A 144,179-nucleotide genomic window follows, 5' to 3' on the forward strand; every position below is an offset into this window, starting at 1 on the left:
CCATGGAACATTCCTCAATACAATAAAGGCTGTATATGACAAACCTACAGCCAGCATTATACTCAATGGTGAAAAACTAAAGCCATTTCCTCTTAGCTCAGGAACAAGACAAGGATGCCCACTGTCTCCACTTCTCTTCAATCTAGTATTAGAATGCCTAGCTACAGCAATAAGACAAGATGAAGACATAAAGGGGATCCAAACAGGGAAAGAAGAAATAAAACTCTCCCTCTTTGCAGATGACATGATCTTGTATTTAAAGAATCCCATAGACTCCACTCCCAAATTACTCAAGCTGAATCAAAACTTTGGCAAAGTAGCAGGTTATAAAATTAACCCCCAAAAATCAATGGCTTTTCTGTATGCCAACAATGAGAAAAGTGTGGCTGAAATTAGGAAAGCAACTCCATTTGTAATAGCCCCACAAAAAATAAAATACCTAGGAATTAACTTAACTAAAGAAGTGAAGGACCTCTATGATGAAAACTTTAAAATCTTAAAAAAGGAAATCAACACAGAACTTAAAAAATGGCAAAACCTCCCATGCTCCTGGATTGGAAAGATTAACATCGTGAAAATGGCAATACTTCCCAAGGCTATCTACAAATTCAACGCAATACCATCAAAATTCCAACCTCATTCTTCAAGGAAATAGAAGAGGCAATCCAAAAATTCATATGGAACAATAAAAGACCCCGAATAGCAAAAACGCTCCTCAATGGAAAGAACACTGGTGGAGGAATATCAATACCAAACTTCAAACTCTATTATAAAGCCATAGTAATCAAAACAGCTTGGTATTGGCATAAGAACAGACCTCAGGACCAATGGAATAGAATTGAAAACCCAGAAATGAACCTACAGACCTATAGCCATCTAATCTTCGATAAGGGAGCTAAAACATTAGAATGGAAGAAAGACAACCTCTTCAGTAAATGGTGCTGGCAAAATTGGCTAACTACATGTAGAAAACTTAAGCTAGATCCTTATATATCACCCTGCACCAGAATCAACTCCAAATGGATCAAAGACCTTGAACTCAAAGCAGACATTCTGAAAACATTACAGGATGGAATAGGAGAAACCCTAGGTCTCCTTGGCTCAGGCCGAAATTTTCTGAATAGAAACCCGGAAACACAACAAATCAAAGAAAGGTTGGACAAATGGGATTGCATAAAGTTGCAGAGCTTCTGCAGGGCAAAGGACATAGCTAGCAAGATCAATAGAAAGCCCTCGGATTGGGAGAAGATCTTTACTAGCCATACAACGGACAAGGGTCTCATATCTAAAATATACTTGGAACTCAGAAAATTAAACCCCCCCAACAACAAATCCTCAAAGAAACAACTACCCAATAAATAAGTGGGCGAAAGACTTAAAGAGAAACTTCTCTGAAGAAGAAAGAAGGATGGCCAATAGACACATGAAGAAATGTTCAACATCCCTAGCCATAAAAGAAATGCAAATCAAAACAACATTGAGATATCACCTCACTCCAGTTAGAACGGCAAAAATCAAGAACTCTAACAACAACAGATGCTGGAGGGGATGTGGACAGAAAGGAACCTTACTTCACTGTTGGTGGGAATGTAAACTTGTTCAACCACTTTGGAAAGCAGTATGGAGGTTCCTCAAAAGACTTCACATAGAACTCCCCTATGACCCAGCAATCCCACTTTTGGGCATTTACCCAAATGTTTACAAACACGACCACACTAAAGCTATCAGCACAACTATGTTTATTGCAACATTATTTACCATAGCTAAGTTATGGAACCAACCCAGATGCCCCTTAGTAGATGAATGGATCAAGAAAATGTGGTATATACACACAATGGAATTCTATGCCTCCATCAGAAAGAATGACATTGCCCCATTTGTTAGGAAATGGAAAAACTTGGAAAAAATTATATTAAGTGAAGTAAGCCAGGCCCAAAGAAACATAGGTCCCATGGTTTCCCTTATTTGTAATATCTAGTAGATGTGTGAGTCAAGTGGAAAAGGTCAGATAATGTGATGTCAGGAAAATGAACCCTTAGATATGTATTTTAATGTTTTTTTCTTTCATGCATGTGTTTCTAACGCATTTATAAGATTATCTTTTTGTTACTTTGTATGTCCCTCCCCCACAGTATAACCCCTGCTTTCACTATATTTGATGTCAGTATAACTTGTGGAGGAGATGGGGAAAAACCAGTTGTTTAAGGATACAGGTGGACCTGTTGCAACAATGAGAAGTACAAGTTGTCATGTCCAAAATGAGCTTTACAACGTGGGTGGGGGGAGGGGAAGGTGGGGAAGGAGAAGGATTGGGATTGGGATTGGGGGGGAGGGGGGAGGCTGGGAAGGGATGTGAAGGGTAAACAAAGGAGGAGGCTGCAATGCTTGGTAAGAAATGTACGCATTATCCTGCCCATGTAATTGTAACTCCTCTGTACAGTATGTTCACAAATAAAATAAAATTAAATTAAAAAAAAAGTTGCAGAGCTTCTGCAGGGCAAATGACATAGCTAGCAAGATCAGTAGAAAGCCCTCGGATTGGGAGAAGATCTTTACTAGCCATACAACGGACAAGGGTCTCATATCTAAAATATACTTGGAACTCAAAAAATTAAACCCCCCCAACAACAAATCCTCAAAGAAACAACTACCCAATAAATAAGTGGGCGAAAGACTTAAAGAGAAACTTCTCTGAAGAAGAAAGAAGGATGGCCAATAGACACATGAAGAAATGTTCAACATCCCTAGCCATAAAAGAAATGCAAATCAAAACAACATTGAGATATCACCTCACTCCAGTTAGAACGGCAAAAATCAAGAACTCTAACAACAACAGATGCTGGAGGGGATGTGGACAGAAAGGAACCTTACTTCATTGTTGGTGGGAATGTAAATTTGTTCAACCACTTTGGAAAGCAATATGGAGGTTCCTCAAAAGACTTCACATAGAACTCCCCTATGACCCAGCAATCCCACTTTTGGGCATTTACCCAAATGTTTACAAACAAGACCACACTAAAACTACCAGCACAACTATGTTTATTGCAGCATTATTTTCCATAGCTAAGATATGGAACCAACCCAGATGCCCCTTAGTAGATGAATGGATCAAGAAAATGTGGTATATATACACAATGGAATTCTATGCCTCCATCAGAAAGAATGACATTGCCCCATTTGTTAGGAAATTGAAAAACTTGGAAAAAATTATATTAAGTGAAGCAAGCCAGGCCCAAAGAAACATAGGTCCCATTGTTTCCCTTATTTGTAATACATGGCACTCTTATCTCAGGTTAACCACCAGAAAACTGGGAGTGGAGCTATATGGCTCAAGTGGTAGAGCACTAGCCTGAGCAAAAAAGCTTCAGGACAGTGCTCAGCCATTTATTCAAGCCTCACAACTGATGAAAGAAAGAAAGGGAGGGAGGGAGAAAAGGAGGGAGGATAGGAAAGAAAGAAAGAAAGAAAGAAAAAAAGAAAGAAAGAAAGAAAGAAAGAAAGAAAGAAAGAAAGAAAGAAAGAAAGAAAGAAAGAAAGAAAGGAATGAAGGAAGGAAGGAAGAAAGAAAGAAAGGAAGGAAGAAAGAAAGAAAGGAAGAAAGGAAGAAAGAAAGAAGAAAGAGAAAAGAGGGAGGGAGGGAAGAAGGAAGGAAGGAGAGAGAGAAAGAGGAAGGAAGGGAGGAAGAGAAAGAAGGAAGAGATGCCCAAAGCTAGTTAGTTATCATGTATTACAAAATGAGGCATGGGCGTTGCTGAATAGTTTCAGAGACAGAAGAAGTTTTAGAGATCTGAGGGAGCTAAGAGTGTGGACATGAAAATACTGTCAACCAGAAAGAAATATTTCAGAAATGTACTATACCCTGACATATGTAATCTAAATCCCTTTTTCATTTGCCATTAAAGCATCAGTGGAAAGTCCATAGTTCCCTGGGGTCAGGCCTATAGTTATAACATAATATCTTTTTTTTTTTTTGCCGGTCCTTGGGCTTGAACTCAGGGCTTCTATACTGTCCCTTAGCCTTTTTGTGCTCAAGGCTAGCGCTCTACCACTTGAGCCACAGCACCACTTGCAGCTTTTTCTCAGTAGTTTATTGGGGGTAAGAGTCTCAGGAACTTTCCTGTCAGGGCTGGCTTCACACTGATCTCCAGATCTCAGCCTCCTGAATAGCTAGAATTATAGGCATGAGCTGCTGGCTCCCTGCAATGAAACATCTTTTTTTTTTTCTTTTTTCTTGTTTTTTTTTCTGGTCATGGGGCCTGGGTGCTGTACCTCAGCTCTTCAGCTCAAGGTTAGTTCTACCACTTGAGCCACAGCACCACTTCTGGCTTTTTGTGCTTATGTGGTGCTGAGAAGTCGAACCCAGGGGCTCATGCATGCAAGGCAAGCACTCTACCACTGAGCCACCTTCCCACCCCCAACATAACATCTTTCTAAGAACAATTAAGTGAGTGTGAGCACGAGCTGCCCCAGAGTCTTTTTTTTGTTTAGTATATATTTTTATTGTAAAGATACTGTACAGAGGGTTTACAGTTACATGAATAAGGTAACGAGTACATTTCTTTTGAGCATTGTTACCCCTCCTTTGTTTTTCCCCTACCATCCCTTCCCTCACCAGCTCCCCAACTCCTCCTTCCCCAAAGTTGTAAAGTTCAATTTAACATAGTTTCTTGTACATCTTATTGTTACAATGGGTCAACTTGTATCCTTATTGTAGCATTTTGTTATTTCCCTTCCCCTCTCCAAATTAGAAAAATGTATAAACAAGATGCAGGGCACCAGAATCAAATACAGGGAAAACAGAGGTTATACCATTGGGGAAGAACATACAAAACAAACAAAAAAATCACATGGATTTTGTTTTGTTTTTGTGGGTCGTGGGGCTTGAACTCTGGGCTTTGGCGCTATCCCTCAGCTCTTCAGCTCAAGGCAAACGCTCTACCACTTGAGCCACAGCACCATTTCCCAAAAAAATCACATGGTACATTATAAATATATTAAAAACAGCAGCAACAAAGAAAAAACACTTGTGTCCCTGTCTTGGGGTTCATTTCACTTAACATGATCTTATCTAGTCATATGCACATAGCTTTTGACCTTTTCTGCTTGTTCTAGATATATACTAATTATTACAGATAAGGGAAACTATGGGACCTATGTTTCTTTGGGCCTGGCTTACTATACTTAAAATAATTTTTTCCAAATCTTCCCATTTCCTAACAAATGTGGTGATGTCATTCTTTCTGAAGGAAGCATAGAATTCATATATATATATATATGTATATATATATACATATATATATATCACATTTTCTTGATCCATTCATCTACTGAGAGGCATCTGGGTTGGTTCCATATCTTAGCTATGGTGAATAATGCTGTGATAAACATACTTGTGCTTGTAGCTTTAGTATGGCCTTGTTTGTGATCATTTGGGTAAATGACCAGAAGTGGGAATGCTGGGAGCTCTATATTTAGTCTTTCATAGAGCCTCCATACTGCTTTCCAAAGTGGTTGAACAAGTTTATACTCCCACTAATAGTGTAGTGCCATTCCCTTTTGGCTACATCCCCTCCAGCATCTGTTGTTATCGGAGTTCTTGTTTATAGCCATCCTAACTGGGATGAGGTGGAATCTCAATGTTGTTTTGATTTGCATTTATTTTACGGCCAGAGAAGTTGAACATTTCTTCATGTGTCTATTGGCCATCCTCATTTCTTTTTCAGAGAAATCTCTCTTTAGCCCACTTATTAATCGGACAGTTGTTTCTTTGAGGATTTGTTGAGGGATTTAATTTTTTGATTTCCAAGTATATTTTAGATATGAGACCCTTCATTGTATAGCTAATGAAGATCCGCTCCCAATCCGTGGGCTTTCTATTGATCTTGCTAGCTATGTCCTTTGCCATGCAGAAACTCTGCAGTTTCATGCAATCCCATTTGTCCAAACTTTCTTTGATTTGTTGTTTCTGGGTCTTTATTAAGACTCTATGCCAAGGAGCACTAAAGTTTCTCCTATTCCTTGCTGTAATGTTTTCACGGTGGCTGCTTTGACTTCAAGGTCTTTGATCCATTTCGTTGATTCTGTTGTAGGGTGATATATAAGGCTCTCACTTTAGCTTTCTAAAGGTGTTTAACCAACTTTTCCAGCACCATTTACTGAAGAGTCTGTCTTTCTTCCAAAGCAATACAGGCTAATGTTTTATTTGCCAGTCATGGGTCTTGAACTCTGGGCCTGGGTCCTATCCCTGTGCTCTTCAGCTCAAACAGGGCCACTTCCTATCCCAGAGTCCTTTTTTTAAAAAAATTAGGTTTTTGATTGTGAAAATACTGTTACATGAGCAAGGTAATGAGTACATTTCTTTTTTTTCGGGGGGGGGGGTCCGGTCATGGGGCCTGAACCCTGGGCCTGGGCACTGTCCCTCAGCTCTTCAGCTCAAGGCTAGCACTCTACCACTTGAGCCACAGCACCACTTCCAGCTTTTTTTTCTGCCTATGTGGTGCTGAGGAATCGAAGCCAGGGCCTCAAGCATTCAAAGCAAGCACTCTACCACTGAGCCACCTTCCCAGCCCTAATGAGAACATTTCTTATCCAGCATTGTTGCCAAGGATGTCTATCAGTCACTGATAAGTTCCCTCTTAGAAAGGACTCACAGAAAGAGTGACATACATACATTTTTCAACTGCTGGCAGTGTACATTGCTATGGACCTGACATCTCTTTGGGGATTTGATCAAGTCTTTTGTTATATCCATTTTGCCTACTTAAAGAGAGTTACTCGCAATTGATGCACTCACTATCCAATAACTCTGAACTCTATTCAATAATTACAGTGCTTCTCCTCTCACAAAGTGCTCTACAAATATTTGCCTCCATATCAGTCTCATAAATTACACTTCTCTTTTTTGTTTGTTTTTGCCAGTCTAGCACTTCAGCTTGGATACTTGTACTTCCTAAACAAGCACTCTTAGTGCTAATCCATGCCACTGGCTCTGGTTATTTATTTTTGAGATAGGGTATTGGTTTCTACCAAGGTATGTACCTGGGCATGATCCACCTGCTTGACTCCACAGTAGCTAGGATAACAGGCATTCACCACTATACCCAGCTGTTTTTGAGAAGGGGTCTCATGAACATTTTGAGACCTGGGCTGATCTCAAATAGTGATTTCAACCATCTCAGCTTTTCAAGTAGTTAATATTACAGGCATGAGCTTCTGGTTTAAAAAATCTCCAAAGAGGAGGGGAAGGGAGGGGAAAAAACAAATCGTTTAAATAGGGATACAGGTGGATCCATTGCAACAAGGAGATGTACAAGTTGTTATGTGGAAAAACGAACTTTACAACTTTGGTGGGGGGGGAGGAGGATTGGGTGGGGGCTGGGGGGAGGATGGGAAGGGATGGGAAGGGGAAACAAAGGAGGAGGCTACAATGCTTGATAAGAAATGTGCTCATTATCTTGCCCATGTAATTGTAACCCCTCTGTACAGTATTTTCACAATTAAAAAAAAAGAAATTTAGGTGCCACTGTTTCCCTTATTTGCAATAATTAATATACATATAGGATAATTTTATCCGATGAGCTGAAAAGCTCAAAAGCCATGTACATATGACCATATAAGATGATGCTATGTGAAATAAACCCTAAGATATGGACAAAATAGGTCTATCTTTATTATTATTATTTTACATGTACCATGTGATTTCATTTTTGGTTGTTGTTGTTGTTGTTTCCTTTGTATGTTCTTTCCCCTATGGCATATCCCTTGTTGTCACTGTGCTTGGTTTTGGTACCCTGCATCTTGTATATACATATGTCTAATCTGGGGAGGGGAAGGGGAATAACAAAACACTGAAATAAGGACACAGGATGACCCATCGCAACAAGGATAGCTACACGACAGTATATTGGAAATGAACTTTACAACTTCAGGTGGCGGGGGGGGGGGGGGGCGAATGGGGTAGGGTGGGGAAGAGTGGGGAAAGTGGGGGAGGGAAGGGATAGCAGGACAACAACAAGGGAAGGGTTAACAATGATCAGCAGGTAATGTACTCATTGCCTTACTCATGTAACTGTAACCCCTCTGTACAGGATCTTTACACTAAAATAAAATTTAAAAAGAAATTTTAAAAAAATCTCCAAAGATTCAAGGGTTAAGCCTTGTTAGTAGGCTCTATTGGAATTATGTTGACATAACTGGAATTATGGATGAGTCAGGGATGCTGCCTTGCATCAAGCCCTTATCTAGTTTAAAATCCCAGAAACATCATCTCACTTCTGTCTTCTTCCATTTGAAATCGGTGCATCAGACTAATGTCTGGCTTCTAAAATGTTCTGAGGAGCCCCCAGGTTTGTAAGCCTCCCTCGGAAGGCTGTTCCCTACCTTTTGATATAACAGAGACCTTCTTTAGTATCTGTTTTAGTTAGTGCACAAGATAGAGATGAGATTCACTCACCAATATTCCCATAACAAAGAAATGTTTTGGTGGACCTGCTTGAAGTGAGTATGAGAGTTTAAGTTATATGCTTATGGGCTTATTCTTCATATGAGGAGAACTAAGAAAAGGGTCAGTTCCTTAGACAAAAATCACAGGAAGGAGACAAAAGCTAGATGGTGTGAATGTTACCGGAGAACCAGAGATAAAGGAAGAGTAGACATTAAGTAAGTGAACTTCTAAGAGTCTGGATTGAAAATCTACCTCACTATCTCATTACCATGTACCTTATCTGGGCCTCAGATTCTTTATCACCAAATAAAATGAATTCGATAGTTAAAATATAGAAAGTCTAAATATCCCTTTTAAAATTGTTATTATAAAGGTGATATACAGAGGGGTAAACCTCTCTTTTAAATGGTTGCCTTAAACAAGGTCAAAGAGAAAATTTTGAAGGTTGAGAGGGCACCAAGTGCATCTATTTACCTTTCTCCCCAGGGAACCACCATGGAGCACATGATTCTCTGATACCTCATTACACGTTTGTTTTGAAAAAAATATTTGTAATATGATACTTTATGTATAAACCCTATTGATCTCAGCCAAACGTCCCCATTTGTGAAAGATACTTTTTAACTGCACCTAAATATATAGTTAAATATAAGAAAAGACTACTGGAGGCTAAGACTGTCAGTGTGTTATTCCATTCAGTAAAAGTTAAAACCTAATAAGCTGAACACCAGTGGTTCATACCTATAATCTTAGTTTTAGGAAACTGAGGCCTGAAGGATCAAGGTTCAAAGCCAGCCTGGGCTGAAAAGTATTGAGATATCTCCAACTAACCAGCAAAAACCTGGGATGGAGGCATGACTCAAATGATAGAGTACTGGATGTGGAAAAGCAAGTCAACCAAGAATGAGGTAGCAAGTTAAAGTTTGGTCTTGGCAGAAGAAAGGACTAAGGGAATGAACAGGGAGTGAAAAAGGGTGGTGGGGGCAGGGGGAGGGGCAGGAAGTGGTGGTGATGATGTGTGTATGTATATGATCAAATTATATATTGCAAGCAAAAAATGTCATAATGAAATCCATTTTGGTAGAATTACTTCATACTTCAAAAGGTACATATATGAAAATGGAACCAGGTAACTTGAGGGGATGTGTGAGCTTGGGAGAGGTGGGGAAATTTGTGAAAATTACTTGTATAACACAACAGAAAATATTTTTTGAACAATACAATTGGCTGATATGATTGCCATCAAGTAACTGAAAACTTCTTTTTTCTTTGGCCATATTAGGCATTGAACTGCTCTGTCACTTGAACCACAGCTCTAATCCTTTGCTTTTAGTCTGTTTTTCAGATTTGTCTCAATGTTGCCCTAGATTTCCCTAAGACTTCCATCCACCTACCTCTGCTTCTTTAGTAACTGGCCCTAGCTTGCTTTTTTTCCACCCATTTTCCTCTGATTCTGTGCCCTCCTCCTAGCTTCCTTCAGATGTGAACATGTATATACCATATGTGGGGTCAGGAACATAGAGTCATCTAAAAGTGATGTGACAAATTAAGAAGTGGTCCTTTGTTTCTTTTTTTTTTATTTTTTTGGAGGGGTCCAGTTGTGGGGCCTGAACTCTAGGCCTGGGTGCTGTCCCTCAACTCTTCAGCTCAAGGCTAGAGCTCTACCACTTGAGCCATAGTGCCACTTCCGGCTTTTTTTCTTTTTGCTTATGTGGTGCTGAGAAATCGAACCCAGGGCCTCAGGCATGCAAGGCAAGCGCTCTACCACTGAGCCACCTACCCAGCCCAGAACTGGTCCTTTGTTTCTTAAGTTCTGTTTATTTTGTCATATCTCTTTGCACCTTGAATTTAATATCTGCATATCAGGGAGACCATGTGCCATTTGCCTCTCTGATCTTGATTTATTTCACTCAAAATGATTTGTTCTAGTTCTATCCATTTCCCTGTAAATGCCATTTTTTTCTTTCTAGTGGCTTCACAATATTCCATTGTATATAGGTACCACAATTTTTGGATCCATTCATCTATCGTGGGGCATCTGGGTTGTTTCCATATCTTGGCTATTGTGAACAGTGCAGCAATGAACATGGAGGTGCGAGTGTACTTGTATCCTGGGTCCTGTTGCTCAGGATAGATGCCTAGGAGTGATATGGCTGGATCACAGGGAAGGTCTATGTTTAGTTTTCTGAGGCACCTCCAGACTGCTTTCCAAAGTGGTTGTATTTGTGTACCTTCCCACCAGCAATGCAGTAGTGTTCCTCTTTCTCTGCACCCTGCCAGCATTTGTCATTGGCTGAAGTTAGGATGAGGGCCATTCTGACTGGGGTAAGGTGGTATCTCTGGGTTTTTATTTGCATTTCCTTTGTGGCCAAGGATGATGAACATTTCCTTATGTGTTTCTTTACCATTTTTATCTCTTCTGAGAAACCTCTCTTTAGCTCCCTTGCCCATTTCATGATTGGTTTGTTAGGTTTGGGAGGAATTAGTTTCTTGAATTCCCTGTATATAATGGATATTAGGCCTTTGTTATTGTTGGCAAATATCTTCTCCCAATTGGCTGGCTGTCTTTCTAGTTCGGTAGCTTTGTCTTTAACAGTGCAGAAACTTTTTATTTTATGGTAGTCCCATTTGTCAAGTCTCTCTCCAATTTGATGTGACCCTAAGACTGTTCAGGAAGTTCCTGCCTGTGCCTATAAGTTCAAGTGTCTCTCCTACTCTGTCCTGCAGTAGTTTAAGAGATCCAGGTTTGATGTTGAGGTCTTTAATCCATTTTGAGTTGATGTTAGTGCATGGTGACAGGCTGGGATCCACTTTCAGTTTTCTGCATGTTGCTGCCCAGTTTTCCCAGCACCAATAGTTGAAGAGGCTATGTTTCTTCCTCTGTATGTTTTCGACTCCTTTGTCCAATATCAACTGACTATATGTATGTGGCTTTTTTTCTGGGTTTTCTAATCTATTCCATTTATCTTCTGGTCTTTTTGTGCCAACACAAAGCTGTTTTTGTTATTATGGCTCTATAGTAGAGCTTGGAATCTGGTATTGTGATACCAGATTTTTTAATAATATATGTATATATTATTGTAAAGATACTGTACAGAGGGGGTTACAGTTACATGAGTAAGGTAATGAGTACATTTCCTATCGAGCATTGTTATACCCTCCTTTATTTTTCCCCTACCATCCCTTTCCTCCCCACCTCATCTCTCCCACTCCCCACCCTGCCTGCAAACTTGTAAAGTTTATTTTTAATATACAGTCTTGTACATCTCATTGTTATAATGGGTCAGCCTGTATCCTTATTTCAGCATTTTGTTATTTCCCTTCCCTCCCCAAATTAGAAAAAAGCATATACAAGATGCAGGACACCAGAATCAAATACAGTGCAACAGGTTTGTACCATGGGGGAAGAACATACAAAAGAACATACTAAAACAAAAAAAAATCACATAGTATAAGACGAACAGCAACAAAGATAAAACCTCTTGTGTCCCTATCTTGGGGTTCATTTTGTTTAGCATCAACTTAGATGGTCATATGTAACATAGCTATTGACCTCTTCTGCTTGTCCTACACATATACTAGTTATTGCAGATAAGGGAAACCATGGGACCTATGTTTCTTTGAGTCTGGCTTACTTCACTTAATACAATTTTTTCCAAGTCTTTTCATTTCCTAACAAATGGGGTAATGTCATTCTTTCTGATAGAAGCATAGAATTCCACTGTGTGTGTGTGTGTGTGTGTGTGTGTGTGTGTGTGTGTGTGTGTGTGTGTGTATGCATATATATAACACATCTTGATCCATTTACTGAAGGGCATCTGGGTTGGGTCCATATCTTAGCTATGGTGAATAATGTTGTGATAAACCTAATTGTGCTGGTAGCTTTAGTATGGCCTTGTTTGTGATCATTTGGGTAAATGACCAGAAGTGGGAACGCTGAGTAATAAGGGGAGCTCTATGTGGAGTCTTTTGAGGAACCTCCATACTGCTTTCCAAAGTGGTTGTACAAGTTTATACTCCCACCAACAATGCATTAGTGTTCCCTACTGGCCACATCCCCTCCAGCATCTGTTGTTATTAGAGTTCTTGATTGTAGCCATTCTAACTGGGGTGAGGTGGAATCTCAATGTTGTTTTGATTTGCATTTCTTTTATGGCCAGAGAAGTTAAGCATTTCTTCATGTGTCTATTGACCATTCTTATTTCCTCTTCAGAGAAGTCTCTCTTTATGTCTTTAGCCCACTTAATAATTGGACGATTGTTTCTTTGAGGATTTGTTGTTGGGGGATTTAATTTTTTGTGTTCTAAGTATATTTTAGATATGAGACCCTTGTCCATCGTATGCCTAGTGAAGATCTTCTCCCAATCCCTGGGCTTGCTATTGATTTTTCTAGCTATGTTCTTTGCCATGCAAAAACTCTGCAGTTTCATGCAATGCCATTTGTCCAAACTTCCTTTGATTTGTTGTGTTTCTGGATTTCTATTAAGAAAATTTGGGGGGGAGGACCGGGTGGGGAGGTGGGGGGTATGAGAAGGGTTGGGAAGGGGAAACAAAGGAGGAGGCAACAATGCTTGATAAGAAATGTACTCATTATCTTGCCCATGTAATTGTAACCCCTCTGTACGGTATTTTCACAATAAAAAATATGAAAAAATGAAAATTTTATTTAAATACAGTGAAAGCAGAGGTTATACTGTGGGGTAAGGATATACAAAGCAACAAAGAAATAATCCTATAAATGCGTTAGAAACAATCGCATGAATAAAAAAACACTTGAATACATATCTTAGGGTTCAGGTGGACCCATTGCAACAATGAGAAGTACAAGTTGTTATGTCGAAAACGAACTTTACAACTTTGGCGGGGGGGGGGGGGGGGGGGGGGGGGGGGGGGACAGGGAGGATTGGGTGGGCGGGAGGGGAGAGGATGGGAAGGGATGGGAAGGGTAAACAAAGGAGGAGGCTACACTGCTTGATAAGAAATGTACTCATTATCTTGCCCATGTAATTGTAACCCCTCTGTACAGTATTTTCACAATAAAAAAATAAATAAAAATTAAAAAAAAAAGAAAATTTTGGCCCGTGCCAAAGAGCCCTAGAGTTTCTCCTATTCCTTCCTGTAATGTTTTCAGGATGTCTGCTTTGACTTCAAGATCTTTGATCCATTTGGAGTTGATTCTGGTGGGGGTAATATATGGAGATCGAGCTTTAGTTTTCTACAGGTTTTCAGCCAGTTTTGCCAGCACCACTTATTGAAGAGGCTGTCTTTCTTCCATTCTATTTTTAGCTCCCTTATCGAAGATTAGGTGGCTATAGGTCTGTGGGTTCACTTCTGAGCCTTCAGTTCTAGTCCATTGGTCCTGAGGTCTGTTCCTATGCCAGTACCAAGCTGTTTTGATTACTATAGCTTTGTAGTAGAGTTTGAAGTTTGGTATTGATATTCCTCCAGCACTATTCTTTCTGCTAAGGATTGTTTTTGCTATTTGGGGTCTTTTATTGTTCCATATGAATTTTTGGATTGCTGTGTCTATTTCCATGAAGAATAAGGTTGGGATACCAGATTCTTAAACCTATTTACCAAGTAGGTAACCATGTAATCAACAGGTATAGGTACATATTAGCACCTTAGACACCAAATATCAGGTATCCTCCTTCATCCTCTCCTGGCCACTATGTATCTATGTGCTTGTTAGTTTTTCTAATCAACCACATATCTATTTATTTTTTTTTAGTGAATGAATAATGAAGGATTTTGCTAAGTGAAATAGTAACTATCAATAAAGACAATTTGCTCCAGGAAAGTTAGAATGAACTTGTGACTTTAAATGAGCATCATTATTCCACAATACTGTGAATTTCCGGAAATTAAGTAATCACGATCAAAAAAAAAAAAGAACCTTGGGGAAGGGAGGGAGGGAGGGGATGGTAGGCGGAAAACAATGGAGGGGGTAACAATGTTCAAGAGAAAGTGGAAGTGTAAAAAAAAAAAATAAAAAAAAAAATAAAGATGGCTTTGATCTTTCCTTTAAAGACCTGAGAATCTATCAAATGATGCAACAATTTACAGAACTATGTATAATAAATACAAAAAGAAAAAACAATTTAAGAATTACAAAAAAGGATCAATGTACATTGCTTGTAGATATATATATATGTATATGTATATGTATATATATATATATGAAAATGCCACAATGAAACCCCTTTATTTTGTAAAAATTCATTATCTTAATATATGCTGGCACCTGCTCAAATAGAACTGAATAAAGATTCTCAGAAAGGGGTAAGTAACTCAAATAAGCACTGAGGACATAGATGTTACCTCTAAGAGAGCTTCCTATAAATGTTCCCATTCTGGAAATTGCAACACTACAGTACAAACCATAATCTTGAAAGATTATCATACTTACTTCAGCTACATTTACCTGCCATATCAATCACATCAGTTAACTCATTAAGTTCAATGAACTGCATCAATTATTGAGATAGATTAAGTGAATGCATGGGCCATTATTCTTATGAGCAGCCTAAACTAGTCATTAACACTAAACAACAAAGAGTAAAAGAGCCTAATGCAAAATTGAGCAACAATTTTAAAAGAAGTTTAATATACAGTAAGACACTGATTATTAAAGCTTCACTAACCAGAATTCTTGATTAACTGAACTTATTAGAAATGGGAGGCAGGTGGTAAAGAGCCGTGTTAATCAAAATATTTACCTGTTGGATGAATCTATTCAACACAGTGCTTATTACCACTTTGAAAAGTATAAAGATGTATAAAACATGGTCCTTAGAATTAAGCTACTAATAATTTAACTCAAAAGACAAAAGCACATGAAATAATATGAAAACAAATGTGAAACTCTGTATAATTAAGCTGCATAGACAGATAAATTAATTATTCTAGGGATTTTTTGTAATCTAAGAGTGATGACAGAGAAAGAAAAATATTCAATAAAAATTTTAAAATAAATTCTGGAGTCAGTATTGAGTTTATACAAAGTACATGATTTAAAACAATAACTTCAAGAATATCAGGGCTCAATAGCTTTGTGCAAATGATTATATAAAATGATGCTTATAGAAATGAAGAAATGGAAACAAGAGGAATTTTATTATACTGTTTGTGGTTCTTCTCTTTTCTGTTTTCCCCCTTTTGCCATTGTTTTCGATTCTGTACTCTTTGTCTTGCATGTACGTTTATCTGATTTGAGGAGGGGATTCAGAAGCACAGAGATGGTTGGACAAAGGGTGAATTAATTCAACTAGACACTATGTTGGAAATGAACTATACAATTTTGGGGAACAGGTGTCAGGAGGTGAAAAAACTGGGAGAAAACAAGAGAAGGGGTGACACTGTTCAAAAACAAATGTACTCATTACCTGACTTATGAAACTATAACTCCTCTGTACATCACCTTTATGATAATTTTTAGAAAAGAAGTAAAAAACATAACCTTGAGTCATTATTGAATCTATAACTTCAAAATTCACATTGATCAAGAATTTGAGTAAAAATTGAGCAAAGACAGTAGGAGAAATTTATTATCAATACTTGCCAACTTTACATGAAAAAATTAATTCATATTTTTTTAAAAACAGAAGGAATGAGAAAATCATTGGTGTCCCAAATACTTCTATTATATTGGTATGATATAAATAACAAAACTGTCACCTGTGCACTGTAGAATTAACACTTTAGGAGAAGTTCATTTTAGAAATAAAGTATAAAAGTGGACATGGTAACTCAAACCTGTAATCCCAACTACTTGGGAGAATGATATCTAGAGGATCACAGTTGAAAGTTCAGGAGATCCCATCTCAACCAATAAAATGCTGGGTAAGAAGCATTGGTTGGGGAAAAAGTGAGACCCTATTTGAAGAACAATGAGAGAAAATGGCATAGGGAAATGACTAAAGTGGTACAGTACCTACCTAGCAAGTGCAGGTCACTGATTCAAACTGAAGAAAGAAAAAGAAAGAAGGAAAGCAAGAAAGGAAGTAAGGAAGTAAGGAAGGAAGGAAGGAAGGAAGGAAGGAAGGAAGAAAGAAAGAAAGAAAGAAAGAAAGAAAGAAAGAAAGAAAGAAAGAAAGAAAGAAAGAAAGAAAGAAAGAAAGAGGGAGGGAGGGAGGGAGGGAGGGAAGAAGGGAGGAGGGGGAGGGCAAGCAAATATACCAAGGCCAATATTATTTAATTAATGTAATAATATATTCTCTTATAATTAATCCCGAAATGTCATGATGAAGTAGGTAATATTATCTCAGAAATGCAATGTATTTGTCATCCTTCAAAATTCTACCAATGAGTTCTGGTAAAAATGATAGATTACAAAAATATATGTACTACAAAAATCCCATTAAAGTTGACAATGAAGAAAGTTTTTGGCTGCTGTTGGTTGCTTGGGTTTTTTGTTGTTGTTGAAGTTATTCTCTTCCAAATGTACTTATCCAGATGAGAACAGAAGGAGAAATGCAGCAACAAAATTATGGAAATTGGGAAGCAGATGGACAGGTAGTAACCAACTTAGCCTGCTGGAGATAGATGGGTCTTAAGTAAATAAGGAGAATCCTAAGAGACAACCAGATGTACATAGCAGATCTGGGAAAAGCTTCAGGACAGGAGGCGTCAGGAATCTCTAAAGATGGAGTACTAAAGGACAAAAAAAATCAACACAAAAAACAGAAATTGTCTCTACTAAAAGCAGATGCCATATCAATAACAAAATGTTGGAACATTGCCAAGAATGCTAGTCCTAGGACAAAGATGCCCACCTTTACCACTGGCATTCATCATTATATTAGAAGACATAACCAACACAGTGAGAGGTAAGAAAGAGATTTAATGTCTAGGAGAAAAGAGAGAAAAGAATGAGTACTCATAGTTGATGTAGTGGTCATAAAAACATTCAAAAGATTCTATGAGCATATCTTAAAATTAACAGCTTTAACAAAAATTGCAAAGCATGACATTACTTTTTCACCAATTCAACTAATATCCATGAAAATTTTAAAATTTTGAAGAATATTTCTAATAATATCTTTCTAGATAAAATAACTTTATATAAGTATATTGGTTAAGATGTATATAAATAAGTGGGCATATGCATCATGTTCACTGGATAGAAAAATTGATACAATAAAAAGATAGTTATTTCTTCCAATTCATACATAAATTCAAAGTAATGCCATTAAGACCTAGTCAAAGATTTTATAGAGGGCATAAAAGTAACCTTAACGCTAAGAATAAATAAGATAATTCTTTTTCCCTACCATCTTTAGCCACAGCTTTACTTCTGGTTTTCTGATGATTAATTGGAGACAAGAGTCTCATGGACTTTTTCTGCCTGGGCTGGCTTCAAACCATGATCCTCGGATCCCAGCCTCGTGAGTAGTTAGGATTATAGGCATGAGCCACCAGCTCCTGGCAAAGTAGATAATTAAAAATGAATAAAAATTATATATAAATAACAGGAAAAATGCACAGAAATGGAAATACATGAGACATTTTAATTAAAAACATAGGAAGAGATTACACAAGGCATTCTTAATGAAAAGCATTATAAGAATATAGGCAGCAGGTAATGTAGCAAGTAGAGCAAAGAAAATGTGCAGGGTCTGGGAAGGTGGCTCAGTGGTAGAGCACTTGCCTTGCATGCATGAGGCCCTTGATTCGATTCCTCAGCACCACATAAGCAAAAAGAAAAAAGCCGGAAGTGGCGCTGTGGCTCAAGTGGTAGAGCGCTAGCCTTGAGCTGAAGAGCTGAGGGACAGCGCCCAGGCCCAGAGTTCAGGCCCCACAACCGGACCCCCCCCCCCAAAAAAAAAGAAAAGAAAAGAAAATGTGCATTATTAGTTCAGAAAGAATGTAAAGAACAGAAAGCCCATGCGTAAACCAAAGTGTGCATGGGAATTTGGTAGCACAGTGGCCACCATGTAATAGGCCCATAATACACTCCTGTTTACTGAATGAGGACAAATGAATATTAATTGGAACATCTTTTCCTGATAACAATGTCTGCGCTAGAGGGCCTAAAACTGAACAAGTGAGTGCCATCTCAAACCATCCAGTGTGGCTTTGAAAACCCACTTCAAGCCCAGCTCGGGCAAAGCAGGACTATACACCATCCTCACATAAACATTATGGGAATCAACTCTTGTCTCAAAGGGATCCCCAAAATCGTGTTATTCATGAAAAACAACTAAGAATGGCCCTAGACTAAGGATGAAATAAGAATATCCCTAGAAGAACTAGAAAAAGACACAAAGAGGTGACAATAGAGACAGAGGGTGGCGTGGATGCATTCACAAGGCAAGCAAGGCCTTGTGCGGAAGCAAGAAGAATTCTCCCCGGAAATCTTCAGGGGAATGTGGCCCTACTGGATTTGATTTTAGATTTCTGTCCTCTAGAAACTTCTCTGGTTTGGGGGATTTTCTTTATTTGCTTGCTTTTTGTATGTTTCCTAATGAGGGAAAGCTTAGTACAAAATGCAAATAGAAGGCCACTAAGAAGAGCAAGGAGCAGGCAGAAACAGGTAGCTTGGAACATCTCCTTTTATCCCCTCCTTTCTGGGTCAGAGCCCATCTCCAAGGCCCATTGGTCAGTTTGTACTAGGGGCAAGGAGACAGAAATGCTGATTGGGCCCCTAGGAGAGGTGGCAGCATAATTGCTTTAAGGCCATTAACATCGGCTTTTTCCTATCTAATTTCCCCTCTCCATGACTGCCCTAACTACAGTTAGGCAGAAGGGGCATAGAGGTCTTTCTGGCTACTTCCTGTTGAAAGGGGTCGACATAGCGTAGGGCTTACTTCTCTTGTTTTAAGCCATTGAATGTGTGATCATTGGCAGCCCCAGGATACTAATATACAAATTTACTGATGGGTCTTGGAAATTGCACTAGTCATATAACAAAAACAAGGCTATGCAAGTGAAAATAAAAATCAAAGCCATCATGTTGTATTTTCAACAAACAATGTAGAGAAGCTGATACTCTACACTTCCAGAGAGGGGCTTTGGTCTTAAAAGAGCACAGGATATTCTAAACCACTAGGTAACATATTACATTTCCATGGTGGTTAAGGACCAGGTCTCCAGCTCGAAATGGCATGAGATAAACCAGAAAGAGCCACCACTAAACAGTTTCAATATAGACTGCTCCCTAATTGAACTTGGATTGACATCCTGGTGCTTAGAAAACATTGACTAGAACTCCTCAGCCTGCTAGGAGTACATTCTCATTCAGGACCTCATTAAACACTGGTGATGTTTGTTTTTGTTGCCATTCTGGGGCTTGAACTCTGCATAGACACTATCCCTGAGCCCTTGTGCTCAGGACTAGCACTATACCACCTGAGCCACAGCTCCACTTCCAGCTTTTTGTTTTTTAATTATAGATAAGTCTTAGCAGGCTTCAAAACACCATTCTCAGATCTCAGCCTCCTGGGTAGCTGGGATTACAGGTGTGAGCTACCAGTGCCCATCTGTGGTTGAACATTTTTATAGGTCTTAGGAAGAGGAAAGTAACTGTGTCCTTTGTCAATTTTTCAGTTAGTTCCTGTGTCTGGATCCCTAAAACCACCTTCAAGTTAAATGTAGTGACTAGGCTTGATTCAAAGATGTTACATTCACTGTTACATTCACGCTGTACCTTAGTACAGGGTGTGGATAAAATTCAGCAAAGGGAAAAGACTATAGCAGCCAAGTCTAAGAGAAACCAGGTACAAGTTTCTAGATAGTCTTTCCCAGTGGAGTGATATGAAGATACCTGTAATTCATTCTTCCAGCAATAACAGGTGGCAATATGAAGAAGGGTTGGCCACTCAGGAAACTCCCTGAGCACCAAGGCTCTGGAGCTTTTAGTGTGAGGTCACTCAAGTAGCTTCTAGACATTCCCTCCCCAGAGCAAAAACAGTTATCTGACATAATCTACCACCTACATGTGTTCTTACCTTATCAAACTGATACAGCCTCATCCAAGGCCTCAGACATCCAAAACCACTCATCAGTGACACCATTTGAGCCTTTATTTCTGAGAGGTTTCACAGTATCCACATAATAAAGCAACCCAAGCACATTGTCAAAAATCAGAGCCCTGGGGAAGAAGGGGTTGGTAGGGGAAAAATAAAGGAGGAGTAACAATGCTCGATAGGAAATGTACTCATTAACTTACTCATGTAACTGTAACCCCTCCATACAGTACCTTTACAATTATATATATATATATTAAAAATAAGAGCCCAAAGTATTGGTGGCTACTTTATTATTCTTAGTAAATTATTGGTGTCTTGCTATTCTAGAGGTAAACATATTTCCATTACACTATCTTAGTTCTGTTTTGCTGGAATGGCTTGAATTTAGTATCTCAGACTGATGCTTTCTTGTAGCTGGCACTCTATCACTTGAGTCATGTCACAAGGCCAAATGTTTGCTGGCTATCAGGAGACAGATTCTCATAAACTTATCCTCTGGGCTGGTTTTAGACCACAATCTTTCACAGCCTCCTAAGTAGTGAGAATTACAGGCAAGAGTCAGAAGTGTTCAGCTACATCATGTTTTCAAATCTTACAAATCATTGACTACTTTTGTGTTTTTATGAGTTCAGTCATATGTCACTCCTTTAAGCTATTATATCATATTCATTTATATGAAGTCTAAGATTTTCTTTTTTTAGTTGATCTCTGAAAAGCCAAGATTAGACAATACATTGTTTACCAACATAGTTTTCACTAAAAAGCTTCATTTCCAATGCTTAACAGATCTACCCAATTCTTTTACTGTTTTGATGGCACTGGTGTTTGAACTTAGGGCATCATGGATCTTGATCCATAATTCCAGACATTTCCTTTTTCTTTTTCTTTTACTTTTTTTTTTTTTTTTTGCTGGTCAGGGGGCCTGAACTCTGAGTCTGGGCACTGTCCCTCAGCTCTTCAGCTCAAGGTTAGCACTCTACCACTTGAGCCACAGTGCCACTTCAAGCTTTTTCTGAGGAGTCGAAACTAGGGCCTCATGCATGCAAGGCAAGCACTCTACCACGGAGCCACCTTCCCAGCCCTTCTAGACATTTCTTGCTCTTGTTTCTCCCTTCCTCCCTCCTACCCTTTCTTCCTATCTTTCTCTCCCCCTCTCTGGTTTCTTTGATTTTTCAGATTTCTTTGGCTAGGATTTTGCCTAGAATTATAGGAGCTTTGCCTAGAATTATAATGTATACCGTCATACCTAGCTTTTTGTAATGGACTTTTGTTAACTTTTTTTTTTTTAATTGTATTTTATTTTATTTGAGAACATACTGTACAGAGGGGCTACAATTACATGGGCAGGATAATGCATACATTTCTTACCAAGCATTGCAGCCTCCTCCTTTGTTTACCCTTCACTTCCCTTCCCCGCCTCCCCCCTTCCCCCGCCCAATTTTACCCCCCTCCCCCCACCCAATTATACCTCCCTCCCCCCCCCACACAGACATTGTAAAGCTGGTTTTGACATGACATTTTGTACTTCTCATTGTTGCAACAGGTCCACCTGAATCCTTAAACGACTTGTTTGTCCCCATCTCCTCCACATGTTATACTGACATCAAATATAGTGAAAGCGGGGGTTACACTGTGGGGGAGGGACATACAAAGCAACAAAGAAATAATCTTATAAATGCGTTAGAAACACATGCATGAAAGAAACGAAAACATTAAAATACATATTTAAGGGTTCATTTTCCTAACATCACATTATCTGACCTTTTCCGCTTGACTCATACCTATACTAGATATTGCAAATAAGGGAAACCATGGGACCTATGCTTCTTTGGGCCTGGCTTACTTCACTTAATATAATTTTTTCCAAACCTTTCCATTTCCTAACAAATGGGGAAATGTCATTCTTTCTGATGGAGGCATAGAATTCCATTGTGTATATATACCACATTTTCTTGATCCATTCATCTACTGAGGGGCATCTGGGTTGGTTCCATATCTTAGCTATGGTAAATAATGCTGCAATAAACATAGTTGTGCTGGTACCTCTATGATGAAAACTTTAAAATCTTGAAAAAGGAAATCAACACAGAATTTAAAAAATGGCAAAACCTCCCATGCTCCTGGATTGGCAAGATTAACATCGTGAAAATGGCAATACTTCCCAAGGCTATCTACAAATTCAATGCGATACCTATCAAAATTCCACCCTCATTCTTCAAGGAAATAGAGGAGGCAATCCAAAAATTCATATGGAACAATAAAAGACCCCGAATAGCAAAAATGCTCCTCAACGGAAAGAACACTGCTGGAGGAATATCAATACCAAATTTCAAACTCTACTATAAAGCCATAGTAATCAAAACAGCTTGGTATTGGCATAAGAACAGACCTCAGGACCAATGGAATAGAATTGAAAACCCAGAAATGAACCTACAGACCTATAGCCATCTACTTTTCGATAAGGAAGCTAAAACAATAGAATGGAAGAAAGACAGCCTCTTCAGTAAATGGTGCTGGCAAAATTGGTTAACTACATGTAGAAAACTAAAGCTAGATCCTTATATATCACCCTGCACCAGAATCAACTCCAAATGGATCAAAGACCTTGAACTCAAAGCAGACACTCTGAAAACATTACAGGATGGAATAGGAGAAACCCTAGGTCTCCTTGGCTCAGGTCGAAATTTTCTGAATAGAGACCCGGAAGCACAACAAATCAAAGAAAGGTTGGACAAATGGGATTGCATAAGATTGCAGAGCTTCTGCAGGGCAAATGACATAGCTGGCAAGATCAATAGAAAGCCCACCGATTGGGAGAAGATCTTTACTAGCCATACAATGGACAAGGGTCTCATATCTAAAATATACTTGGAACTCAAAAAATTAAACCACCCAACAACAAATCCTCAAAGAAACAACTGCCCAATAAATAAGTGGGCGAAAGACTTAAAGAGAACTTCTCTGAAGAAGAAAGAAGGATGGCCAATAGACACATGAAGAAATGTTCAACATCCCTAGCCATAAAAGAAATGCAAATCAAAACAACATTGAGATATCACCTCACTCCAGTTAGAACAGCAAAAATCAAGAACTCTAACAACAACAGATGCTGGAGGGGATGTGGACAGAAAGGAACCTTACTTCATTGTTGGTGGGAATGTAAACTTGTTCAACCACTTTGGAAAGCAGTATGGAGGTTCCTCAAAAGACTTCACATAGATCTCCCCTATGATCCAGCAATCCCACTTTTGGGCATTTACCCAAATGTTTACAAACAAGACCACACTAATGTTAACTTTTTTTTTTAACCTAGGCTGGCCTCCAACTATGATCCTTTTGATCTCCACTTACTACATAGCTGAGATTACAGGCATGAGTCACTGTATCCAGTTCTTATTCTTTTAAGTCACCAACTAATATTCCTTAAAAATGAACTCAGAGTCTTGAGCTTGCTCAGCTTTCTTGCTTGGTTGGCACTATACTTCGTGAGCCATTGCTCCAGCTCAACAACTAATTAAGTAAGTAAGTAAGTACTGCTCTATTGAGGATTTAACTACTCAGAGAAAATTCCATTTTAACTCTTTTGTGGCTTCAACACTAGCTACTTATCATACATTTTCTTCTTTTTGTGAGTTTAAAAATATTGTTGATATAAGACTATATGAATAAATATAATGCATTATACTCTTAGCTTGGAAAAACTGCCCCTTTATTCAACTGTTATTTCATTGGAGGCTGAGTAGATACTTCATATTACCTATATTGAAAAATTTGTCTGTTGACATATGCAGAAATTTCTACTGCTTAAGATTTTCATTGTTGACGTAGAGAGGGTATCTTCCCATTTGGGGTAGCAATAAGTTACAAAAATTATTAAATTTATTTTCTAAGATTTTTCTCCATGAAAAACTACTTTTTCTTTTATGTGTATATGCCTATAGTGGGGAAAATGCTAATTTATTAACCTATTTATTTCTAAGAGCTTTCTTTTTTTCCCCTCACCCTAGCCAAGATTCTTCTATAAAATGAAACTTCAGTTCTGACTGGGAAATCCAAATAAGAGCTATTGATTATTTTGATTTACACTATAAAACTTCATGTTGTTTTTTAATTCAAATTTTGTTTATCAAGAAAGGTGGTTTTTTTAAAAAAAAAGCTTTTCTGAGATACAATTTAGATAATTCAATGGAAAACAATTTTTGCATCAATTGTATAAATTGTTTCTTTTTAGATGTCTTCATAATATTTAAAATTAGTATGGCTCCCACTAAACTGAATACAAATGGAAATTTGCTTGATCTGAAAGTATAATTTCATACAAAAATGTTGTAGAATAAATGTCATCCACTGGATATTTTATATCAGTAGAAACTTGTAGCATTCAATAGTAGAGACATTATCTGTACTTAATGCAAAATGGAAAATTATACTGTCATTGTGATTTTATATTTAGCATATTGACTTTCACCTTAGGTAGGTTAGTTCAGCACCAAGAATTTGAATTGATTATAACTTATCTAGATGAAGTAAATATTCTCTCAGAACCTAAGTAGAATACAGATACATAATTGTACTCAGAGATTTTAGCCTGGTCACTTTTGTTATTGTTGCTTTGAAGATTTTAAAATGTCAGCAGCAAAACAAACACCTATAACAAGTATGGGAATATCAGGATTTTTTAAATTTTGAATAGCCCTTAGAAATTAATGTCTTTCCTGGCATATCGCACTGAATTGAGCACCAAGTTCATTTTCTTGCTAACCCTAAGCCACCAAGCCACTAATCTCATAGTCTTTTCTTTGTTGTGCCAGTATTGGGACTTAAACTCAAGGTCTCAGCACAAGTTCTGAGCTTTTTCTCTCAAAGCTCATGTTCTACCACTTGAGCCATAGTTTCACATCCAGCTTTTTGGTGGTTAATTGTAGATATGCATCTCACAGACTTTCCTGCCCAGGCTGGCTTTGGACAGTGATTCTCAGATCTCAGCCTCTTGAGCAGGTAGGATTCCAGGCATGAGATATAGATGCCAACCTTATGGTCTTTTTTAAAAGAAACATAGGAGTAGAGTTGGCCCCAGGGTAGGACATCTCACAGTTAATGCTACAGTAACAATGCTGATTTCTGGGAATAGAGAGGGCAGGGAGTGTACGCTGACAAAGAAGACAAGGAAACAGTTCTATTAAGTTTTGTTGAAAAGAAAAGGTTGCTGGTAAATGTCAGAAACTAATAGTTCATCCAGCTAGTACTTTCATACTAATAACACAAAGCAAGATTTCATTACTTTCCCCAGCTTCCCCCTCTCCCTGCAGAAGATTAATTAAATCTCTGAAGCATTCCATCTTTAAAAACTGCAGCATTTATCACTCATGGTTTTATAAATCTTTATTAAAGCTTCTAGATATTTAGCTCATAATATCTCTAGGTAAAAAATTCTATCTTATAAATTTGCGGCATACTGAGGAATTTTTTATTCTAAAATTACCACTTAAGAGCACTAAGGAACCTTTATTATTCTTATGCTGAAAATCTGTTCAGGTTCATTTAAATTTTTTTTTCTTGCTTCAGGATGTCATTTTGTTGTAGGTGTGTGTGTGTGTGTGTGTGTGTGTGTGTGTGTGTGTGTGTGTGTGTGTGTGTGTGTGTGTAATATCTGCCCCCATAGTATTATTTTTTTTGCTTTTACCAGTTTAGCTTTTTTTTGGGGGGGGGGTCCGGTCATGGGGCCTGAACTCTGGGCCTGGGTGCTGTCCCTCAGATCTTCAGCTCAAGGCTAGTGCTGTACCACTTGACCCACAGTGCTACTTCCGGCTTTTTTTTTTTTTTTTTTTTTTTTTTTTTGCTTATGTGGTACTGAGGAATCGAAGCCAGGGCCTCAGGCATGCAAGGCAAGCACTCTACCATTGAGCCAATTTCCCAGCCCCTACCATGGATCTTGATCAATGTTACCCACACACCTCTTCCAACCTACTCCTTTCCCTCACTTTTTAATGTTGTAGGATACGCATTAGAGTCTTGACTGCATTCTCCTTCCATCTTCTCTTCATTTGTGTACCTGCCTCCCTCTGACCCCCACCTCACCTCTTTCAACTACTTGTTTCCTGTTTATTTTGATGAACTATGATTTCTCCTTTTTAAGGAATTATACTGTTTGAGTTCTTCTCTAAATTGATTATGGTTCAATTAATACATTATGTACACTTGCATACCAGCCAAGGGATTTATTTGTGTATTTATAAAGCAATTCTATCTTTGACATATTGAGAAAACATGAAATCTAGGCCTGACTTACCTCAGTAAATGTAATTTTTCTAGGCCTTTCTATTCTTTTGAAAATGATATAATATTCTTTCTAATGGATGAGTTAAATTTCTTGATCCATTTGTCCACTGAGGAGTATCTGGGATGATTCTCAACCTTGGCTATAGTGAATAGGGCTGCAATGAACATGGTTGTGGAGGTGGCTTTATTGTATCCTGTTTGCAATCTTTGGGAATAGCCAGGAGTGGAATTGCTAGATCATAGGGTAGTTATATATTTAGATTTGTTTTGTTTGTGGTAAACTTGGTGTCAGGCTTATTAGGCCCAGGTTCTACTACTCAAGTTACTCCTCCAATCTTTTCTTTTACTATTTTTCAGATAGAGTACCATGTATTGCCAGGGATTAGCCTTGGATTGCAATCTTCCTAATATTTACCTCCTGAAAGGCCTGTACTACATGCATGCATTACTGTGCCTGGTTTGTTTTTGAGACATGTTCTCACTGACTATTTCACTGGGCTGGCCTTAAACCATGATACTCCCATCTGCCTCCTGAGTTGCAGGAAACACGCATGGGTCTTTACCATTTCTTAAACCATTAGTGACTGTCCTCAACTCCAGAACAGACTTTACATTTTTTCAAACAGAACTTATACACAATTTCAGTGTATCTTTTTAGTATGGCTTTGAAATGTGTCTCTTTCTTAAGTAGAGGACAGAGCTGAACTATTTGTCTGGATTTTGTTTTTTTCTAACACTTTTCTTAGCAGTGCATTTATATAAATTTTTAATTTTTCTCCTCATAACAATATCATGTTTTGTCCACTCTCCACTCTCAAACTTTATTTTTTTCCACTCATTATATGGTTTGGGAAACAATCTTGTTAAGTATTTCCAAATCCTGGTGTGAGGAAGAATTTACTAACATCTGTAAGATGTGGACATGTTGTTGAGCACAACACATCCAAATGAAAAGTTTACTTACATTGTTGGAAATTTCTCTCTCTCTCTCTCTCTCTCTCTCTCTCTCTCTCTCTCTCTCTCTCTCTCTCTCTCTCTCTCTCTCTCTCTTTTCTCTCTCTTCCCCCTCCACTACCTCTCTCTCTCTGTCTCTCTCTGTCTCTCTCTGTCTCTCTCTGTGTCTCTGTCTCTGTCTCTCTGTCTCTGTCTTTCTGTCTTTCTCTCTCTCTTTCTTTCTCTGTCACTCATGGGTCTTGAACTCTGGGCTTAGGCACTGTCCCTTGAGCTCTTCAGCTCAAGGTGAGCACTCTACCACTTCAGCCACAGCTCCACTTCCAGTTTTCTGGTGGTTAATTGGAGATAAGAGTCTCACGGACGTTCCTCAGATCTCAGCCTCATGAATAGCTTGGATTACAAGCATGAGTCACTGGCACCTGGCTTGTTGGAGACTTCTTTACACAAAGAAGTGACTTGCTGTTTTGTATCATTTAGGTCTTGGTACCAGTGACTAATACTTAAAAATCCTTTACTGTGGAGGTTTGAACCTATAAATGAATTGCAATTGCATTGCTCATCCTTTAATCATACCACTTATATCCTCTGTCCAGTGCCATTCAGAATGGCCAGATTTAAAGGAAAGGCATGAATAAAATAGAATATATTCTATTTCAAAAATCTTATGTAGTACATATTCTTTTTTATGGTTTGAAAAATACTAGTATACAGGTATCTCTGTACCTGTGTAGGGAATGTCTGTGTTTATAGTAAGCTTTCTTATTGTCTATTTATTTATAAGATGAACAGAAGTGGAGCCATTTCTTTTGAAATGATTTCTTTTCCTTTATGACATTTTAGTTCTATACACCAATTAGCAATTATGCACTGAAAGGAAGCCTAAACACTCTTAGAGGGATGAGTAATTATAAAATAATAAACTTGTTGATGAATGAAGCGAAGACTGAGGAGAATGCAGCAAAAAATGCAATGCATATCCTCCTAAGAAATGTAAGAGAAGGGGTATGTTCAGAGGGAAGGGTAGGAATATTTAAGGGGTGACTGTGATCAGGATTCATTAACTGTCTTGTTGAATGGCAACCCTTTTATACAACTACTTAAGGTAGGACAAATTTTTTTAAATAACAAGGCTGAATAACATGATAATTTAAAAAATAGTAGTATAAGAAATGAGTCCAGGTGGCAGACATCATAATGTACAAAGTTGCTTTTTTTTCAACAAGTTTTTGGGCAAGTAAGGTGGATTAAGACATGATGAATGTGGGGTCCTCATATTTAAGCAGTGGAATCTAACTTTGTTTTACAAAGAAAATAATTTTGTTATGTGGTTAGGGAATAGCTCACAGAATTGAAGGAAAGACTAAAGAACCAGAATCACAAAAGATACAAAAAAAACCCTTTAAGGTTATTCTTCAAAGTCATCTGGTTTATGTTGTCACTGCCCCAATGGCTGCCAGAGACTTCCAGGAACCATTGCAAGTCCATAGAATGATAAAACTGTGCATGAACTCCAAACTTTTGTCCCTTGTGACATTCATTCACAAAGCACTGGGCAGAAGTGTACAAGTGGTGGCATCACGGTTACACACAGTGGCAATTGAGATGGGAAATAGAAAATATTTAATGTTAAAGCGTAGGTTGAGGTCTGTAAGAGGGGAAATGCTGATGAGTACTGAGATATAGTTGGACAGGAAGAAGATGTCCCATATGCTATTGCACAGTAAGATGACCAGGATTAACAATAATGTACCTTCCAGAAAACTAGAAGACAGTTTTGATTTCACTATAAAGAAACAATGAATGTTTGAGGAGATATGTTTAACTTCATTTAAACATTCTGTCATGTATACAAGGAGCAAAACATAACAAGGTAACTAACCAATTAATGTGTATTATGTTTAATTGTTAATAAATCAGTTAAAATAAGAAAGAAAAAAATCTCATTAGTCCTGTCTAATGTATCATGAAGTCATGACTCCTACAAATACTCACTTTATGGATTTCTTATATAATGCAAATGGATTTGGGGGCTGAAAAGTTAAAACTCAAAATACTCATTAGATTACATTCCTCTACCTGAATTCTACACAACTCACAACTTCCCTTTATCAAAACATGGCTCCTTCTCCCAATGTACAAATGGTGAATGATCCGACTCCTTACCAGAGGACATCAAAAGTCTCTCACAGGCTACCGTATGCAATGCCATATCCAGATTGTCAAGTGATTCCCCCCAGGTCTCTTGTAATCTCATCAAAAACATTCTGTAATCTATGTAAATTTAGTCCCATGTAGAATGTGGGAGAAATTGAAGAAAACAAATAGGAAATGAGTTAAAATACACAAATTGATATAAATACTAAACAAATTTTGGCTTTTGGAACAAAATTTTGAGACTCTAAACTACTGTATCACTTATTTTATTCCATATCTTTCATGATTCCTAGATTAAGCCAGAATTCTAACAAATACTGGCTTTGATGAATTTGAGCATCTGTCCATGCAAATTTGTACTTTTTGTGAATGAAATAATTTTGGGGCCAGGAGCAATATTATATGGGGAACTTTAATAATATACAAGGCCATACTACTTAAAGACCTGTATCTCTGCCCTGCAGAGATCCATAGGATAATGGCACAGAGACAACTCCTCTTAAACTAAAATCTCTTTATGAGAGCACTTTTTCCTTGCAGAGTCGGGGGCACTTATGGACAACAAATACTTGGTCTTAGAACTCCAGGTTAACTCTGCCTGAAACTGTCCGTTCAGAGCCAGATATCATCAGACTCATAAAGTCGTGAACATAGATCAGGGTTTCTTGAATGCACATTTGAGCTTGCGTATTTTTCCTGGTGAGGAGCAGCAGCACTAGCGTCTATAAACTAGTTGGGAGCATTATCACCCAACTATGACAAAAGCATTCCCCCAATGGAGGAAGGAGTGGTTTGGGAGAGAATGGGGAGAATGATGAAACAGGTGATATCAAGATGCATTGCGTTCATAAACTGACATGTTGAATGGAACCCCTGTGTACTTAAGATAATACAAACTAAAAAAACAAAAACAAAACATCTGCAAACATTGATGTGCTTAGCTCAATTATTCCACTGGAAGGCAAATTTCCCCTTTGGTGAGAACCACTGACATAAACATGTCCTTTGAATTCCATCATCCAGAAGATTCCTTAGCCAGTCCTGGAGGAATGAGTACATTATAACCACCCTCCCATCATGTTTTCTTCTGTCCCACTGCCTGTCTTCATTCACTGTGAGTTTAGTACAAATAACTGATAGTAGAAAAGGTTCAAGCATGATTTATAGGTAGTTCTGTATATTATCTTACTAACAAACCAAGGTGGCGGAGGGACATAGTAAACTGTTCAAAGCTGGTATTATAGGACAGTGAAGGGAAAAGGAGGATGTCAAATGCTTCATATTGTTGTCTTCTTGTGTTGAAGAAATATGTTATGGAATTAGGAATTATGTATATTCAGGGAAAGTGGACTCTTTGGAATGCCAAGGACTTGAAGGATGATTGGGAAGAGGTATATAGATGGATCTCTTAAAATGGATCTTGAAGCCAGGCACTGGTGCCTTATGCCTGTTATCCTAGCCACTCAGGAGGGCAAGATCAGAGGATCATAGTTCGAAGCCTGCCAAGGCAGAAAAATCTTTGAGACTCTTATCTCCTATTAAGGAAGGAAAGAAGGAAGGAAGGAAGGAAGGAAGGAAGGAAGGAAGGGAGGGAGGAAGGAAAGGTTCAGAAAGAAAGAAAGAAGGAAGGAAGGAAGGAAGGAAGGAAAGAGAAAGAGAAAGAGAAAGGACAGAAAGAAAGAGAAAAAGGAGAGAGAGAGAGAAAAAGAAAGAAAGGAAGAAAGAAAGAAAGAAAGAAAGAAAGAAAGAAAGAAAGAAAGAAAGAAAGAAAGAAAGAAAGAAAGAAAGAAAGAAAGAAAAGAAAGGAAAGGAAGAAAGAAAGAAAATACCAGAGACAGCACCTAGGTCTTGAGCTCAAGCCCCAACCCCCCCCCCCAAAAAAAAGGGATCTAGAACTATTTCCGTGGTTTGTGAATGCTCATAACAGAGCCTTTGTGGGAAAGGTTTTGAATAATCAGAGATAACATAAAAACAAAACAAAACAAAACAAAACAAAAAAAAACCACCAGAGGTTAGTCGGTCAAGCTAGTACTTCACGGGAGCATAAAATATCCAGTATGAACAGATGGAATCTTCAGATGGAACTGAATTTTCAGAGGTTTTCTTGCTTACTGCTACCTGTTCTCATTCTGCTTTCTCCACCCTCTACCCAGATGTCTATCAGGCATTTTCTTTTCAAATTGTATTCTGGAGAAATCAGCCAGCTACATGCTACATGCTAGTCAATTATTTCCTTTAGAAGGGCTAGCTCTGTAACAGTTGCATCCTTACTGGTAATAATATGGTCCCTGGCAACGACACTATTAACAGATTGAATAATTTGTACATTATAATAATTTACTACAAAATTGTCCAAGGCAAGGAACTTATTACCCAGAAAGAGTTAAGACGTGATTAATTCTTAATTTGCTCATTACCATACACTATACAACTGTTGTTATCAAATATTCTAATGATCTACTAAAGACAGTTCTGCAGTCAGCTAAAGGACACTTTAAGTCGGGATTTTTCTAGATACAGTGTATGCTTTTATCCAATAACTGCTACTTGATGTTGTTTCTTCTGTGCTACACTATTGGCATCAAGAACCAAGAGATTGACAGTTGCCTAATGTCACTATTACATGCAATGAACTGCTTATAAAGTTTTTACTTTCTTGACTTTGAATTCTACTGTATTAAAGGTTTAATACTTAAGAAGTTAAAAAATAAAACTAGTTTAAAAAATTCAATTTGAGGGCTGGGAAGGTGGCTTAGTGGTAGAGTGCTTGCCTAGCATGCATGAAACCCTGGATTCGATTCCTCAGTACCACATATACAGGAAAAGCTGGAGTTGGTGCTGTGGCTCAAGCGGTAGAACGCTAGCCTTGAGCTGAAGAGCACAGGGACAGTGCCCAGGCCGAGTTCAAGCGCCACGACCAATAAAAACAAAACAAAAAAAAATTCAATTTGAACTGCTACACAGCAAGCTGGGCACTAGTGGCTCACACCTGAAATCCTAGCTACTCAGGAGGCTAAAATCTTAGGATTGCAGTTTAAATCCAGCTCAAGCATGAATATCTACAAGACTCTTATCTCCATTTAACCACCAGAAGAAAAAAAAAGCTGAAGTAAAGCTGCAGTTCAAGTGGTAGAGTGGAAAAGTTAAAGGACAGCACTCAGATCCAGAGTTCAAGCCATACTACCAACACAGACACATGTACACACACAAACACACACACATACACACACACACAAGTGAATTACCACACAGTCATTTTAGATTCTTTATGTCATGGATAATCAGACTAAAAAGGAGGATCTATTAGGAGGATTGCCCTATTAGATGGAGTTTTGACTACAATATAGTTCCTGGTACACAATGAGAGAAAGGAGGAATAGAGAATGGAAACTCATAGCACTTTGGGGAATGTTCATATGCTACCATAAAAAAGAGCAAAAGATTGCTAGGAGAGAACAGGCTGGGACTGCTGTAGGTTAGTCTACATTACGTAGAATAGCAACTGTAAGGTGGTACCTAGCTTTGACTCACTGCATTTTGTAAGGCTTGGTTTTGATGACCTAAGCTACTCCACTTTGAGTGCTAAAGTGGAATGACTCTACTACTTCTTGTTTCTTGTTCATATACATAAACTGCTACCATCTGTCAGCACATCTTGAGGCACAAAATTAATCATTGGTGCCAATACACAATTACATTGTTAAATATATCAAATCAAATCAGAAACTCCAGACATAGGAATTTACACATCACACCATAAATAGCCCTCTCCCCTGGGAGTATGAGAAACACCCTAAAATTTGACACATAGCAGACATATTTATCCCAGATCACCTGTCACAAGCGTCATCCAGGAAAATTGCCAGTGTAGGATCTCTGCCTGTCCCAACTCCAGCTCATGTGCAGTTTCCCCTGCCCATGACATACTTACTGCCCACTTCAAAGTGACATTGGAAATGACCTGCCACCTGGACCTGCATTTGACAACTGTGTAACTTGAACAGCTCTGTACCTGTTATTAGGACTTCTTATCTGGTCCCCTAACAAGAGACTGCACTGACCTCCACAGCCTATCAAACCTCTATATTCCTGGGGAGTATGTGTGATCTGAGTTATTGTTAGAGATTGAGATTGGAATAAAAGTTCCTGTGTTGCTAGCAGCTCAGGCTATCAAGTGACCTGAGTAGGACTCGGTGAATTAGCACAATGAAATTGACATCACTTGAGATTTTATTATTATTTAATAAATGCTGACATTGTGGAAAGACACAGCTTGTCTGTTTCTGACATAGCTCACTCACAGCAAGGCGCTTAAACATGACAGAAATAAACCTCAGGTCATATATCAGGGAGGAAACCTAATTAGTGAGGGTGATAATCAAAGTAAAGATAGATATATTGAAGGGAAAGTCTCATTACCAGGTGCTTTTGACAGTAACTTCTGCATTTTCTTATTATCACAGATAATAGGTATTTTAAATTTCTTCCATTCCCTTGTTTTATATATAAAAATGACCATTTGATGTAAGTTGCAAGGTATCAGTAAGAGAATATGGTGAACACACACACAGACATATGTGAAGGTCCTGTCCCTGGCACTGGACATAGTAAATACAATGGCTGCATTTATACATGAGCATATTGCAGGTTTTATTTTGAAAGGAAGGTGGTGTGTGGAAACTATCAACCAAGAGTAAATTTGTCCTTTTTGGTTGCTTAATATTCAGTCATTTATCTCAAAAGAAATGACAGATGCTGCTTTCAATTATGTTAGTTTAATAAGAAGATTAGACACATGGCCTAATTTTGGCTAACTGGTCTCAGAACCTTGAGCCTATCTTACAGGATAACAAATGGCAGAATGCATTCATTTATCTCCTCTTGCCCAGGCTACTCCCAATATCAATAGTCCCTTTGTTAGCTCTTAGGCCAGAATTTATAGTTCAGCTTATGAGGGAAGAATCTGCTTATTTCTGTATTTTCAGATATGCCCTCCAGAGAAAACATAAGGAACAGGTTAGCCCTGCCAATATCACCCAGCCCCTTCCTAGTGACCTAAACTTTGCTCCTTATAATGCTAAATTCAGTCTGAAAACATTGCTGTCCATCCTTTTGGAACATGTAATGTACAATGCATGGTCTCAATCTGTTTGCACACAATGACAGGTCTCGCCAGTATAAAAATACATAAGCTTGGGCTGGGAAGATGGCTCAGTGGTAGAGCGCTTGCCTTGTAATGCATGAGGCCCTGGGTTCGATTCCTCAGCACCACATAAGGAAAAAGAAAAAAGCCAGAAGTGGCGCTGTGGCTCAAGTGGTAGAGCGCTAGCCTTGAGCTGAAGAGGTGAGAGACAGTGCCCAGACCCAGAGTTCAGGCCCCACAACCGGACCCAAAAAAAAAAAAAAAAAAAAAAAATGCATAAGCTTCTCCAATGAAAGTTCCTTATCAGAAGAAAGTCAGGATAAAATACATACTAAGGGCATTATTTCCAATTGGTAAATAATGATATATTTTTTTAGTTTTACAAGTTTTATAAGCAAATTGGTGTTTTTTGTTGTGTTTTGTTTTGGGTTGTTTTGGGGGGTGTTGTCCCTGAGCTCTTCAGCTCAAGGCAAGCACTCTATCACTTGAACCACACCGCTACTTCTGGTTTGCTGGTAGTTAGTTGGAGATAAGGGTCTCACGATGTTCCTGTCAGAGCTGGCTTTGAACCAGAATCCTCAGATCTCAGCCGCCTGAGTAGGTAGGATTATAGACATGAGTCACCAGTGCCCAGCTCCCCCTGATTTTACTATCTACCTTATTTGTGTGTTTTTTTTTCCTTAACAGTATTAAAATGGAAAGAAGTCTAATTCTCTCTCACTTGGACTACATTTTTTTATTGTAAAATTCTTGATGTCTTTTTGATGAGAATAAGGACATGAAGTAGGTCATTGTTTTGAAATTGTAAGAAAATTTACACAAGTGACTTACAAAAGTCATGTCTCCTTTGTCCAGGGAAACCCTGCTTTGGGAGTTATCCCTAGTGTTCTGTTTATCTGATGTAATAAATGCTTTTTTTTCACTTTTTTATCTATGGTATGTGATTGGCTTTGTAATCAAAAAGCCAACTTGTGACATGATGTTGAAAATGAACTATACTACTTGTGGGTGGGAATGGGAGGGAAAACCTGTATGAGGGAAGGGTGAAATTGTTCAAAAAGAAATGTAACCTTTACCTGACTTACGTAACTGTAAACCCTCTGTATATCACCTTTAAAATAATTTTTTAAAATTTAAAATCCTCAAAGAAACAACTGCCCAATAAATAAGTGGGCGAAAGACTTAAAGAGAAACTTCTCTGAAGAAGAAAGAAGGATGGCCAATAGACACATGAAGAAATGCTCAACCTCCCTAACCATAAAAGAAATGCAAATCAAAACATTAAGATACCACCTCACCCCAGTTAGAATGGCAAAAATCAAGAACTCTAATAACAACAGATGCTGGAGGGGATGTGGACAGAAGGGAACCTTACTTCATTGTTGGTGGGAGTGTAAACTTGTTCAACCACTTTGGAAAGTAGTATGGAGGTTCCTCAAAAGACTCCACATAGAGCTCCCCTATGACCCAGCAATCCCACTTTTGGGCATTTACCCAAATGTTTACAAACAAGACCACACTAAAGCTACCAGAACAACTATGTTTATTGCAGCATTATTTACTATAGCTGAGATATGGAATCAACCCAGATGCCCCTCAGTAGATGAATGGATCAAGAAAATGTGGTATATATACACAATGGAATTCTATGCCTCCATCAGAAAGAATGACATTGCCCCATTTGTTAGGAAATGGAAAGACTTGGGAAAAATTATATTAAGTGAAGTAAGACAGGCCCAAAGAAACATAGGTCCCATGGTTTTCCTTATTTGCAATATCTAGTATATTTATGAGTCAAGCAGAAAAGGTCAGATAAGGTGATGTTAGGAAAATGAACCCTAAGATATATATCCAAATGTTTTTTTTTTCATGCATTTGTTTCTAACGCATTTATAAGATTATTTCTTTGTTGCTTTGTAAGTCCCTCCCCCACGGTAACCCCTGCTTTCACTGTATTTGCTGTTGGTATAATTTGTGGGGGGGAAGGGGAAATACAAGTCATTTAAATAAGGATACAGGTGGACCCGTTGCAACAATGAGAAGTACAAGTTGTCATGTCGAAAACGAACTTTATGACTTTGCGGGGGGGGGGGGGGGATTGGGTGGGTGGGCGGGGGGAGGCTGGGAAGGGATGGGAAGGGGAAACAAAGGAGGAGGCTACAATGCTTGATAAGAAATGTACTCATTATCTTGCCCACCTAATTGTAACCCCTCTGTACAGTATTTTCACAATAAAAAATAAAAGTTTTTAAAAAGGAAAAAGAAAAGAAATGAAAATAAAAAATAATAGAAACCATCTTGCCATGTTTATAACTGTGCTTTCCCTTCTTGATCTTTTTGGGGGTCGTATTATCTGTTTTAAAAACTACTGGTTATCATTCAAATAAATTTCACTTTCTTAATTAGATGATTTCTGTTGTTTGCAACATAAGACAATAGTGACATAATCATGAAGCCAAATTGAATTGAAAAACACAGAAATTCTTTTTTGTATGCTGGTCCTGGTCCTGGGGCTTGAACAGGACCTGGACACAGCTTGAGCTTTTATGCTCAAGGCTAATGCTGTACCAGTTAAGCCACAGATCTGCTTCTGGCTTTTTGGTGGCTATTTGGAGATAAAATTCTCAGTTTCTTCTCCTTGGATTCAGACTAGGATACCCAGATCTTAGCCTCCTGTGTAGCTAGGATTATAGGCATGAGCCACCAGTGCCCAGCTATGGTTGATCACTTATAGGTCCCAGGAAGAGGAAAGTAACTGTACCCAGCTATAAGTCTCTTTATATCGGATTTACCAGAAAGCTTTCTTACCTTCTTAAAGAATCCACTTTTGGTATAGGATATTATCCTTGTCTTTTGTATTGATTTCTAAATTAGGTTTTGGATTTCCAATCTCTCATTTGTGCATGTGAGGCCAAAGAAGTGGTAATGCTTCTGCCTTTCCTAATAATTTGATTTACATTCTTAGCTCATTAGTGTTCAACTTTGTGTCTTGATAAATATACTTGAAATTATAAGATTATCCTAAGTGTTTAACCAAGGTTCTACAAATTCTGGCATGTTGTGTTTTCACTTTGATATTTTTTTTTTGGTGGGGGGAAGGGGGGAGAGGGAATGTCAGTCCTGCTTGAATTCAGGGCATGGACGCTGTCCCTGAGTTGTTTTTTTTTTTTTGTTTGTTTTTTTGCTCAAGGCCAGTGCTCTATGACTTAAGCAATAGCTCCAATTCTGGTGTCACACTTTCTTGCCCAGTCTGGCTTTGAGCTATGATCATCGGATCTCAGCCTCCTGAATAGCTAGGATTATAGAAGTGAGCAGTCTGTACCTGGTTAAATGTTTTTAAAAATCATTCTTCCCATTTACCAGATAAGAAACAGAAAGACCTCCCTCTTAAATAACAGCATCGGAACAACAGCATTAGACATTGGTAGGAACACTTAAGGCATATATTTAGATACATTCACACCCATTAAACATTTTCAGATTTTTTACGTTTGAAGCACATAGAATTTTTTTTTAAGTCAAAAGTCACTTTAAGAGCCCTCATTTGCTAAGTAACAGCATTTAGCAAAGAAGCAAGCATATTACACATACTTTTCTCCCACTAAGTCTGAATATATTCTTTAAAAAATTGTTTTCTAATGCAAGTTTCCTATGGCTAGGGAAAACAGCTATGCAAACTGTTCATCTTCCTAAAACAGGTGACTTTCTAAACATTAATTTAATGAGAGGGGAATAATTAAGGCTTAATTACGGAAGTGGTGCATGGCTCAAGCAGTAGAGCACTCACTCTGAGCTGAAGAGAGCGCAAGGACAGCACCCAAGCCCAGAGTTCAAGCCCCATGACAAAAAAAAAAGGCTTAATTACTATGAAAATGACAACAAAAAACCCAAACATTTGTAGTTATAAATCAAAAACAGAAAATTCTAAAACTATACATTATATACATCATATAGTTTTACTACATACATGTGTTTATGTATATAAATATCAATCTATCTTTTGTATGTTGGTAAATTTTTGTGTTTGTGTGCCAGTCCTGTGCTTGAACTTAGGGCCTGGATGCTCTGAGCTTCTTTTGCTCAAGGCTAGTGATCTACCAGTTGATCTACAGCTCTACTTCTAGGATTTTGGTAGTTAATTTGAGATAGGAGTCTCACAGACTTTCCTGTCCAGGCTGGCTTCAAACTGCAACTCTCAGATCTCAGCCTCCAGAGTAGCTAGGATTACAGACATCAGCACATGGCACAAGTAACTAATTTTTGTTATTAAAAATGAGCAAATTCAAAAAAATTACAACCCCAAAAGGAAACCCTCAAGAACTCAACAAGTCAATTAATAAATAGACTAAAGGCTTACAGAAAGACTTCAGAGGAAGTAAGACTGTCCAATAGACACATGAAGTGTGTCTGGCCATGAAAGAAATGAAAATCAAGACAAAAATTGAGTTTCCACCTCACCCCAGTTAGAATGGCCATTATCAAGAAAACTAACAATAACAAATGTTGGCAGGGATGCTGCTAAAAGGGAATGCTACTATACTACTGGTGGGAAAGTAAACTTGTTCAACCATTCTGGAATGTAGTATGGAAGTTCCTCAAAAGACTAAACATAAAGCTTCCCCATGACCCAGCAATTCCACTCCTGGGCATTTATCCAATAGACCACATAAGAGCTACCAGAACCACATGCTCATTGTTTATCATAGCCAAGATATGAAATCAACCCAGATTCCCCTCAGTAGAGGAATGGATTAAGAAAATGTGGTATGGAATTCTATTCGTCCATCTGAAGAATGATAGTCACATTAGGAAGAAAATGGAGAGACTTGGAAAAATTACATTAAGTGAAGTAAGCCAGACCCAAAGAAGCATAGGTTGCAGTTTCCCTGATTTGTGGTAACTACAATGTGCCTATAAATTTACAAGTAAACACACTGATGGTTTAAAAAAAATACACTGGGACATGATAAATAATGCTGGTCTCTAGACATTAACATAGTGAGACCAAAGGATATTCACGGGACCAGATCACAAAGACTCAATAGCTATGTGCCTATGATCATATAAAACAGTATTTCATGAAATGAACTCCAAGAAAAGGAAACAAGAAATTTTTATTCCTGTTTTTGTTGTCTTTTCCTTTTGTCTTGTTTGTCTTTGGGAGGCAAGGGGGGACAAAGAAAAGATGGAACAAAGACTGAACAAATAAATCAGTTGTACTCACTAGTTATCATGTGGAAAATGCAACTACACGTCTTGTGAATGGGGACGAGTGTCTCTTCCTTACCTAACTCATATAACTGTAACCCCTCTGTGTTTCACCCATGCAATAACAATATTTTTTAAAAAAATATGAGAGTTCAGGCATTTTTATGTACAAAAATTTCATTTATTAAAACAAAATAATGTAACTTTTGTGAAGTAACCATAAATACATCAAATATTTCAAAATGTTGAAAAGAGAATAGTTTACAGCCTCAAATTACTCAATATTTAAATGACTTAAATAATTTACCTTTTCAGTGATTTTTATTGTCAAAAAATAAATTTACTTAATTTTAAACCTAGCCAATGTGCTTCTGTGTTTTATAAAAAGACAAAGTACTTAGTAAAATGGCTAGTTTGTACCAGCTAAGAAATAGCACTTACAGTTGTCTAGATGTAATCATTTTAAAAAACATAAATTCATCATGTAGTAGGAAAATATGCAAAACACATAAGAAATTATAGCCTGTAAGAATATAAATGCACCTTCTAGTGATTATGAGTATCAAAACTACCCTGATTTTGAAAAAGTAGCTTCTTTAAAATCTCATTGTAGGCATTGTTTTGAAAATGTTATAAATAAGAAACATTATCTTGATTAAACAGCAACATCAGCATTTCTTAGCAAAAATGTAGTATTTACATGGAAGGTAGGCATATCTTGTATTCAAGTTTTCAAGTTTGATCACCATTAAAATGTTCTGTACAACTGATAAAAACTACACATAGCAAAGTAAAATGATGAGGTAAAATATACTTTGAAGGAATTATTTGAAACAACACTTAAATATCCTCAATGCCTAGACTATAGAAGAATGCTTTTAAAGGTCTTCCATCATGACTATGACACGCATCTCTGCTTCTTAGTCTTCTCAGTTATCAGTAGGCAGTAATCATCTTTTCTGTTGTTAATGAACCACCACCACTCTGCCAACAACATTGTTCCAGTGTGGATTTACAGGAGGCACCATGCCACAGTAAGAGCAGCTACAACACCATTCAAAATTGCCATGCTATAGCCCATGTGGAAAGAATGACCAGTCAACTTCCTAGAGAAGAAGAAAAAAAAATAAATTTAAAATAAAGTAACATATACTCTCATTAAAAACAACACAGTTTTCATAAAAAATTACACATTAATATGCAAGTAAAATGAGAATACCAGGGTTAGTGGTAGATAGTGTGAAAAACTTTCCTAGTTAACAAATACAGTTAAACTTTATTAAAGTAAAATGCTAGATTTGAGCTTGATATTTTCTTTTTCTTTTTACTATTTCTATGTGTAGCCATAACATGAAAGTTTGTTATAAATATGTTCTTGCATGAATTAACATTGTTTCTATGCTCTGCTTCTTTATTCTCACATAGATGTACCTAAAAATACATATTTATTCAAGTAGCTATCCTCTTCATATCATTTTTAATCTGTGTTAAAAAAATGTAAAAAAGAAACCTTTTCTTGTCACACATTCCATGTGAATGTTCAGAGTAAGTCTTTACAGATATTTTAGTTCCCTAAACCTAACAGAAACTTACATAAGTGGTTTTCAACAAGTTCCTAAGTATCAGCAAAGATACACCTCTTATTTATAATTCTTATGAGTTCCAACTAGCTTAAGAAATTTATATGTACTGATTATCCTTGACCATTTGTTTCTTTTATAACAATTTCAATACTTTTTCTTTTCCCTAAATACAGTATCGCAAGCTTTTTTTTTTGTACTTAGTAAGGATAAGACATACTAAAAAGACAAGTGTCCTACTTGTTAGAAGAGAAACAAAGTCCTCTCTTCATTGCAACACACAAATTGAAGACTGATAGGAAGGTGCATCAACAGAAGTTAGTTATGAAAGTAATAAGGATCTTGGACAGGGAAGGTTAGCATATCCAGATCCTTTCCTCCTCTTTTTGTTTTGACAAGTTTAACTTAGGAACTCAGGCATGACAGTGAAACACTCTACAACCATGATGCTAGGCTTTTTTGTTTTAGTTATTTTTCAGAGAGTGTCTAGCTTAAACCTATTTCAAACCATGCTCTACCTATTATGCCTCCTTATCTGGCTGAGATTAAAGGCATGTATCACAGACACAGCCTTTCCTCTTTTTGTTTAAGAGAGGCCAAACTCAAGGCAGTACATCAGATCCTTAGTATTTGCAGGCATATGATTCCAAGATCATCCCTGAGTAAAAGCCATGAATACCCCGGGCATGTAGAGTTCATTACTACCGTAGATGCCTTTATCCATTTTTTCTACCACTGAATGAACCCAAACTTTTCAGTTTATTACTTAAAAATAAAAACCACAATAACCCTCTTACCTTGCTATTTGGGCATCACTTGCTTTCTGAGGTGCATATTTTCAAAAAATTAAGGGCAGGGAAAACACTTAGCATATCACACAAAGATTTAAACACAATAAGCACAGTGCAACTAAGTTCTTCTCTGCATCTACTGATCTACAAAATGAGTGTGGAAATTTAAAAATTTTTTTGGCAGTACTGGGTTTTGAACTCAAGACCCTATGTTGGCTAAGAAAGCACTATACCACTTGAGACATACTTCTAGCATGCCTGTTCTTTCCAGGTACCTAAGAACACTGTCAGATTAATTTGCTTCTGTGTTAAATGGATGTAAAAGTAAGTGAGAAGAGTAAAAGATACTGTCAACAAAGTAAAAATTTTTCTAATGAAACAAATTTTGATTAAGTTTTAAAAGATAAGCCAATAGACTGATATACAAGAAGCACTGTGATGTAAAGAAGAAAGGTCAGAACAAGAAGCAGGACTCAAACTTAAGAATTCAGCAAGATCAGATAAACCGAAGGCCCCTTCTAGGTGTAAATTCTATTCTTTTCTAGGTGACAGAGGCTGAATAAGTAAAAACACTGCAAAGAGACCTACATGCTTCTATAGTTTGTTTTTACTTCCATATTAGTATATTTAAGTTGAAACAATGATGCAGGAAAAGTACAACTATGTAACTATTTTAGTCTCAAAGAGTAATCAAAGAGAGGGACTGATATAATTTAAACTCATCACTTAAACTAGCAATTCAAAATTTTAGAACTAAGTAAATAATAATAAATAGATAATTTAATGACAAGTAAAATGTTTCCTAAGTAAAAGAGTTAGGCTTAGATTAAGTTCTTTTTTTACTTCAATACATTTCTGAAATCAAAAACATCTCTCAATAAGAGTAAAATACCCCTGGAAATTTATATATAACTTTAGTTACAAAGGAAAGTTCATTAAAGTACAACTATTTCCATCTTAGAAAATGAGTTATACAAAAGACACTACATCTCATTCTCCTTCCAATGAAATCCTTTCTAATAATAAAAGACACATGGCAATGAAATGCTTAGATAGTCCTTGTTAGTGATTAAGAGCACAAGGTCTATAGTTAGATAGAGCTGGGTGTGGGTGCCAACTTTGCTACTTGCAAGGGGTATAAAAGGTAGAAAATTGATCTTTTAAACCTTCATTTCTTCCTCTAAAATGGCAATAAAAATCGAACTTACCCTTGCAAGTTGTAAAAATCAGGGATCTAGCACACAGCAAATGACCAATAAATGTTAGGGACATGGTATTAAAAAAACAGACAGCTTAGCTACAGAAGAGATTTTTTTTTTTTAATTCTTGACTACTTCACTTCTCCAGTCCTTCCAAGCCAGACACTTAAAAACAATCCCATCTCCAAACCAAACAACAACAACAAAAAGAACAGTAACAGCAAACAAACCCAAGAGTTTATAAAAGACAAGTTTCTGTATGTTTATATATGATTTTGCTATTACTCTTTTCCTACTTGTTCAATCATTTCTCTCAGTAGAGAACATAAACTTCTTTTATGTATGGCCAGATTTCATAACTGTAGAATTTTTAGCAATACATTTCTATTAATATGTAACAGTTAACTTCTTAAGTGAACATAAAAAAAGACTTATCTTTACTTTTTTTCATTTTTTAGGAATGGAATACATTTGAAATTTAAATAAATTAATAAATTAATGATTATATTCTTATTTTTAAGTGGCAATGTAATGTGCCAAATAAGCAATTGCCAAGTGTTCCAAATATATTGCCTTTTGTCTTGTTCTTCAACATGCAGGACAAAAAGTTCAAGCCAGGTTTCTTTTTGTTTTGGGCTGTTTTTACATTAGCCTTCCAATTGATCTGAACTGAATGTCTGTAAGCACAGTGATATACTAGATTCTATATTCACTTAGAATCGTCATTCAACATTTATTATTTATTTTCATTCCTTTACATGTGTTCTTACATATCACACATGCTTAAACAACATAATTCATGTTATTCAAAATAGTAACGTCAAGGCCAGGTGCTGGAGGCTCATGCATGTAATCCAAGCTACTCAGAAAGTGGAGATGTGGGATTGCTGGATCATAGGGGAGATCTATGTGAAGTCTTTTGAGGAACCTCCATACTGCTTTCCAAAGTGGTTGAACAAGTTTACATTCCCACCAACAATGAAGTAAGGTTCCTTTCTGTCCACATCCCCTCCAGCATCTGTTGTTGTTAGAGTTCTTGATTTTTGCTGTTCTAACTGGAGTGAGGTGATATCTCAATGTTGTTTTGATTTGCATTTCTTTTATGGCTAGGGATGTTGAACATTTCTTCATGTGTCTATTGGCCATCCTTCTTTCTTCTTCAGAGAAGCTTCTCTTTAAGTCATTAGCCCACTTATTTATTGGGCAGTTGTTTCTTTGAGGATTTGTTGTTGGGGGATTTCATTTTTTGAGTTCCAAGTATATTTTAGATATGAGACCCTTGTCCGTTGTATGGCTAGTAAAGATCTTCTCCCAATCGGTGGGCTTTCTATTGATCTATGATCCAGCAATCCCACTTTTGGGCATTTACCCAAATGTTTACAAACAAGACCACACTAAAGCTACCAGCACAACTATGTTTATTGCAGCATTATTTACCATAGCTAAGATATGGAACCAACCCAGATGCCCCTCAGTAGATGAATGGATCAAGAAAATATGGTATATATACACAATGGAATTCTATGCCTCCATCAGAAAGAATGACATTTCCCCATTTGTTAGGAAATGGAAAGGTTCGGAAAAAATTATATTAAGTGAAGTAAGCCAGGCCCAAAGAAGCATAGGTCCCATGGTTTCCCTTATTTGCAATATCTAGTATAGGTATGAGTCAAGCGGAAAAGGTCAGATAATGTGATGTTAGGAAAATGAACCCTTAAATATGTATTTTAATGTTTTCGTTTCTTTCATGCATGTGTTTCTAACGCATTTATAAGATTATTTCTTTGTTGCTTTGTATGTCCCTCCCCCACAGTGTAACCCCCGCTTTCACTATATTTGATGTCAGTATAACATGTGGAGGAGATGGGGACAAACAAGTCGTTTAAGGATTCAGGTGGACCTGTTGCAACAATGAGAAGTACAAAATGTCATGTCAAAACCAGCTTTACAATGTCGGTGGGGGGGGGGAGGGGGGTATAATTGGGTGGGGGGAGGGGGGAGGCTGGGAAGGGAGGTGAAGGGTAAACAAAGGAGGAGGCTGCAATGCTTGGTAAGAAATGTATGCATTATCCTGCCCATATAATTGTAGCCCCTCTGTACAGTATGTTCTCAAATAAAATAAAATAATATTAAAAAAAAAAAAAAAAGAAAGTGGAGATGTGAGTACTGTGGTTTGAAGCTAGCCTGGGCAGCAAAGACCATGAAACTCTTATCTCCAATTAGCCACGAAAAAAGCTGAAAGTAGAGTTGTGGCTCAAGTAATAGAGCGATAGCCTTGAGCAAAAAAACTGGCTATTTGTTTCTTGTATGACTAACTCAGCAGAAGGTACAATAAACCAGTTGGTGTTAATCTACTTCTTCAGACATCTAGACTGCCTTTTATTTCTCATTCAATTTTAAACCAAGGAATCTCCAGTTCTAAGGAAGTTCATGCTGTGTAAGTTTTGGTTGGCCTAACTATATCAATTAGTTCTTTATTTAAAATCAGAGGTTCTCAACCCAAACCTGAAAACAAAAGCAACATTATATTCAGTTACACTAGGCTTTATCTTCAGGTTCTCAATCTTGGGATTTAGCCAAACTTGAGTAAAAAATAACTGGGGAAAAATTGTGTACTGAACATATATAAACTTTTTCCTTGCCCTTTTCCCCTAAATAATGCAGTTTAACAACTTTGTCACAGGAACACCAATCTCAATTATTATCTTTAGGACAAAGAAGTAAAAATCTTCAGCAAGCAACAGGAAATCTCCAGCAAGCAATAAAAATCAAGGGAGGTTCTCAGAAAAGAGGCCCAAAATAACCTAGTAGGAAGGAAAGACAGGATGGATTTTAATAAAAAAGAAAGAAAAACATTTCAAAAAGGAAGAAAACCAACTATTTTAAACAACAAATTGAAAAACGAAGATTAAACTTCACAGAAAATTAAACTTCATATAAGTTTTCAGTGAACTCAAGAAAAAATTAGTGTAGTAGGTGACTGCACTAATACCCACCCAAAAAAGTGGGAAAGGGATACAACCAGATAAGGATTAGTTCTTATTTCACTGAATTTTCCTGAAAACCTATGAGAGAGAATGAATAAAGGTACATCTAGTTGGGTGAAGTGGTGTATTAACTTATGGTCTATTTCACCTACATGGCAGTCCATTCAGTTATAAAGACTGTCAGATATGTTCACATTACTTCACTGGTGTTTCATGGTAGAAAAATGTCTGACAACAACACTGGATAATTGAATTACACATGAAAGCCCTTATTTACTAGGAAATCAAGATAAATACTATAAAAGTTAAAGAAAGAATGGATTTCCCAAGTCTTAAATTTTTATGATTCTAAAGTTTAAAACACTTCTTTGAACGCAGTATATGAAATAGTACTAAATACCACTGTCATCTATTACCTATTTTTAATAAAGGGGTACACAGATATCAAAGAATAAAAAGAAAAAAAAGATAAACTCTGAGGCTAAAGATAACAGATAACCCATGGTAGGCCTGGATCAGACTTCTGCCTTGAAAAAGAAATCTCGAGAAAAGGTCAGGGGGATTACAGGAAGAGGAGGAGGAAAAGAAAGAAGAGGAGGGTGGAGAGGAAAGAAGGGGAAGGAAAAGCAGAGAAGAAAAAAAGGTCTGCCTTATCACATGACATATTTGTTGCATTTAAATAGTAAACATAATAGATGTTAACCAACTTACTCAAAAGAGCCAGTACATGGGTAGGCTGGAAAGGCTGTTTCTGGTAACTTATACATAGAGCTGAGCAAAAAGAAAGGGTACCAGTACAAAACTGGTTTTCTGAACTACCCATAAATAATACATTATAAGCATAACAAACAAGAACAATGACAACTGCAAAGCAAATCCTTAGATCATATTATGAAAACAGGAAAAACAGGAATATTTACCATAGTTCCTTAAAAGTTGGTTACATCTATGTATGTTTCCAGTTAGAACAGTAATGGAACATATTCTAAGAAGAAATACCTGCATGTATTTTAAGCCTGTATTTCCAGAAGCTGCAGGATACTAACAACCATTAATAATAGGAACACTGCCAAGTGATGGCTTCAAATACTCCCTAGATAATGAAACTTCATGGCACTCAGATATCAAGGCCAAGTCCATGATCTATCGCTTTTGTTGGTAGCTTTTTTTCTCCTACTGCAATTAGCCATCTGACATCTGTTTAATGACTTCATGGCAATAAAGAATCTGATCAACAAGGAGACAGCACTCTGAAATCTGAATAAAAGAATAAATAGTAGTCAATTCATTGTGTTCAATGTTAAATTTGGTCTATTTGGAAAAGAAATAAAGTTCTAAAATTTAAATACTAAATCACCCACGTTTCACTATCTCTCAGGCTTATCTTACAGCTAAGAATCCACAATACTTTTCTATTATGCTTTTACTATTTCATCACTATCTTAAACCTGTTGACATCAGTGGAATAGTAAATAGAAAACTGTATAACATTTTTAAAAACTAGACTGCGTAGAAAAGAATACGATGATGTATTAATTACAATAAGATCTTAAATCTTCAAGGAAATTCACAACAAATATTCTAACCTTTACTGCATATTAACAATAGTTAATACAACACATTTTCATGTTATGAAATTCCTGATTACATATAGGATGTTTTCCCTTGGGAGTAATACATGTAAAAGAATAGCTCACTATAAAATAGTTACCAAACAGTTTACCAAAAAGCAATTCAAACAAAAATAAACAATTTGTTCCCTTTTCTTTGTCTTCCCAACTTATTGTGCAAATTCCAAATAGCATGATGCGGAAATACTTTTAAAAAAAAACACAGATGGCATGTAAACAATGTTAAATTAAATAAAAATTAAAAACATGTCATGTGAAACTAAGAGTATATTAATCAAATATTTTATATACAAGAAATAAAAAGGGGCTGGGAAGGTGCCTCAGTGGTAGAGCACTTGCCTTGCATGCATGCATGAGGCCCTGGGTTCGATTCCTCAGCACCACGTAAACAAAAAGAAAAAAAGCTGGAAGTGGCGCTGTGGCTCAAGTGGTAGAGCGCTAGCTTTGAGCTGAAGAGTTGAGGGACAGCGCTCAGGCCCAGAGTACACACACGTACACACACGTACACACACGTACACACATGTACACACACACACACACACACACACACACACACACACCAGAAAGGCAACAGTTAATACCTTCACATAAAAGTTTAATTACTAAATATTTTGACAACTAGAAAATTAATGAACTTTACTGTGCTTTTTGCTAAGTCCACCACTTATATAATCATTTTTTCACTAACTTTACAGTTAAGACTTAAAGTGATATTTTCACTTTCAATAATTGAATGTTTATTTTGGAACATGTGATACCACAAACCTGAAGTTACTTAATTTCACCACTAGATGGTGATTATGCATCAATAAAGTGAAATCTGTGCAGTTTAAAGTGGACAGTTCTGGTGGCTAGGAGCAACAATGAGGACAAGGAAGACAGATGTTAAGAGATTTTTTAAAAATTATATTTAATAACACTCTAGGAACAATATTGTCATATACTAAAGTCCAGAATGCTTATTGAGAGTAAATACAATAGCAGCAATTAGTGAAATTCTTTCTACTAATTCATTTCATAATGCAAAAGTGGGTTAGCTAGTATGGCACACAGAAACAATAAACTGTAAGCTATGTCAGATGAAAGCCATTTGACTTTGTGTAGGTTGTTTAAACTCCTGGAATTCATGTTCTTCATCTATTAAAAGATGAAGTAACTGGCCAGGTGCCAAGTGCCAGTGACTTATGCCTAGGGTCCTTTTTAATAAAGAAGGGTTCAAAGTCAGTCTGGGCAGAAAAGTTCATAAGACTACATCTCCAAAAATAACCAGTAAAATGCTGGGATGAAGGCATGGCTCAAGTGGCAGCTCCAGCTGAGCAAATTTGAAACCTTAAATTCAAACTGCAGTACTAGCAGAAACTAATGATAACCACTACGACTATCTTAAGGAAGAACTGAGTTAACAGAGACCTGTAAAACATCTCTATTAATTTAAAAATATTAGATAAAAAGTTATACTTGTTAAATAAGGTATCTGGTCCTGCCAGTGACACATTCTAGAATGAAACCCAAAATTTCTGCAAGCTCTGGATTCTCTTTTTTTTTTTTGGGTCCGGTTATGGGGCCTGAACTCTGGGCCTGGGTGCTGTCCCTCAGCTCTTCAGCTCAAGGCTAGCGCTCTACCACTTGAGCTATAGCGCCACTTCCGGCTTTTTTCTTTTTGCTTATGTGGTGCTGAGGAATGGAACCCAGGGCCTCAGGCATGCAAGGCAAGCACTCTACCACTGAGCCACCTTCCCAGCCTCTGGATTCTCTTTATACGTAAAATTTCTGCATGGATAGGTGACATCATAGTTTTATTGATTCCTACATACTATAATTAATATAGATAATTGCAACATGAATTAGTGACTATATATTGTCATGCTAAAAACCACTGCTTAAAACCAATGAAGACAAAAAAACTGAAGAGGAGAGGAATAAACTGGAAATGTTGATTAATAGTGTGTAGAAAATTGCATTCTGATGAGGACAGAATGCCTATTTTGATACTCTTAGGAACTTAAACTTATTTGTTCTTTAACACTGCAAACACATTTTCAGTAACAATTAAGACAAATCCTCCACACAGTCTAGAGGTATATAATCAATACACAAAGAAAATGCTTTGCTACTAGGAAAAACTTATACATTATAGTGTATCTTTTTAATTCAACAAATTTGCAAATGTAGGAACTATCCTTTGGGAAAACATACTCATTCATCCACCATGTATCTGTTTAACTACCTGTTTAACTATCACTTATTTCAAAAAGATTTTGTGTGTACGTTAAAAGTTGAAATTTAGGGGCTGGGAAGGTGGCTCAGTGGTAAGAATGCTTGTCTTGCATGCACGAGGCCCTGAATTTGATTCCCCAGCACCACATAAGCAGAAAAAGCTAGAAGTGGCGCTGTGGCTCAAGTGGTAGAGCACTAGCTTTTGAGCTGAAGAGCTGAGGGACAGCACCCAAGCCCAGAATTCAGGCCCCACAACCGGCAAAAAAAAAAAAGTTGAAATTTAGCATTAAAAATATAAAAATTAAATATGAAAATAGCTTTAAAAATGATTGTTTCTAACCTCAATCTAATTTAATAATTGATCCAATGGCTGATTTCTTAAATGTTTGAAACTAGGGAAAATGTTAATTTCAGTAAATGTTTCAGTAAAACAATACATAGCCACTGTAAATATACTCCTGTTGATTCTTTTTCCTACAACTAGCTATTCTGCTTTTTTTTAAAAAAATGCTTTATTCTAAAAATATATCAAAGAACTTTTTTGTGTGTTTGTGTGTGTGCGTGTGTGTATATAAGGTACTGAGGATTGAACACAGGGCCTTGTAAATGCCAGGCAAGCATTCTACCACTGAGTTAATGCCAATCCAAATGACTACTATTTAACAAACCAATCAGACACAGTATTTTTTTTAACTCTGTAACAAAACTGTATGTATACTGTGGCCTAATTTCCATATAAGCATAATGATAAGATATCTAAATTTTGGTAAGTCATTTTCACTGATTATTGGTTCCATTATTTCCCTTTCTTTCAAATTTTGAAAGAACCAGAACTGTGATTTTTTGGTGTGTGCCGGTACTGGAACTTGAACTCTGGGCCTGGGCATCCCTGAACTTTTTTGCCCATGGCTAGTGCTCTACCACTTGAGCCACAGTTTTATTTCCAGCTTGTTAGTAGTTAATTAGAAATCAGATTTCACAGACTTTTCTGCCCCAGGTAGCTTTGAACCATGATCCTTAGATCTCAGCCCCCTAAGTAAGTAGGATTACAGGCACGAGCCACCAGTGCCCAGTTACAACTACCTTTATATAGTCAGGAAAAATATTATTTTAACATAATTACTTATTTTAAGACATAATACACAATGTACTTTAAGTTATACGTTTATAAAAATGTGATGCTATACATTAAGGAAATAATGAACCTGATTTTTATTAAAATAAAATCTGAAGATTTCAACTTTCTTACGGGGAGAGGTTATTTTCCTGTACAAGGTCACACTCTACTGGTGACAAAGAGACTCTACACTTATTCTGTTGTATCTGAAGTAATTGTGTATTTTCTATAAACACTAGAGGGCAGTCTTTTCAGTTTCAAACAATTTTCATTTGTGCATTTCACAAATGAAAAATGAAAAAAATATATATTACAAATGAAAAAAAATATCATGTACATAATCTACTAAATGTGTAATGTGATAAAATGTCATGTTAAAAACTCGATTAACATACTGAAAATAGAGGTCCTTTATTACTAGTGGTTATAGCGCAATAAAGATATAAATGTAACTTTTAGAAAATTACTAAGTACTATTAGTTAATAGTAAATCTTCAAGAGAATTGCCAAAAATTCTTTTCTCTACTTTTCAAAACTCCTTTTAATTACCTTGGCAGTACTGGGGTTTGAATTTAGGGCCTTACACAATAGTGTAGGCAGTTGTTCTAACACTAGAGCCATGCCCCTTGACAAAAACTCTTTAACCACCCAGTCATACCACTTCTAGGCATTTACCCTGAACAACAGGAACCAATATACAAGGACACGTGCACATCCATGTTTATTGCAGCACTGTTCGCAATAGCTAGGATATGGAAACAACCTAGATGCCCCACCACAGATGAATGGATCCAAAAATTGTGGTATCTATACACAATGGAATATTATGCAGCCATTAGAAATGACAAAATAATGGCATTTGCAGGGAAATGGATGGAGCTAAAAGGAATCATGTTGAGCGAGGTAAGCCAAGAAAGAAGAGACAAACGGTACATGGTCTCCCTGATAAGTGGATGCTAAATCCAAAATGTTAGGCGATACGACAAAACTAACAGGGCTTAAGAAACAAAGAACTCCCACTCATCTGGTTGAACCACTACTAAATATCCCCATGCTGCTGATCACATATATGGTATGTGAACACCGTTATATGTTACAGACTGTGATAGACAATTTGCTCCAGGAAAGTTAGAACGAATTTGTGACTTTAAATGAACATCATTATTCCACAATACTGTGAAATTCCGGAAATTATGTAATCACTTAATCACAATTAAAAAAAAAAAAGAACCTTGGAGAAGGGGGGGGGATGGTAGGGGGAAAACAATGGAGGGGGTAACAATGTTCAAGAGGAAGTGTACTCAATACCTCACTCATGTAACTGTAACTCTCTGTATAGTATCTTTACAATAAAAAAAATCTGTAAAAAAAAAAAACTCTTTAACCTTTATGAGGTTTATGAATTGGGTTGATAAACAATATGGTAAGAGAGAAAAGGACATTCCAAGAAGAGAGAAAGGCAAGAATTAAGCTGCAGTACCTCAAAATTACAGTTAATTTGAGTAATACCAATATATAGTCTATAAATAGACTATGTGATGCATTGGGGAAAAGAACAAGAATGGAAAAAGGAAAAAAGGGTCATTTGGGGAAGGGATCAGATACTATACGTAGGAGTTGAGAATTTTATAGTAAAGGCAATGGGAAAGTCACTGAAGACTTAAATAAGACAGAGCTGTGACTAGATGTAGTTCAACAAAAAGCATATAGGGAAAATTTTATGAACAAAGTTTAGTGGAGCCAGGTGCCAGTGGCTCATGCCTGTAATCCTAGATACTCAGGAGGCTGAGATCTGAGGATCGCGGTTCAAAGCCAGCCCAGGCAAGGAAAGTCTGTGAGACTCTCATCTCCAATAAAAAGCACTAGAAAACCTGAAGTGGTGCTGTGGGCTCAAGCGGTAGAGCGCGCTCGCCTTGAGCTGAAGAGTGCAGAGACAGCGCCCAAGCCCAGAGTTCAAGCCCCACAACCGACCAAAAAAAAAAAAAAAAAGGATGGGACAACAACAAGTTAAGGGGTAAAAGATGTTGTATGTTAGTGAAGAGATAAACATAGTGAAGAAAGCCCTTATATGATATGTTTATACGTATTAGTTGTTACTGTTCTTAATACTACTGGCTCAGCCTACATGTTAAGCTGAAGTAAGTACATTTATTTGAGGAGTACCATAATTGTGAGACTATACATTGATATATAAATTGATGCTGGGGGTTAGTGGCTCTTGCCTGTAATCCTAGCTGTTCAGGAGCCTGAGATCTAAGGATCCCAGTTTGAAGCCAGCTGGGTGCAGGAAAGTCCCTGAGACTCTTATCTCTAATTAACCACCAGAAAACCTGAGGTAGCTCTGTGGCTCAAAGTAGTAGAGTTTTAGCTTTGAGTGAAAAAGCTCAAGGATAGTGCCCAGTCCCTGAGATCAAGCCCCACAATTGACAATAATAATAATAACAATAGTAATAATAATATAAATTGACTAGAAGCTACACTTAACAGTGGAATATCATTCCATAATCTACATGGAGAGTATTTTTCTGAGAGAGTTTAAATACATATTTTTTTACTAACATCAATAATTTTAATAGAGGGTATGAGTATCATATAATAGACTTATTTCATGAAAAAAAATTCATCTGATTTACTTACTCTTACTTTCCTTCTGAATTCAAGTTATATTTCCTGCTATTGAGCAACTTGTTACCTGGATTTCAGGAAGGGTTTTATAAGTAGAATGCTTTAAAAAAAATTCTATAGTCTTCAAGACTTCCACATTCACCAAAGAGCTTTCTTCACTATGTATAGGAGAAACCCTAGGTCTCCTTGGCACAGGCCCAAATTTTCTTAATAGAGACCCAGAAACACAACAAATCAAAGAAAGGTTGGACAAATGGGATTGCATGAAATTGCAGAGCTTCTGCATGACAAAGGACATAGCTAGCAAGATCAACAGAAAGCCCAAGGATTGGGAGAAGATATTCACTAACCATACAACGGACAAGGGTCTCATATGTAAAATATACCTGGAACTCAAAAAATTAAATCCCCCAACAACAAATCTTCAAAGAAACAACTGCCCAATAAGTAAGTGGGCTAAAGACTTAAAGAGAAACTTCTCTGAAGAGGAAAGGATGGCCAATAGACACATGAAGAAATGCTCAACCTCTCTAGCCATAAAAGAAATGCAAATCAAAACAACATTGAGATACCACCTCACCCCAGTTAGAATGGCAAAAATCAAGAACTCTAATAACAACAGATGCTGGAGGGGATGTGGACAGAAGAGAACCTTATTGCATTGTTGGTGGGAGTGTAAACTTCTTCAACCACTTTGGAGAGCAGTACGGAGGTTCCTCAAAAGACTCCACATAGAGCTCCCCTATGACCCAGCAATCCCACTTTCGGGCATTTACCCAAATGTTCACAAACAAGACCACACTAAAGCTACCAGCACGACTATGTTTATTGCAGCATTATTTACTATAGCTAAGATATGGAACCAACCCATATGCCCCTCAGTAGATGAATGGATCAAGAAAATGTGGTATATATACACAATGGAATTCTATGCCTCCTTCAGAAAGAATGACATTGCCCCATTTGTTAGGAAATGGAAAGACTTGGGAAAAATTATATTAAGTGAAGTAAGCCAGGCCCAAAGAAACATAGGTCCCATGGTTTCCCTTATTTGCAATAACTAGTATATGTCTGAGTCAAGCAGAAAAGGTCAGATAAGTTGATGTTAGGGAAATGAACCCTAAGATATGTATTCAAATGTTTTTTTTTTTTTCTTTCAGGATTGTTTCTAACACATTTATAAGATTATTTCTTTGTTGCTTTGTATGTCCCTCCCCCATGGTATAACCCCTGCTTTCACTGTATTTGATGTTGGTATAATTCGTGGAGGGGAAGGAAAAAACAAATGGTTTAAATAGGGATACAGGTGGACCCATTGCAACAATGAGATGTACAAATCGTTATGTTGAAAACAAACTTTACAACTTTGGTGGAGTGGGGGGGGGAATGGAGGGAGGATGGGAAGGGATGGGAAGGGGAAACAAAGGAGGAGGCTACAATGCTTGATAAGAAATGTACTCATCTTGCCCATGTAATTGTAACCCCTCTGTACAGTATTTTCACAATAAAAAAAAAAGAAAAAAAAACATAAAAAATAAAATAAACGTATCATAGAATTTATTTTCTACTCTTCACCAACCTCCTCTTAACTCGTATTTGTAGAAAACTAGAGTTTTTAAATTCTTATTTGGAAATTACTATTTAAAACTGGAGCCTATTTGGGATGAATAAACTTGATTAGATCACACCTTCTGGGCTTTTCTTTAATTCTTAGAAACACAGAAAACATAGACCCAAGAAATTTTGCTCAGTTCCACTATAAGAAACTTCCTATCTGATTTAGACAAATTTAGATTAAGTTGGTGGTCATAGATCTTGCTAATTATCACTCAAAGTTTAAATCCTGAGAAAAAAAACTCAATCCAATTATTACATTTTCTCTTGTAAGTCAAACATATTTACATATAGAAGTACTTTAACTTTTAAACTCTAGCATTACTTTTGCCTTTTTAAAACTGTTTTAAATCAAATTTCATCCAAAAAGGACAAATGGCCACAAAATTTTGGGTTTTTTGATAATTATTTTAGATTATATGATCTAAAAAATTAGATTATATAAATATGGAACTGAAAATATTCTCCATTCATCTAAAGTTGGAAACCACAAACTGTGAAATCTTACACTACTTGGATTTTATAAAGAACAGAGAAGCTACAACATATTTTACAAATAAACAGCCTCTTCTAGCTATTTTGGCATATCAACAGTGTTGGAATGAATTTTAGAAAAATCAAAAAACAAAAACCAAACAAGACACATCATTACTTACTTGAACCTGGCAGGTGAGAGAGGAGTAGGAGGAAACATTCCTGGTTCAAAAGAATCAAAATAAGTCACTGTCCAAGAAAAACTGCAACAGGAGAATCCGGCAGTTAGGGATATTATGAGCAGAGTCCAAAACCCTTAATGGGAAAAGAGAAAAGGAGAAAATAGTTAAAATCAAAACTACTTAAAACATATACCTTTTGGTTAAGGAGCTGATGTATACTTCTAGTTTTTGGAATTATATGTGCCTATTATTTTTACAAGAGATTTGAACTTATAATTAATTACTAAAGCTCAATTAGAAATCATAATATTTTAATTAAATCATAATGCATAGAAAGACATAACTAATACTGTAGGTTTGACAAAATTCAACTACAGGAAAAATAGTTAAATATTTCTGTGAAGAGGCTAATGTTATTTTTATTTAACTTTATGATTAGCTTGCTACATCTTTACTTAGTATTGTTTCCTTTCATTCCACACAATGACATTTTGACACAAAAATGATTTTGGAGTATCTTCTCTATAGATTTCCTACAAAAATTATAAACCTAGTCTTATGCTACAGCTTAGTTCAGTACATAAAAAAAGTTAGATCTCAATAAATTGAGATTCTAGATTACCAGTGGGTTGGGAACCTGTTACAGGACATTCAATAGTAGCCTATTCTTGTTTCAAATCTAACTCCAAGGTCAGTGGCAACTCTTTTTGTAGAAATACAGCTTTATTTTATTATCAAGTTTTCAAAATTCTTTCATAAATTAATTCATTTCATCTACCAGAATACAAAACTTAAAAGGCCCAAGCAGATGAAAAAAAAAGGTTACTAGGGGCTGGGGATATAGCTGAGTGGAATATTTACCTAACATACATGAGGCCCTGGATTGAATCCCTAGCAACAGCTTCTTCCCCCAAAAAGATAAGATTCATAAAATGATCACTAAGGAAAAAGGGTTAGATACATATCCTACACTATATGTAACATGATAAATTCTAAGCCGTATTAGTAAACTAGTTATAATGGTACACCGCTTTTGATCAATCAGTACTTGGGAGGCTAGGACAAGAGAATTTAGAGTTTGAGGCCAACATGGGGCAAAGACTGCCTCAAAAATACAAAAACAACAGGCAAAATATAGAGGTATAGAAGGAGTCATTGTAAAAGTCATTGATCTCTTCTGATTTAAAATGTTCTTTTAAACACTTACTAGAATCATGAATCGTATTAACATAAATTCAACTATGGAGGTGTACTCACACAATTAGGTTTATAAAGCAAAAATCAAGTGATAAGTGATTTAAATTCTCATTTACAGCTTACATCACCAAGGAGAACTTATTCTGTAATTGAGAATTCTTAGAAACCAGTAAAAAAGCCTTGCAATCCAAAATCTCAATATAACAAAAAATTTTACACATATAAGACAACTAGCAAGATCTCTAGTATTAGCTTAATGCTAATGTTATGAATAAACAAACCTTTCATGAACTGTTGTTGAGGAAGTATATGTACTGGTAAACTATGAAGGAACACAGATTGCAGTATTGTCTTTTTATGGAGGTATTGGGGTTTGAACTCTGAGCCTCATGCTTGAGAGTTCTATCACTTGAGCCATCCTCCCAGCCTTTGGCAGTATTTATTAAAATGATGCATAATTTTTCCTTTCATCCAGAAGCAAAACTTACGTATTTGTCCTATACATATCCAGATATATTAAATGAATAGATTATTTTAAATGGCATTATCTAAAGACTGGAAAAAAATCTAAATGTTCAGGTATGTACTAAGAGGGGGATATGAACTAAAAGGCTATATGAATGGCTGAAACTTCAAAGTACTAGAGAATATATTCATTTTTTACAATATGATAAAAGCTTTATTTATAAATTGGGCATAGGAAGAGAGTAACAATAACATAAAATGTAAGAATATAACAAATAACATATGAATGTGGTCTTTCTTGTTACTTTAACACAAGGACTACAATACCTCAACAACTGATCTGACAAGATAGTGACTACTAGATAGCTAATGCGCAAGCAATGTGGACAGAATGGATAACAGCTGGACAAGGAAGATTCATGCCCCTAGCAGTATGAAACAGGATCGCATAAGATCTGAAACAATGACCAATTTAAAACCTATTATTTCTAGAAATTTCCACTTAGTATTTTCCAACTGCCACTGACCAACAGGCATCTGAATACACAAAAGCTACACTGCAGATAGGGCAACTACTGTAGAGAGCAGTTAAACACATCCATGTGATGTATAATGCTAGGTAGCTATATAAATAAGGAGTCCGAGGGAAGGGATGACAAAAAGAAATGTATTTATTACCTGAATTATATAACTGTAACCTCTCTGTACATCAGCTTTATAATAACAATAGAAAAAGAAGTCCTTTTTATACTGATATGGAAGGATCCTCACCCAAAATATACTGGTAAGCCCCCAAACTTGTATAAAAAATGGGGAAATTAATCTAGTATAAACACACATGTATATGCTCTATGTGTGGAAAACAATATACATTTTTACTAACATATTAAAATCTTCTAAAGGATTACAACTTGGTCCTCCTATGGAGAGAAGAAACGAATGGTTGTAGGACAGGAGTAAGAAGCCTGTTTTATGTATACTGTGTACATTTTTTGAATGTTAACCCATGTGATTGCTATACCTGTCAAAAAATTAAAAAGTAAAATTGCACAAATAATTCTAGTAAGGCAGATGATTTTCAATAAAGGGACACAAACTGCCTTAGTTTACTAAGATACCACTACTAAAAGGTACATAGCTTATACTTCCAAAGGATATGAGGAAAGACTGCAAACACTGGAGGATGACTTTAAGAATTACCAAACTTCATGGCAACACAAAATGACCCACCACCAGCTTTTTTTTTTTCATTTTAGCAAAAAGCAAGTATGTACATAATATTGTCTGTAAATTATCTGAAACTAGGTAACAAACTGACAAAAATGCTAAAGTACAAACTCAAATTAAGCATAACAGAAAAATGGGATAAAGTACCTTTGAAAGATTACCTAAATGTTTTGTTCTGATAGTTTCTTCTTCCTCCCCCATTTGCCTTTAAAGATCAACAGCTCTGTTTGTTATCCCACAAGAGAGATGTGGCAAGGCAGAAAGGAGAACTAGCCTTAGTGTGTCTCTCTGGCTTTTATGTTGCAAAATAATTACAAAAAAGAGTATACAGATATAATCTGGGTAGGAGGTTAAATGTTGGCATGAAAGAGAATGAGAAGTGTTGTGGCTTGAATAAACCATGTTTATATTTTTGAGTGTACATGGTAAAAACGACTAAGAGAGGAGTGCTGCTGGAGTTTACTGGAAAGCCATCTAGAAAAGTTTACTTATTAGACCAGTAATATGTAACTATGTATATCTTGGCAGATGGACCCAGCCTATAGAACTTCTGTCCTAGATGAGGCACAGAAACAGTATATGGTCCTGTAGTTTAAGTTCCCACTTACAATTTCCAAGCACAGTAACAAAAGACAGTGGTTTTTCCACCCCTGAGAGTGCAATGAGAGCACAGAAGGTGCGCAGCAGCTACAGTGGTCAAAAACTCCATCCAACGGCCTGCCCACTCATGATCTAGTATATAGCACTTCTACTCTGCTTCCTGCTTAAGAGCTGAGGAAGGAGGAGATAGTCTGACAACATAAAATTTGAAAAATGAGTAACTCCCTAACAGTTCTCAACTGTAGTTAATAACTATATGTACAGTAACATTTAAAATAAAACCTAACTGGAAGTGTGCCTGCCTAGTAAGCCTTGCGTTCAAACCTCAGTATTACAAAATCAATCTTTTCTCAACAAATTTTCTCAAACAAGTTAAAAGGAAAGTATAATGGTCCCTCATATACACATTACTCAGCTTTAAACAATGAAGTTATGGACCATTCTTCTAACTCTATATTTCCTATAAAATTTCAATATAATCTTTAAAATAGTTGGCATGAAAGGAAACTTCAATATAATCTTTATATTGTCGGCACTATCATCTTGGTCCAACAGATTTTATTTTTAACCATTTATTTATTTATTTGTTTGTTTATTTTGTCTGTCATGGGGCTTGAACTCTGGGCTTGTGCACTGTCCCTCAGCTCTTCAAGCTCAAGGCTAGTGCTCTATCACTTGAGCCATAGCGCCACATCTGGTTTTCTGAGTGGTTTACTGGAGATAAGAGTTTCATGGACTTTCTTGCCCTGGCAGGCTTTGAACTGTAATCCTCAGTAGCTAGGATTATAGGCGTGAGTCACCAGCACCCAGCTTAACCATTTATTTTTAACCTTTATTTTTAACTATTTGAGAAATAAGTTATAGAAGGATAATGACAGTTGGAGTAAAAACAAAACAAAACAAAATTTTAGTTAAGTAATTTTGTTAAGATCTAAATACAAAAATCCCAAAGCTTAATCGGCATGTTTGCCCAGCACAATTTCACAATTGTGAAAATACCAATTCTACTTTTCCAATACATCTCTAATTGGTTACAGCCGATCCTTATTTCTTCTTTTGATGCTTGTATTATCAAAATAATGAAGACATTTTTAAGCATTTCATGGCTTATTTGGAGGAATAAATATAACCATCTTTTACAAACAATCTTTCCACCCCTGTAAGTGCAATGAGAGCACAGAAGGTGCACAGCAGCTACACTGGTCAAAGACTCCATTCAAAGGTTGAAAGCATTTTCATTTTCCATATATATTAACAATTCAAATGATAAATGTTATTTCTTTTCCATTTCTCTTCCATTTGTGTGTGTGTGTATGTGTGTATCTGCCTATAGCATGTGTTCACCGGCAAAGAATATTAAATAAATTGTGATGTACTGGCACCATAAAAGATGAACAACACTGTCATAAAATCTTGGGTTTGAGTTTCTCTGGACTGAAATCCTTTCCTGTAGAATGAAACTTTCTGTGGAATGAAACTGTTTTAAAAAGAATCAGATATGGAATATTTTCAGCTTTCAGAACATTAAGTCTCTGTTGTGACTACTCAAGTCTATTCATGTATTCGGTGTACTAGAGAATGAAAGCAGGCAGCCATAACCTATAAACCAATAAATAAAGCTGTGCTAGGCAGGTAAAATTTGGCCTATGGCCCATATGCTAATCCCTACTCTAGGATTTCATCACACATATGTCATTCTTTTACCATATTTGAAAATATTACTAAAATAATTCCCAGAAGTGAAAGTGAAATGTTTCTAAGATAAGAAAAATACCACTAAAATAACATTATAATCATAGATTTATAGAAGGCTCCAACAGGACCATCTGGTAATTTCAAGATCAAATGTGCTACTATAAATGTATCTCAGTTTTCTTATTTTGAAAACTTCTAAACAAAACATAAAATTTCAACTCTTACAAAACTGCTCAAAAAAATTAAAATGTATCCTTTGGCCCCTGATGATATACTAAATACCAAGCATACAATTAAGTGTTTACAGAAAACTTATAGTTTTTATTGCTTTCTTTTGCTAGGGTGTTTTTTATTTTTATCTTTGTGTGGATACATCAAGTTTGGAAAGTGCTAGATCAGGGGTTCTCAAGTGATAGGGCCTGAACTAGGAGCACCAGCATCAATAGAAATCCTCTGGTTCTAAACCAGACTTCTGAATCAGATATTCTAGACTGGATGAAGATTAGCAAAATAAATCTTAATAATTCTGTCAGGTGATTCTGATGCCAGCTAACATTTGAACCTAAATCTTCTAGTAGTTGGGTTAGAAAATACCATACAAGCAATTTCAAACTAGTATCTTGAGTAACTTTAGATTTGCCTCCGTCCTACAACACTGGAATCTCAATACTAGGAGAGATTGAGGCAGGAGGTTTGCCAGTTTAAATTACATAGCAGGATTTAAAAAAAAAAAAAAAAGCTAGCTTAGTGTGACACACACCAATAAACTCAGTTACTTGTGAGGCAGTGAAGAGGAGCACAGTTTAAGGCTGGCCAGTACAAAAAGGTAGCAAGATCTCATCTCAGCAAATAAGCTAAGTGTGGTAGTAATCCAAGATGAGGGAATGGATAGAAGGATCCAAATCTGAAAAAAAACAGCAACTAAAAAAATAACTAAGGCTAAAAGGCCGAGGTGTGACTAAAATGGTAGAAACACGAGGCTGCAATCAAACTCCAATACCATGAATTTAAGAAAGATACCTACAATGATTTTATGATCAATAATATAGATACAAACTGATCATTCCTTTTAATACACCACTCTGCCTTGCTACAAATTGATATTACTTCGTGGCATTAAATATATACAGAAATATACACAGAAATGGAGCTGTGGATGAAGTAATGGAGTACTTCTAGCCTTGAGCAAAATGCTCAGGAATAGTGCCCAGGCCCTGAGGTTAAGCCCTAGGATTGGCATACACAAAAAAGTAAAGATATATACTAGTGGGGTACAGTGACTCATGCCTGCAATCCTAGCTCCTTAGGAGGAGGCTGAGATATGAGGAGTGAGATTCAAAGTTTGCCCAGACAGAAAAGTACATGACACTTGTCAGTTAACTAGCCAAAAGCTGGTAATAGAGCTGTGGCTCAAGTTGTAAAATGCCAGCGTTGAGTTTGAAAAAGCTAAGAACAGTGTCTATGCCCTGAATTCAAGCCCCAATACAGACACCAAAATAAAATAAAACACATTCACACTATTTTGAGTTTTGACATAGAAGGAAATAACTCCATCATACTCAGAAGTTTTCAAAAAAATTAAAGTTTTTAACAATTTTTTTTTTTCCAGTCCTAGGACTTGACCTCTGGGCCTGAGCACTGTCCTTAAGCTTTTGGTGAATTACCACTTGAGCCACAGCTCTACTTTCAGCCAGCCCAACAGGAAAGTATGTGAGACTCTCACCTCCACTGAAGCTAAGCTGTGGCTCAAGTGGTAGAGTGCTAGCCTCGAACAAAAAAGCTTAGCCTCAATCAAAGTACCCAGGTCTTGAATTTATGTCCCAGGACCAGTACGTATGTACGTATGTACACACGTACACATGTATATACACACACACACACACACACACACACACACACACACACACACACACACACACACACACACACACAGAGTCCAGTACGTACGTACACACGTACACACACACACACACACACACACAGAGAGAGAGAAAGAGAGAGAGAGAGAGAGAGAGAGAGAGAGTCAGTCAACCCATCCATCCATCCATCCATCCCCAGGAATCTGAACTAGCTTATTAGATGACATTGACTGTATTTATTACTCACTTGATGACTGGCTCCAAGGACCTTTATTTTGGACGTAGACATTGTTTAGTTTTTCTTTACTGCCATAAAATATGGTAGTTTTCCTTATTCCTTAATCTATTCTTTTCTGTGGCAGAAGTAAGGGTGAACTCTGGGCTTTGCATCTCTTAGCTTTTATGTTTGCCTCCAGAACTTTTTGTTCTATTATTTTTCTCTAGTAGGTCCTGGGGCTTGAACCCAGGACCTAGGAACTGTTCCTGAGCTTTTGTGCTCAAGGGACAGCTTAACACTTAACCACTTTAAGCCACCGCCCCACTTCTGGGTTTTTGCTGGCTAATTGGAGATAGGAGTCTCAAGGATGTTCTTGCCTGGGCTGGCTTTGAACTGAAATCCTTAGATCTTAACCTCCTGAGTAGCTAGAGTTATAGGCATAAGCCAGCAGTGCCCAGCTGTTCTGGTTATTTTTAAGGCAAAGTCTCACTTTTGCTTGGATTGGCCCGTACTGCAATTCTATTTGTTCCCCAGTAGCTAGGCTGACTAATGCATGCCACCATGCCCAGCTTTGCTGAGATGGGGTCTTGAAAACAAAAATTTTGCCTAAGTTAGAAGAAATCGGGCACGTTCAGGGTGGTATGGCCATAGACAAATTTTGCCTAAGTTAGTAGTAAATGAAGAACCATTGATTTCAACCTACCACACAGACGTGATGACCGGTACAGATGACAGTGACAAGCTATTGTAATTTTTTTGCATGGACTGGCTCTGAACCACAATCCTCCAAAGTAGCAAGAAATACAGGTATGAGCCACCAGCACTTGGCCTCATTCCTGAATCCTGATAGTAAACTCCTGTCATCAACCAAGACTTAAGCTATGCATCTTCCTAGGTGTTATTATAGTTTTCAATGTCTATTAAGCATATCTAACACAATATAAGATTATTTAACCAGAGATAGAAAAAGAAGCAGAGCAATGACAAAATCCTATCACATTGCTTTTCATACTGATCAAACTATTCTTTCAGGTAACAGTTGCCACCTACTATGCACATAAATATGAAATTAGGCTTAAGTAGAGTAGGTTAGAATCCATGCTTGGTTCACATGATTGTTTCTAGCCTTTCAAAAGATTAGAGCTCATTAAATATTACTAAAATTCTAATAAACTTTAATTACTACAGTTGAAACAGGGGAATGTGAATTGATAAATAAGTAACTAAAAAGTATGAGTTTTCTTATGTAAGAAGTCTAGAAGAAGATGGACAAAAATTTTCATGTGATATTTAACAAATTACCTTCTTTGAATTTGAAGATGCACCTTTCCCTTTACACAAAACTATACTGTGAGAACATTAGCCTTCAAAAAGTAGATGAAAAAGTTCATCAAAGACTGGGAAGATGTCACAGGTATCACAGCATTGCAATTATTTATATCAGGTAAACAAATCAAATGATTTATAATTATCAAAAAGAATCACAGCAAAAAGAGGAAAATACATCATACAGGTAAAGTTTGGAACTCTTCAAATTCATTTTGGCAAAGAGAAAAAAAATAGCATCAATATTATCTTATTCACTAGAAACCTGTTAGTGATAGCAATTTACAGAAACTTTGCAGAAACTTTCCGAACTCATTAACTTATCAAACGATGGCCAGTAATAAATTCTTTTTATTTCTGAGAGTTGCTTTTAAAAATAGTTGAACTTGGGAGACAGGTGCAGTGGTTCACATCTATAACCTCCAGTTACTTACAATGATGACACTGAGAGGACTATTCAAGGCCAACCAGACAAAAAGTTGGCTGGACCCACATCTCAGTCACTAAGGCAGGCATAGTGATGTGTGCCTGTGATCTCAAAGGCCAGAATGTCTGTGGTCTGAGGCCATCCTTGGAGGTAAAAGTGAGACTGTATTTGAACTAATGCAAAAAAGGCTGTCAGTACTGCAAGCAGAAACCCTTAATTCAAACTTTAATTCTGTCCCCTCAAAAGACCCAAAAAAATAAACTCAAAGTCTCTGGTAGTCCATTTATGATTTTTTTTTTTTTTGGTGCCAGTCTTAGGTGCTCAGGGCCTAGAGGTGCTTGTTCCTGAGCTCTACGCTCAATACCAGCACTGTAGCAAGTAAACTTGGGCCACAGCTGCAAATCTAGACTTTTAGTGGCTAACTAAGAGATAAGAGTCTCATAAGACTTTCTTGCTCAAGCTGGCTTCAAACCTCAATTCTCCTGAGTAGCTAGGATTACAATTACTGTGAGCTACAGACACCTAGCTATTTGATTTTTTTTTTAATCTTGGCTAACTTGTAAATTCATGAACAAGTTTTTTGTTGCTGTTTCTAAATTCCTGAGGTGTGGGGATCTTCTTCCAGAAGAAATTATAAAATTAAGTATTTGCTAGATCTAAGTCACATGTTAACAATTCCACATGGAGATATATAGTATTTAATCCCAAACTATGTATATTTAAACTAATTTGAAAGAAACAAAAATGAGTGACTAGACGAATGGCAAGTTCATACCTAATAGTCCAGCATTTCCACCATCTTCATTTTTCAAATTTTCAGCATGTAAATCTGTAAGCACAAAGAAAGACTTAGACATTTTGAAATTTGAATAACTCCAAACTGTGGAACTTCTGGATTCAAATTGTTTTGATTTAGTAGCCATGTGATCTTAACAAGAAGCCTTCAACAAGAGTTAAGTGTCACAAGTGTAAAGTGAGAATATTTATTCTTTGGCTATTGTGAAGACACTTTATATACAGTAATTCAAATTTAAGGGTGTACTAAATTTTTAGTTCCTCCTCCATTCTTCAATATATCAATGTTGCTTGTAATGAACTTTCACTTACCACGAACATGTGATCTTATGATACAAAGAAATGACTTACAAAACTTTTAGGTTAGAGTGGGAAAAAAAAGAGGGGAGTGAAAAAGAATTGCAACAGTGACAGCCAAACATTTAAGATCGACTGTTTACACCCGATACTACGTTAAGAGGTAAAACTCCCACATCAACTTGCTAATTTGTTTTCTGTATGAAAATCAGGCATAGTAAAAGCTGTTATGTACCATCTGGTAGACCATTAAGGGCCGGGTGTTAATGAGGAAAAATAAAATCTGGAGTTAAAACATATTTAATTTTAATAAGTAAGTGTTGAGTCATTTTTATACAATAAACTCCATTTGGTGCGTGTGTTTCTATATAACTTGGCCAAGATCACACAGAGAACTAAGACATAAACTAATGATTCTACTATAACGTCCAACCGTATAATACATCTTTGTAAGCCTTAGCAAAATGAAACAAAATCCTCTCAAAGCACACCTATTTTTATTCCAATTTGGCAAGCATTTCAACTTCAGACACAGGAAAATGAAAGCATTAGAGGAAGAACAGACTACAGCTCCTTGTTATGAACAAAGCAAAACTGAGCGGTTATTTTCTCCGTAAAAACAAATTTGAGTTGCAGGATAGAAACTCTTGTCCTCCAGGAATCAACAGTGTTGACAGTATTTAGTGCATCGCATACCTTTTAACCATTTGTGGGTTAAAGCTTTTGAACACGCATCCTATTTTAATTACCGGCTCCTTTTAGAGGTTTTTTTTTTTTTTGCATTTGGCTTGCATACTCCTAGTAATAATTCACTCGCTAAGCTCATCTGTACTCATTAACTTCAAGGTATTTCAGGGAGTACCCATTCCATCAAAAGATCCTTTTCTAAAATGTCTCTAAATCACCGTGGGCCACCAGGGTCCCCATCTACCAGGATCAAAGGACAAAAGGAGGGAAGCAAAGAAAGGGTGCGGGTCAGGGGCGTTGAATAAAAGCGGCTGCCAGGTGGTGTTTGCAGTCAGGACTGGGAGAAGATGAGAGAGGCGGCGAGAGTCAGGTTCTGGCTCCACCGTGCTCTGCGCCGCGGCGTTTCAGTACCTTTAACGATCAGGTAGGCGATGGCGAGGAGGAAAGCCAGGAGCACGGCGAACAGCAATGAACAGAGAATAGAGAGGATCTGGACAGGCCAGCGGCGAGCTGGGGCCCGGCTGCCCTGGGCCGCAGGGAAGATCCCGTTGCGCTTGTCCGGCAGGACCGGCGACCCGTCGCCGTCGAGAGGGGGCGGCGGGCCCCTCCGGGGCTCCGACAACGCCCCAGCCGAGAACTCCGCCCTCAAGTCTCGGGCCACGGGCTCGCAGCCCTCCTCCTCCTCTTCTCCCTCACCCCAGCCGTCCGTCCGCGTGAAGGCAGAATACTTAGGTCTAGCCAGCGGGGTTTGGGTGACTAGGCGGTTACGCCGCGGAGCCGAGGCCGTCCGACTCTCCACGAACGACATGGCGGGAAAGCCCTGGGGCTGCCAAGATCCCGCGTCGCCCGCCGCCCCGCCCCGCCCCGGGACCAGCCAATCGGCGAAGGACGTCACAGCGGCCGCTCCCTCCCCCCCACCACCACGCTAGGCACGCAGAACACGCAAGGGCGCGTCTGACGGGGCGGGGAAGACAACTCCGGGAACCACCGACATAGACCGGAGCCCCGACCCGGACCTTAGGCCGAAGCGGGACGGAGGCGGAACAAGGCCCAGTCTCCCCTCCCGCCGCGTTTCGTCCAGGCCCGGAACCTCGGTCACCGCCGCGTCGTCTCTGGCAGGCGCGCGCCCCCTGCAGCCCCCAAGCAGCCAAACCCCGACGCGAGGTCCTAGCGCCCGCTCGTGTTGACACCCGACACACACCCCCTCGTTTACCGGCCGCTTTCGGGGCCCTAGACGCCCACATCCCCCGGGGAACGCTGCCTCGTATTCATAGCCCTTCTGCTGCCCGACACGGCCGCCCTGACATTAACGGTCCACTCCTTCCTTGAGCCTCGTTCTTGCCGCGCTGACCGACACGCCACCCTCTTCTCCCCTGCCCTCCGTCGCGAGCACGCGGCGCGGATACGCGCGGCCCCGGCCCGCTAACGCCATTCGCTGCCTGCCCCGCCCCCACCCCACCCGCCCCGGGCCGCCTCAGGTCTGTGGGGGCGTTCGTAGCTCGGGCGGAGGGTGGTGAAGGTGGAGGACCCCTCCACTGCCCCTCCCCCTCCGGGGCGTCTAAGCCCGGGAAGCTGGGGCACAGTTGTCTTTCCTTTCCCGGGGGGGGGGGAAGTTGGTGGAGTTTTCCCGGCCGAGGACTCGGCGCTGAAACTTGGTCCCCCTTCTTTCCCCACCCCCTCCATGCAGGCGACGCCGAGCGAGGCTGAGGCTGAGGGCGAATCACCACAGAGCTGCGTGTCGACCGCGCACTCTGATTGGACAATTGAGAAGTCTGTCAGCTTATTGGCCCCGCTGATCCCGCCTCGTAACTCAGGGCAGCCTTTACCCTTTGGCCCGAGCGAGCGCCAGCCACTCAGATCGCTTCTTGTTGGTATGTGCAGCGGCAGTGGCCGCCGGCAGAGCAGTCTGAGCCCGACGATGAGGCCGGGAACGGGAGCTGAACGTGGAGGCCTCATGGTGAGTGAAATGGAGAGCCAACCTCCGTCGCGGGGTCCCGGGGACGGGGAGCGGAGAGTGTCCGGCTCAAGCCTCTGCTCCGGCTCTTGGGTCTCTGCTGACGGCTTCCTGAGAAGACGGCCTTCGGTAAGGCATCGGCGGGGCAGGAAGAAAGCGGCACAATGAAACTCGGAGTCAGAGACAGGAAGCTTTCTCCAAAAGGAGAAGAAGATAAGAGTGGACGGAGGAAGAGCTCGAGATGGTGGGATTCGACCTGAGGGAGAGAAATGGAGGGCGGGGTTGCACAAAGAGAAAGCTGTGGGACCCTGGAAGTTCCCAGCACTTTTGGCCTAGACAGATGCGCGGTGAAGGTTCCGGGCCCTGGGCGGGCCAGGCGTCATGTAGCCCTAGGCCCTTTTTAGGATCCGGAGATTTGATTCTGGAGGATGTTAAGGGAGATGGCCCATTTTTTTTTTTCTTCTGTAGTAGTGGTGGTCTGCAGCCAGTGTTGCTGGGAGAACGGACAGGGGACAAGTACCTGGTTCCAAACCAGGAACAATGGACACATGTAAAGAAAGTAGTTATCTTTAAAAGGGCATTTAAAATGGATGAATTAGTATTTGACATATAGTGTCAGTGGGTGACAGAATGACAGTCTTCGAAAGTGTGCTCCTAGCAAAAGGAATTTTACCTTTTTCTAAACCAGAGATTAGAAAATAATTGATGGGTTTGTGGAAGTGAAGTGTGCGGCCGACCTGTACTGTTTAATACCAGACCTCCCCTAGGTTAATTTGGTAAATTCAGCATTTTAAAGCTTAAAACTCAGTAGCACTATAAAATACCATTCTCTGTATTAAGTGAGACAAAATTGTCGTTTCACTTCACTGTAACATTTTTTAAGTTGGCATTAAAACATGCCCACAAATTAAGCAATTAGTCACTAATTAAGGCAGCATGGGTGACCTTATGAGCACCTATTTGGTCAATGATTTTAACTTTTTCCACTTTGTTATGAAACTTCAAAACTCCTTAAAAATACCACTGCAGCTTATTTTTTTAGAACAAGATGGTATAAACGAGTCCAGTAATTTAATCACATATTACCTTACTGTGCCACTGAAAGTAAGTAATGGTTGAAGTGAGATTTTTTTTTCTCCCCTTTTGAGAAGCAGTTAATGTGATTTGCTAATTTTTTAATTTTCACTGTTTTCCAGATGGGCCACCCTGGCATGCATTATGCACCAATGGGAATGCACCCTATGGGTCAGAGAGCAAATATGCCTCCTGTACCTCATGGAATGATGCCACAAATGATGCCTCCTATGGGAGGGCCGCCAATGGGACAAGTAAGAACATTATGTTTTTGTTTTGGTTTGTATTTATTTTGTTCTTAAGTTTTATTGTGATAAGATTACAACATCTAGGTCGATCTTAATATTTGTAACTGTTTAAGGATTAGTTTATGCTCAGATAGTTTTCAGGTAAGACAAATATTGAATCATGACTGTAACCAAATTTTGAATGTAGTGGAAAAGTCTGTATAAAACTGTGTATTGACTACTAAAGCAAAATTAAGAATTTTTAAAATTTAAAAATGCCATTGCACATCTAAACTTAAATGTTGTTTTCAAGCATCTCAAGTGAAGTTAATGTTCTAAAAGCCAATATTATCTGATCTGTCAACATAACTTATTTTGGTGGACCATGTAAATATATAGAATCAGAAAAAATAATTGTTTGGCTTAGAACGAGTTTGATTTTTGAAATATCTTCCTCTGTTGGGGTATTGGGGAAATTTTTCTGCTCTGTAGTTCTGATACATCATGGAACAATGCCTGACGGGTAGTTTGTTTTCTACCTATGTTATTTTATTAATGCTTATTGCTTCTGCACTCCTGCTTATGAGCTGCCCCTTCCATCTCCAGCATAAATTGTAAATGGACATTTTGTTAGTGATTTGGGCCAGAAGGTTTTAATGCTATCGCAGTGATTTGGTAGAACTGAATTTGTAGAGAAGGCATCTAAAAATGACAATAGGTTGTTACCATGAATCATATTGTGCCCTATGCTAGGTTTTAGAATACATTGATATTTAGTTGGCTGGCTTATTTCCATATCATGATAAATCATGAAAAATTTAGATTAGCAAAATATTTTGGAAAAATTAGTTTTTCTTTTGTTAAGGAGTATTTTGCTTTGATAATTATTTAAGCCTTGATAACTTAAGTTATTGGTGAAATTGTAGTGGAAAAAGAAGCTTGCTGTGTCTCTCTCTTACTTAACCTTAACAGTAGAAGGGCTCAGTGTGAAGTGGTTCTCTTATATTTAGAATATAGCCCTTAATTTTGTATAAAAGTCTTTATCCAAAGGCACCAAACCCAAAAGATATTGCCTGCAGGAGTTCTATATATAAAAAACTTTTATTCTATTGTTCTAGAATAGCACAAGTTTTAAAACTCCTCCAGAGATGCAGAGAAAACTCTGATTCCTCTTTTCTGTTTCTTCCATCTCTAAGCCACAAAGAGCTCTTCTGTTTTCTTGGTAGAGCTACTCTAACTAGATAATGAGCTTTAAAAAATATTTATTCTTTAAATGCTCTGGTTCTTATTTAAAATTAGTTTCTTTCCACAGAAAGATAAAATAAAACAATTTGCTACTGCCAGATGCTTCTATCTTTTCTGGGGCCTTCTGTTTCCATTGGGCCAATCAAGGTAAGTTTTGCAAGGGATTGACCTGCTTACCCTTGCTGTAATGGTGCTGTTGCACTACCAAAGCCAAGATACCAGCTAGTCTTTTGTAGTAACATGCAGATTTTATTTTTTAAAAGTATTTTTGTGCATCTTACTGACAAGCTGGTCACAGTTTAGTTTATATAGCACTTTCTCTTTAGTTGTATCAGTGACCACCTTCCTAGTAAGTTACTTGCTAGATGATATATGTACATTATTTACAATTCCAAATTTTGTCTTGTGGTTTTCTTCCACCCACCCCACCCCTCGGACAATATATTTCATGCACTTTCAATATAATTGGTTAATTTTTTTCTCCCATTGTTGGCTGCTGTTAGGATAATGAGTGAATGTTTTAGGAGTCCAGTGAAATGCTATTATTTTCTCAAAATTACATCATTCTCTACTATTCAAAAAAATGTGGATCCTAATTTGATAAAGCTAAATCCTTTATAAGACAATAGAGAAAAAGAGAGAGAAACAGACAGATTGACTGACTAGAAGAGCATAAACTGAATCATCAAGTAATTCATGCATCTTATTTAAATCTCTGCAAACATTTCTTTAATGACTAATTGATTATTTTTCTGTGTTATTTCTTCTGTTTACATATACCTAAAGGTATTAATCAGTAGTAAGTGATCAGAAGATAATTGAGAAAGAAGCAAAAGGTGCTTTCATCATTTGTAACAGTAATGGTAGAGGTTAGCCAATTTTAAAAAATTTTAAATTTGTAGATTTTGAGAGTGAAGTTTATAAAACTTTCATGTCACTACATAACTGTGGAGTTCCATATCCATGGAATAAACCTATGATTTGAAAATAAATTGCCTTATATAGAATACTTAAAATTTTTTCTTTCTTCCTTAAACAATAGAATGTAATAGATATACATACACATATAACATACATATTAGGTATGATAAATCAAGAAATGATTTAAGTATGTAAGAGACAATATAGAGCTATATGCAACTACTGTGACATTTGGCATCTGGATTTTGGTATCCATGAAGAATTGTGGAACCAGTCCCTCAAGTACAGAGGGATAACTGTATTGCTCACATTTCATTAATATACCTTGCTAGAACCAGCTGAAGACCAAAATAGGTGGAAATATTTTTAAAAACTTACTATAAAATAATATGTAGACCAGACAGAATAATGACATGGATAGGGAAGCTAGAGTTCATCATTTTTAAAGATTTTACAAGTTACTTAAGAAATTTGTATATGCAAATAAAAAAATTCTTAAGGCAGTCTAGATTGGTTATTTCTATAATCCAGGCTGAATCTATTAGACTAATAAATATTTGGAATTAACAAATATAGCCAAATAATGCATCTTTCAGGTTTATCGCTATTCTGTAGTTTAAAGTAACCTCTTTTTAACAGTAATGGGGAAGTCAAGCTTCTACTTTTATATAATTATAGGATCTTGGGGCTAGAAGGAACCTTACAAAGTACATAAACTGAGTAATATGTGATTTAGGTAATGGCTTTTGGGACAGGTCATTTGTTTTGGTGGTAATGGAACATGAATTCAGCCTGATGCTAAGCAAGTGCTCTACCACTTGAATGACCTGCCCCTAACCCTTTTTGCTTTATTTTTCAAGTAATTTCCATCTTTACTGGGTGCTAGCCTAGTCTTTGTCATCTGATTATACTTCCCTTCTATAGCAGGGATGACAGATGTAAGCCACCAAAACTTCATTGGCTGACATGGATTTGGCTGACTTGTTGCCCCAGCTGGCCTCAAACTATGATCTTCATGATCTCCCAAGTATCTGGGCTTGGAGGCATGGGCCACTCTGCCTGGCCAACAGTTCACTTTAAAAACAAAAGAAAAAAAAAACATTAATGGGGGAGAAATTCTGCCTACTTGAACTTCACAAAAAAACTCCAGTACCAGTTTGTTTCAAACTATTATGTATGAGGCTGTGTTCTTCTCCAAAGGTATAGTAAATAATGTTTTGTCTTTGAAGAAGATTCTTCTTTTACTTTTCTGTTGCCTTTTCTACACCAGAACATTAAGTCTTTATCTTTACTCTAAATGATTCTGCTTTTGCCTAACATAGGCTCTTTTTCTCTTCTTTTGAATCTTTTAATGAGGATAGAATAAAATATTTTGAGATCCCCTTCAGATCTAACACCTTATGATTCAATTTAGATGATTTGATAACAGGGTTAGATGCTGTGAGATTGGGTGGATTGATGTGGAAATAGTAAAAATTATTTTAGGAATGCCTCTAATTTTAATTATTCAGTCTTTTTTTCCCCTTGTGAGGATAGCCTTGGTCAATAAACTGACAGATGAATAATAGTTTTGGTTTTTTTTTTTTTTTTTTTTTTTTTTTTTTAATACTGGGTAAGACAGGCTCTAACAGGTCTCTACTAGCCCAAGTTGTCAATTCTCCCATATCTAGGACACTCAACATCCCTCCCCCTCCAAAAAATACAGTTCCATTTCTGCATGTTAACGGGTTTTCCAAGAATCTCCAATAGTTGTATATGCCTTTGCCATGGTATCTAAATTTTATAACCTAAACTTGAAGCTTATCCTATGGTATAAGTCAGAGCACGAACCCCTTAATTTAAACTTCCTCTGGTCTTTTTCATGGTATTTTTATTGCTGTTATTTCATGATTTTAAGCTTAGGCTGTTCTTGCTCTTCTGCTGCCAAGTTTGCTTTCGCTGTAAACTTTTCTTTCCTAACCTATTTTCTGCTTTCTCAAGGTGGTCCTCAGAAGTAGTTTTGGCCAAAATTCATCTTACCCTTAAATTATTGAAGACTTTCTTATTTGCTGTTTTCTCAACAAGGAACATAAGCTTGGGAGGGGAGTGAGGTTTTGGGCTAAGAAGTATATAGATGAGCACAGTTCTTGGTGCTCAGTAAATTACTTGTTGAATGAATGAAAATACAGATACTCTGCTGGAATGTGAGCAAGAAAGTAAGTTAGTGATGCATTTGTCCTTTTCTAGTGGTTACTTGTAACTTTGTTACTATTCTTTTTAGTGTCTACCCCTTTAATACTACTTTATTGCTTAGCAAAAAAGAGCAGATAAAATAAATTAGTAATTTTGTCTTAATAAGTCTAAAATACTTTTACTTTAGGCAAATATATTTGTGCTATATTGACCAAGTTTGACACATGATTTGCCACATTTTTTGTAGAAAAAAATGATGTCTTCCAGAGAAATGCATTGTATTGATATATTGAATATTTGTGATTGCTTCAACACATTTGTTTTTGAAATATCCTTACTTTAGCTACAGAATCCGTGCTTTTTAATTTTGAATTTGAATAATGGTGACAAAAAAAGAAACTATTATTTTAGGTTATCTGCTTATAATTCCTGACTAGATTATTTTCTCTGTGCCTTTCTCAGGCAAATACTGTTGAAAAGGAAATATTAAGCTGGGTCTATATAACTTTCAGATTGAATATGGTTTATTTTTGACTAGTTTTTACTAACAAAAAATATGTATGCTTACTTTCCTCATTATTAAGATAGCAGTTTGTTTTCATGTGAACTCATTCAAAAGTTTGACTGTTGTACTGTTTATGAAGTTTGGGGAGTATTTGACCACATCAGTTAGGAAGAATGTAGTGTATTTTTCTCTGAAACTCATGAAAACACTGTTTACCACAGTGTTGCAAAGTCTTGCAGAAAAGCCTTTTAAAACTCTTACTCTTTATTTCTGCCTTAGTTGAGTACCTTCTTTCCACTTTTCCCTAGTTTTCAACTGCATCTTCCTAGCCCCCATTTTCTCTTTATTTTTCCTTTTCTAGAAAATTGCATAGAATGTTAAATTAGTGCCCTGTGCTCTTAGGAGAAAAAGTCAATTTTGAAGTAAATGTTAACATATACAGCAATGTTTTTTGTTGAGTATAGCAAATACATTCATTAAGAAGCATGATCAGAGAGGAGACAGAACAAGTGCCAACAAGCTAACCTGTTGAATTTAAATTGGGATTATTAGTAATAATAACCAAAATTACCAAGTGTAACTATTATTATTAGGTAATCAATATTCCATATACTATATATATTAGGATTTTTTATTTGTGTTTTGGTCTAGAGAAATAGGCTTTTATTTTATCGAAAAATAGGCTTTTTGATCTTTTATAAATAGGAGTGAGTAGGTTGCTTTCTCAAGAACAAGTCCTCAGCACCACATAAGCAAAAAGAAAAAAAGCCGGAAGTGGCACTGTGGCTCAAGTGGTAGAGCACTAGCCTTGATCTGAAGAGCTGAGGGTCTAGCACCCAGGCCCAGAGTTCAGACCCCATGACCCCCCCCCCCAAAAAAAAAGATACCTGTCTGAGCTATATGTTTTCATCTTAATGCTAGTGTGGTTGTCAGAATATTTCTGACATGGAAATGGAATGGACATGAATCTTGTATTTGTTTCCTTTTTCAAATTACTATACGCTATCATTCACATATTTTAAGTAATTACCTGAAGCTAGATGTAGTGTTTTGCATTGGTGAGCTTGAAAGGAAATATGTGTCTTAGTGTACTTAAAGTGGAAATATGTATCTTCAAAATCTGATTCTGTTAGATATGTCTGTGAAAGGACTACATGTATCAGCAGTTGAGAACTCTTCCCTTATTGGAATTGAAATACAGTTTGCTTTATCTGAGGCTCTGATTTTATTTTCTTACATTAGACTTTGAGCTTTGGAGAAAAAAGAGAGACAAACTTCTCATTACAGTACAAGAAGGACCATACTTACTAGGTCTTTTTTGTTTGAGGCTTAAGTTCCTATGTGAGAACACAGGTTGGAGACATTGTTGCTTTGGTTATGTGGAATCCAGAAGGTTGCTACTTCTCTGAAATAGGACTTTTCAGTAATTTTAGGTCATTATATAGTTAGGATCCTATACATGTGTTACATAATGTTTTCACCAATTATGGGTGGCATCTGTAAAAAAATCTCAAAGTCATGGAGGTGAAAAATTACGCGATCTGTTATTTTTGCTATAACTTTTCTGAGCTTGGACAAAAAATACTCTGTTACTATTCCTCCCATATTCAATTCAATAACATGTTGTACATGTATACTTGAGGACTAGTAGGCTGAACAGTATATAGGTATGTATTAGATATTACCATGTAGGTTTGCTTAAGTACAACAATGAATCCTATAAATGATGTTTTGCTGATGAATAGAACACATTTATGACCATAATCCATATGATTATAAGATCATCATGGAGCTGAAAATTTCCTATTGCCTAGCGACATCATAGCTGTCCTGTTGTCAAAGAACAAAGTGTTATAAAAGTATAGCCCATACAACTATATAGCATGCATAAAAGCTGATAGTTGATAATGATACTAGAGAATTAGGTTACTGTGGGTTGCGTATTTTTGCTTTGCTTTTTATTGTTACTTTATGATAGTTTACATATAGTTTATTTTAAAACAGTGTGTCATGTTACATCACTAGTTGCCTATATCAGAATGTCACTCAGTCATTATGCTACATATGCCTATATTTAATATAGAAAATTCCCCCCATTCTTTTTGTTTATGTGTGCTGGTTTTGGGATTTAAACTCAGGGACTGGGCACTGTCCCTGAGATGGATGATTTTTTTTTTTTTCAGTCATGGAAAAACACTGGGCCTGGGCACTGTCCCTTAGCGCTTCAGCTCAAGGCTAGCGCTCTACCACTTGAGCCAGAGCACCACTTCGGTTTTCTGGTGGTTAATTGGGGATATGAATCTCATGGACTCTCCTGCGGGGCTGGCTTTGAACCGAGATCCTCAGATCTCAGCCCCCTGAGTAGCTAGGATTACAGGCGTGAGCCATGGCACCAGGTCTTGTTTTTTTGTGCAAAGTTAGCTGGCTACTTCTTGAACCACAGCTCCATTTCTAGTTGGTAGTTCATTGGAGGAGAATCCTGCCTAGGCTAGCTTTGAACCACTATCCTCAGATTTCAGCCTCCTGACTAGGATTATAGGCATAAACCACCAGCACCTGGCTTCATGGTCTTAAGGTCTTCAATTTTGTGTGACTTAATTGAGACATCACCGTTTTTTTGTGTATTCCCAGCTATTTAGAACTTATTTTGAATATAATGATAATGGTTCATTTTTATTCAGTTCCATTCTAAGCTTTTGTTGCATTTAATTTGTTTTAATTGACCCCATGTTTATATAGACTTGGACATGTTTCATATATCCTATTGAATTTGATACTACTGATGAAAGTAGATTGACTAGATGAATCTAAGCTTATATACATGGTAAGAGTTAAGATAACAGTTTAGTGAATTATGTACTTGGTCTGAGATTGACTTCTTAATATATGTATTGTTTTCTTTTAAAGATGGTAATGTTTTAATATTTGTGGATGCCTTTAAAATACTTAAATGCTTGAGAAATAAATACGGAATAAGTGATACGTGAAAGAAGATGTTTGATCCTCATTGTATGAGTTAAAGAGAAACAGTGCTGATAAAATAAAACTGGCCCTTCATATCTGCAGGTTCTTCATCTATACATTCAACTAGTCATCCAAAATATTTTGGAAAATAATTTTGATTGAACATTACATTTTTGTCATTTTCTAACAGTACAGTGACTGTTTACATTTTATTAGATGATAATCCAGAAGTGATTTAAAGGTATTTATAAATGAGTAGATTCATATGTTATACAAACATACTATGCTTCAAATATTCAAGGATTTTTGGTAACTGTTGGGGATCCTAGAAGCAGTTCCCTGTGGCTATGGAGGGATAAGTATAATAGCTATCACATAATTTATTGAGCATTGTTTTAAGTGTATTACATTCATTGTTTCTTTGATTCCTTAAAATAATCCTATTACATTGGGGCTGGGAAGGTGGCTCAGTGGTAGAGTGCTTGCCTTGCATGCCTGAGGCCCTGGGTTCGATTCCTCAGCACCACATAAGCAAAAAGCCAGAAGTGGTGCTGTGGCTCAAGTGGTAGAGCACTAGCCCTGAGCTGAAGAGCTAAGGGACAGCGCCCAGGCCCAGAGTTCAGTCCCCACGACCAGACCCCCCAAAAAAAAAAAATCCTATTACATAGGTTCTATTTTTGCCATTGGTAGGAAAGTTGAGGCCCAGAAAGATCAGAGTCAGCCCAAGATCACAGAGCTGATAAGTGATCAAACTACAATAGAAATTCTTTCAGTCATACGTTAGAGTATTCTTAATGATTGTTCTAGGCTGCTTTTATAAACAGCATTATAAAATTGTGTAATGAACTGAATTAACTTTCTCAGAACCTGGAAAAGGTAGCTTTATGTTGTCCCTCCCCTTAACCTAAGGTTGGTGTTGATGCCTAAACCCATTGACAGTACTGAACCTTAAGTACCTTGGCTCCTGGCTATATAGTATTAGAGTTAATCTTTCCTTCCCTGTCTTTTGCCCAATACCACCTTTCTACAAACTACACTTACTATGTTTGGAGCCATCATTGAAGTAATATATGAACACATGACCACAAACACTACAATATCTTTATACTTGATCTGATAACAAGACATTAAGTGGAGTAGAGGGAAGAACATAGTGTATATAAAAAGGATGTCTCATATCTGTCAGGGTGAAGGAAGAAGACTGTATAAGATTTCATCTCAGAAAGGCACTTAATTTAAAGATGGTGAATTATTTCTGGAATTTTTTTATATTTTTCTGGTACTGGGTTTAGGAGTTTTGAACTATGATCCTCACTGTTGCTAGTCATGTGTTCTACCACACCCTCAGCCCTTTTTGCTCTAGCTTGTTTTTCAGATAGGAACTTGTGCTTTTGTATGGGATCCTTGTTATATCACAAACTGTGGGAAGCAAAACCTAGTGATTACTGTATTTCAGCAGTTCTGTAGTTGATTGTATTTAATAAACTAATTTGGAATAGTAGAAATTGTCTTATTTAATGGTAAGGCTGAATTTAGATATTTAATGCTAGCTTATAATGTGTGAGATCATTTTATCTAACCTTCTAGAATTTTACTTTAGCACATTTAAAAGGAGCCAAGTCAAGAGACAATCACTAACAGTTCAATTACAGACAGAATGATTTAAAATTAACCAAATTTATGGTGTACTCTTTCTTTGGATAATTTTTTATAAGGCTAAATAAAACATGTACAGGTTGTTGATTGTCTTTCCAAGTAGGAAAAACTTTGGGAAATAATTAAATTTATGAAAATTTGGCAAATTTTATGTTTTACACATCTTACTGTAATCTTATACTATGTAGTGATGTAGTGTTTTATACTATAACAATGAACTGATGTATTAATGAAATATGATCATTTAAGTAGCATTAGAAACTTTATGTGATACTGTGACTGAACAAATTGTATAACACTCTAGGTTTTGCCTGTATTTATTTTCCTTTCACTTATGAGTCATCTTGAACATATTTCTTTAGTAGTAAGAATTGAACCTAAGGCCGCACACATACAAAGCAAGTGCTATACCACTGAGTTAACATACAAGCCCTTTTTTATTTTTATGTTGATATAGGACCTTTTTAAATTACTGAATTTATTCTTGAACTTTTGATCCTTCTATCTCAGTCATACCTGCATGTCTTGTTTGAATACCTTTTGATAATTGGCTTTCAAACTTTTTGCCAATAAAATAGGCAACAGAAATACAATTATATACAGATGATTGGTGACTTGTATATCACATGTATTAGTTACAGTTTTTGAAGATATTAAAGTATCCATAAAATTCAGATGCTCAGTATTTATAGAATCTATTTCTCATATGTCTGGGTTTTTTTGCCTTCTGGTCACAAACATGAAAATTTCAAACTATGGTAGTTTACATATTTGCCAAAGTACTTTTAAGTGGAAATTTAAAAAAATAATATGTCTGTTAAGCTAATTTGAACTGCTACTTTGTACCTTTAAGAATGATAAGCTGGGCACTAGTGGCTCACACCTGTAATCCTAGCTACTCAGGAGGCTGAGATACGAAGATTGTGTTTTGAGGCAAGCCTGGGTAGAAAAGGCCACAAGACTCTTACCTATAATAAACTACACCAAAAAAAGTTAGAGGTAGAGTTCTGGCTCAAGTGGTAGAGCACTAGAACTAGCGGGGGGGGGGGGGGGGGCGCGGGCGGGGTGAGGAGGGAGAGTGCACAATGATGTAGTTCATGAAAATTGCTCTGGCATTACTATTAAGAATTTTGTTTATATTGAATGAACATAGCATTTTCAGTGAACTTTTAAGTTGCTATCAGTAGTGAGACAATTACGATAATATGCCCTAAGATAAAGGAGAAACACTTAATATAGGAAGTCTGATATGCCCTAAGATAAAGGAAAAACACTTAATATAGGAAGTCTAAGACTCTACAATTAACTAGATGCAGGGAGGGATTCAAGCCTGTAATCGTAGCTGTGTGGGAGGTAGAGACTGAAGGTAGCCCTTCTATAGCATGAAAGTTCATAAGACTCATCTTAACCAATGGCTGGGTACAATGGCATGAACCTGCTCTTGTAGCATTAGGGAGAAATACAAGGGCTGGACAGTATGATGTGTATCTGTTATCCCAAGTGACGTGGGGACACACAAGTTAGGAGGATTGCTGCCCGGGCTCTCCAGGGGATAAAGCTAGACTCTACCTTGAAAATAGCCAGTGTATAAATTGACTGTGAGGGGAGGAGTGACACTGTCCAAAAAATTGTACTGTTTACATGACTTGTGTAACTAACCCTTCTGTACAACTTTATGATAATAATAATAGAAAAATTTAAAAAAAACAGACTGAAAGCACGGCTCAGGTGGTAGATTTCTGGCACAAATATGAGTCCCTGAGTTCAGTCTCTAGTACCACCAAAATCCAAACAAACTGAAAAAATTACAGTTGAAGCTGGCTATTGTGCTCTCTGTATCCAGCAAGTAAGTATACCTACCATGCAAAGGGGACAGCAAAGGAACTTGGGGTATTAAAAAGTGGAGGGATGGGCTGGAAAGGTGGCTTAGTGATAGAGTGCTTGCCTTGTACGCATGTAGCCCTGGGTTCGATTCCTCAGCACCACATAAGCAGAAAAAAGCTAAAAGTAGCACTGTGGCTCAAGTGGTATAGAGCGCTAGCCTTTACCTGAAGAGCTGAGGGACAGCGCCCAGGCTCAGAGTTCAGGTCCCATGGCTGACAAAAAAATTTTAAAAAATGGAGGGGCAAATAACTTCTGAGATTTAAACCACAAACCAGTTCTCATAAACTTGCATCTTGGATTCTCATTATGAATACAGTAATTTTATAAAACTAACAAGTCTCAGATTGGTGGTGCTGCCAAGTGACTGATATAAATCAGAACAGATACTTTGAAGTAAATTAGCTTTGAAGACTGATCATAAAGTGTACTTCCATGTTTTTGTATATCCTAGAATTAATAGGAATGAGAATCATTGTAACATTTTCAAAGATCTTCAGACTTTGGCACACACCTTTCTTTGATTATCAGGTCTCTGTAGGAGGTTTAAATTTGTCCTATTCTTAAAATAAATTTTCATATGAATTATATTTTACATACTAATATTTTTGTTCATCTTCATAACATGTTTTCACTTAAAATTATATTAATCTGATTACTTTTAGAATATTCAGTTGTACGTACTGTTTGCCAGGTAAGACAAGCTTAACTAGTCTTCACCTTCTAGAATGTACAGAGAATAATGAGGGAAAATATAGCTATCTGTTTGCTGTTAAATCTCATTCTCTAACCATGAGCATAATTTCTGTTCTAAAGAAAAATTTTGAAATAATCAGGTTTGAGGTATGCTAAGAAGGATTATGGAAAAAGTTATTTTGTCAAACTCTATACATAATCTTTAATGATTATAAATATAACTTTCATTGGCTTGGTCTGTAAACTTGTATGTAGAGTTTTGTGTTTTTTCCCTTAAATAGGAATTACTCTTTATTATAGGAAATCAGAATATTCAGCTCAAGTTATATTCATTTGCACAATCTACTGCTCCCATGTAGAATGGAGCTCTTTTTTTGTGGTATCAGTACTTGCCAGGGGCTTGAATTCAGAGCCTGGGTGCTCTTCCTGAGTGTTAGTCACAGCCCCACTTTCACTTTTTGGATAGTTAATTGATAAGAGACTCACAGTTTTCTGCTTGGGCTGACTTCAGACAATGGTCTTCAGATCTCAACTTCCTGAGTAGCTAGTTTAACAGGTGTGAGCTACCTGGTCCTAGCTCTACTGAATTTTTCTTTAGCTCTTATTTTTTTTTCTTAAGATATCATTTCAACTGTAGAAAAAAGAATTCTATTTTAGTTTGGAATTGTAGTTTGGGACCTGAGTACTGGTGGCTCATACCTTTAATCCTAGATACTCAGGTGGTTAGGACCTGAGGATTACAGTTCACAACAAGTCATAAGGTGCTAGCTGTAGGCAATGAAAAGTAAAGGAAAGTTCAAACTTTAGTACTGGCACCAAAAGGAAAGACAAGTCTAGTTTGGGATATATTAGCTTTAGATTTTACATGGAGGCCAATTTAAGGAGCAGACTTAAAAGTATTCCATGTTTCTGGGATGTTTTCTTCATAGCCAGTTATTAATTTGATTTAGCCTAGAACAAAATTGTGACAGTGTATTTCTTAGAAAAGTGTATGGTTCTGGGGTCAAGCTTAGTATTTGCTATACATTTTATCTCTTAATCTATGTTATTTTCTTTTGTTTTGACTATATATTCCCAGTAGGCTATCATATTCTGCTGATCAGAATTTCTGTCAGCAAATTTTTGTTTAATGATGTTTGGACAATTTATTAGTTTTTCTTAAATTATTCATTAACTTCATACTAGTTCCCATTTTTTAATTGGTACTTTGCTTTCATGAGTTAATTTCACAAGCAATAAAATTAAGAGTGATATTAGGATCTAAGTTACATGTTTCTGTTTATTTATATGCTTGCATTGTTGTGTTCTTATTTCTCAAATTGCTCATTTAATTTGAAACTTGAATAATCAGTTACCTTGTTCTAATACTTGTGAATTACATGTAAAATTTTGCCCTTTTCTAATCTCCTTTTCTTAGATCCTTTTGATTTTACTAGAATAAAAATTGTATTTTGGGATTATAATTAATATATGTAAACATTGGATCAAATATTTTAAAAACCCGGTTTTCATGGGTTTTATCATACTTAAAAGAAAAATAATTTATAAATTTCAATGGTAGTTTATTGGTAAACTGGACTGGGCTCAGTAATAGTTTTAAAAACTCATATAAATTCATATATAGCTCATATAAATTCATTTCTGTACAGGACAGTGTAGATAATTACTTATAAGTTTGTTTTTTTGTTACATATTTAAGTTAATTTTTTTATTTAATGTTTAGTCCTTGGATCTAGGATTTTTGTCTCTTGGTGGTACTGGAGTATGAACTCGGAGGCTTACTCTTGCCAGGAAGGCACGCTACTCCTTGAGCCATGTCCCAAACCAGCCTTTCTGGCTTTCATTATTTTTCAAATAAGGTTTTGCATTTAAACTGGAAAGGATCTATATTGTGGCCCTTATGTTTAGGATTTCCATGTAGCTAGAGTGACAGCCATGTACTACTTCCAGCTTTTTATTGGTTGGAGTGGATTCTTCTGAACTTTTTGCTTCTACTGGCCTTTAACCATGTTCCTCTAAATCTACCTCCCAAGTAGTCCAGATTACAGGCATGAACCACTGTGCCTGGTTTGATAGGGATTTTGAAAAGATCAAGTTGGCATAAAGTTTATTCATTATAGATATTAAGAATCAAAGGTAAAAAATGCTGAAATATAATTACGTTAGAGTCTCTTGATTCTGAAAAAGTGTGGGGTAAAAACTAAAATTATATTCTTAACTTTAGACTAGAATTATTATAATGGTCCATAAATTTATTTATTAAGTTAACTTTACCTATTAACTATGGCACAAATATTCAAATAGATCATTTTTTAAAAGCCACTTCATTCATTCAACAAACACTTATTAAGCATACTGTCCGTATAGTGTATATCATTTAGTGTCAGTGGCTTTTAAGTTGTATGATGTTTAAAGTCATGAAGTAATTTGGTTTTCTGAAGTAACCTTGTTTTTTCCTTTTATTATAGATGCCTGGAATGATGTCATCAGTAATGCCTGGAATGATGATGTCTCATATGTCTCAGGCTTCCATGCAACCTGCCTTACCGGTAATATTTGAAAAGAACAATTTTCTATAGTGTTTTGACTGATTATATCCATTTATGAAATAATACCTACATCTTTTGCAGATATAATATTAGTAATTACTGTAATGTAATGTGGAAATTAGAGAATTTAGTTTTAATAAGTTGATTAATAGAAATTTATATATTTCTCCATATTGACATTAGAAAATACATACATGCAAAAATAAACTTAAAAAAAGAAAATACATACATGCTTTTTAAAATTCTAAGACAAGAGTACAGAAAAACAATTTGTGAGTCAGGAGCATTTTAGTAGTCAGCATTTTAACATGTAGACATTTGCTATAATAAGCACTAAAAATTGATAGACTTGGTACTGATGACTCATGCCTATAGTTCTAGCTACTCAGCAGGGTATTTGGAAGATTTATATTTGGGCAGAAATCTTCAGTAGACTCCAGCTCCAAATAAACAGGGCTAGAATTGTAGATGAATGGTAGAACATAAGTAAAGCAAGCACAAGGTCTTGTTCAGACAACAACAAAATTAATACTTGATTCAGAAATCCACATTTCATTAGGAATTTAGCTGTGGGCAAATAGATTAGAAAATTTTAGAGCAGGTATCACCTTTGTAAGGTAGTATAACAATATACATAAATTACTGTTTCTATTAAACATATATCTTACTATTTTCAAATTACCTCAATGTCTATATCCTGAGAGCATAGTTGTTGTAATGTATAGTATGACTTACTATCTAGATATGGTATATTTTCACTGTTTTAAAACCCTTATGACTATATGTATTTCAGGGAAATACATATTTTAAATGTGCCCAGTAATGGGGCTTGAACACAGGTTTTCTGGCTCTCATTTGACTTTTTCACTCGGGGCTGACCCTTTATGTACCATTTGAAACACAGCTCCACTTCCTACTTTTGGTGGTTAGTCAGAGTTAAGACTTCTCTGCTTAAGTTGGTTTTGAACCAGGATCTTTAGACCTCAGTCTGCTAAGTAGTTAGGATTACATACAAGAGCCACCAGCTGCTTGGTAATGTTAAATGGTAATGTTAAAATGTTGCCAGAATACTAATAGGTTAACATTTGCTTATACTGTATTTAGGTTAAAAAAAAAAAAAAAGTTCTGTGAGGTCTAGGAGCAGTGTCCTGTGATTTCTAACATTTGAATTTTTATACTAAAGCATATCAATATTTCCTCTGAGGTGGGTAAATATTTTTTAAGAATTTCCTGTTCATTTTAGGCAGATTTTTACCACAATAATGAGTTTTGTTACTGTTCTTGAAAAACTTAGTTTTTAGAGCATTGTGGTTCAAAGTTTGTGGATATGTATACCTGATGACCATATAATACTTAACGTTATTAAGTAGTTGGGTGCTATGGCTCATACCTATACTAGCTGCTTGGAGCTAAGATCAGGAGGAATGCATCTCCACTGCAACCTGAGGAAAAAAAGAACAGTGAGAGACCCCCATTTCAACTATAATGGTTTTTATACCTGCCATCCCAGCTATGGAGAAGCTTAAATAGGAAGATGTGTGGTCAAGCTAAGCCTGAGTGGCAAGATGAGACCCTGTTTTAAAAATGACTAAAGCTATAGGGCTGGGGAGTGGCATAAGTAAGTGGTAGAGTGTTTTCCTAGGATGCTGAAGCATGAGTGAAAACACCAGTACCACAAAGTAATAGTAATCCCTAAGTATTCACAAATGACTCCTAAATCTTAAAATCTGTAACATACTCAAGAGAAAATGCTGAAACCACTAAAGCTTACCAAAACTCTAAGTCAGTGACTTGATAATTATGCATAGAAAGGAATGATTCACTGTTCTTAATGAATAACTTCTATAAAATGCAATTTAAATGAAGTGAATTTTAGTAATTCGATTTTTCTTCTTGCAGCCCGGAGTAAATAGTATGGATGTAGCAGCAGGTATGTATGCTATGAATTCTGGGCTTTACTTGGTAAGAAACAGCCATTACAGCAATGAATGGAAGCAGTGTCACTTGCCTGTTTTTACCAATTGCTATAGTTGTAATAAAAGGATAACATAATTCAGTTTTTAAAAAGTCATAGTTTGAGGGCAAGGGTTCTACACCATATTCATTGGGCTTTGACCCCGTGCAATGTTTTTTTTTTTTTTTTTTTTTTTGTAATTATTGTTAATGTTGAAAGTCCTAAGTTTAACAGGAATGATTAAATTAGGTCAAAATTTGGAGGATTTGAATTTCATTGCTTAATAATAGACCTGTCAACATAGTAGGTGATCCAGGGAACATATATAGAATTAATGAATGAATGAACTAGTGGAGTTTTTATTTATATTCAGGGGGATAGAATGATGGCTTTATATGCTAGATAAGAGTACTACTTGACAGTCAGTTTTTCTATTATCTGTTTGGCGCTTGTAGTCATTAGAGTTTATAGGCCCTGTCATAACTCCCTATCTTTTATCTATATCTGGTCATTTTGATTAGTGAAAGTAATTCTCAAAATTTCATTATGTAAAATACAGTGATGTTGTGAAATAACCTAGAATGGATTTTTAAACTTTACTATAGATTTAAAGAGCTGGGTACTATTATTCCAATTAATCCCAGAACATTATATTCAAATTTCTTTCTAATTGCTGTTAAAGTGCATTTCAATGTCTGTAGTACCTTTTGGTTTGGGGTTTGTGTTTTGTTTTTTTTTATTTGATTGAGGCTAATGTACTGCCACTTTAACCCTCAGCTCTACGTCCAGTTTTGGGGTAAATTGGAGATAAGAGTCTCACAGACTTTCCTGCCCCAGCTGGCTTTGAACCATGATCCACAGATCTCAGCCTCCTGAGTTTTTGCTCAAGGTTAATGCTCTACTGTTTGAGCCACAGCTTCTGGGTTTTTGTGGTTAATTGGAGGTAGAGTCTGATGGACTTTGCTGCCTGGTGTTGGCTTAGAACCTAATCCTCAGATCCCAGCCTCCTTGTAATAGCTGCGGATTACAGACATAAACCACTACTGCTCAGCTTTATTTTCATTTAACATAGAGTTTTTAGTTATATTTGTATGAGCTTTATGGCTAGTTTGCATTTCAAAATATCTTACATCTTTTTGGCTTTTCTGTAGAGACAGCACTATCTATATAGAACTTTCTGCAGTGATGGAAATGTTCAGAATTCTGTACTGTGAAGTAGCTACTAGTCATGTGGAATTTGTTTGGTGGGGGAGGTGAGATTTGAACTCCCGGCCTTGACACTAGCGTGGCAGGTGCTCTAACACTAAAGAGTCAAATCTTTGCCCTATTTGCCCTAGTTATTTTTCCTTATGGGGCCTGTTTGGACTGTAGTTCCTCTACTTGACACCTCCAGCATAGCTGGGGTGCCTAATGCAATCCATCACACCCTGCTTTTTCCTTGAGATTGGGGTCTCCTTAAGCTTTGGGTTTTTAGTTTTTTCTTTTTTGTTTGTTGCGCCAAGGCTATTCTTGAACTATGTGATCTTCCTAATACTGCCTCCTTAGTAGCTGGGATTGTATTTTTTTGTTTTTTCTTTTTTGTTTTTATCAGTCATGGGACTTGAACTCTGAGCCTGGGTGCTGTCCCCCAGCTCTTCAGCGCAAGGCTAACGCTCTACCACTTGAGTCATAAAGCCACTTCTGGTTTCTGGTGATTTATTGGAGATAAGAGTCTCAAGACTTTGCTGCCTGGGCTGGTTTTGAACTGTGATCCTCAGATCTCAGCCTCCTGAGTAGCTAGGATTATAGGCATGAGCCACTGATGCCCAGATAGTAGCTGGGATTATAGACCTGACCTGCACTGCTTGGACAAATGGAACTCTTTGAGCATTTGAAATAGGACTGTAAGAGTTGAGGATGCAATTCCTTTTTTACAGTGAAAGGGGACTGATACTGGGTCTTAAACTCAGGACCTAGGTGCTAGATACAACTCTGAGCTTTAGTGTTTAAGGCTAGCACTCTACCACTTGAGCCACAGATCCCCTTTTGGCTTCTTCGTGGTTAATTGGCACTCCAAGGACAGCACCCCAGGCCCTGAATTCAAGCCTTAGGGAAAAAATAAAAAAGATCTCACAGATTTTATTTCCCAGGCTGGTGTCCAACCTTGATCCTCAGATCTCAGCCTCCTAAGTAGCTAGGATATGTGGTAACTAATGGGTACTGTATTGTGTAGCAGAAAAGTGGGTTCCAAGTATTTAGAGTTTGCCATATAGCTAAATCAAATACTTAAAGCATACCATTAAGTCAGAATAATATATAGCAAAAACCGAGAGGATACTAAATAAGAAAAGGAACAAAATGCAAATTGTGTATTTCTCACACTGTCATCTAAGGACTGGCATTTGAAAGGTCAAGTTCTAAAAATGCTTTGCTCTGCATACATTTAGTTGTGTGAAAAAGCACAAATATGCATGTTGAAAGGTACAGTCAAAAAAGGATGAAAGGGAAGAAATTCTATGAATAAGTATTGAAATTGTTTGGAATAATGTCACTGAAAACTTTTTTTGTTGTTTGTTTTTTAGGTACAGCATCTGGCGCAGTATGTACAGTTTAAATTGTTATATTTATTTCATTATATTTCTTTAACCTGCTACACTGGTCTTCTCTAAAGGTTATCTCTAAATTAATTTTCTATGCCAAAGGTTGAAAAATGTAATTTCAATTAGACTTACAAGAGAAATTGTGTGCTAGTTTGTTTTGTATGGCTGTATCAAGATAATGAGGATGGTCACTAAGAAGGAGACTACATAGCACACTGTTTTGGGGCCTAAAAATCCGATATCAGCCCCTTCCAGTCTGTTTGGAATCCATGATCAGGCCACTCCAGTCTTCTGGTGGCAGCTACTTGGCTACTTTGCAAGAAGACAGAAGATATTGCATTGTAGCATGCATGACAGAATAGTAAGTGGTGTGTGCAGAAGAAAGGAATGAAGCTAAAACAGGATAAATCATTGGCTTAACACCCAACTGTTGCAGTTACCAGTTCAAGTTCATGAGAGCAAGAACTCAGGCTCTGGAGAGAAACATTAATTCTTAACAATATAGTCATTTTTTTTTTTTTTTTTGGTCAGTAGTGGGGCCTGAACTCTGGGCCTGGGTGCTGTCTCTCAGCTCTTCAACTAGTGTTCTACAACTTGAGCTACAGCACCACTTCCAGCTTTCTGCTTATGTGGTGCTGAGAATCGAACTCAGGGCCTCATGCATGCAAGGCAAGCACTCTTAACAACTGAGAGTCCGTGTAGTTACTTCTTAAAGGTGCCAGTTCCCTCCATGGTTTCATTGAGGGAATATGCTTCAAGTTAAATTTTAGTGAGAATAAACCATATTTAAACCATAGCAAGTAGAAACATGTTTCAATTTTTTAAGCACTTGAATTCTCTCCATAAAAGTTAGAAAGGAAAGTTTGTAAATACACAGTAATTGTAACCTTGTGCTTTAAGTATTAGTGTTTATTGCTTTAAACCATCTGTTTTTGTGCCACTGCTATGTGTCTTTTTATTTTCTGCTAGATTGTTTTGTTAATACGTTTTTGTTAATATAATTTGAATTTAAGTACATAACTGATTTGTACATACCTTAAGAATTTTAGGATGGTGGAATGAGTGACTTTAATGGAGATGCATTATACTCATAAATTATATTAATTTGAAACCCTTTGTACAACAAAAGGTGATAATGTTAAATTAAAATACAAAGAATTTTAGAAATGTTTAATCTACTTCTATGAAGAATGTTATTGGACTTTTCCTGGGGACTACATTGAATCTGTAATAGCTTTTGATTATTTGACCTATGGGAGGTCTTTCTTTTTTTAATTTTCTTTCAATAGTTTCTGTTGTAGGAACCTTTTAACCTCTGGTATGGTTTATTCTTTGATATTTTACTTCTTTACTTTTGAGGCTATTGTAAATCTGAGTATTTCAGATTTCTTTCTCAGCATGTTTGTTATTGACATACAAAAATGGTAGTGACGTTTGTGTTGACTTTGTTTGTATCCTTCTTTCCTGAAAATGTTAATAAGATTGAAGAATTTTTCTTTTAGTTTTCAGGGTCTTCTGAAAATGATCATATTTTAGCAAGTAAAGATACTATGACTTCTTCTTTTCTATAGTTACTCTCTTTCTCTTGTGTTACTGTTTTCACCAAGAACTTAGATGCTGCTTAAATAAGAGTGAAGAGTATGGACACCCTTGAGTCATTCCTTATTTTACCAGAGATATTTTATACTTTCAGTATAATGTTGGCTGTAGATTTGAGAAATTTTGACATCTATTTATCAAAAATAATGTCTAGTCTTTTTTTCTTTTCTGTTTCTCCAGATTGGGTTCAAGAGCAATACCAGATTTGTAGAGGGAATTTGGAACCATTTCTCTTCTGTTTTATAGACTAGTTTGAGGAACTTTGATATTGGTTCTTTAAAGACTTGATAAGATTGAATAGTTAATGAGATTAGTCCAGTCCTGTGCTTTTACTTTGTTGGGAGACTATTACAGCTTTAATCTTTGCCTTTTACTGATTTCTTTACATTGTTTATATTCTCTTGCTTTAATTTTGAGCAAAAATGTTCCAATTTCTTCTAGATTTTCCATTTGTTACACTTTAATGTTTCAAAATAATTTCTAATAATCCTCTAGATTTCAGTGGTATGTGTTATAATATTCCTTTTTCACTGTTTTCTGTCTTCTTTCTTTTTTGCTTAGTTTGGCTCTGATTTTGTTAGTCTTTTTAAAGAACTAGTTCTTTGTTTCATTGATGGTTTATTTTGTTCTTTTAGTTTCTAATCCACTAATTTCCACTCTGCTCCTTATCACTTCTTTCTATCTAGTTTTTTATTTTACTTGTGTTATGAATTTTTTTTTTTCCCTGTAGTTACCTTTTCTAATCCTTGACTCATTTTTGGCTTGAAATCTGCTTTGTCAGGTATGGGTATGTATCTCTCCTCCTTTCTTGCAGATTTTGTTGGATTGGTTTATCAGTCTCATCCATTCATATATAGTCTGTACCTATGCTAATGAAGTGAGGTTCTTAACAGCCAACAGTTGGATCTTGATTATTTTGTTTTTGTTACTGCTACTGTTGTTGTTTAGTGTTTTTGGTGCCAGTACTATTGCTTGGACTCAGGGCCTGGGTACTGTGTCTTCGCTTTTTTGCTTGCTTAAAATTGGCATTTTTCCGCCTGAGCCACACTGCCATGTCCAGCTTTTTATTGATAAAATGAAGATAAAGAGTCTCTGGGATTTGTCTCCCTGGATAGCTTTGAACCACGATGCTTAGTTTTCAGCCTTCTCAATAGCTAGGACTACAGGTATGAGCCACTAGAATACAACTTCCATCTTGATTTTTAAAAAATTCTAGTTTACCCAGTCTATTTTTAAATTGGAGAGTTAACATCCTTTACTTTTAAGGTTTTTTAGTTATCTTTTCACTTCTTTTTTGTTTCCCAATGTTTTTTCTCTTCTTAAAATATGGTCCCTTTTTATACTCCAGCTCTTCATGGAGTCACATGGAGGAAACTAGTTTATCTAGTTTATCTGGGAAGCTGAGACATGCAGGATAACAACAGGTTGAGGCCACACAAAGCCTTCTCAACTAATTACCAGACACAGTGGTGTGTACCTGTCATTGTAGCTTCATGGAAGTATAAGTAAACAAAGTCTAGGCACATATATCCACCTTAAAAACAACCAGTGCAAAAAAGGACTGGAGGCAGTAGATGAGGCCCTAAGTATAAACCCCAGTATCCTTCCCTACCCACTAGTGCAGCCTATAAAGACAGGTAGAACTGTGTGGTTCTCATTTATTTTTTAAGGCCCTGTGCGCAAGTTATTAACCCTTCTAAACCTTTATTATCATTAGAATGGAGTTAGCAGTTATACCTGCTTTATAGTATGTTTATGAGGTTTAAGTGAAATAGAATATCAAACTGGTTATTTTAATTAACTTATCTATCACTCCTTTTCACATGATTTGCCTTTTTTCCCCAACATGCTTTTCATAAGTTCTCTGAATTTCCTTCTCTTGATACCCTTTATCCAGTGTGACTTAAGAAGTTCATACAGTTTTAGAACTTACCGTAGAACTTTATTTAGGTAGAATTTTGAGATTCTACCAAGTACATTTTAAATGGTTTTAGAAGATAAATACCCTATTTAATGTATGAAATAATACATTGCCCATATAACTATCCTTGTATAAATATATGAATGCATTGCCTTTTGATAAAATATCAGTGTAGTTTAACACCTGAAAACAAGTATGTTCCAGCACCTAGAATAATTGTTCCAGCTATATTGTAGTTGTTTCACTTATTATAAGGTGTGAGAAAAAGTTAAAGAATTCAGCATATTTCTAGAATTGTCTGTCCCTTTATATCACATAGAAATCCATCCTGATAATACTCATATCAGATGACTTACAGTCATTTTATTACTAAATAACTTGCATTTTATAAAGTTCTTTGAATTCTAGTGGCCATTTTTCCTTTACATTAAAACTAGTTCTCTTTTCAGAAGTTACAGAAATAAACATCTTACTTATCTATGTTTCTTGCTGTGGTTTGTAAGAAATTTTGAAAAGTAATGACAGAATTCTCCTATCATCTGGGAATAAAATGTTTTTGGTGATGCCGGGCACTTCACGCCTGTAATCCTGTCTTTTCAGGATGGTGAGATCTGAGGATCACAGTTCAAAGCCAGCTGGGCAAGAATGTCCGTGAAACTTTTTTTTTTTTTTTTTGGTCGGTTGTGGGGCTTGAACTCTGGGCCTGGGTGCTGTGTCTGTGCTCTCCAGCTCAAGGTGAGCAGAGACTTCCCTCAGCTGGCTTTGAACCGCGATCCTCAGATCTCAGCCTCCAGAGTAGCTAGGATTACAGGCTTGAGCCACAGGTGACTCCTGGCTTCCATGAAATTCTTTATTACAGGCTCTTGCCTGTAATCCTAGCTACTCAGGAGGCTGAGATCTGAAGATCGTGGTTCAAAGCCAGCTCAGGGAGGAAGTCTATGAGACTCTTATCTTCAATAAGCCACTAAAAAGCCAGAAGTGGTCCTGTGGCTCAAGCAGTATAGTGCTCACCTTGAGCTGAAGAGTGCAAAAAGCATGTAGCCTTGATTGGACTTTTCCCTCAAAAATGTATACTCAGCTTTAAAGCCCTCGTTCAGCTATGGTTACAAATTTATTATTAAAAATGATAGTTGTCAAAATTGACCCACTTCCTTTGATATAATCCAATAATTCTTCCATTCATGATAACTTAGGTAAAACTTCAAACCAATATACCTTTGATGCTGGAAAACTTGAGTTGATTCTTTGTGGTTGTGTTGAATACTTATTATAAATCTAAGTTTATCTTTTATATTAATTATTTTTACATAAAATCTTGAGACATTGGGATTCATATTCCTGTTAAACTTCATCCTGTTGATAGTTAAATTCTGATTGTCATCCAGAAGCTTTTTTTTTTTTTAACTTCAGATCTATGCCTTTATATCATGCAAGTTTAGAATGTTTAGTTTGATAATCTTTTTCTTGGGACTAAAGTAGATGATGAATTATCTACTAGGCATGTATTTGTATTGAGGGTTGTCTTATACAAAAATGTAAAAGCTATTGAATTTGGAGATAGATTCTAAGACTTGAATTAATTCATTAATTGAATTAATTCATGCTGCTTTTGTAGTATGTAACATGTTCAGTTCCCTCCCTACTTCTAAAATTATTCTAAATGACTTGGAACATCAAGAGTATGGGCATTTTGTACTTTTAGTTGATACTTCATAAATTATTGCCCTAAAACTCAATACTGTTAATAATGTTGCTACATAATTCATATTTTTCTGTAATTTTTTTTTTTTGCCTCAGAAATCAATGTGGACAGAACATAAATCACCTGATGGAAGAACTTACTACTACAATACTGAAACAAAGCAGTCTACCTGGGAAAAACCAGATGATCTTAAAACACCTGCTGAGGTAAAAGTTTGAGGGCTAAAATCAGGACCTATTATATAGAGTGAGGTATATTTTTTAGGATTTTATATTTGTATTCCAAAGAGCAGTACTGTCTATGTCTCTGAAGATGTCAGATCATGAGAGAAAAGTATTGTTATCGTCAAACTATTCATCAAGAAGATCAATTAAAATCATTTTAAGGATAGATTTATTGTATTGACTAATTTTATCACTTTGTGAGTACTTAAATTTTTTTCATTAGGGTTAAGGATAATGGAGAAGTTTAAATTAACTAAAATATTTTTCCTCTATAAAAAATACTCGTGAAAAAGTAAATTTTATTTTGTGTTACCATCTAAAACTTACAGGCAAATGGTAGAAAAAATTAAAATTGTAGCAGTAAGAAACTGGATGCTAAGTAGTGGATGAACCAACACTTTGCTCTCATGTATTTTCTTAGCAAGGGCTATGTCTTTGTTTTCTTCTCTTAAGTAAGGAGCTGAGAAGGAAACCTTGTTTTGTAGTCTACTCTTCTAATTAGTTGCGGAGAGGAATTTGTTAGATAGTAAATTTTATTTATCCAATTACTGATTTTTTTAGTGTTATTTTCTTAATTACACACATTGTCCAAGGTACAGTTTTCAGTTGTTTTACTGTGTACCATATAAATGAATTCACATAGGGTTGTATTAAATTTTATCTTGAAACTAAAATATAAACAGGCTTTGCTGACCACTGAATTTTATATTTTTCTTTTCATTAGTATTTGTGAAATATGGATACGTTATGAATATAGAAGGAAGCCCAGGAATTGAATTTCACTTAGACCTAACTTTCAGTTTTAACTGCTTCTTAATAGATGTATTACCTGAAACAGGTTCCTTTTTTCAAGTAACACTATTACTGAGAATTATCTAAATTTTGTGGTACCATTGTAATAATTAAATAATGTATTCAAATGATGTTACTAAGTATTCAATAATAACATTATTGTCAGGTCACAATATTTAAAATTATAAAAGATGATGAAAGCATCAATGTGAATGATCAACAAATTTTTTTATTTTTTAGCAACTGTTATCTAAATGTCCCTGGAAAGAGTACAAATCTGATTCTGGAAAGCCTTATTATTATAATTCTCAAACAAAAGAATCCCGCTGGGCCAAACCTAAGGAACTTGAGGATCTTGAAGGTAAAATTGGAAAAAATAATTACTTTTAATGTTTTTACATACATATGTTCACTTTCCTGGTAGGATTACTCAAAGGCTTTATTTTTAAAATTTTTGTTAATTTAAATGATTAGTACATTTTAAATGATGTGACAGTTTTATGGGTTTTGTTGCTCTAATCTCAGTTATATAGATTTTAAATAGATTTTTATTTGATTTGATTCCACTGAAACTAGGATACCAGAATACCATTGTTGCTGGAGGTCTTATTACAAAATCAAACCTGCATGGTGAGCTGCTTTGATAATTCATTTTCTGTTATATTTAACATTTTTAGAGTATGTCACTAATAATGTTCACTAACAGTGATTGAATAAACCTGCAGTGAAAATTCCCTTACTTCAACAATTCTTTCATTTAAGGGTTATATTATAAATGAGCTTGCGGCTTTTAAAGCTGTATTTGATGGAGGTTTTTTGGTCATATGACAAATGATTGGAAAATTGAATAAGAACTTCACATACAAAATTTCTGCTTCTCTCTGGGTGTTGGTGCATACATGGACCATGTGATTTAACCAACTGAAGAATAGTAGATTGTTTTATAACATTGTAAATTAGTTTTGGTATGTTTTTGTAGAAGAATTAAGAAAAAATAATACACCTTATAAGAAAATAATATCAATTACCTGAAACATAGAAAAATTTGTCTAAAGAGACCCTAGAACTATGAAGTGTATGCAATTATGAATTAAAATTGAAGTTTACTCTCAAGACAATCTAGTGTCATAAACTAAACTAAATTAGAACTTTCCAGCAAGATAGTAGAGATGGGCTAGTAATTTAGGTTTATGGACTGACATCTGACAGGAAAGATAGTATTAAAAACACTCTCTCTCTTTTTTTTTTCCGGGCGTTTGTGTTTGTGGGGCTTTGAACTCAGGGCCTGAGCACTGTCCTTGAGCTTTTTTGCTTAAGGCTAGTGCTCTTCCACTTGGAGCCACAGTGCCACTTCCAGTTTTCTAAATACTGTCATCTTAAGCATGTTCACTTTTTCTATATTTACTTCCATTTCTTCAGGGTATCACAAAATTTTTTTTTTTTTTTTTTTTTTAGTGATTAACATTATCTTAAGTATTTTTTAGCCATCCTAAAGAGATTTTCAAAACTATTTTCCTTTATAGAGCAATAGGTTCTTTAAAAATATTTTCATAAAGAGTTGAGCTTAAGTAATCACTTACATGGAGCACCTGATCCCCTTCTGATTATGAATTAGAGATATTTTGTACCACTAAATTAGTGAGTACAAATCTTTAAAGCCTAATTTTAATTATCTGTACTGTCATTGGCTAATACTAATATAGATAGGTAGGTTCTGAGTTTATGCATTTCCAAAGTATCAAGCTCCTTTCTGGTATAACCCTGATACAAATAATTGTTCTGCATAGCTATCTACCTACTTGATGATGCAAATATTAAAATATGCTGGAATTTTATGGCTCGATAATTTTGAACTTAGAATTTTTTTCTAATAAAGTAGGGGAAAATACTGTTTTATTCTAGAATTATGTAGACTTTCAAGGCCAGCAGAGTTTGGACAAATAGCATCTTCCAAAGTTTTTCAAATAACTACGCATTAAAAAAAATTTTCCCCCCTTGGTTAATTGCTGCTCTCTAAGCAAGAGCAAGCATTTGATTTTCAAAAGTGATCTTTTTAAATTTTTTTCAGATGCTAAATTAGATCTTACTATATGGTACTATATGATATTTTTCTATATCTCCTTTTTAAGATTGTTTTCAGTAATTGTATTTGAAAACCATGTGGTATGTGACCTTTCCTTTTTCTTTTTAATAGCCATGATTAAAGCTGAGGAAAGCAGGTAAGCAATTTTGAAAATCAATGTGCTATACCAATTTTGTCCTTTGTTTAAGCTACTTCCTTTACACTATAATTTAAAGTATGACTTCTAACATGTTATACCTTATACTTTGATGTCTACGAAGAAGGTTATCTACTTAGGTGTAGCCGTTGCTAGATAAATATTTGAGTATGGACTACATATTTTTTGAATTAAGACTTATTTGGAGAATTAATAAATGATATACCTATATATCTCATATCATAGTTTGTCTTCAGTGAATGAAATGCAGGAGCTTTAAAGTTCTTACAGAAACTTATGATATATGTCAATATTCATGATAATAGAATCTGTTGTATTATTTTATCAACTTAATTATTGGGCTTTTGAAGTGAAAACTATTGCATGAGTGCTTATTATACATTATTGTGAATTAAAGTTAATATTAGTAGCTGGGTTTGGTGGTACATACCTATAGTGTCAGCTCTCATCAAGGGGGATAAAACAATATAGTTGTTTGAGATTTTAATCCTTCTGAATATCTTACTAGTTTAATATCATTGGACCTTTCTGTCCTTCAGTTGTTTCTCTCATTTGATGTTACACTAGTTTTGAAAGTGACCTATTTAGTTTTGTAATGGCAAAAGTGAAATGACAATTTTTTTCTTTTTTTAATGTGTAGCAAACAAGAGGAGTGTACCACGGCATCAACGGCCCCAGTCCCTACAACAGAAATTCCCACCACTATGAGCACCATGGCTGCTGCCGAAGCAGCTGCAGCTGTTGTTGCTGCAGCAGCTGCAGCTGCAGCAGCTGCTGCAGCAGCAAATGCTTCCACTTCTTCTAATACTGTGGGAAGTGTTCCAGTTGTTCCTGAACCAGAAGTTACTTCCATTGTTGCTACTGTTGTAGATAATGAAAATACAGTGACTATATCAACTGAGGAACAAACACAACTTACTAATACCACAGCTATTCAAGATCCAAGTGTTGAAGTATCCAGTAATACTGGAGAAGAAACATCAAAGCAAGAAACTGTAGCTGAGTAAGTATAGCTGTTTCTCTCCTGAAAATCAATACTGGATTTATTATAAATTCAGCTTAGTCAGTGAACATAATGTGTAAGTAAACAGATGGCAAACTTAGTCATTAGACAAGTGGTATGAAGCCCTTAAATTCATCCTCAAAAGGGACATATTACCAAACTTTGGTAAAACTAGTATGTCTGAAATTTTATTTATTTATTTATTTATGTATTTATGTATGTATGTATTTATGGTCGGTCATGGGGCCTGAACTCGGGGCCTGGGTGCTGTCTCTCAGCTCTTCAGCTCAAGGCTAACACTCACTTGAGCCATAGCGCCACTTCTGGCTTTTTCTGCTTATGTGGTACTGAGGAATCGAACCCAGGGCCTCATGCATACAAGGCAAGCACTCTACCACTGAGCCACCTACTTAGGCTCTCTGCCTAAATTTTAGAAACTAGAGTTGAAGATACGTTTTGGAACTCAAATGCAAAAATACAGTATGTCAAGGTACATCATTTGTATACAGTATCCAAAATCAAAATAAATGTAAAAAATATATATATGATTAAGAAACAGGATTAGTACCCCTCCTCTTTTTTTTTCAGCAGTGAGATGAGGCTTGAACTCAGGTCCCTAAGTTTTTGTGCTCAAGGCTAGTACTCTACTACTTTGAGCCACAGCTCTACTTCGGGGGTGGGGTGTGTGTGTGTGTGTGTGTGTGTGTGTGTGTGTGTGTGTGTGTGTGTGTGTGTGTGTGTGTGTGTGTGTGTGTGTGTGTGTGTGTGTGTGTGTGTGTGTGTGTGTGTGTGTGTGTGTGTGTGTGTGTGTGTGTGTGTGTGTGTGTGTGTGTGTGTGTGTGTGTGTGTTTACTTGGAGATACTTTCATAGACTTCTCTGCTCAGGCTGTCTTTGAACTGCAATACTCAGATCGAGCCACCATCTCCCAGCAATATAGATAGCTATTGTGGTTTGGGGTTTTGGGGTTTTGTTTTTTTTTTTTTTAACTAGTCATGGGGCATGAACCTTGGGCGCTGTCCTTGAGCTTTTTTGCTAAAGGCTGGTGCTCTATCACTTTGGCTCCACTTCTGGTTTTCTGGTGATTAATTGTAGACAAGTGTCTCACAGACCTTAATGCCCTGAAGTTTCTTATTGTGAAAGTACTGTACAGAGGGGTTACAGTTACATGGGCAAGGTAATGAGTACATTTCTTATCCAGCATTGTTGCCTCCTCTAGTTTTTTGGTGTTTTTTGTTTTTGTTTTTGTTTTGGTTGTTCTTGTTGAACTCAGGGCCTTACACATTGGTAGGCAAGCACTCTAATACTTGAGCCATGCTCCTAGTCCTTTTATGCCTCCATTACTTTTCTAATAGTGTCTCATTTGTAAGCTCAAGCTAACCTAACCCAAGATCTACCTGCTTATTTTTCCCATGTAGCTAGGATGGCAGGTTTATGCCACTGTATCCAGCTATTGATTGAAAATGGTCTCACACATTTATGCCCAGACTGGCCACAAACTGTGATCCTCCCAAATAGCTAACATTACAGTTTTGAGCCACTAGGCCTACACTTTGAATCTTCCAAAGTCTCAATTTCGGATACTTAATATAGAAAATGTGATATATTTTTATTTTTGTTATAATCTATTCCAGTATTGTACTTCTGTTTTCTAAGTGTTGTACTTAAATTTTTGTATATGCTGTTTTCTGTTATTCAGAATGACACCCCCTCCCCCAGTCAAATACCATTGTTAATGTTTGTTCATTCTTTTGTTTGAAATCCCTGTTTAATAAACTTTCACAAAATAAATAATATTTTGGGCGGTGTATGTTATATAGTCATCATAGTGATTTATTTCTGCTATAATAGCATAAATATATTAACATAGTTGTGTTCCATTAAAATGGTATTTATGAAAATAACAGGGATGTGATTTGGATAATGGATCACAGTTTTCCTAGCATGATTTTGATTAATCTATGCATCCTATATTTATGCATACCTACCCAAATGTTATGGTTAAGCCATCTGTAAGTTTTATTTTGTCATTTATACAGGATCTTGCTAGCTGAAGCCTTAGAAAAGTAGGCTTTATTTCTCTTCAAATAATTGTGTTTTTAGGATTTAGAGAGTATTCTTATTTTCTAAACTGTATATTTATTTAAGGTATTTTTATTTACTTCAAGTGTTATTTGTCTGTAGTTTTACTCCCAAAAAAGAAGAAGAAGAGAGCCAGCCTGCAAAAAAGACATATACTTGGAATACAAAGGAGGAGGCCAAGCAAGCATTTAAAGAATTATTGAAAGAAAAGGTATTTTAATAACAGATTTTAATATGACATGTAGTAATTGCTGAGTAAATGAAGTTTCACTTTATGTACGTTGGTGCCTTTATTGAAAATGCTAAACCTCATGCACTATGACTGAAAATAAAACTTAATTTTTTGTTGTTCTTTTGTTTTTTGGGGGGGAGTTGTTTTTGTCAGTCAGGAGGCTTGAACTCTGGGTCTGGGTACTGTTCTTGAACTCTTGGCTGAAAGGTAGCACTCAACCACTTTGAACCATAGCTCCACTTTCGGTTTTCTGGTGGTTGAGGTTTTCCGGTAGTTAGTTGATTGAAGGTAAGCATCTCCCAGACTTTCATGCCTGGACTGGCTTTGAATTGCTATTCTCATATCTCAGCTCCCTGAGTAGCTAGGATTACAGGCATGAGCCACCAACATCCAGCTTAAAACTGAGTTTTTATTGAAGAACAATTGGGAACATTTAAACAAGGTACTTCACAGCATATTTCCACTTTAATGTTTATTAGCTTTTTTCTTCATAACAATTGTCTATTTAATGTAGTCTATAAAAAACATAAAATCTAAAATTAAAGTTAAATTTTTCATTTATGTTTTCAACCAGCACTTCCATAAAACATTGGTTTCACCTTAAAAAATTGTTTACTATGAGTATGTTGTTTCCTATTACTGGACATTTTCTCACTTGAAATTTTTATTTAAATGATTTTCAGCGGGTACCATCCAATGCTTCATGGGAACAAGCTATGAAAATGATCATTAATGATCCACGATACAGGTAATAAATACTGTCTTTTAAAAAAATATTTTACTTTGAGCAGATCAAAATTTTCACTATGGATTGCCCTAGCATATGTATTGTTTTGGGTGTTGAGAGTACATTATTATATGTGATAAAAACCAAAAATCCAAGAATTTTTAGAACCATTAATTATAAGAATTTTCTTAACTTATTCATGAAGTTATTTTTTCAAAGCACTAATATCTGATTCTCCTACCTTTATTTTTTACTTTTATATGGTATGTAATATTTTGTCTAATTTTTAGTGCTTTAGCAAAGTTGAGTGAAAAGAAGCAAGCTTTTAATGCCTATAAAGTCCAGACAGAGAAAGAAGAGAAAGAAGAAGCAAGGTCAAAATATAAAGAGGCTAAGGAATCGTTCCAGCGTTTTCTTGAAAATCATGAGAAGATGACTTCCACAACCAGATACAAGTAAGACTTTTAATGATGCATATCAGTCTTACTGTTTTTGTCATACTTTTTCTTCAAGTAAATTATACACAGTAGATGATACTAAGTAAGTCCATATGATTGTGAATTGCATAAGGTACCAAAAAAAAAAATCTCAGCAGTTAAGTCTATGTAGTAATGAGGATTCAGTAGTCAAGTTTAACTTCATTTGTGGACATGTATTGTATTTGTGGAATAGATGGCTATTTTCATTAGTAGGTATATATTTTGAACATTTGTTTTTATGTAGTATTCTTAAGTTTAGGTTGCTTTTTTAGGTAATTTGGGGATAATTCAGTTTTAAAATTTTTTTAGTAGACTATTATTTATTTTCTGTGTGCTGCTTTTTTTTATCTCTTCCAGAAATGTATCAATGAAGAGCTCTGGTATTTTAGTTCATATGTTTCATAGTTTCATGTTACTTAAATTTCTGGTAACTTTATAAAGTATAAAATTTACTTCTATGGGCAACTTGATAATCTATTATGCTATCCAAGAGAATAGAGATAGTCTCAATGACAAACTATTGCCCAATGTGAATTTTATTTTTTATTTCTAGAAACGTTGAGTCCTTCACTATTTTATTCATTTTCCTTGGCCAGGCAGAGGAAGAGTATACCAAGTATTCACATGGTGCTTTTATTTGGTTTAAAATTAATAAAACATGGCTGGGCATGTGGCTTAGCGGTAGAGTACTTAGCTAGCATGCATGAAGCCCTGGGTTCGATTCCTCAGTAACACATAAACAGAAAAAGCCAAAAGTGGCTCTGTGACTCAAGTGGTAGAGTGCTAGCCATGAGCAAAAACAAAAGGGATAATGCCTAGGCTCTTAAGTTCAAACCCCAGGACTGACAAAAATAATAATAATAATAAAATGTTACTACACTAGTGAAATTAATAATTTCTTTATGAATAGGAAAGCAGAGCAAATGTTTGGAGAGATGGAGGTCTGGAATGCAATATCAGAACGTGATCGTCTTGAAATCTATGAAGATGTCTTGTTCTTTCTGTCAAAAAAAGAAAAGGTATTAAGAATATTGTTTGTAAACAAATAAGTCTTTTCATCTGTCTTTATCAATCAAAAGTACTGTGTGAGTTCTCTTTTATCAAACTATTTTTGTTAATTGACCACCTGACAACCACTTGAGAATGTAAGAAATACTTTTTAAAAAATCTTGTTTTTAACCCATCAGGTTTACAAATACTTCTCTTTTTTGCCTTTTTACTTACAGCACATGATTCTGTTACAGAACTGGCAATATTGTGCAACTATTCCTATGAGAATTAACTTGTAGGATAATGCCTTAAAACACTTGATTCATTCATGTCTTTACAGTATACTGTTAAATTGTATATTGTCGATTGCCAATGGATAATAAACACTTGGAGAAAATATACATGATTATATGGGTTTTATAAAATTAAATATATATGCACATATGTGTGTGCACTTGAAGGTAAGTGAAGACCTTACTAGTTAGTCCATTATGTGATTGTACATAGTCACTCAGGTTATAGACTGTGTCTGTCCGATAGGAAGAAAGGCTTACGGAGTTCAGAGCCAAGAAAAACAAAAAATATGTTTTTTTAGATTCTAGCTTTAAAAAGCATTTAAATTTTATGTACATTTGTCTGAGTTAGGAAGGGAAGGGGAGCAACAAAATGGGGACACAAAGGACAGAGAGGGAAACCAATGCAACAGCATTACTCACAAGCCACTATGTTGGAAATAATCTGTACAATTGGGTGGGGGAGTTGGGGGGAGAAAAATGGGGAGAGGGTAACAAGTTGGACAAGAAATGTACTTACTACCTTACTTATATGACTAACTCCTCTGTACATCACCTTGACAATAACATTTTTTTTTAAATAAAAATACAAAAGGAGGATTATGAGCTGGGGAGGGTACTGGTGGCTCTCACTTGTAATTCTAGCTACTACTCGGGGGAGCTGAAATTGGAGGACTGTGGCCCAAAATTAGCCTAGGCAGGTAACTCCATAAGGATTTTATTACCATTTAACTTGCAAAGAGCTGGAAGTGGATTTGTGGCTCAAGTGGTAGAGTATTTGGCCTTGAACAAAAGCTAGGAAAGTGCCAAAGCCCTGAGTTAAAACACTATGAACGAACACACACACACATACACACACACACACACACACTCTCTCTCTCTCTCTCTCTCTCGCTCTCTCTCTCTCTCTCTTTCTTTCTCTCTTTCTCTCTCTCTCTCCCTCTATCTCTGTTCCTCTCATGCTGTCTCTCGAGACATGGTCAAGAACACTGATATTTAAATTCATGCATAATATTCAAAATTAATCAGAATGTAAAGAAATCTTCAATAATTGCAATTCAAGTGTCATAATTTCTTTGAATTTCAAAAGGTATATCTATATTTTTGTTACAGGAACAAGCAAAGCAATTACGAAAGAGGAATTGGGAAGCCTTAAAAAACATTCTTGACAACATGGCTAATGTAACTTACTCTACTACTTGGTCTGAAGCCCAGCAGTATCTGATGGATAATCCAACTTTTGCAGAAGATGAGGAGTTACAGAGTAAGATTAATGACCAAATAAGAAATACGGTATTAAACAGTGCCCATCAGTAATGTAGAATCATTTTGTTTTTGTATGAAATTACTTACTCAGTTTTACACAGTAGTTTGGTACAAATGTTGCATTTTCAAGTATATTGTTTCTTTTTCCGTGGTAATTGAGAACAAAATTTCTCCGGAATTTTTAGTTAACTTTAACATAATTCTTAAAATATGTAAATCATAAGTTGGAGTTATTGTGGAATTAATCTATACCATTTATATTTAAATCAACCATATTTTCCTTATGCTTACTTACTGGGGTAGTGTAGTATCTTTTATACAGGTGTGCTGGAGAACCAACCGTAGGGCTTTCCAGCATGCTACGCATTGCTCTAGCACTGATCCATGCTTATATACCCAGGGTTGTAACTTCAGAGTTTTGTTAAAAGCAAAAGCATTTCCATTACCTTACATTAGGCTTTCTCAAGTACCTTCTTTTCTGGCTTCCCTGGCTGCCTTTTAGATTATAACCATTTTGTTTACCACTTCTCTAAAAACTTTGGCTCAGTGTTCTTTTCGGTGGGACATAGAATTTTATGCAGTTACATGCTATATAATTATGCTTTAGTTTATAATATACTATTTCTCAGATGTTTTAGTTAATGATATGCTGTTTATCAGTGGTGTTTCTATAAGACTATATTGCCTAGTGATATATCTGTCTAAATTTATATAAATACATGCTATTTTGTTCACACAATGAAATTGTGGCAGCATTGAGCAAAAAGCCTTATGGAAGGCATGGAGTAAAAGCCCAGGTACCCTAATTTCCCAAAAAGTGATAGACTACTCTGAAAAGGTCTTTGGAAATATGATGTTGCTGACATATTTTGACACATCAATTTTATGTCCTCTACTATGTTCATACTGTTTCTTTTGTCCTAATTTTTTAGTAAAATTTCCCATAAAACTTGACTGTTTACATCATTACAATGGCTGGCCCAAGTGGTAGAGCCTAGGGAATGTAAATTCAAACCTTAATGCTGCCCCCCCCCCCAAAAAAAAAATCATTACAAATACTATTTTAATTTAAAAACAAGTATTTTTGGACAGTGAATTTGTAATCTGTACTCAGTTAATTCATCATATAGTCAAACTTTTCCTTATTAATATTTGAAACAATTCTTTATCTGAAAACCATTGTAGACATGGATAAAGAAGATGCATTAATTTGCTTTGAAGAACACATTCGAGCTTTAGAAAAGGAAGAAGAAGAAGAAAAACAGAAGAGTTTGCTGAGAGAAAGGAGACGACAGCGTAAAAATAGGGAATCTTTTCAGGTAATAAAAAAATCTCAATTCTAGCTTAATTTATACTATGGTGACTGAGCTTGAACAATGATAAAGACGTTATCATTTACATATTTAGCTCTGTAATTTCAATAGTTATCAATCTACGTTATTGAGTTACTTTAGGCAAGGGAAGATAGACTTGTAGATATTATTTAGAGTGAGCATTAATAAGGTTTTAGTTGAAGAAAACAAAATAAGATATAGGATGACTGAAACAAAATCTGTGACATGTCATTAGTAATCGATGTGTAGTTTCCAGAGAACATGAGAAATAATATGTAGTTTGAGAATCAGACATTCTCTATACATAGAAGTTGTCCTTTAACCAGTGGCTCTTTTTTTATCTCCAGTTACCATTTTTTTCTCCATCCCTAGAATGAAATTTGACCTCTGGGCCTTATACCTGCCCAGCATCCTAGCTTGCTTACTCAGCTGGTACTCTACCATTTGCATTGTGCTACTAACCCAGCTTCTTGCTGTTTGTTTTGTTTTGTTTTGTTTTAAGAAAAAAATCTCTAGACCTTTCTGCCTGGGCTGGACCTTTCTGATCTCAGGCTCCTACATAGTTATGGCTATAGGTGTAAGCCATTGGCACCCAACTCCAGTGGTCCTTTATTAATAATAATTTAAAATGTTATAGAAGAATAGTAAATTTTCTTCATTCCTTTTAACCAGATTACCCATTTCAATAACTGTTGTAATTGCAATTAGCATTTACTGATGACTTTGTTAAACATTTGACTCTGTAATCTCAATGTTAATGACAGCCTTGTAAGGATAGATACTGTTTGGTTGTATCTATGCAGATAGGTGAAGTAACTACCTCAAGTAGAGCTAGGATTTAAAACCATGCACTCTTGGTTATAGGCTTTCATGAAAGGATAAAAAATTAAGTTATAGTGGCTCACGTGAACTAGTTTCTTAAAATAATAGTCTATTTGGTTTAGGTTAAGGACATATTTTAATCCTTGAGGATTTTTCGTGTATAACAGAATTACCTAAAGAGTTTTTAAAAAAAAATTCTCCTCCTACCATGTCAAGTCATTAACCATCTTAATGCCATATTGATAGCATTATTTTAGTCCATATTCCTTTAAAACTTACTGTTGTAGTAAGTTCTTTATCTTGGTGATTTTTCTAGAGGATCATTTGGAAGATTATTAAAAATATAGAATATTGAGCTTCACTCTTAATGATTTGATTCAGTATGTCTGGGGTGGAATCTGAGATTTTGCATTTCTTAGTTTCTATATCATATTGATACCAGTGGAATCATATGACCTATCACCTGAGTCTTGACTACATGGTCAATTAGATTTTAATCTGGAAAATTCGAAGGACAGTTCTGTTTTAAAATCCAGAGTTATAGAAGTTTTGTTCACCTCTATTATTCATATGTAGTTTTTCAAATTTTAGCCCCATGTTCACAACTGGGTATAAAACAGGCTAGGAAACCTCAGTTTTTTGTTGATTTGGTTGTGGTGGTACTAGTATGAGGCCTTGAACTCAAGGCCTCAAGTCTCAGCTTGCTTATTCACAGTTGGTGCTCTGTTACATCTTGAGCCATGGCTTTGAAACAATTTCCTCTATGTCTAGTCCTCCTGAGTAGCTATGATTATGGGTGTGTGCCACCAGGTCCCATCTGGAAAAAATACTTTTTATATAATCAGCTATCTTGCCAAGAAAGGAGAGATCAGATTTGTTTTTTAAGGTATCATATTCTCCTTCAACTTTGAGCTTTAATGCATCTATGAAAATTTAAATTTGCAGTGGTTTAAAATAAAGAGGTTCATGAAAGGTAATACAGTGTGAGAATGTGATATAAAATATTAAGCACTGTAGAATATTAGAAATGCTGCTGTTTCTGATATTTTAATGAAAATTTTAATGAAGAGATCATAATATGAATCTTCAGTTAACTCTAAATATGGCTTTAAATCAGATTATTACATATATGTATAACTTAAAAAATTTATGCTTACTGTTATTGTTACATTAAGATTTTCATCAACCTGAAAATGTTTTTGTGCTATTCTATTTTTCAAAGGTATATGTAGAATTTTAGCAAAATGAATTTAGGAGAACATTGACATTTACAATAAAAGATTAGAAATAGAAATGTTTCAGTAATAATGGCTATTTTGGACATTTATTTTTATTACATTTTTGTTTATTTTTATTGAATATTTATTGGCCAATTGGGTAATAAATTTTTGTAACGTCCATAGCAAAGAAATTGGTGATCTTTTTCTTACTTTAAAAATTAGTGGTCAGGTTTATGTTAAGTTATGGAAAGGATTGATGAAAGACTTTTAAGGAGCCCCGAGTTAAAGCCTCACAACTAACAAAAAGAAGGAAGTGGTATTGTAGCTCAAGTGGTAGAGTACTCACCTTGAACTGAAGAGCTGAGGCCCAGAGTTCAAGCCCCATGACAGAAGAAAAAAAAAAAGGAAATCATTTTGCCGGGTGCCGGTGGCTCATTCCTGTAATCCTGGCTTCTCAGGAGGCGGAGATCTGAGGATTGCAGTTCAAAGCCAGCCCAGGCAGGAAAGTCCATGAGACTTTTATCTCCAATTAACTACCAGAAATGGCACTGTGGCTGCCTCACCTCAAGTGATAGGTAGAGTGCTCACATTGAGCTGAAGAGCTCAGGGACAGCACCCAGGCCCGAGCGTTCAAGCCCCACAACTGACAAAAAAAAAAAAAAAAAAAACCCAAAAGTTATTTAGTGAAAAATATATGAACATGACAAAAAAGATGGATGGTGGTGCAGAAAAGTTAATAATGAATTGGATATCAGGCAGTGGTTTTTCAACCAGGAAAATCCTTTGATTGTTGCATTTGAGGGAAAGGTGCTATTGGCATTTTGTGCATATACACTAACCATGTGGACAAACATCTTAAAATGTATGAGTCTACCATCACCCCTAAAACAGAAAAGGCACAAACACTTAAATCCTTGGAAGTAAAATAAATACAATCTAAGTAGATAGATAAAATAGAAACAGATTCTAAGATCCCTGAAGATAATTCCTAAACTTGTTACAAAGATCAAAAGTAAGTTAGCAAGTGAGAGAAAACTGGTGACAACACAGCTGGATTTATGTTGAATAAACGGAATTTGAGAAAAGAAATTCTGATCAGTAAGATTGTATGAACATGTTTGTAGCTCCAAAAAAAAAAAAATGTGCTTTATATGCTATTTTAACTGGATTTTTTTCTTTGGTTGGTTGTAGGACTTGAATTTAGCACCTGTGTGCAGTCTCAGAGCTCTTTTGGTCAAGGCTACTGCTTTGCCATTTTGAGCCATAGCTCTACTTCCAGTTTTCTGGTGGTACATTAGAGAGACGAGTCTCATGGACTTTCCTGCCTGGGATGGCTTCGAACCATGAGCCCCAGATCTCAGCCTCCTGAGTAGCTAGGATTACGGGTGTGAGCCACCAGATCTAACTTGATCATTTAAAATAAATGTTAATCTGATCCTCCTGGGATATCTAAAATTTAATAATTTTAACATCAGTATTTTTTAAATTGGGGTTTTGGTACTAAATTTTGAGAAATCATTGTCTATTATATTTAAGGCACATAGTTCAGCTTAGCCACTACTTACATGCTCAGAAGCTACATTTGGTGAGTGTTACTGTATTTTAAGAAGAAAAATTGTGGGTTATAATTCCCTTAGAAACTAAGGTTTGAGGTAAATAGGAACTATAGAAATTGATGTTACTAAAATGCCTATGTTGCTCTGAAAGTTAACAATAGGTAAGCAGGGGAAAGGGGAAAGTAGAACCGCTTTTTAAAAAAAAAATGACTTACATGTAAAGGATAATAGTAATTCGAAGGAAAGGAAATAGTTTTGAAATCAGATAATGCTCTTTTACTTTGGGGGAACTATATGTTAGAGGCTTGAAGCATCTGTTAAAACCTTTAGATTTCAAATGTAACTAAAATATGGCTTAGGCAAGATTTAAAATCAGAAATGTATATATATTATTTTTTAAGTTTTACTTGAATTAGCTAATAGCCGATTTTTGAATCATTGTGTATAGTTGTGTGTATAATTTTTGTTTTTATCAAATAAATACTCTTGCACCTATACATTTAGGTAACATTGGTAGAATATTCAACTATTCAAATGTTGCTGTGTAATTAATGTATTTTCATATTATACTTTTATTTCTTATGTGCCTAAAGATAACTTCAAATTTATTTTTCCCCAGATATTTTTAGATGAATTACATGAACATGGACAACTACATTCTATGTCGTCTTGGATGGAATTGTATCCAACTATTAGTTCTGACATTAGATTCACTAATATGCTTGGTCAGCCTGGTGAGATTCTTTTCTCTCCAAACTTATAGTTTCAATAGTAGTTGAAAGGGGCAAAGGGGGAAGTTGGTTGTGTTGGGGGGAAGGATGTTTTATGTTTGTTTTATAAACAAAAAAAAAAGTAATTGCAGCTCTTTGGTTAGAGCTAGCTTTTGACTTCTTTAGTTTTTTCATTAGGATCAACTGCACTTGATCTTTTCAAGTTTTATGTTGAGGATCTTAAAGCACGTTATCATGATGAAAAAAAGATAATAAAAGACATTCTAAAGGTAAATAACACCTATTAACATATTTTACTTAAAATTTTTCAGTTTTTTCTGTGTGTTATTTATAACAAGATTTCTGGATTTTAGGATAAAGGATTTGTAGTTGAAGTAAATACTACTTTTGAAGATTTTGTGGCAATAATCAGTTCAACTAAAAGATCAACTACTTTGGATGCCGGAAATATCAAGCTGGCTTTCAATAGTGTAAGTTTATTATAGAAAATTAAAAACCTTATTTTAATGGTGCAGTTAGGAGTTTATTCAGCTAAGATATGTACAATGTAGACTACTAAAATAAGGGGATATAGATATAACATAAACAGTCTTGCAGGTAAGGTGAAAGAAAACAATGGCCTATGCTAAGCTTCCTTGGCTTAAATTAATTGACTAATTCCCCTAATTATTCAAGATGTGAAGTTTTCTAAGATGTGAAGTCTCTTCTAAACAGATAACAGTGTAACTGGTTCAATACAATTTTTCTAATAGTTGCTGGAAAAGGCAGAGGCCCGAGAACGTGAAAGAGAAAAAGAGGAAGCTCGGAAAATGAAAAGGAAAGAATCTGCATTCAAGAGCATGTTGAAACAAGCTACTCCTCCAATAGAGTTGGATGCTGTCTGGGAAGATGTATGTTTATTTGTAAATTTTCTATAATTATTGTTTACAGGAAAATTCCACAGAAGCTTAAAATACTTGTAGAATACATTAAATATCTTTATAGTATACAAAAAGTATATTAAATATATACCAAAAGTATATCCACTTCAACTTTTAAGGAATTTTTGTTAAAAATGACGGTTGAAGGAAGAAAATAGTGCCCTTTGAGGATATGGGTTTATCACAGTTTTCACTTACTGATACAGCTCCTTTTAGGTATATTGATATGTTTGTTTATATATGTATACCATACCTTAAATTTCCAGATCCGGGAGAGATTTGTAAAAGAGCCAGCATTTGAAGACATAACTCTAGAATCTGAAAGAAAGAGAATATTTAAAGATTTTATGCATGTGCTTGAGGTAATTTTGTTTCTCATAACTGGTTGAAATGTTATAAAAAAGAAAAAGTTGCTAGGTAGTTTAGCCTTCTAATCCTAGCTATCTTGGAAGTCTGAGAATGGGAGGATCATGATTTACAGTCATTCTGGGCAGAAAAGTTCACAAGGCTTCTTACTTACTCCATAGTTGGGCACTCTGGCACATGATGCCATCCAAAATTATGTAGAAATATGAGATTGAAGTCACAGTATCAACGCAGAGTGTCCATAAAAGTCCAAGAGACTCCATATCCATGGCTGGATTCAGTGGTGTGTGCCTGTGATTCCAGTAACCCATTGGAAGTCAAGAGTGATTGAGGGGAAGCCCAGACAGAAAACAAACCCCAAAGGTGGCTCAGTGGTAGAGCGTTTGCCTTGCATGCCTAAGGCCCTGGGTTCGATTCCTCAGCACCACATAAGCAAAAAGAAAAAAGCCGGAAGTGGTGCTGTGGCTCAAGTGGTAGAGCGCTAGCCTTGAGCTGAAGAGCTGAGGGACAGCGCCCAGGCCCAGAGTTCAGGCCCCACGACTGGACCCAAAAAATAAATAACTAGTAAGAGGGAAAACCAGTCTAGAAAATACAAGGCCCAGAGTTTAAATCCAAGTATATTTTACACTGCTTTTATGCAAATGTGGTATCTTGGGTAGTATGGAATGTTTTATTTCTGTAGAAACTTATAAATTGAAACAAGTCTACAAGGTTGGCTGGGATATTAATACTGGTCTTAACAGATTTCATGTTAGTTTCATTGACTCATTAATCTAAATTTTTCTTGCTGGGCACAGTGACTCAACACTTGTTAATCCTAGCTACTTGGGAGGTAAAGACTGGGAGGATCATGATTCATGGCCTGCCTGGGCAAAATAGGACCCCATCTGGACAATACAAGCTAGCCCTTGGGTATATGTTTCTAATAATCCTCCACTATTCAGGAAGCCAGCTCTAGATAAACCTAAAACAAAGGGCTAGCAGTGGTACAGCATTTGCCTAGCAACCACAGTCCCTAAGTTCAAGCCCTTGTACTTCAAAAAAAAATTTTTATAAATTTCTTATAAAGGAAAAACAGAAAACAGTTTGTATTTTTTTTTAATTCTGTTTTTTTATTTTTTATTATTTATTTTTTGGGTCCAGCCATGGGGCCTGAACTCTGGGCCTGGGCACTGTCCCTCAGCTCTTCAGCTCAAGGCTAGCGCTCTACCACTTGAGCCACAGTGCCACTTCCGGCTTTTTTCTTTTTGCTTATGTGGTGCTGAGGAATCAAACCCTGGGCCTCATGCATGCAAGGCAAGCGCTCTACCACTGAGTCACCTTCCCAGCCCAACAGTTTGTATTTTATAGCTTGTGGCTTACCAAGAGCCAGCCAACTTATTAGAAAAACCATGCCTGAATGTCATTGCATTTCACTGCTAATGTAAATTCTCAATTTTTTTATTTTTCCTTTGCCCCAATAAGCATGAATGTCAACATCATCATTCAAAGAACAAGAAACACTCTAAAAAGTCAAAAAAACATCATAGGAAACGCTCCCGCTCTCGATCGGTAAGGACCTTTTTTCTTAAGTGGCACCATGAGTGAATAAAATATCAGTTGGCTTTGTTCTTAAGGAAACATTTGTATATTTAGGGATCAGATTCAGATGACGATGACAGTCATTCAAAGAAAAAAAGACAGCGATCAGAGTCCCGTTCCGCTTCTGAACATTCTTCTAGTGCTGAGTCTGGTGAGCATTTCTGTTTACTTGACTTATAGTCATTGACACGTGAGTCCTGGTATTCTGACATGTTATTTTCTTTTTTGCTTCTCAGAGAGAAGTTACAAGAAGTCAAAAAAGCATAAGAAGAAAAGCAAAAAGAGGAGACATAAATCTGTAAGCAAGCTTCTGATTTTTCACTCAGGTTGTCCTTAGTTTTTACAGTCACGTTGGGCTTTGCCCTTAGCTTCCTGAGTAGCCTTAGAACCTTCTGTTAATGCAGTTCTATATAGTCCCACCAGTTCAGGTGGGCACTGGCATTTGATATACTTACTTGTGCCATTTAAATCATTTGGTCAACTTTGAACAAAAAGTACACAACTATTAGGATTCCTATCCTGCTCTACAAATTTTTATTTATATTTTGCTGGTTGTGGGGCTTAAATTCAGGGTCTGGGTACTGGACCTGAGTTCTTTTGCTTAAGGCTAACACACTACCATTTTGAGCCACAGCTGCACTTCCAGTTTTCTGGTGGTTGCACTAGAGATAAGTCTCAGGAACTTCCCTGCTGGGGCTGGTTTCAAACTGTGAGCCTCAAGATCTTAGCGTTGTGAGTAGCTAGGATTACAGGTGTGAGCCACCAGTGCTTTCCTGGCTTTGGTCTCCAAAGTTAATAAGTATGCACAAATAAAAATATGTTTTTGCTCTTGTACTGTATATTAGATTTCTTAGGGAGCTTTTACAAAATGAGTATTACCACAAGGCTGGATTTGATAATACAGTCATGCTGTCCATTCAGTGAATCTTGGGGAAATCTCATCAGTCCTGATTTAACAATTCAAATTATATTTCACCACTCTACAAAGCACATAGTCAAATATTTGGAAATAGACTGATATACTTGTCAAAATGCTAACTTGGTGCTTTTTATTTTTATAGGACTCTCCTGAGTCAGATACTGAAAGAGAGAAGGATAAAAAGGAAAAAGACCGGGAAAGTGAAAAAGAAAGAACTAGACAAAGATCAGAATCAAAACACAAATCACCTAAGAAAAAGACGGGAAAGGAATCTGTAAGTGCTTACAATTATTTCATTCCTGAATTTGAAAAATGCAAAAATGGATAGTAGGTTAAAACCATGGTGTTAGTTAGAGAATAGACTGTTTCCAGGTCTACCACCATTGAAGAAAACAGTGGAAATTCTGTTAAAGTGCTCCTCATATAAAGTAACTTCTTAGCAGATGTTTTAAGGATCTTGAATTTTCTATTCCTTTTATGAAAAAAAAAGCCTATATCATTCCATAACTATATTTTTAACATAAGAAAGGATATATGGAGTACATTCTCTTTACTATGTGCCACGGGACATTTCGCCTTGGTTTTTGGTAGTATAATTGGTTTAAGGAGTATAAAATTTTAGAAAAATTAACTCCAGTTCTCCAGGTGTCCATAGTAGTTAGTATTCCTAAATCCACTTTCCAAACTTTTTCAAACGGTGATTGATGGAGAAAGGTTGGGAACAAAGAAATAGGAAGAAAATATAAGCCAAAGTTAGTATTCTAATATCATTAGTTTCTCATTTTATATATATGTGTGTATATATATATATATACACACACACACACACACACACACACACACACGTATACATATATACCTACACAGACACGTATCTGTATGCATGTGTATATACCTATATAAAAATATGTGAGAAAGACAGCATACAATAATGCAGTCTTTCATAATTTCTACATTTCCTTGTAAAATATGATTTCACAAGAGTTACACTTCTGAATCATTAATGGAGAGGATGAACTGTGTGGAAAAGCCCTGGTCCTTCTATTCCTATTCAGTTCTTATAGAGCAGATTTTTTTGAAGATGATTAATACAGTATCATTGCTTGAGTTTTTTTTAATGTACATCTTATCCTGCTCCAAGATCTACATTTACATAAAAATAAGAATCAGAATATTTAAGAGTCTACTGCTTTGCCTTTTATAGGATCAAAGAATCTGCAAAAATATGCAAGGACTGTATCACCTAGGAGCTGAATCTGGCTTCCATTAACTATGAAAGAGATGTTTCATATTCAGTTCTGTAAAAAGGAAGGAAAAAAACAGTGGACCATTTATCTTGGTTTATGTATTAGTGTAAACAGTAACATTACATAAAAATCCTCTAAGACAACAAATAAGTACTTAATGAGAAACTCTTGTGTGGCTTTTAGGGAAGAGGTCAAGTTGTTAAACTTTGTGGAGGAGAATCCATATAGATCATGGCTTCTTTTTTGCACAGGCTCATTATTTTTTAACTATAGTTATCTTCAATGTCTTTTCAGGGTAATTGGGATACTTCTGGCAGTGAACTGAGTGAAGGGGAATTAGAAAAACGCAGAAGAACCCTTTTGGAACAACTGGACGATGATCAATAAATTATACCAAATATGTTTATAGTATGATTTAAAGTCAAATTCTGACCAGGGACTCTATTTTAAGTTCAATTTAAGTAACACTGGGTTTTAATTGTATCACAGGAAAAAAAAAAGTTCATTTAAATATTGTTATTGTGGACTTTATAGAAGCAAGGGAAATTGAAAATAACATGATTCTGTATCAAGAATCATATTTTCCTATGGTCATAACTGTCTTTCTATGACCCTTTCATAGGGCACTGCAGGATGATTAAAGGTGGCAATTTACTGATAACTGCAGATGTCTCTACTTTGTTCCAAAGTGTAAGTCATGAGGTATTTGATTTACTTTATACAAGTTGGATTTTGAAGATAAAATAAAAAATTTTTGATAATGTAGTACAAGAAAAGCACCAGCAACTGATGAAACTGCTTTTTTGTGCACTATCCAACTGGTTAAAGCCAATGTAATCACCTGTGATGAGCTCCTAAGAAATAGGTGTTTTTGATGGAAATGTGGTAGACCCCTTAACTATAGTGGTGCTAATAAGCGCTACTGTAATAAAGCCACCATTATTTTTTATGAACATCAGACTACGTTTTAAAAAGGCTACTGTGAGGGCATTATTTTGAGCATATATTTTGAGGTGATGTTTTAAAAAGTTAACATCAAATCAAATTGTACATTAGTTGGAATATATTGCCTTAAGGACCTACTAAAGAATGTGCCACCAAACTTTGAGTGATAGTTGAAATATTCTTGTCTAAAAGAAAGAAACAAAAAAAAAATCAATGTTGACCTAAAACACGTTTAACAACTGTCTTGATTTTTTTTTTTAACGGTCTTTTTCTTTTTCTTTTTCTTTTTTTTTTTTTTTTTTTTCCATTAAAGAGGTCTGACCTTCCCTACTTACTGAGAAGTATTGACTTCATGGTACACATTCTAAAGCATTTCTGATTTGAATATTTTTGTACATTTTTATCAATTATTAAACCTTCTCTTCTAGTGTGTACTAGTATTTATTTCTACTTAAACTGCTCAGTTCTAAGGAAATTGCACGATCATTTTAAAAGGCATTAAATCACTGAAATTTTGCTTCATCTTACTCCAGATAGCTAGGTTACTTTCTCCTTTTCAGTATTTAAGATACTTTATAAATTAATGCATTTGAGGTCCATAAATCCTTTCATCACCTATACATTTCCTATGGAATATTTTAGAAAGGCAATGATTTAAAGATAGACTACTGTTTACATGCTAACTTTTGAAGGTTAGTTATGTAATTTATACTTTTTTCCTTCAGTGCAGGAGTTTTGTTTTAAGTAAATTTTAGCACTTTCGTCTTTGGTATTATCTTGGGTATTTGTTATCTTGAGTATTTGTTCTTTTGGGTACTTACATATTGTCTAATTCTAATTGAGATTTAGAAGGACAAAAGGTTGTTCCCAGAACTGTTTTTAATGAGTTTGAAAGAAGTACAAAAAAAACACATTCTGGTACACAGATCAGGACAACTTCCTACCTTGCCTAGTGTTTGAGTTAAATACAGTATCTGTTGTTTAAAGACTCAAAAAGGGAGAAATAGAAAACCTCACTGTTACATCATTTTTCTGCTATAAAACGACATAAACTTGTAGAAAGTAAGATTTACCAAGAAAATGTGAAGTCATCAAATGACTTGTAATTAGTTTCTTACTGTAGTTTAGTCAAAGCATCTTAAGTTTGGCAACAGAATTACCTTGACGTTTTCACAGACCCTGTGATAGGATTGCTAATCATGTCAAACGACTTGGGAGGCAGTGATAAAAGTATTGGTAGATATACTAGTGATGTTTCACAATTCAATTTAGAATCTGTAAAACACTGTTTTAATTACTTCCGTGATGATGATTTTTAAAATACAAACTCAAAGTTTGGATTTTTCTATTTAAATAAAAAGCTATTGATGTGTTTTAGCATGTCCTTAAAACAGATTTCTGTAGTTTCCTTATAGTTCTCCTGTGCACATTATTTTGCCTGAAAAACAAAAGTAGTAAACAAATGGCAACTCCAAATGCAGCATCCTTGCAAATGAAGCCAAGTGTCCCACCTATTATCCTGTCAGATGATTTTTTTTTTCTGCTTATGTGGTGCTGAGGAATCAAACCACTGAGCCACCTTCCCATCCCCTCATGATATTTTTAATTGCCAGAAGGCAAGGATGATGAGAAGATTAAACTAGGAATTTTGTATGAATATTTCAGTCTAAAAGATTGTAAATCTTTAGTAAACACTGTGATCCCTTATCTTGTTTCTATTAGTATTGAACGTATGTGTTTAAACAGGAAAGGGTCTTTTTCATTTTAGATGAAAGGAATTTATACATTTCAGTTCCAAGATTCTTAAGAAAATGTCAAGAATTTATCTTCCCTGAGTATCACTAATGTTATGGATTAGATTAGATTCACTATATCAAAATCAGAACCTTAAATCTTCAATATTTTTTTTCCTCTAGTCCATAATTTCTAGTAGCCAGTTGAGGTATAAAGGATAATTTTCAATATTACTAGTGTAATATTTTAAAAATGGAATCAGTGATCTCATCATATTTTCAACATGGAAAATTTTATATATCTCTAAAAAACTGCAGGTCTTTCATCTTTTGACTTTTACTTAAGTGAATAATTCCAAAATAAAAAAGAACCTCCTAATGTAAAGCATTCAGTTCCTGTTGGCAGGCACAGCAACTAAAAAATCCTACCACTTCTTTTCCATTTATCTAGGAAGTATTCATAATTTTGGTCTGTGTATTAGTTTCAATTATTATGTACTTAACATTTGCATAAATGCTCCTGGTCTTACTCTAGTATTTAAGTGCTAAAAGTGCTAAGGAATCACTTTTTATTTTTGCATCCAGAAAAGGGAAACCCTATTTATATAAGAAAGTTTTACATATCTCATATAAGCCAGAACTGTTTCTAATCAAGTAGTACATAGGGAAAAGTGATAATGCCTTTCTTTTTTAAATTCATAAGATTTTTAAGTCTATTGTATAAAATGTAAATTTAATTAAAACACTTTCTTTTAGAAAAGAAAACAAGTATATAAATTCCTGAGAATTCCCCCTCCTTGGGAGATGTATCTCTCTTTAACAACCAAGTAGATTTTAATTCATTCTCTAAGTTAAATTACACTCATTTTACATAAGGAAAGAATATTGTTTATTTTTATGGAACTATGTCCTGAAATGTTTATATTCTCATTTTATACTTCAGATAATGGCCTATATCAGCCTAAATTCTCCAGCTGTTTTGACTTACCTGGTAGTCCTTTAAACTCTTTGGCAGGGATTTGTCTGTTACATTATTGCTGTGTACATATCCCTGTGAATGAGGGCCGTGCCCAACACATAAGACTCTGGATGAATGTAAAAGCATTAGTTGGTCCATGTTCTCGAGTACCACCCATCCGCACTAAAGGGCTTGAAAAGGCATCACTGCAGTAAACCATACTAACAACTGAATCCAGTCATAAAATTTATCTACAGCGTGGTCTCTAGTGAACCTACTTTTAACTCAATTCAGAAGTGTCCTGAAGCTTCTTAAGTTCCAAGTCTCAGGCTATCTGTGACTATGAAAGAGGCACGGTGACTTGGCAGGTACTTCATTTATTGGAGCTAACTTAAACTTACCCACACTTTCCTTGGCCCTCCCATTTTAGTTTGTATACCCTAAGTTCCCTAATGATAGTACATTCTCAGACCTGCTTTGTAAAGACTCGGAACTGCTTTTATGATCTCAACAGAATAAGGACACTTAATTCATTGATAAGTGATTGGTAACTGATTTAACTGTTAATTTGGTAATAACTATAGTTAAAGAGAAACTGGATCATTCATCCACCTCAAGACTGAAACCATGAGTGGCTGATAATCATTTGAGATTCAAACTAAGCTCTTGGCTAATGCTGTCCTGTGCTGTTCTTTGGATTTTCTATCTCAATGTATTACTTATAAGCACTGTGTTTACATTGGGGTAGCTGTCAATCTTTTCTGCCTACCTCTCCAAATGAACTCAGCATGTATCGGGAAACGCAAAGTAATAGGAGAAAGGAGAACAAGGTTTCTACTGTCTATGTTTGTAGTTACCAGATTTTCACTTGTTTTATATGTTGCTCTGATGTAAAGACCCTCACAGGCATATAAGGTTAGATGTTTTGTAAATACATATATTAGAAAAACTGGCATATTTTACTAAATAAGTTGGACTATGTGTTTTTTGTTAAGGCGCCTAAGGCAGTGTGAGCTGGTAAAATGCCCACAACTGTGCTGCTGTTTGTTAAGACACCTTCATATATGTCAGAATGTCCTTCATGCATTTGTTTTGCCTTCAAATTTTTTGTAGAGAGTAGAGGGATAAAGGTAAAAGTGTGGCAATAAATTCATCTTTATAGCTATTTTTCATAGTAAAAACTAGAAAGGCAGCAGTTTAGGATACAAACGAGTAAATAAGTATGTGATTTATAATGCTAGTATTATGAAAGTATATTTCCAGGGTAACTATGGAGAAAAAATACTGTGTGCTGAGCAGGTTGAATCGGGAGCCATGGGGGCTGCAATGAGCTTTATATACCATTGAAAAACTACAACATTACAGAGTAGTAGTGTAAATAGTTTTATTTGCTCTTCATATGGCATGAAAAGACCAGAAAAGTAGCATGATTTGCTTTTATAAAACATTCTAATATTGCTAAGAAGCAGGCCCATTAATAAACAGAAAAGAACATGCCAATATTATTGTCTATTCGTACATTACTAAATAGGCAATTACTTTAACAAATGCACACCAGCATTGACCTTTGAAAAAAACAGCTGCTTAAAATAATGGCCCAATTATTTGGCTTACAATTCATGATTAAATAGCTATTTTCACCAAAATGCATGTTGATGTAACAGAAAGACAACATCTTGGCATGTTCTTTTTAAAGTACACAGGGAAATGTGCCAGTAGGTGGCAGTTTAAAAGTAATCTGTAAATAGGTAGGTACTAAGGTGAACTGTAACTTATCTCTAAACTGTCCTTGTAGTTAAATATATATATATATTAAAAAAAACTATAAGTTAAAATAACATTCAGATTGTATAGCATAGGGTGATGCACTTTTAAACAATATTTACAGTATTACCCAGAGGCTTAGGTGGGAATTAAAGAGAAGTGTAAAAACCATAAAAAAAAAAACTGCACCAATTTTATAGCAAAATATCTGTACATTTAAAAAGAGATCATTTAACTACACATCCAAGGAAAAGGGACCTTCACCAAAAGGTTCACATGAGCACAACATAAAATAAGAAATTCAGTGGTTAAATACTATACAATAAACTTTACAATTAATGTATCAAGATGGTAAGCCAGAAGCAGAAATGTATATTATGAAAAGTACAAATTTAGCTTGAGTCCAGTTTTTTTTTACTTTGGAATGGGTCCAGTGCCTTGCCAGAAAGAAAGGTAAAAGTAACAGGTTAACCATTTAGCCCCATCACATACAGCTTAAACGTAATCCCAATGTTAATATGCAGTTCTTAACCAGCAGTAAAAGTATAAACAATTCAGCTTTGATATCTAATGCCAAACATGTTAATATTCCCCAATTTACAAAAGGAAAAAACAAAAACCCTGCGATTGTCAGGAAAGTAAAGCTAGGTTCCTAACATTGCTAGCAGATACAGTCTATGGAATGCCTACTGATAGAGCTAATAAACTCCCTAACAAGGCACCAATTTCTATCTTCAAGATTGACCCATAATAGTCCTCAGAAATCCATTAATAATGATGACTGAGATGTTAGTTTTAGTGCTAATTAAATAAATATATTTGTTTTATTAAAAAAGCTGCCCTAGCTTAAGAACATAGTGCTGCAAATAAGTCTTATAGCATTTTATGCTATTATCTTGCATTTATTCCAGTGAATGTCTCTTGGAACAGGACACCCAGCCTAGAAGCAGTAGAGCATGGAACTGGAGACAGATCTGAGAGACAACTTCTGTGCCACTGTAATTGCATCCTGTTTGCACTTTGCTAGGGCTTGGTAATGAAAGGATTTTTATCATGTGACAATATTTATGTGGCAAGTCCTTAAAAATATAAATTTGATGGATATGGCTGGGACACAGAATTCCTTAGAAGATAGCAAAGGAAGTCCAGAGCAAATACATCCATGTTATTTACAACTTATCAGGAAACCAGGGTGGGCCACTATGGAATAATCACAATGGCAAGTCATGAATTTACATTTTGGTTACAAAACTGTAACAGTGACTGATGTAAAAAGATACCTAGTCAAATCAAATCCTATTGCTTTGATTCATCTGAGCAGGTACTTCATTTTTAGGCACTTGTTAACAGGGGCTAAAAGGAGAACCCATTATTTTAAAATTCCTATGTGTTTGCTAAATCTGAGCCCTTAATATTTTTGTCTGTGTTCAAAGGCTGCAGCTAAATGGTAGCACATAAAGTTCATGAGGGCAGTTCCATTCCCACACACTCTATACACACAGACAGGTCTCAGGTTCACATGGTTATTTCTGCACCATTAAGAGAACGCAGGTTCTGATCATCAAAGCGCCGCCTGACACTTCTCCTCACCGCATCGGCCCGTCTGTATGGTTGGTTTCTAAGATCTGTAAAGAGAAGAGTGCTAATCAAAGACCAGCAACCTCTAGTGTGTGTAAACACAAAGGCCACTTGTAGCCCATCAAAGCAGCTTGTGAGAAGAGTCTGCTAATGAGCACTTGAAACTCACTGAATACTGAATCAGACATGTAACATTTGCTATGAATATTTACAGTAAAATAAGATGTAATACTGGTAGAATCTGGGACTTGAAAAAAACTATATAGATTATTTCTGTCACTGGCCAGAGTATCTAGTTTTAAGTCTTATTTTGAATTTTCTTCATTAGAAGCAGCTGTATGTGGTTTAGCTTTTTGCTTTTCTGGAAGCCTGAATAATAAACTCTAAGCTGCTAAACTAATAAAAGAAGAAACCTCAAGGCCTTAGATTGCAACACGTTCCACTGTTCGCATTCTAGTAGAGCAGGGCGTGTGTCGTGTGTGTGTGTGTGTGTGTGTGTGTGTGTGTGTGTGTGTGTGTGTGTGTGTGTGTGTGTGTGTGTGTGTGTGTGTGTGTGTGTGTGTGTGTGTGTGTGTGTGTGTGTGTGTGTGTGTGTGTGTGTGTGTGTGTGTGTGTGTGTGTGTGTGTTACAAGCAATGCATTTCCTCCAAATTCTACCACTCAATATTTCTGTACTTTACCAACAAGGAAAATGGATCCTCCTTTTTCCAGTTTAGGTTGCTACTGTAAAGCAGAATATTTAACATTAAAACAAAAAGCCGTGTGGCTCATGCCTATAATTCTAACTGCTTAAAAGGCTGAGATTTGAGGATGACAGTTTGAAGCCAGCCCAGGCAGGAAAGTCTATGAGACTCTTCTCTCCTATAAACTATTCAGAAAGTGCCAGAAATGGTAGTGTAACTCAAGTAGTAGAGCACTAGTTTTGAGTAAAGGAAGTACAGGGACAGCATTCAAGCCCCAGGACTAGCACACATACAAATTTATTTTTTTTAATTATATATATATATATAAAATGAAAATTTTAAAAACGAGCCAGGTGCTGGTGGCTCACACCTATAATCAGCTACTCAGAAGGCTAAGATCTGAGGATCATGATTTGAAGCCATTCCAAAGACTTCTAGTTAACCACCAAAAAACCAGAAGTGGAGGCATGGTTTAAGCTAAGGGAGCGAATGAGGCCCAGAGTCCAAGCCCTAGGACCAGCATAAAAAAATAAAAGGACTGCATACTGGCTCAAGGTACTGCTCTAATGGATGAAGTAGGATGAAAAGTTTCATGTAAGTATTCTCAGTATTGAAGGCCTTCAGAAATATGGCAGGTAGCCAAGTTATCTAGCATGGAGGTTCCTTTGGGTGGAGTCAAAGCAAAGAAAATGTAGCAGGCATTAACTGCTCTCTTTATCTCAATTAGAGTTTATTTTCCTTCTACAACTTATTATTGTTGACTTCTGCTAATAAATATCCACCTCCAGAAAACATGCAAACCAAATTTACTGTTTTGAACCGACTAACCTTTCTATCCCTCCATCTATTCACACTGAAAATGGAGCTAATGAGCTATACTCAACCCATGTAACCTTTGTCTGACACACACCAAATTATAAATACGGATATTTAAGTTGATAATTAACAAAAAACCAGAGCTTCTGGTTCTTTTGAGAAATTAAGATTAGGCAATAGTGAGTCCACAGTCCTGCATGGGAAAAGCAAGCTGTTAGGTTAACTTTTTGGCTGCTAAATAATTGGAATTTGTAACCCTGTCCTATTCTTCCTAAATTCAAGCAAAGAATAATTATATATGTGATAATCCTCTCAAGTCTCTACTACCTAATTCACACTAGTCAACCAGAATGCCAGAATCTTATAAATATTTTTAGCTCTATGGTTCTTGAGTCCTGTAAGCAATTAGTTCTAAAGAGCCTTTCAAAGACTGTAGATCATATCCCCTGGCCAGGACCTGCTTCCAACCTCCAGATCAAAGGACTGAAGTGGGTAATTTGCAGAGGATAAGGGAAGGAAAGCCTTAGTACCCAGAGCAAACACAATCATCAGTAAATACCCTTGCCCAAGCCATCACACTTGAATATGGAAGTAGGCTGAGAAAAAGTCCAATAGAATGACTCAGCCCCAGATCTTAGCAATGTGAGGTTCAAAGACTTCTTCCTGGTCAGATTCTCACCAGTATTACCCTTAGCCATAAATGAAAACCATTGATCAGAGAGAGGAGGAAGCTAAGTAAAAAGTGATGCTTGCCAGCTCTGTGTATCCTCCACCACCGGTGTGCTAGAAGAAATCCTTACCCTCGAGTGAACATTTGGAAATTTAGTGATATTATTCTTCTTTAAGGCTAAACAGAAAAAAAAACAAAAACACAAAATGATGGTTAAGTAAAAATGGGATGAAAATGGAAAGCAACTCAACTTAGTGCTTAACATTCCCAGGCATGTTAGCCAACAGAGGAGAGGGAAGACCATTACTACAAGTAGTGTTAGATATAACAACGGAAAGATGTGTGTCTTCCCACCCAGCTCTCTGACCACCCAGTTCCAAGCTGCTTTGAAGATTGGCTCCAGAAAGACAGTCCAGCAGCAAAACTTAAGAGCAAACAGCCTTGGCAGATGACAGCTTCCAGCCTGTTAATAAGCACTGTCGGGTAAGTACACTACAGAGCAGGCAAAGACACTACTATGTCTTTTGGTATCTACAAAGACAAACACACGTAACAGGTACAATTCATGAAATAGTTATATACAAAACAAACACCCCGTTCCATGTCAATAACAGCCTGGCTGGAGTCAGTCAATGGCTATTCCCAATTAGACTTCTTTTGACTTTTGCTAATCAACTAAGTATGGACAGAAGATTGTTCCCTTTTAAGCATCAAAAATAAAGCCCAAGTTGGACTGTTTTTTGAGTTCTAAAAAATGTGGCCTGACCAAAGAGGCAGGTCCAGATAGGACCGCATCACAGAAGGAAGACTTGCTTTGACATGGAACAGAGCTACCGGTGAAAGGCATGAAAACTATGCCAGGAGCTGTTGCCCCTTTGTTTCACTCCCTGCCTTGCAGCTCTCCTCCAACATGGAGCTGCTAATAGCTCAAGTTGGGCATGACAGTGAATAGAGGTGACATGCCCATGATGGCATGTCATGAGGCCATGAGTTGCCAATGTCAGCATACACAGGCTTTTAGGTCAAAAGGGCTCCAGTCTTAAGCCTGTATAATCAGTTCTATCACACTTTGGATTATGTGAGATAGTTGACAAAGGCCCAATTTGCACAGTCCAGTTCCTTCTGAAAATGCAGCATTTTCTGAGCCCTTTTGATTATTAGGTAATTTTACTTCCAAAGCATGTTAACTGAGTATAAAAAAGAAGTGGTTTTAATAGTATAAACCTATTAGAGCACAGTAAGTACCCAATAAATAAGCTCAGCAGTTAATGTAGTTTTATTAGTTACATAATGTAGTTTCAATCCACTTGGTTCCAATCCTGATTCTCAGATCATTCCTGATCATTTTGGAAAGCAGTTCTATTAACTGTCACACACCCAGACATCAAAGCAATGCAGACACATCACAGACTCAAAGTGGCAATGGGTGCACCATAAGGACTGATGTAAAACCATGCAGTATGAAGACGACACAAATGCAATGCGATGGAGATGGTGGTTCCATGCTAACATGTTAGCTGACCCTAATACACACACAAAGGAGAACATAAAAAGTCAAAAACCTGTAGCAACCTTTTAATAGCATCAGGTGAGAAAGAGCAATAGTTTAGTAATGGTATTCCTCAGTGAGAACAGGTTCGCAGAAAAACCGAGAGCCACGCTTGGCAGTTCGAGCAGTAAAGGGCACAGTCTTCAACACTGCATTGAAAATGACAGCCAGACACAAACAGAAGAGAGTAAAAAGCTATGATCTATTGCATTAGTACATGGTTAGTGCTTTGGTTAATCAAACCTGGGGCTGCGCGACAGGCAGGGGGAAAGGCAACCTACTCTCTAGTTAGTTCAGAGATCTAAAAGAGGCCACCTGGGACTTGGGGATGAGGCAGAATACGGAAAATATTCCAAGGAGAATAGAAACTGCTCTACATGACATACATTCAAACTCCTCTGGTAGGCTAGGGAATTAGGTCAAGCAAATATTTTGTAATTTTGCAACATTTGTAAAACATAATTCATTACATAAGCCAGGGGTCATGGAAAGAAGGACATACTGATGAGAAGGGGTTCCAAGTTAATGTGTGGGGTTCACCGCTTCCCTACCTTATTGTGGCAATGAGACAAAGAGGCACTTACTAGAGGGAGGAGGGCTGTTCTGGCCTTGCTCAATGAGGCGTTTCTCAGTGTGAAAGAAGCAAGAAGAACATTCTAGACAATGGGGGCTAGCCAGGGCTGTTGCCAGCCTCTGCATACCCACTGAGATTTGTGAATGTGGGGGGTGCACACTGTTGGCACTGGCCACTGACCTACCCACGGGCTCACATTGCTTTCTCCTGGTCAGAAATTTCAGTATTGATGGCTTTTGTATCTATCTTCAACACATCTATTTACTAAATCTTCCTTGGTCTTGAGCTTGTGAAAAATGTTCTGGTTTGGAGAGTCTGGGATCCATATTTACCATGTTGACAAGACCATAAGAAACAATGAAAATCTGCAAATTACATGTAGGACAATTGGGGCCAGGCTCTGGTGGCTCATGCCTGTAATCCTAGGCTAGTCAGTAGGCTGAGATCCAGAGATTCAAGGGACAAAGCAGACTCTGGTAAAAAAAACACAAGAGATTTCATCTCCAAACTACACAGCAAAAAGCCTGGCTGGAGACATTCTCAAGTAGTAGAGCACTAACTGAACAAGCAAGTAAACCGAGCAAACGTGTTCAACCTATCCATGAGAGGGAGGAGGGTGGGGGCACAGGATGACAGGGGAGGAGAAGGAGACAGCAAAATTGGGAATATGTGAAGAATGCCTAGATTCTGATTAAGAAATTATTAGGTTTAGGGTGTGTGATAATGGTACTAATAATATACTCTGGCTTTGTTAAGAGGGTATCTTTGAAAGATACAAACATAGTTCCAAATGAAATATTTCCAAATGAAATCTTAGATACATGCTTTAAGGGGGCTGGGAACAGACAGTTAAAGCACACATGTAACAAGACTGGCCATAACTGGTCACTGCTGAACTGGGTGTGGAGCTACACGCAAGTACATATTCTGCTCTTTACCCTTCAGCATGTTATTAACTTTGCCATAATACAGCAGTGTCCCCAAACCACTTAAATGGGAGATACAGCTCAGTGATAGAGTGCATGACTAGCATGCTTATGATTCTGGGTTCAAGTCCCAGCAAAATACACACACAAACACAATATGGTCAGTATCTTAGAAGCTGATAAACAGCATCCATGTACAAGAGATATGACAGAAATCACTTGTTACCATCCTGACTGATAGGAGGACATGCTAAAATTCAGCAGCCAAGTTAAGAGATAATTCTTAGCAAGTCCCCCCATCCTGGGCTAGGCCTATGGGATCATCCAAATTATAGTACCAGGCCCTAATTTCCTACTAAGTGTAATTACTTTGAATGAGTTAAAGGACTTTTAAAGAGCATGCTAGAAAAGCCTGTATGCACCAGGAACTAGTGACTCACGCCTACAATCCTAGCTACTCAGGAGGCTGAAAACTGAGGAACATAGTATGAAGCCAGCCCAGGCAGGAAAGTCCATCCAACTCTCATCTCCAATTAAACACCAAAAAAGCTGGAAGTGGTGCTATGGCTCAATTGGTAGAGCACTAGCCTTGAGCTAGTGCCAGGACAGTGTTCAGGCCCTGAACTATGAGCCCAACTATGAGCAAGGAAAAGAAAGCAGCAGCAGCAGCCTATATGGACTATAGTTGATATAGAGTTGCATGGGTGAAAAGAAGTGGCTACAAGAAGGAAAATGGAACATGATAGATCCAAAACAGTGGGAAAATGGTCAGCGATGGACCCCTGTTGAGACTACAGGCTTTCTTACTGAGAAATAAGGAGAACTAAGCAATGTTTTTCAGAGTGATGGGGAAGTGTAAGTTGAAATTCTAATATGGCATAATACTACATCTGAAAGTAAACTAAAGAACTTGAAAACCTTGATCACAAACAGCTGCAGATTCTGTGTGTAGTCCAGTTTAGCTGGGGGTCCAGGGAGGAAACACCTTTACCTGTGATGATATCTTCAATGGCTCCATCCTTCCCCTCATACACATGTCTGTTATCTTTGACCTGTCGCCTTCTCAACTCTGCAATTAACTCTTGTTGCTGCCTCTTTGATTTATGGGAAGGAGACTGGAAATAAAGAAAGGCAAAGATTAGTGAGGCCAGAGACCACTGGGAGTTTTGGGGGTTTTTTAGTAAGGTTTTTATTGTAAAAATACTGTACAGAGGGGTTACAGTTACGTGGGCAAGGTGATGAGTACATTTCTTATCAAACATTGTTTCCTCCTCCTTTGTTTTTCCCCTCCCATCCCTTCCCTCCCATGTCCACAACTACACTCCCCTCCCACCCCCTCACCCCTCACCCCCGACCCCTGCCTAAATTGTAAAATTCATTTTTCAACATAGTGTAGGAGTTTTTAAAAAACTCAAAATGTGCCAGAATTTTATTTTAATAAGCACCCTCTGCCAAAAGTACATACAGCACCATCTTGATATCTGCTCTAAATGGGAAAAACCCAGGGAGTGTTTGGAAAGATAATAGAAACTTTCTCTGGGCTGCAGTGGGAAAGCTGAGTCCTGCAGCCACCAATGCAGCTGGTAGTAATCATAGGCTTTTCAAACACTGAAGATCCTCCAGCCTCTGATCCTTACCCAGGATGCAGCCCTTCGTGAAATGCTTCCTCACAGCCCTCCCAAACCAAGACACCATCAGTCACACTGCCTGCACACCACTGTCAGCACGGAATTCTCACTGGACGCAAAGTCCTCCAGCCACGGGGTCAGCTGGTATGGCCTCTCTATCCAATGAAGACGTAAATTCCACGCCTCTATAAAAATGGAAATGCTATGCAAGCATGCTCTTCAGTCTCATTCCGGTGTTGCTGAAGTAAGTGATGAAAGAACACATTTCTGCCTATCAAGCCTGGGAGAATGTGGAGAGGACCCTGAGCTATCTGCCTGTTGCCGTTCTTCTCGGCCTCACCCCTGCGGGTCTCCCAGCAGCCCTTCCTACCTTTGGGTCTTGCTGCTCCATCAGAGCTTCTTGCTCCAGCAGTTTTTCCATGAGAGCCTGTTCCTGCTTTTTCCTGAGCTCGTTTTCATCTTCTGCTTGCTGAGGGGGGTGAAAAAATCACATAAATGGAAATGACTGCACTCGATATTTTAAAAGCCATTCTTCAGAGTTTTTAGTGAGCTCAAGTTGAGTGGCTGGAAGGGTAAAGCTTTTGCTCTTCATATCACCGTTCCATTCTGCCTCAGTGACTGCACGTCTTCAAAAGCTGGAAGCTGGGGTTCGCTCATGCAGAAGTCCTTTCCTGTCTACGAGCTTCTCCCTGGCTTCAATGGCTTCCAAATCCCAGTCCTACAGACTGCATCGATACCCACCTTCTTGGCTGCTGTGCATTGTGATTTTTTCATGTGTTTGTTTTGATTCTAGAATCTACTAATTTACTACAGTTTCTCAGAAAACAAGGCCTAAAACTCCTCTGCCTTTTGTCCTTTATTTTGAAGAAAACCTCCGTGGGTTCTTGTCTCCTTCACTGGTCTCACTGGCATGCCTCTCATGGACCTCTCACTACCACTCACCCCTTCCATTCAAGGCCTACCAACTCAGGTGAATAAGCCAACGGGCTCAGTCCTCTCAGACAAACACTCTTGAGGCTAACTCCCTGAAAAGACTCCTGCTAAGCTATGAACTGATTTTTAAAAAATCATCTAATTTAGGGCTGAGGTATAAACCAGATTCTGTGCCTTGCATCTCAGTCTCTATTAACAGTAATTTTTTTTTGGGGGGGGGGTTGTTTAGGGGTGTTTTTTGCTTGTTGCTGGTGTGTGTGTGTGTGTGTGTGTGTGTGTGTGTGTGTGTGTGTGTGTGTGTGTGTGTGTGTGTGTGTGTGTGTGTGTGTGTGTGTGTGTGTGTGTGTGTGTGTGTGTGTGTGTGTGTGTGTGTGTGTGTGTGTTTCTTTTTTGCCAGTACCAGGGTTTGAACTCAGGGACTCGTAGTCGCTCAAGTTACACTTTACCACTTAAAAGCTAGCTCTAACCTGGCTCTTCACTGGTTATTTTGGAGATGGGAGGTTCAGACTTTTCTGCCTGGGCTCATTGCAAAACAGCAATTCAGTGGATCTAAGTAGTTGAGTTTTGAACCATGTGTATTTGTTATACATTTCCTTTGGGTTTATATTTAGGAAGGGATGAAGTGCTAAAACTTCCATTTCTGCATACCAAGTACCACATCAGTACCAAGTGGGAGACTGTTTAGAACCCAGGGCAAGGAACACATGCGGTTGTCACACCACTTCCTGTCAAGCATGTTAACGAGGAAGCTGAGACAGCTGGAGGGAGACATAGTAATGAGGAGGTGTGTGCTTGTGCCCAGGGGCAATGACTCCACAGAGGCCATCCGTGCCAGAGCACTGGACATGGAGACAACCCAGTGCCTCCCAGCTTATAGATACACTTTCAAATTCGCATTCAACATTTAACCTTAGACCTGTAGTTGTGAGCTGTTTCTTTTTGTTTTTGTGATATGGGTTTGAATTTGATACCTCTCGTTTCCTAGGCAGGTGTTCTACCACTTGAGCCATTCACATAAGGGACTTGAGCATCCTCAGCTTCTAGAGTCTACCGGGCTCTTGTAATCAAACCCCACAGGTACTATAGAACAACCTTGTAGACTTCAATGCGTTCTAAAGGAGCTAAAATTCTCTAATACCTTCCTTGTCATTCTTCCTCCTATGTCAAACACTTCAGACTTAGGCCTATTTGGGTCACATGAATTTTCAAGTCAGTGGTATAGATTATATCCAGGAGGTCATGTCATTTTAAGAAAGGGTCATTATTGGCTCAGATAAAGAAGCACAGAGAAGCCATCGTTAGCAGAATCATCCATCAGTCTACACAAACTAGTAGTATGCTTATCTCTTATTTTACCCATTGTACAACACCATAAGAGCCCTGGATTTTCTGTCCTCCTTCTTGCCTGTATAGGTCATCAATCAGCAACAGGGCAGTAATGGTCTTGGAGCACCTCACTTTCACTAGTGGGAAGCCAAGAGCTTTTGTTTTCTGGCTGATAGCCAAACTTGACCCTATGGAAACAGGAACAATTGGGGCCTGAGAGCTCCAGCAAGCTTTTGGCCTCTACAGAGCCAGAGATAAATGTCTGTCACTCATCTCCTAGATTTCCTACCCAAAGTAGCCCAGAAGGCATCTGTAGAGCAGCTGGTATGGACACATTTCTGGAGGAGGCCCCCGCCTGACCAGTAACAAGGACACATGTCTATGACACCCCTCCTGTTTACCTTGTAGGCTTTCACGAACCGGACAAACACAGGAAAGAAGACAGAGGGGGGGGTTGTCTTGGGGTTTTCTCCAAAATACTTCACCACATCATCAAAGGCATCCTGTAACGAAGAAAATTTCCCTTGACTCTCATCGTTTTCAACATTTGGATTAGATACTCTGGGAGAAAACGGACACAAAGCACCAGGGAGGGACAGGGGCTTCCATGGTTTCTCCTCCTCAGCCTCTCTCCCTCCCCTCCCCATCAGTCTCTACAGCCACCAGAAGAGCGCAATAGCAGGACCCAGGAATTCATCTCTAGGGACCTCCTCGTGTTTACACACACACACACACACACACACACACACACACACACACACACACACACACACACACACACACACACACACACACACACACACACACACACACACACACACACACACACACACACAGTTTCCTAAGGCTATGGCAGAACCCCATAAACCAAGAAGATGAAAAGGATCTCAGAAGTCTCTCCGCCTCAGAATCCTAACCCTGTGCTTCATGTTTCTATGGCATCTCCACAAAGCGGACATAGTGTCTACTCCAACTCAGTGTCATGCAAGATGGCTTCAAATCAGAAGCCATGCCACTCTGCTTTCAGTGTCCCAGCACTTTATAATCTCCCTGCTGTGATGATTTGCCTTCATTCTGTTCTGTAGGTTTGTGCACACATCAGCGACCCTTCTGGTGTCAGGCTAGATTTTGAGGTACAGATCTACTGAAACCTCATACTCTGGGGACAACCTTGCACATCTATAAGAATACCAGTGCTAGGAGCTAGAAGTAATAGGAGAGAAGAAAAAGGGAAGCAGGGGCCTGGGGCCTGTACTTCCATCGTCAACACTAGGTTGTTGTATGCAACTCTGTAATATTTACTTACTACATAAGAATCCATGCTCTGGAGTAAGAGGAGTGGAACATTCTCCCCAACCTACACCCTATGCCCTGGGGAGCACTGAGACAGCCACTTCCTTCGGCTACCTGTGCAATCTTGGCATCATCCTGCAGCTTCTTCAGCTTCCCCTCATTGTGGACAATGAACTCCTTCAGCAGCGTGTTGTGGTCATGCATGGTGTACTCCCTCTTGGTCAGGTCCATGCCCCTCTGTAGCTCCTTGACATCCAGTAGGACATTCTCAAGAGAGACTGATGTAGAGAAAACAATGTTTCAGTGAACTTCTAGCAAATCAGTACTTGCTTAGATTTACTCAGGGCCATTAGATTTAGTTCCCATTAGATTTAGTTCCCAGCTTTTAACATAGAGCCTGTAATGTAAATAATATAGGAAGTGCTAGCTATCAAGCATTGCAGTGAGTTCTTTATATGCATTAATTAACCCTAAAATACACAGCAAGGTGGAACAGGCCATGAAAATCTAAATTCATAATAAACACTGGCTGCTTATGGTTCAAGAACCCAATTGAAAGCTCTGGCCTGTAACTAATTCCAAGGTCAATTTGCATATCTTTCATATAAAACTCCAAAGGATCTTTTTAATAAGACATAATGCATTAAATGGTATCTATACAAGAAGTCAGAAGACTTAGGTTCTAGGCCTTTGTCCATCACTCTCTGCCTATGTGACCTTTAACCTTTTCACCTACAGTATGGGGTTACTGTTACCTCAAGCACCCCAACTTTCTTAGAATCACCGATCATTTAGATGAGAAAATGCTGTCAGAGCACAGCAACAACCAACAACTAGTAATTTAAACTAGTGTTCAGACAACAGAAAATTGTTTAGAATTACCATATACTAGTAAGAAGAATGGCACAAAATCAGAAGTCTTCCTTGGGAGGTGATCACAGATTCTCATTCCCATGTCTCATACAACCCCAATGGAACAAAAAGAACAACCAATGTGTAAGGGAAGGAACACAGACACCAAAGACCTGGAGAGTCATGGCCTTCACAGCCACACTTCAGATGCTCCTGGGAGTAGGTATCACATCGCAATTATTGGTACTGGCTTTCTACTTATTTTTTACTTATTTTGTGATGATAGAGGGCACTGGTGAACTCAGAGGCTCTCACTGTTACTTAGCTTTTTCACTCATGGCTGGTACTCTTTGACTTGAGCCCCATCTCCACTTCCAGCTCTTTGATGGTTAACTGGAGGTAAGAGTCTCAAGGAGTATTCTGCCCCAGCTGACATTGAACTGTGATCCTCTGATCTCAGCCACCTGAGTAGCTAGGATTATAGGTATGAGCCACCAGAACCTGACTGGTCCTGTCTTTATAAATGAGTTCTGAAGAATTTTCAAGCAAGGAATGGTCGTCCCATAATTAAAGGCACTAATAGCTCAAAAGTAACCTCAAGAGCAAAATTAAATACCTGCAGCAGCTTTTTCCACATAATGAAGCTCATTATAAAATAGTGACACTTGGTGATATTTTTCTTTTACAACATTGGATATATAGTGCAACAGTGTTTGTTTTCGGTCTGTTGATTTTGTGTCTAAGAGCTGAAAACAGAAGGAGGCATGGTTAAGCACAAGAACAAGGATGAAGAGAGTTCCCTGCCAGGTCATATGGACCCCAAGGTAAGTAACAATACACTTTGCACCCAACAGGTTGGCAATAAACATTCCCAGAAGAAATGCAGCACTCAATGCTTAAATCCAGGGCCTTCTGCTATCACCTGGCTTTTTGGCTCACAGATGGCACTCTGTAAGAGCTATACCTCCATTTCCAGCTTTTTGCTGGTTAAATGGAAGAAAGAGCCTCACAGATTTGTCTGACCAGGATGGCTCTGAACTTACTATTCTCAGATCTCAGCCTCCTGAGTAGCTAGGATTTTAAGCATGAGCCACCCAGTTGTTTGGTTTTGTGTTTTGCTTTGTGCAATACTGGAGCTTGAACTAATAACTTTGTGCTTGCTAGACAGCCACCAATGTTTAAATGATCATTGTTGACTCCTAGGAATGGGTCGGATCCACAGCTTACTACCATGAATTCCCCATGCCTGCATCTGCCATCCTACCTCCTCTGGCTTCAAAGTGAGGACTCTAGTGTTAGAGCTCTCCAAAATGAAGGTGCAGGGCAGCAGCAGAAGGGAGAACCAGCTGGAGCCAGCAGACATGTGGAAACTGAACTTCACAGAGCTTCTCCACCGCAATCTTTACTTTTAGCTCAGCTCCAATTTTACTCCCTAGCTTCAAGTGACTCAGATCATCTAGACTCAGCCTCTGTGTCCATGTGTTCTGCATCTGTGCACTCAACCAATCACAGATAAAATATTATGGGGTAGAGGGTACTGAACACTGTACTGAACACATACAGACTTCTCTTGTCATTATTCCCTAAGCAATACTATGTAACAATATTTGCAAATCATTTACAGTGTGTAATGTAAAGAAGGCATGATTTAAAATATAGGAGGTGGGGCTGGGAATGTGGCTTAGTGGTAGAGTGCTTGCCTAGCATGTATGAAGCCCTGGGTTCGATTCCTCGATACCACGTAAATAGAAAAAGCCAGAAGTGGCACTGAGGCTCAAGTGGTAGAGTGCTAGCCTTGAGCAAAAGAAGCTCAGGGACAGTGCCCAGGCCCTGAGTTTAAGCCCCACGACCAACAAACAAACAAAAAATAAATAAAATATAGGAGGGAAGGATGGAGGTTATATGCAAATAGTATGCCATATTAAATGGATTTGAGCAACTGTGCAGTTGGCATCCATGAAGCAAGGGATGGGAGTGCTTGGGTAACTGTATGTTACACTGAACTTGATCTTATGGGGGGGCCTGCAATGTACAGACTGGATGCTCAGTGAAATAACCATGTCTCTCCTTTCTTTTTCACAAGGAAGCCACAGTAGGACCTCACAGCTTGGTTCCCTGGAGGATTTTCTCTATGCCTGCTCACATAAGTGCCTTTGAAAAGAACAGCACTTTCATCCGTGTAGAAAACAAGAAATTAAAATAAAATAAAATACCTGCAATATATATTCTGTTTTCTTTCCTAAACTCATTTATTCAATTATCTGAAAACACTCTCCCCACCGGGCGCTGGTGGCTCATGCCTGTAATCCTAGCTACTCAGGAGGCTGAGATCTGAGGATCTCGGTTCAAAACCAGCCCGGGCAGGAAAGTGAGATTCTAATCTCCAATAAACCACTCCGAAAACCAGAAGTGGCACTGTGGCTCAAATGGTAGAGTACAGGCCTTGAGCTAAAGAGCTCAGGGACAGCACATCAGGCCTAGAGTTCAGGCCCCACGACTGACCAAAAAAACAAAAACAAAAACAAAAACCAAAAAAACTCCAAATATGTACATGCAGTAACTATTATGCAGCATACTTAATTCTTTCCCACAATACTAGGCCTTGAAATTCTTGCCAATTATTTGCAATTATAAAGTCCATCAGTTGTAATTTAGACTCCTCAGAAAAGATTATTAGTCATGAAAATCCTGAGTGAAGGAATATGAGTATTCCTAAGGCGTTAAATCTTTCCCATCAAATAGTATTTCAGAATTTTTTTTTAACCAAGTGATCTTCCCTGCACTAGCACAGAAAATTCATCAAAACTCCCCAATGCCCCTCCCTTAAGAGCACCTCCCCCAACCCCTCTGCAGCTCCCAGGGCTTAATCTCTGCCAGCTGTTTGTCTTCACAGCTTTCTTATGTCTTGTAGTTCACACACCAGATCTAAACTCTGAAGTTTAAATCCATAAACTGCTCCTCGTTTGCTGCTATTCATATAGTTTCCAAGGGCCAAGATGATCTGCAAAGAAAGAAAAAAGAGAGGCCCATGAGGAAAACTTCACAGGCTTTGGAAGGCAGCTGATGAGGAAGCTCTCCATATGCATAGACAAAGAAAACTTTACTTGCCTCCAGTATTTTCTTGAGCTTTTGGGATGACTTTATAGAGACAGATGCTGCTATAATTGCATGCAGTTGCTAGAGTCCAATCACAGGAAGGAAGAGGGAAGAGGACATATTAAAAATGAGAAACTAATTGGAAACTAAAAGCTAACACAGAAGAAAAAAAGGACCTTGAAGTCTTAATAATGAGATTTCGTTTCTACTAAGTATAACAAATACAGATGACAGGCTGGGCTTAGGTAACCACATCATTACTTACAAGCTGTTCCCTAAAACTATTTGCTGGAACAAGTAACATAGGAACATGGGTATCACAAAAGCTTAACAAACCGAGAACCAATTAGACTCAGAGTCAACAGTCTGTTCTGGCAGAACTCAATTCCCTGCCCACCATCCCTCATCAGAAAACATAGTGTGTGTGTGTGTGTGTGTGTGTGTGTGTGTGTGTGTGTGTGTGTGTGTGTGTGTGTGTGTGTGTGTGTGTGTGTGTGTGTGTGTGTGTGTGTGTGTGTGTGTGTGTGTGTGTGTGTGTGTGTTCCCTGCCCACCATCCCTCATCAGAAAACATATTGTGTGTGTGTGTGTGTGTGTGTGTGTGTGCGCGTGCTCAGAGTCAACAGTCTGTTCTAGCAGAACTCAATTCCTTGCGCACCATCCCGTGTGTGTGTGTGTGTGTGTGTGTGTGTGTGGCAGAACTCAATTCCTTGCGCACCATCCCGTGTGTGTGTGTGTGTGTGTGTGTGTGTGTGTGTGTGTGTGTGTACTCAGAGTCAACAGTCTGTTCTGGCAGAACTCAATTCCTTGCCCACCATCCCTCATCACTGTGTGTGTGTGTGTGTGTGTGTGTGTGTGTGTGTGTGTGTGTGTGTGTGTGTGTGTGTGTGTGTACTGGGGCTTGAACTCAGGGCCTTGTGTTGTAGCTTATTCACTCATGGCTGGCACTCTAACCATTTTAGACTTGCCTCAACTTCTGGTTTACTGATGGTTTATTGGATTGTCTCTTGGATTTTTTTGCTAGGCTGCCTCTGAACTTTGATTCTCAGAACTCCCTCTCCTGAGTATCTAGGATTATAAGCATGAATCAGTAGTGTTCAGCTGCAATGTATACTTTTAAACCAGTGGTGCTGTCCGAGAATGGATCACTAAGAATGAAGTTCTCAGAACATGTTTTTAACAGACATGCTACTATACGCAGTTAACTGATGAATTTCATTTAAAACAAAGCTGGGAACTGAAGCTTATCACATTTATGTCTCCCAGCTAGACCCAGGGAAGGAGGGATAGTTGGCTATTATTTATACATCACCAAAAAAATCCTATGATGACATTAATGCTTCAAGCAAGAGCTTGTTGTAACCCTGTTCATTATGAACATGCACTTTAATTCTTGCTAGCACAGCCAGAAACTATCTTCAGCAGACAAGCAAGTTTTAAACAATGGTTTTACTTGGCCTCCATACTTAAGTGTCTTTTGATCAACAGAGGACTTCTAGATACAGAAAACAGCATTCTCCAGGGACAGTAACAGTATAAAGAAAACCACCATGTTTTAACTGAATGGCACACACGAAAAGATAACTGAATTAAAAATGGAATCTACAAAGTGACTGGAGCCTTTGGAGCCCATTACATTTATAATTCCAGACTGACTTAAAAATAAGCGACTCTGTATTTCTTTGGACCCCTCCCCTGCCAGAGCTGGTACACTCACGGGGGTGAGCATCTGAATGCTTTCTGCAAAGTTCCCAATGAAGGCCATGATGGTCATCTTCTGCATGAGCCTCTCAATCTTACTGAACTGCATCATGAAGCGGTCTTCGTCTGATAGGTTCTCCAAGGGCTTCCTTTCCCGCTCATAAAGCCGGAGAACTTTTACCTCATTCTCAGTTGGCAAAAACCTCATCAAACATTCTACAAAGTCCACAGGCAGTGTCTTCAAGTCAAATCTGAACACAATATGGACAGGTCAGAGTTAGAAAGAAAACTTAACCCTTCACATCATACTTCCACCCAGACCAACCTGTCTGCTGTGAAGGCAAGGCTCAGTTCCTGACTGCCAGTCCGACTGCAAGCCCCTTCTGGCCTAAGCTTCAGATATCTTAAGTGATAACTGCAGAAAGCCCTGACCTTACCATATGTGCCACAGTCAGAGTTTAGAGTTATATGTTTAGAGAATTTGAGGTATGTGGTCTGTAGAAATCAAAAGCCAATGAAAATGAAGGCAAAATGAAGACTGGAGCAACTGATAGCTAAGTTCAAGGGCATTGCCCTGACACTGTCAGTATTATTGAAGAAGTTAATGGCATAAACAAGCACAGAATATCTGGTAGATTTCGTAAAATTTCACTTAAACTAGGATTATTTTCCTCACTGGGAAAAAAAATACATCCCAATGCCTCTAGTATCTGGAGGTTCTGATGTAAGTAGAAACATCGATGAAGGAATATCAGGTCTTTGTGGATGTAGGATAACTCAAATACATGAAGTATCTGCTACAAGCTTTCTATTATTCTCTGGACTATCTTAAAAATAACAATAGAATTACAATAAAATTATCATCGTATTCAAGACTCAAAAATGTATTTTTTTTCTTGTGTCCGTACTGGGATTTGAACTAGGGACTCATACTTGTTCAGTCTGCTCTCTAAACTGGCACTTCACCACTAGAGTCATACACCTCCAGCCCTGATTTTTGCTGGTTGTTTTAGAGATGGGACTTCCAGCCTTTTCTTCCAGGCTATCTTTGAATCACAGTCCTCCAGATCTCAGCCTTGAGGAGCTAGAATTGCCGATGTAAGCCACCAGCACCCAACTCTTGTTAAAATTTATAAAATACCAAATCATGAAGAATTTTTCCTAAAGCAATAATATTACCATCATGACCACAAAAAAGGAGAAAAAAATTATTCTAATAGCAAAGCAAATAAAGCCCATCCCTTCTCTGTGATTCAAGACTTAAAAGAAAAACACATTGTTTAAAAGGCCCTGAAAGTACTAATAACAGAATTCACATTCCTATTGTGATGAATTTAAAAATGCATCTGTGCCATATTTGCATCTGACACTGAACTGTATCATACCACAAATGCCATCACATGTGTACTCAACAAATCTGAATAAAATCCAGATACTCCAGAGAAAGCTGCCATTTTCTCGTTTTCATAGGATCTGCAGCACTCAGCTCCACTTTCCTTTTATGTAAGCAGTACTGTGGGTCTACAGCTGAGAGCAGACTGAGACAATGAATGATGTCACAGTCCAGATGTTCTTCTATAATAATCCATTCCTCGTGTGAATAAAGCACCACCCTGGTACCTTCTATCTCACCTCTGGAATGTTCAACTCCAAGTAAGTAGCATATATGTAATGAGGCCATCTGTGAAGTGTGGATATCAAAAACCATTCCACCTTTGTTCTGTGATCTTGCCTCATAGCTGAAATATTTCTACTACCTGCTAATTTATAACTTCATTTTCATTTTCATTCTCAAATCACTAAGATATCACTTCCCAGGAGGCCCTGAACTTACACATGAATAGCTTTACAAATTTCATCCGCAGTCTTCCCAGCTTTCCTCAATGTGATGGCAAGATTTTTGGCCCTGTTTGCTTCTAGTAATGTCACTTTGTTCGATCCTTTTTGTGTTGTTTTCTGCTTGCTTGAAGAAAGATCAATGGCAGGGCCCTGGGCTTTTGTCTTAAATATTTCCTCAAATTCATCCACATTTAAGTCCTGGGATACAGAGGAATGACATTGGCAAACTGGATTATATTTAAAATTAGGTCATGGTACCACCATTTAGACAATTTTTGAAGGGAAGATATTATGTTTTCTATTGTGTATTCTACTTTTCTTTGGCCAGGCTTTGCTCTGTTCTTCCTGTTTTATGTGAGAGAGCAAGGAAATGTCACAGGTTTACTACTGAGTCCAAACACCCAACTGAACTGCTTTTCGATAATTAGCTTACGTGGACAGAAGCCACACACTAAGTCCATCAGACAAGGTGATCAGTATGATCATCCTGAATCAAGGTAGCTCAACAACAGGTTTTGATCTTCTTTTATAACTTAAAGGGCAGTGTTATGTCTAATACCTATTTTGTGGCACACACTGAAGATAATCAAAACTGTATCATTTTAGCTTATCTCTTTTAAACAATGCCAGAACTGACATAAAATATTGTCCACTTATACAATTTGATCATATAAATCTGTTTCTCCTCTACATCAAGGTACTTGAACATTAACACTCTATAAGTGATGTGCTCGAGTTAACAAAGCACTAACTTTGGCTTTGCTGCCAGAGAGCACTCCCAATTTCTAACAATTAAGATAGGTACCTCCAAAATCCGCTCATCATCAATTTCGTTGAAGACTGTGCCATTGATCTGATTGGGCTTCAAAGCGACCCAGTTAAACACTGGCATTCTGAACTTGGTCTTGATTGGCTTCTTAATTTTCACAGCTAAAGATGTCAAAGAGAATGAGATTAAGACCCCTCCAAGATTGAGTAACTTGCAAGAGCAATCAGACAACAGTCCTTGCAGATGACGCTTTAACACTGGAGGAAGGATGGCAAGAGGCACCCAAGTGTTCCTAAATACAGAAAACATCAGAAATGGTTTTGCCCTGAGCCATTCAAGGTCTTCAACTAGTTGATTGAGAAATCATTGTGCTAAAAGCTATCTTAGGCGGGGTGCCGGTGGCTCACGCCTGTAATCTTAGCTACTCAGGAGGCTGAGATCTGAGGATCACAGTTCTAAGCCAACCCGGGCAGGAAGGTCCATGAGACTCCTATCTCCAATAAACCACTAGAAAACCAGAAGTGGTGCTGTGGCTCAAGCGGTGGTAGAGCGCTCACCTTGAGCTGAAGAGCTGAGGGATAGCGCCCAAGCCCAGAGTTCAAGTCCCACTACCGACCAAAAAAAACCCAAAGCTATCCTAGGGATAGGTATGAAAACATAATAGAGGGAATCAGGTTCTATTGAGGGTAGAGTAGAGTAGTGGGAAGGAGGAGGGCTAACAAAGAGGATGAATATGGTAGATGTAGTTAATTTAAATAGAACAATGAAACCTGTTGAAATTGCTCTAAGAAAGGAAAATGGAATACAAGAGAGTGATAGAGGGGTGGATTTGATCAGGATACATTGTATGCATGTGTGGAAAAGTCACAATGAACTATTACCTCCTCCTTATACAATTTATGTATTCTTATTTTTTTAAAAAACAGATGATGGTGGAAAACCTTCCTAGACAAGGACAATATATGTAAACTAATCTTCCTCAGGAATGGCTTTAGGCCTTTCTCCTGATTTTAAAAAGTTCTCACCAGGAATCAGCTGTGTTTGGCACTAGATGTCAGTGAGCCAATTAGAAAATCTGAAATAGAGAGGACAGTATATTTCATGGGCTAGGGAACTGCCAACTCCTCTCTGATTGAAGAATCAAAAAACAAAAGGTTTTCAATTTTTATTTCTTAATTATATATCATAAAGAAGCTTTTCAGAACCGCTTAGGTACATACATTCATCTTCATCCCTCTGTTATGGGTAGCCCAGAACTTGAGCACTTCAGCGCAGAACAAAACACACCTTTTACCTGGCTAGCTGTCTGCTTGCCTGACTGCTGCCTCAGTTGATACTGACGGGAAAAAAGGGATATTAACAATGCCTCTCATTCCTCCAGAGTTACAAAGGCCATAGAAGACCAAGAATGTTGTCAGATAAATCCACACAAAAGCATGCAGGAACACAGAGACACAGCTTTTGCCAAAGCTTTTGCAGGTCTTTCCACCAGCAAATGTGGCTCCCTCCTTCCTCACTCTTTCCTTGACTCCTCCTCACACTTCACTGTTGTATACGCTACCCAGGAGAACCAATGTCCTCTGCAGGATGAAGGAACAGAATGTTCTCTAGTTCAGGAGTCCATCAATGTGCAGAATCACAGGAGGAACTGAAAGGGGTCCTTTCAACCTGAGCAGAAACATTTCCCTAACCTGGAGGCCCAGGGGTGACAGAGAGCAGAAAGGCTGTTCAGATGACCAATGTATCCCCTCCATCCCCAGAGATGAGGAGAAAGAGAGCAGCTCTGGGTGGGCCATGCTCCACTGAGCAAGTCACAGGCAGTAGAGGGGTCTTGGCAGGGGCACTCAGCAGCCTTTCTTTGCTCATTTTGTTTCTTTAGAATAAATCTAAAGCATGTTTATAGTTAAAGCTTTGAATCCAACCGGGGAAAATTAAGTCAAAAGAATACTCTTTTCATCAGAAAAAGGAGTATGGCCTATGAAGCCAGGGTACTGTCAGAAGAATGATCATCTCTTCTACAGGCTCAACCAGCAAGTGTAGACAAGCCTGGGGTCACCGTCAGCCAGCACCCAGACTCCCCATACACACAACAGCAAAATGCAATGGACCAAAGTAAGATGGCGTGGAAGGATGTCAAGGCACAGTGTGACCAACAGGAACACATGGCAAATACTCAACACACTTGTGAGGAGCAACCTACAGAAAAGCTTGATTGGCCCATCTTTTGTGGAAGCGCAGGAAGAACAGAGAAAAATACAAAAAAAATTAGACACGGTTAGAATCAAGTGGCCTAGCAGTTCACACACTCAGCATAGAATTTCATGCTTCTTGGACACATTTCACAAGGCAGCATAGAGCCAAAAATTCATTTCCATTCAGTTCTGCCTTAAAAACTCACTTACTTTTTAAAAATTCTCTTTAGAAGAGGCAAATTTAAAAAAATTGTACCCCATTGATCCCAAGTAGCCATAGTGAACTGTTAACTATTATATAAGGATGTGAGCAATTTCTTAATTAAAAATAACTAGCTACAGTAACAACTATTCATTGAGATCATCCAAGTACAT

General features: G+C 37.1%; 3 protein-coding genes across 18 annotated transcripts in view; 1 reads left to right on the plus strand and 2 right to left on the minus strand.

Moving 5' to 3' along the window:
- Positions 1-40,941: 40,941 nt before the first annotated feature.
- Positions 40,942-68,194, minus strand: Arl6ip6 (ARF like GTPase 6 interacting protein 6). Its single transcript, XM_070023125.1, has 4 exons — positions 67,771-68,194; positions 66,356-66,409; positions 56,568-56,700; positions 40,942-41,256 (listed from the first exon to the last, which is right to left on the minus strand). The coding sequence occupies exons 1-4, from the start codon at positions 68,165-68,167 to the stop codon at positions 41,163-41,165; spliced, it is 678 nt and encodes a 225-aa protein (XP_069879226.1). The 5' UTR covers positions 68,168-68,194; the 3' UTR covers positions 40,942-41,162.
- Positions 68,195-69,040: 846 nt separating this feature from the next.
- Prpf40a (pre-mRNA processing factor 40 homolog A) lies at positions 69,041-117,353 on the plus strand. 9 transcript variants are annotated; one of them, XM_070023129.1, is made up of 26 exons: positions 69,041-69,316; positions 70,510-70,641; positions 85,123-85,203; positions 87,103-87,133; positions 89,719-89,735; positions 95,054-95,164; positions 96,215-96,335; positions 96,551-96,604; positions 98,169-98,193; positions 98,855-99,217; positions 101,400-101,508; positions 102,213-102,277; positions 102,547-102,711; positions 103,646-103,754; positions 105,132-105,282; positions 106,470-106,603; positions 110,836-110,950; positions 111,125-111,216; positions 111,301-111,417; positions 111,700-111,837; positions 112,134-112,229; positions 113,698-113,784; positions 113,869-113,965; positions 114,051-114,112; positions 114,876-115,007; positions 116,275-117,353. In XM_070023129.1, exons 1-26 carry the CDS (start codon positions 69,041-69,043, stop codon positions 116,365-116,367), a joined length of 2,973 nt encoding a protein of 990 aa, XP_069879230.1. In that variant the 3' UTR covers positions 116,368-117,353. The 9 variants fall into 9 exon arrangements, with proteins under 9 accessions (XP_069879230.1, XP_069879231.1, XP_069879232.1 ...); XM_070023130.1 differs by having other exon boundaries at positions 69,204-69,442; positions 111,113-111,216; XM_070023131.1 differs by having other exon boundaries at positions 69,205-69,442.
- Positions 117,354-120,996: 3,643 nt separating this feature from the next.
- The window catches only part of Fmnl2 (formin like 2), a 294,762-nt gene continuing 271,579 nt past the window's right edge, over positions 120,997-144,179 (minus strand). The window contains exons 16-28 of one of the 8 annotated variants that reach the window (XM_070023218.1): positions 143,813-143,833; positions 141,649-141,773; positions 140,839-141,041; positions 139,021-139,255; positions 137,317-137,385; positions 137,129-137,209; positions 134,825-134,954; positions 133,471-133,634; positions 132,465-132,566; positions 130,175-130,273; positions 129,168-129,291; positions 125,258-125,304; positions 120,997-123,005 (exon numbers count right to left, since the gene is read on the minus strand). In XM_070023218.1, the coding sequence (XP_069879319.1) occupies positions 122,967-123,005; positions 125,258-125,304; positions 129,168-129,291; positions 130,175-130,273; positions 132,465-132,566; positions 133,471-133,634; positions 134,825-134,954; positions 137,129-137,209; positions 137,317-137,385; positions 139,021-139,255; positions 140,839-141,041; positions 141,649-141,773; positions 143,813-143,833 (1,439 nt within the window). In that variant the 3' untranslated portion in view covers positions 120,997-122,966. Of the gene's footprint in view, positions 123,006-125,210; positions 125,305-126,699; positions 126,826-129,167; positions 129,292-130,174; positions 130,274-132,464; positions 132,567-133,470; positions 133,635-134,824; positions 134,955-137,128; positions 137,210-137,316; positions 137,386-139,020; positions 139,256-140,838; positions 141,042-141,648; positions 141,774-143,812; positions 143,834-144,179 lie in introns of all 8 variants that reach the window. The other 7 variants (XM_070023189.1, XM_070023197.1, XM_070023246.1 and 4 more) reach the window with 7 other exon arrangements.

The sequence above is a fragment of the Dipodomys merriami genome, unplaced genomic scaffold (genome assembly GCF_024711535.1).
Source record: "Dipodomys merriami isolate MVZ:Mamm:240054 unplaced genomic scaffold, mDipMer1.0.p SCAF_1, whole genome shotgun sequence".
In the NCBI taxonomy this organism is placed as follows: domain Eukaryota; kingdom Metazoa; phylum Chordata; class Mammalia; order Rodentia; family Heteromyidae; genus Dipodomys; species Dipodomys merriami.

What these genes read in the sequence shown, in the direction of transcription:
- Arl6ip6 (XM_070023125.1), bottom strand. Translation starts at nt 68,167, where the DNA reads ATGTCGTTCGTGGAGAGTCGGACGGCCTCGGCTCCGCGGCGTAACCGC. An exon ending in CGCCTACCTGATCGTTAAAG is followed by an intron (nt 66,410 to 67,770) that starts GTACTGAAACGC and finishes TTGTGCTTACAG; the next exon opens with ATTTACATGCTGAAAATTTG. An exon ending in TGGAAATGCTGGACTATTAG is followed by an intron (nt 56,701 to 66,355) that starts GTATGAACTTGC and finishes TTTCCCATTAAG; the next exon opens with GGTTTTGGACTCTGCTCATA.
- Prpf40a (XM_070023129.1), top strand. Translation starts at nt 69,041, where the DNA reads ATGCAGGCGACGCCGAGCGAGGCTGAGGCTGAGGGCGAATCACCACAG. An exon ending in ATCTTAAAACACCTGCTGAG is followed by an intron (nt 95,165 to 96,214) that starts GTAAAAGTTTGA and finishes TTTATTTTTTAG; the next exon opens with CAACTGTTATCTAAATGTCC. An exon ending in ACTTCCACAACCAGATACAA is followed by an intron (nt 102,712 to 103,645) that starts GTAAGACTTTTA and finishes CTTTATGAATAG; the next exon opens with GAAAGCAGAGCAAATGTTTG.